This window comes from Camellia sinensis, chromosome 12, assembly GCF_055761805.1.
Source record: "Camellia sinensis isolate YWXY chromosome 12, ASM5576180v1, whole genome shotgun sequence".
Classification (NCBI taxonomy): Eukaryota; Viridiplantae; Streptophyta; class Magnoliopsida; order Ericales; family Theaceae; genus Camellia; species Camellia sinensis.
In genome coordinates, this window is record NC_138972.1 from 136678496 (window position 1) to 136803063 (window position 124568).

Below are 124568 nucleotides of genomic sequence, written 5' to 3' on the forward strand. Positions count from 1 at the left end.
ACAACAAAGCAGCTATATCTATAGCTCATAATCCAGTTCTACATGATCGCACAAAACATATAGAAGTGGATAAACATTTCATCAAGGAGAAAATCAATGCTGGCATAATCTGTATGACCTACCTTCCAACAGGTGAACAATTAGCTGATGTGCTAACGAAGGGACTACACAAGAAGTAATTTGATAAGCTGACTAGCAAGCTGGCTATGGAAGATATCTTCAAACCAGCTTGAGGGAGAGTGCTGGAAATTTGTGTTAATGTATATAATAAGATAGTGGCATGTATATAATATGATAGTGGTGTTAGTGACAGATAGTGGCGTGTATAGAATATGATAGTGGTGTTGGTGGCAGATAGTGGCATGTATATAATATGATAGTGGTAGATAGTGGTAATATATAATATGTAAGTGACATATAATGGGTTATAATGATGTTTGTAATATCTCCTATATAAGGAGTGTCATTTGGTCTTGTAAGATAAGAAGTTTTGAATATAACATCTACTTTCATATAGCAGAAGCAGAGTTCAGAGCTGTGGTATAACATCTACTTTCATGCTCTCTTGATGCTAAAATCATGGTGGTTTTATGGAAGTAGAATAAAAAGGTTGCCAGAAAGGAGCCAACCACAATTTGTTATGATGAGAGCATGTTGGGTTGGTTGAATTTCTTCATTGCGTAAATATTTTAATTAGCTTATCTTCCTATGAATCTCTGTTTGTGTTTTTTTTATTTATATTTTTTTATCTCTTTTAGAAGGATTTGCTAGCATATTCAGGTTCCACTTTTATTGCTCATCAAAATAAATAAATACACAAGGTACCAGTTTTATCAGATTTGGTTGCAATTTCTGGTGATCCTCTCGTTATCTTGTTAGCCGGTTTTTGTTTTTCTTTTTCTTTCCCCTGTAAATGATGAGAGTTTCATTATATGATTTGGTGCACTGAGCGACACTGCTGATGCACATTGTTTCAGTTTTCACCTGCCAGCCTTTTTCCAGCATTTGTTGGCTATCAAATTTACTTTGTTAAATAATGTAAGAAATTCTACAGCCATGGTGCCAGTATGTACGGCCTTCTCTCTCATTAGATAACCCACATGTGGGGGAGCGTTGTGCATATAGAAATTAAGGATGTGGGTGTAGCTTCTCCTTAAATGATTTAAGAAATTTTATATCAACAACTGAATTATACAGGTTTGCAAGGGTGGCTTTAGATCAGCCCACAACCTGCATCTTCCATGTATGTTGGGGCTGTAGTCCAATATTCAATGCTGTTCCTTCATACATCATCCATCTATAATTTTTTGCAGTTCTGTTCTCATTTATCTGTTTGTAATGTCATTGTAATATCCATGCTATTTCCACAGCAGCTTTAATCAATGCTGCACCGACCTGAAAACTTTAATTTCTGAGTTACCCTCAATATCACTACAACATATTTGAGCTTCAATGCGTTTGCCAATTTTTTTAATTTCTTATTATGGTTTAAGTTATTATACAAAGGGCAGTGCCCTAGAGATTGTTGGTATTGCGTTTACTAGTCACAGACGGTATTATACAGGTGTTAGTTACCTCAAATCCATTGGATAAGAGCAATGAGAATTTAGGGGTATTCTAGATTTCAGAATTGGTTTTGATTACAATAATTGTGGTTCATATGTACCTTTAAAATTCAATTACATTGCAATGTCAGTGATCAGGGATAAGGTGTCATAGTTATTTTCCAACTGTGATACCTTTTCCCTTGATAATAAAACAAGATAAGTTAACTTAAGCTGCTTAAAATTGGATTTTATGATATGTATATGAGTTGCTGTTTGAAATTGTCAATGGGCCTAATTTGGTATCTTTCTCCAGGGCACTCTTACTGCAATCAGGGACTGGTTCAGAGACTACAAGATCCCTGATGGAAAACCTGCTAACAAGTTTGGTCTTGGCAACAAAGCAGCAAACAAGGTATTAGTTTCTATACCTCCCTCATTGTAGATTGCTTAGGTGCAATTCTCTGCTTGCATGACATCTTCTTCAATTGCAAAGAAGCTTGACACCTTGAAGGGTTTTTGATTTGTTTTAAAGTGTTGAAGTTAATTGAATTTTCTGTCCACTAAAAGTTAGAAAATGCACCTTTAGTACTGTCAGGTTTTCAATTATTATGACTTCTCCAGAAAGTCTGTATGCCATGCAGCACAAGTCATTAAGACAGAAATTTAGTACATTATGCATTATGCGTACTGGATTTGAAGTACTTGTGGAACACACTAAAAGGAGGGGGGGGGGGGGGGGGGGGGGAACTGAGAAAAAAGTGTTGTATTATGGCATATGTGACATTTCATCCCACATCAGCTTGGTAATAAAAGTACTTGTATATGTGAGTTCACTCACATTCGCATTTCAAAGCCGCGAGGGATTTAGCCCAAAAGCGGTGGGACCTAACTTCAGGTTCAGCTGTATAGGCCATAAGTGCTGGGAACGACTCTATGAGCCACCTCATGAGGACGTGTGGTTCTAAGGAGGGGTGTATGTGATTTCCCGACCGACATCAGCTTGGTAGAAAAAAGTTTGTGGGCTGGCAATTAGGTTAAAAGTCAAAATGTTAGCTTTTTTATTTTTTTTGGGTCACATCACCTCTCTATTTTTTATAGGTTTTTTCAAAAAAAGCTTAAAAAAAGTAAAAAAACTAACTTCTAATCTACTTTCCAAAATAGACCACGGTTTAAAGAAAACAATATCGTTGTGGTTCAGGTGGAGACATTATAGCACACTTCACCGTAGATTCCAGCAAAACATTATATATTTGTTCATATCGTCATTATTTATTTATTTTTTTACCTGTGTTATATTTGGGTGTTGTGTTTTGTTTATTTTTTAAATTTTTAACAAATTTTGGAATAAACAGGATTATGCTCTCAAGGTCATCACAGAAACTAATGAATCTTGGGCTAGGCTTGTCAAGAGATCTATTCCTGCTGGGGAGCTGTCACTTGTGTAAATGTTAGTTGTAGAGTTGAAGAGCTGCAGGTGCTTCTGCTTCTACCTTTATTAAGAAATCATTCATCTTCTCTGTGGCAAAAAAATGGTAATATTATTTGTCACGGTCAAGCTCAATGTGAAATTTTCCATTACGTGGCTAATTTTTTTGGACAATTCTTGTTTTCTCAGCATAACATTAAAAGATTGGTTATGCCTGTATTTAACTGAGATTTTTATCTGGATGAACTCTTTGAAATGTCCTGAATCATTGATCAAGTGGTTGAATCTCAAGTGCAAGACTTTAAAACAGAGAGGAACATAGAATAGCTTGTAGATCAAGTCATATGTGCAATTTCTAGTAATGACGCTTGTGGGGGAGAGCAGCAGAGTCAAACTTTGGAACTAGTGGTTGTGGTCAGTCTCGGCCTAAGATTTTGACCTCATTAAAATTTTGAAAAATTAGAGCCTTCGACTATATATTGCTAGGTTTTTGAGAAATTCGAGCCTTAGACAATAATTTATTTATTTATATATGTATTTTTTAAGTTGTCTTGATCTTTGGCAATAGATTAAATGATTATAGTTTTGATGAATATAGACTAACCAAAAAAGCTTTTTATTTTATCCAATTTCGGTTACTGGAATTGATGGCAACCATACTTCTATACAATTCAAGACTAAAAATATAACTATTTAGTTAAATGATAGTAAGTTCATTATACGAAAAATTTATGTTTTCCGTATATGCATAGCGATTTTCTTTTTCGAAATAATTTTATATATAAATACCTTCCAATGCAAATACAGGAAAAAGTCATCTCATTAAGCATAAACAATGTCTTAATTCATATTCCCTTGTTAGAACAACATAAATATATTTGTGATAAAGAGTTTGTGCCCGTTTCACGTGGTGATTTAACTCCCATCATTAAAACTATTGATGAATTACATTGGATTTATAAAATGAAAAATGATTTTTCCCCCGAATTTCCCCCCCAAATCTCTCGACTGCCCAAAACGATGTCGTTAAACGATGTCGTTTTGGGTAGTTTTCTTTTTCTTTTCTTTTTCTTTTCTTTTTTTTCTTCCCTCCAGTCTGAAAAGCAGAAAGGAATCGCAGAGAGGGAGAGAAAGAGAGAGAGAAAGAGAAGAGAGAGGGGGAGGTTGTCGCCGATCGAGGGTCGAGGCCGTTGCCGATCGCTGCGCCTCCGCCTCTGCCTCTGTCGATCGAGGGTCGATCGCCGCGCCTCCGCCTCCGTCGATCGAGGGTCGAGGCCGTCGCAACCCAGCCCGGTTACTGATGGCCCCTCCAGTTCTTCTTCATCTTCTTCTGCCTTCTCTTCTTCCCGGTTGATGTTGGCCCCTTCAGTTCTTCTTCTTCCTTCTTCTTTTTTGATTTTCTTCTTCTGAAAAAAAAAAAAAAAAAATCAAAACAACGAAACGATGTCGTTTTGCTTTCGGGGGGATTCAGGGAAGGCTCTTTCGAGCAACTAATCACTTATGTTATAAAATTCTAGAAGAAAATTTAGTAAAAATCCATTAAAACTATGGCAACGCAATCTGCGTTATTGTAGGTTAAAATTAAAAGGTCCTAATGTTATCATTAGAGTAAGACCAATGATCTATACTAGATAAGATATAAATGAATTTGATATTCAACTTCAGGAACTTTTAGATAAAAAGTTAATTGAAGAAATTAGAAATCCTCACTCTAGTTCACCTTTTATGGAAAGAAATCTGCGTTATTGTAGTTTAAAATTAAAAGGTCCTAATGTTATCATTAGAGTAAGACCAATTGTCACGACCCAAACCCGGCCCTATGGGTTTAGCACCGTAACCGGCCAGTAATCCGAGATTACCGAAGGCCTGTTTAACAGTAATACAGTAAAACAGAGTACAGGGCCTGGCGGAAGCCAATACAGTAATTAAACAATGTCCAATGAGCTGTGACAGTCTGTATGCCAAAAAGATTTTTCATGCATTCATACATACACAAACAGTACCGTATATACAGAATTTACAGTCACACAGTACAGGGACCTAATCCCTTGATAACAGTACGGTAAACATTCAGTCTATACAGAACAGTTAGACAGTATGAAGACAGGCGGGGGAAAACAAACAAAACACCCCCAAGCCATAGCATGGCAACTCGGAACCTCGCAGTGAGGCACAAAGGCTGGCTTGACAAAACTGGAGTTACCCTGACGCTCCTAGCTCCGATCTGGTGCCTGTACACCTACATATATATATGAGCAGTGAGCTAAAGCCCAGTGAATAACATAAAGCGTAAAGGGGTTTAGAATGAATGTCCTTACAGTAATGAAAACAGTTCAATTCAATAAGTATTTCAGTTGTTCAGTACAGTAAACAGTCATATGTGGTACATCCATTAGCACAACAGTGACAGTAGGTCTTAAAAGACCGAACAGTAATGATGGCCATCAGTCAGTAAACAGTAGTGGCTCCACGAGGGAACCGACAGAGATCTCTGTAACAGTAACAGTAACAGTAAACAGTAGGTACTAAGGATGCCACAGTACAGTTCAGAAATAAAGGACATACATTCATTCAGTAATACCAGTTCAGTAAACAGTTCAGTTCAGTATTCAAAAGATATCAGTTGAACATATCTTTACACAATTGTTACTCACAGAGTTCTGGGCTACAGTATGCTAGAGCGTGTCTCCCCAGTTGCCAACCCTACACAGTTCACAGGTTGAACACACACTAAGCTACACAGTTGGGAAAGATTAACAACTTAATCCCTAATGCCTCGGTGTGTTCTACATCTATATCCTCAACAAGATGTCTTAAACTAGGCCTAAGAATGCCTAGGATGGGATGAGGATGCAAAGATGTCCACTTAAAAGCATTTTCAGAAAAACAGAGTTCCGCTCGAGCGCACGTTTCCCCGCTCGAGTGGTCATGCAACAAAGGTACACGCTCGAGCGTAAACTTCCCCGCTCGAGCGTACTGTAAAAGTACTGGATGGGTGAAATCTCCGCTCGACGCCCGCTCGAGCTTGAGACAAGACTCCGCTCGAGCGCCCAATCCTCCGCTCGAGCGGACTGTAAAACAGTGCAGAGAGATGCTGGATGCTCGGATTCCACGCTCGAGCGGCACTTCCCCCGCTCGAGCGGAAGTGCGAAATCTGGAAAACCCAGATTGCACCTCCAAGCTCCAAAACCAAGTTCAAAAGCATCAAAACTCGACCTCTTGGGCTAAATTTCCAGAAAACACATGTAAACTCATAGTTAAACATGATTTCAAACTCAATTTGAGAAATCAAAGCCCAAGGGTGTTTTATTCAAACCCAATTTCAAACCATTTTCCAAGGACAATCCTCAAACATGACATGCATGATCTTTAAATCATTTTAAAGCTTCAATTTGATGCTCTAGGGAGCCAATTGATCCAAAAACAAGTTGAAAACATGGACCATTACAAAATTATGAACATGCATGTGAGGAATTATGAACTACAACCTCAAAACTCAAATATATGTACATGCATGCAACAATCAAGCTCCAATTCAACAACAATGAACCAAAACAAGACTTAGTTCTACAATGAAGCATGAATCATGCATGAATCAACTTAAACACAAGTCAAAAGGATGAAATTCATACCTAGGTTCCTTGAATGCAAGTCTAGAGGTTCAAATTAACAATCCACACTTCAATCTTCAAGCAATTCTACCAATGAACTCAAGATCCACTCAATTCTCTCTCACTCTCTATCTTGGTCGGTTGAGTCTAAGGAATGAGCTGATGGAATGTGTATGAATGAGTGTAATGAGGCTCAAAGATGATTCAAGTAGTGGGCCACTTAAGTGGCATTAAGGTAATTAAGCCTAACTCTTTAATTAGCTTATTTTAATCTAATCTAATCATACCTAATCAGTTTTCAGGTAAATACACCATAAAATTACATTAATTATGACGCTCATAAAACATCAATCGGTTACTAATTCGGCCGCCGATATGGCCTTCAATTAGCAGTTTAAACATATAAGCATGAACAGATAATCATACAGTCAAACAGATAAAATGCAATTTAACTAACATATACTCAATCAATTCGGTTTCCAATTTCAGTCAGTCAGTTCAGTACTTTAATCAGTTCAATTATCAGTCATAATCAATTCGGTTTAACGGTAATCGATGGTTATCGGTAATCAATCAGTCATAAGTCGGTAAACAGTATGAGGGTTGTTACACCAATGATCTATACTAGATAAGATATAAATGAATTTGATATTCAACTTCAGGAACTTTTAGATAAAAAGTTAATTGAAGAAATTAGAAATCCTCACTCTAGTTTACCTTTTATGGTAAGAAATCATACTGAAATTAATAGAGAAAAAGCTAGAATGGTTGTCAACTATAAACGGCTAAATGAAAATTTAGAATTTGATGGATATTTTATTCCAAGAAAAGATGTTTTGATTAACTTAACCAAAGGATCAAAAATATTTAGCAAATTTAATTGTAAGAGTAGATTTTGGTAAATTCAATTGACTGAAGAGTCAAAAAAATTGACAGCTTTCAGTACACCTAGAGGATATTAGCATTGGAATGTTGTGCATTTTGGGTTAAAATAGAGCACTACAGATATTTTCACGGTGGATGGATACAATTTTTAAAAATTTTAAGGATTGTTGTGTAGTTTATATTGATAATATACTTATCTTCTCTAAAACCAAGCAGGAGCAAAAGAAACATTTAAAATTACTTTGTGAAAAATTTTAAAAACATGGAATTATTTTATCACCAAAAAAGATTGAACTAGAAAAAGAATCAATTGAATTTTTGAGAATAATTTTAGACCAAAAAGATTTAAAATTACAAGAACATATTTTGTCCAAAGTACGAATTTTTCCTAATACTCTTGAAAATATAACACAATTACAGAGTTTATTAAGTATTTTAAATTATAGACGAAAATTTTATCAAAAATCTTTCAAAAATAGAAATTCCTTAGTTAACCAAATTAAGGAAAAATATTATTTTTGAATGGACAACAGAAGATGTTGCTTTAATTAAACAAATTAAAGAAAATATTAAAACTTTTGCAGATGTTTATCTTCTTAAAACAGGTGATAAATTAATTTTAGAAACGGATGCCTCAGAAACATGCTGGGATTTGTTCTTAAAGCAATAACAAGTAATTTATCAGAAAATGGGATTAGACCAAGAAAAAATTCAATACCCATAAAATTACAAAAAGAAGAATTAATTTGTGGATATAATTATGGAACATTTAAACCAAATGAACAGAAATATATTATTTTTGAAAAAAAAAATATTTGCAATGAAATTGGCAATAAAATTTTCATATTTATTTAACCCCAGAAAATTTTATTATACGCTCTGATAATAAGGTAGTAAAAAATTTCTTGATCAATAAAAAACTTATTGAGCAAGGAAGAAGATTAGCTTGGTATAACAAAATTTTTGAATATATTTTTGAGGTAGAACATCTTAAAGGTACTAACAATTTTCTTGCAGATTTTCTTAGTAGAAATTGTTTCAAAAAATTAAATAAAATTAAATTACTAAACAAGTAATTTTAATTTTTGCAGAAGACCTCTAGATCAAGAGGAAACAATGGACAATGATAAACAACCTGCTCAAAGAGATTGGGTGACAATTGCTAAAAAAGCAATCCCTAGACAAGAAAAATGTTTATGTTGTGTTCGTAGGAAAACAACCTGAAATTTATACAAACTAGAACGAATGCAATAAGTAAGTTTGTGGATTTCTACGAGCCAGTCATAAATCATATGATAGTATGACCAAGGCTAAAAAAAACTTTTTACAGTGCACTAGCTATGTCTGTTTATCAAAAGAATTTTTTTCAAATGAGAACTAACCTAGTTCCAGCTAATATTCAGACATCTAAATCAGATGAATCTGAAATAAAAGACTTTTTCAACACTGGTATATATAGAGAAATTTATACAGAACTCAATGGAGTTTGGAAAACTCACATTGTAGATAACAAAATGAAATTTCGAAAACACATGGGAGTTCTGGCCAACAAATTAGCTGAACAAACAGCTAGATTAAAAGATTTGTAAAATCTTTGTTTCAATATTCTTAAACAAATGAATTGGAATGAAGATTTTAATTTTGAAAAAATAAATAATTTTCTTTAGCTATCAGACCTCATATCAGATGAGTTTTCTGATCCAGTTTTTGAAGAAATAAAAAGAATTTGTCTTTTTGAAAAAGTAAGAACTTGAAATAAAAGAACTAACCTAGTTCCAGCTAATATTCAGACATCTAAATCAGATGAATCTGAAATAAAAGACTTTTTCAACACTGGTATATATAGAGAAATTTATACAGAACTCAATGGAGTTTGGAAAACTCACATTGTAGATAACAAAATGAAATTTCGAAAACACATGGGAGTTCTGGTCAACAAATTAGCTGAACAAACAGCTAGATTAAAAGATTTGTAAAATCTTTGTTTCAATATTCTTAAACAAATGAATTGGAATGAAGATTTTAATTTTGAAAAAATAAATAATTTTCTTTAGCTATCAGACCTCATATCAGATGAGTTTTCTGATCCAGTTTTTGAAGAAATAAAAAGAATTTGTCTTTTTGAAAAAGTAAGAACTTTGCTTCGAAAAGAAATTTTTATGTTAATCAAAAATCGAGTTGAGAATGATTATCGTGATAAGATTAGACAAATCTTAGAACGATCTTATGATAAATTAAATTTGAAAGATGGAATTTCCAAAATAACCATCATGGCAAACCATGACATGTGGTTTTTTGAAGACATAGATTGGGGAATAACTAATCAAGTTATTTTCTAAATTTTAGATCCAATCCAATGGATAGAATATCCAATGATCATAAAAGCAATGCTCTCATGGGTAGTAAAAGGCTTCTAATGGAGTAAATACTTTACTTTCTGGATCTTTAGCACTATTGGTTGATGAGAACGAGAATATTTTTTCCAACCATACCAGATTTGGTATCTTAAAGAAACTGAAGATTTTGAATTTAAAAATGATTATTTGGATGAAAATCGCCAGAGAGAGCAATTGGAAAATATTCAAAAACTTTCTTTGACAGAATATTGGATAGACAGTTTAATATTTGTTTCATAGGTAACGTCCAATATCCATGGCTTAGCAAAATTGCCATTCTTGGTCACAAATGGTAGAATACTATTTGTAACCCATTTTCCCATAACATATCAAAGATCTCCTACACAAATTAATGAGACTCTTGACATGTTATTAAATCTCAAAAAGAGAAATAATTTGAATCTTGCATTGGAACTAGCCATAACCGCGGATGATGTAGAACATTTTCAAAATGAGCAATACAGCCAGGATCCTGATTCCTTCCATCAGAGACTGATGAAGAATATCACAATCTCATCAACATGATGGAAGCATAGTGGACCTCACTATCACATGCAACTGTCTCCTGATAGACTCCAACCTTATTTTGGACACGTGGAGCAACTTACATTATTAGGCGGAAAATGGTCAGATAAATCCTTTCAGCCGACGCTACAAGACAAAAAAGATCAACGAAATCTTATTTGTTTCAATCTATCCCTTTGAAAATCGGGGAGGGTAGACAGTGTATATAATTGTAGAAACTGTAGAGATTGTCAGAAGATATGAAATAAAAAGTCATTATAATTATTAGTGTTTAGACTTTTTGTATCCATTGTATTTATTATGTTATGACTTTTTTGATTTCTAACCTTTGGAAAACCAAAAAAGCTTATGGTGAGGCTTGATGACTTTTTTGTTTGTATATACAAAGTTGTAGTCTATAAATTGGCATTGATACCAACATAATAAACAATGTAAATTCTCTATATCCTTTTGTTTCTTACTTTGTCTCTAACTTCTCTTTAATTTCATAACTCCATCATAATTCCATAAAGCTGCCCTCTTTTTACTAAAAGAAGTCAAGAAACTTATTAACCAATAGGGTTGCCTATACGGGTCTTGTGACCTAACCTAACATGAGTTCGGATCCTCGGCCGCCCTCTCCTGCAGCGCCCCAAAACGACGTCGTTTTGGGGCGAATTTTCAATTTAAAAAAAAAAAAAAAAAAAAACCAGAACAACAACAACCCAGAGAAGGAGAAGAAGAAAGAAGGGAGAAGAAGGAAAATTCCACATGTCCAGTTCTTGAAAACACTAAAACAAAAAATCTAACAAAATTAATCCAGGGCACCAACATTAAAAGGACCTTTCTCCCAATTGAACCAATTCTCCGATAAACAATTTCACCAAAACCCAGTTAAGATTAGGAAATGGGAATCAAAACCTACAAAGCAAGAACCAAGAATATCACAAAATCAGTTCTATATACATACATATATATATATATATAGGCATAGAAACAGACATACCAGAGGAGAGAGAACGAAGGGAGAGGTGGGGTGATTGGGAGATGGCGGCGGCTAGGGAATGGAAGCGGCCAAACCCTAGATCTAGATCGAGATGGTGAGAAGAGACTGAGGGTCTGCCGTTGCTTTCCTTATTCTCTCTCACTTTTCTTCCCCCTCTGGTTCGTTCTTCTCCCTCATTTTTTCTTCTCGTCCTTTGGTTTGTTGCCGTTCTGTGCTTTTTTTTTTTTTTAATTGAAAATTCGTCCCAAAACGACGTCGTTTTGGGGCGCCACAGATAGGGCTGCAGGAGAGAGCGGTTGAGGATCCGAACTCACCTAACATGCCATAGCTTTCATTGTACCATGTATAAAAAATGGTTGAGAGCACTAAAAGTGGTGCTCTACAAGCACCACTAATGATCTAGCAGTGGACTATATCTTATTTAGGTCAAGTTTGGGAAGACTAAAAAAGTGCACTTTTTATCTTTTTAGACTAAAAAATTGAGGTTGAAAATATGGATGTTTGGGTTAACTTTTTGACTTTTTATTGAAAAATGTGTAATAAAAAATTATAAAAATTGATTTGTAGGGAAAAATTTGAATTGGGAGTTGTGCAGCCGTAATTGTTGACTTTTGGTGAATAGTGTTAACTTTTTAACTTTTTGAGTAACTTTTTAACTTTTTGACTTTTTTGGAAGTACCCAAACTTAGCCTTATTTTTATTTTTATTTTTTTACATTCCCAATATATTAGCACTATTAATAATCTTTTTTTAATGGTATAAACCATTGTTGACCATGTATATGTCACCCATCCAAGTACACACATTTATGTGGTAAACGAATCAAATTATTTGATTATTTGAGTCTGACTTATGTTCAACCAATTAAAAACTTGTTTGTGATTGAGTCTTAAAACACGCTCTGAAAAAACTTGTTAATTGTTCGAGCTCAATACCTTCTGCTAGAAAAAATCAAACCACTGGAACATGGCTGGATCAAAAAGCTTGAAACATAATTTGAAACTTGTAAAATTTTGAAAGCTTGCTATTTACATATGATTGAAGCTCTACTTTAATCCACACTTTTGTGTTATTTGGGAGTAGGATTCTTGCAGAGCATATATATCATCATTAGAAATTAAATGATAGAGTTGCACAACATTTGTTCATATATATCTATATATATAGATAGATAGATAGTAGTCTCTGTGCCAAACCAATGCCAGCCCCTTTGTCATTTTGTCATCGCTCTCCTCGAGTGACCTCACCAGCAGCTGAATTGGAGGTCCTTTTGAAACCTAATTTCGAGTGCAGAATCAGAGGATGAACAAGAAGGATCATCAACCACCATGGACTTTCTTGCTGCTTCTTCAGGTAAATCAAAACCAGGTCTTCCCTGGGAGTGTGAGATGGGATTATTGTGATGTGAAGAAACCCACCACTTCATTGCTGAGGCCTTCATCTGAAACACTGATGAAGATGGTGGTGATGATGGAGGCTGAGGATGGTGGTGGTGGTGGTGGTGTTGATAACCCAGAATGAGCATTGCTGCTGTCGGTGCCATTATGTTATACCTTTGATTTCAATGTTTCATAAAAAGTGGTAAAAGATGTACATGGCTTTAAAAAGGGCATGGGCCATGGCTTTATATGAGAGAGGGAGAGAGAGGTTTTGGTGAACTGTGGGCGCTGTTTGGTTGGTTTTGGTGGTTAAATTAAACGAGGAACAGATGGGCTGACCTTCATTTGCTTTGCTGGGATTCTATGAATCTGTGGATGGTATTCTAAAAACTATCCTATCTTTAAAATTGAATAAAACGTGAAATAAGTAGGGTTCGCAATTTTCCTCTGCATTCATTCCCTACCCACTGAGGCAGCGTGCGGTAGGTATGGGTTTTACTACCGTCCTGTTTTACGTACTAAATAAATTTTAATCATAAAAAGATTAAAACATTACACTTAACTTTCATTTATTTCACACTTTATTCTTATTATTCATAAATTATTATCGGTAATATATCACATTATTTCTTATTTTTATTCGTATTCTTATTTTTTAAATTGTAAATTAATAATTTACTCCGCCTTGTTCCCTTCACCTCCCTAATTTGTCCCAGGTATTACAAATTTACTCTCATTCCATCTTGTCTTGCCTTGTTTTAGAAATAAGAAATAATTATTTTGGATTCCTAAATAATAGAGAGATAATTTTTTTAAAAAAATAAAATACTAGAACCAGCAATGACAGCGTTGGTGAATTTTTGTTTTCATTTAATTCTCCATATTCAAACTAAAATTGTCGCAAGTTTTTTTTGAATAAATAAAAAATTATGTGACTTGGGATTGTTTCGTCACCTCATCTCGAGCAATGTTAAAAATTTCAAAAAAGTTATTTAATTTTTAATCAAATATTTATATCAGTGTGGTTAGGTCAAAAAACTTGGTAATTTTCTTAGGGTTTAGCATTTTTCACGTCACATTCATTTTTTTTAACAACGAAACAAAAGGCTAAAAAAAATGTGGACCCCGCTCTAATCCTCACCTTAATCCTACTATTAAACATGTTGAAGGTTTGTTTGGACAAATTAAATTAGATGAGTTTAATATTTTTTCTCATGATTATTTTTGAAATTATCAATCCTTTTGAATTATATATCTTATTTTATGTTTGAATTGATCTAAAATTATGAGAATGAACTAATAAAATCTTATTAATTTAGAATTTTAACTTTTAAAGGATTGTTTTGAATGATCTAAATAAGTATATTTTTTAATTTTTTACGAAAAAATGTATAAAAAAAATAAAAGATAATGTGATTTAAATAAATACACTTATTTAGATAGAAAAGAAAACACATGAAGTCTGGGCGATTTGCAGAGCAATCTCCGGCAACTTCTAGGAAGTTCCAGAACCACTCCTCACTCATTTTCATCAGATCGCGTCTCTCTCTGAGGAGGGGGAGTTGCAAAGGTATGATCTATCTATTGGCAGTGCTATGAGCCATATTTGACCTCCTTTTCCGACTTAGAACTAGTCTTCTCCTCCCCTGTTCTCAGTCCAGATTTAGTCCTAGTTTATGCTTTGCTTTTCTTGAAATCTCTGTTAACTTGCAATATTTAGGAAGTTTGTGGGCTGTGATTCTTCTCTGCACTTAGGGTTCTATTTGTTTGGTGTCTTTTAAGTTTTTGTAGTGTAGTTTCTTTACTATTTGAGGTCTCTTTGTCTGGTCAGTTTTTGGGCCTTTCTTGGTGTTCTTGGAAGGTTTGTCACAATGGTGAGAAAAAGATTTTTGCTCAAGTCTATTCTGGTCATTAAGAGGCTATCAAGGACAGAAAAAGGTTAAGGTATTACAATAGAAAGTGACTCAACTCATGACAATTCGCAATATTCGTTGCAAGATGATATGGTTTCATTTTTAGACCCCTTTGAAATTGCTCTTATCAATGATACGTTAGATGATGATTTTCGTTTTGATTGGGAAAAGGCTAAGCGAACTTTTCAGAATAGGGATTTTACAGCTATGGATGAAGATATTGGTATGAATGGCAGTGCTTTTTCTAAATTCCCTCCTAGGTTCCCATTAGATTTTCCAATTAAGTGTGGCATAAGAGTTGATTCTAGTAAGGAGGGTCCATCAAGAAGCACACGTCCATATGAACACTATGGTAGCGGGGTAGGAGAGGGCACAAGTGGAGCCACTCTAAAAAAGCCTCTCAAGCAAAAGAAAAATGTGATCTTAGGCAGAAATGTTCTTTTTATTGATCATAGTTTGTGTCACAACCTTAATGATGGTGGTACATTCGGATTCCTTCATCGCCAGAGCTTGTCGCTTGTCCAAGTGCAAACAAAAGAGTCACCCCTATCAGATGCACCAGTTGACATGGTTGAAAATCCTAATGTTGAAGTGCAACCTAATGAACATCACCCGAGTGTCCTTGAGCCACAATCACAACAGGTTAATGATATTTCTATGTCGGAACAACAAGCCCCTGTCTCAACGGTACATGAAGAACAACTGCTAGATCCGATCTCAAAGCAAGTTGAGATTTTTCGTGTACGAGGCCCTAAAAATATTCGAGCACCAAGACTTCAGTTGCTAGCACTAATTCTTGAGCACATTGGGAATTTCTGTGTAGGAGGCCCAAAGAGAATTTGACCACCAAGACTTTAGCCCTATGATCTTGATCTTGATCTTGATCTTGATCTTGGCAAGCGCAAGAGAGATCCATGCATGCAACCCCAGTCTTTTTCGACCTCCTTGGCATAGAACTATCTAATCTAGTAATTTGTTCTTATACTTATGTGTCTGTTGGATGTGTTTTGATATCTTTGCAGGGATTTGTTGCTGAGGCTTGCGGTGTGAGGTTACTGGTAAAGAATTCTTGATTTTCGTTTAGACGTGCTGATGATGCTGGCTCTTGTATTTTTAGAATTAGTTTTTGATGTTTTTCTATGTTTGTTCAATTCTTTGTACAAGGACTATCTATGTTATTCTATCCTTATATATATGCAGTTTTAATTGTTCTCAAAAAAATTTAGATAAGTGCACTCATTTAATTTATGCCAAATAGTACCTAATTAACCTGAACTTCACTTTAATCCATTTTATATCACACTTTCCTCTTGCAATTTAATAGCCCCATAAGGAATACCATTTTGAGATTTGACTATTAATCCGAACTTTTTATTTTCTCAATTAAAAATCAAATTATGTATTTTGCATTTAAAAGCTCTAAGCAGTAAGCACTTTGCTTTTCAAACTAAAAGTTGATAACAGTAAATAATTTTGTTTTCTTCTTTTAACTCATTTAAGCTATTTATGCTATATAAGCTATAAACATAAGTTGACCTATTTGGCACAGATTTTTAAAAAATAAATAAATAAAGACTTATAAGCAACGTCTGAACCAAAGAGACTAGTGTGTATACAGAAATTATCACCGGAGTCCGATAGCACATGACAGTATACCATCAGTAGTATTTTATGATTTGTCCATCATATTTTTTTTATTTTTCAAAATATATAAGCCTTTAGCCTCCTTTTAGGCAAGCACCCAAGACATTTTCAAAACCCCCCCTCCCCCCAAAAAAAAACAAAATTTCCACACAAGTGATGTTTTCAAAAACCAAGAAAGTGTTTGAAAGCAAAACCACATGGGTATAATAATATTTATTTTCCTCTTAGGCCTCGTGTAATGGTGAAATCACATCCCCAGAAAGCCCTATTCTGGTAAATGAAATGAGAGCTCATTAAACAAGTAATTTGTATCTCCCTAATTTTCCATTTAAAAGTGGTACACAAGTGATGTTTTTAAATAACCATTTACAACAAACTGTTTTAAGAGTTGAGAATGCTTACACATTAACGAAGAGTGAAGATTAAACCTGAAATAAAGTGCCAATGTTCTTCACAATTCCTTGCACCTGTCCACAGGAATGATTTCAAAATCTCACGTCGTGTTTTGAAGCTATGAATAATATGAACACATTTTAATCACAATTGCAGAGGCATTTACAAACAAGAAAAGCATCAAGAGTGAGCATGTACACAAAATATCAGTCTGGGCCAGCCAGACAGCACTGGAACTGCTTATTCTGGCAAGTATTTACAGTTCTGTTCTTTCTGCAATGCTCTCTTCAAGCAAGGGCATTGTGCTTGCTGTGTCGATTATTATCACTGGATGGTCACTATCTTCATTGAATCTGTCCACACTGTGAACAAAAATCCCTGCGGAAATATAAAAAAGATAACGCAGAATTACTGGCAGTTTATATGGAGGTTGAAAGTTTGCAAGGTTGGTGAGACTTCCGGTTATCAGTGATCAACTATTTTCCCTGGAAATGCTGATATCCGAAATGTTTGGATCTTGGATTTGTGGAGGGAAAAGAAAAGAAAAGAATGAGGGGTGGAAAAAAATTAGCTTCTTTCTACTCCGTTTCTCTTTTTCCTTCCCTCCATAAATTCAAAATCCAAACAATGCAAATTCCGCCCCCAATGAGATGGGGAATTTTGAACCCCTTATTTATACTTTTGGGCCTATCATCTTTTCTGAATTGAGGGCTGGCTCAGATCATGCCGTTCCAACAACCAGTGAGGAGCACCTCAATACACAGTACTTGGGAATCCTATTACACCCGAGGCCAACTTCAATTTCATGAAACCATGGTTCATCTCATGCAGTGATTCTGGACGGGTAATTAAAAAAAAGAGGAGGAATGAGAACTAGGTAGAATCCCCAATTGGGAGTAAGCCACATTCTTTTGGGTTCAACATGCAATAATCCCTCCACACAAAGGATAATGCTGTAGTTATAGACAGCTATAACCTCTCTTTTTACTGTCTTTTCTATTTGTTCTGCTACACATTTTCTCAAATTTATTTTTATTTTCGGAAGTCATCCATATGTTACTAGTGCCAACAAATGGTCTATTGTAGGGTCCTTCAGAAACATAATGAGGCATGATTACCAAATTACCCTTTGCAAGATGCTATCCAATGAATTTGGTAATTTTTGATTCAGGGAAGTAGTAATTAACAATAACATTTACCTATAAACCAGATTCCAGCTGCCAGAAACAGAACGGATGTCAGAATCAGAGCAGTTTCCCTCCAGTTGTTAACGTAGTCCTGATGAATGCTCCAAATTAGGCTATCAAACAACAAATATAACAAACTATTTTATGATACGAATATGATTTGATCAGCAAGGCCCTCCTAACAATCGCACATAAGATCCCAATTTTAACAACCATGGCCATTACTAGTAAACCCCACTACTTAAACCAAGTGAGTTATTATGAGCAAAGATTCAACAATATGAAGAATATTAGTTTAGTTATTTGCAAGATGCAAGCTATGAAGGCTTTGGATGCAAACCTGGAGAACCCCAACAAGTGGAGAAGAAGGCACATCGCCAAAGATATGAATTGAGACAGTAGACATAGCCATAGAGAGCGGTCTCATACTTGGTTTAACACAATGGAGAGATACATAATTCACAGGACCCTGCAACAGTGAACATGTAGAATGTTACTTATTGATACTTAATTGAGTCTTCAGAATTCCTGGTTTTTATAGATACTTATTGTCTTGCAAACATTAGCACCACATAAATATCTGGTTAATGGCAAAGCGATAATATATAAATTTATTCAGCTCATACAAATAGATAAACCCCACGTAACTGCAGTATTCTTAAATCATAAAGGTGATTAACGGAACGAAAACCACATGCTGCACAGTGCACAGAAAATTGCATTGTTACAGATCAATTTTATTACGGCAAAGCTTAAAACAAGTTGGGAACACTAGCAAGCTTTTTATGTTTGTAACTGGCCTTTTCAATGAATGTGGAAACAGGGTGCTGAAGCAGTGGCTGAACAAGAAACTTTTTTCTTCAGGAATCAATGAATATAGAGGCGGATCAACCATAAGGCAACTTGGTAGTTTGCCTAAGGCCCACAAAAAAATTCCTTCTTGCTAACGGCCCTCAGGCCTAGGGCATCATTTTGATGTACAGCCTAGGGCTTTAGAAAACCTTGGGCCACTATGAGTACGCATATCCAAATCTCCATTTATGTAGTCACTGAGTCATGAAAACAATTGTGAAACAGAAAATCATATGACTCAAATTTTTTTTTTTTTTTTGTGGGCTCCATATATTAGCCACTGAGTCCTGTCGAACACTGTCAACAAAAAAAATTTATTCTATTTTTATTGACATTTATTTTTTCCTGTTGAAGGCAATCAAAATCTGAACGTGTTTGCAGCTTATGGTCCAACAGGTGTTAACTTGGCTAGAGCTGCTCTTCAAGTGATCCATTAAATTGACTCAATAACAGAACAATAAGCATATAATGGCCAAATTCAATAGTAAATGGACAACACTAACAACATTTGTGCTTCAATAAGAAATTACCTGAGTAGCAAATACAAGTAGCTCACCAATAGCAAAAAGAGCAAGGAAAGCATATAGGTTCTTAAAACAGAACGCAGTAAAGCAAAACCCGGCCCCCAGAAATGTTGCTGCTGAGAGAAGCTGCAAAAGTGCACATGAAACTTGAATGATGCAAACCATAAATATCATCATGTAAGGTAAAACGATAGATTTCAACATAATGATAATAAATAACTGCAGCATGCAATAGAGTGTTTTAAACTATTGAAAACCAAATATTCTCTTCATAACCTGCAATAAACCGCATGGCCCATAGGCAAGAAATTTATGATTAACATAAATCTTGTGGAATCCATCCAGACTTTTCAGTGGTTAACATAATGGAGAAAAAAATAATCAATAATACAAATCTTGTTTCATTTGGGTTATGTAGGGGCATTTGATCATTAGTTCTTCTCAGATGCATTGTAAAGTTGTCTAATTTCAAAAGTTGGGTAGTAGAGATTTCTGCAACTGTCACTTTATAAAATTAGAACACAGATGGGTCAAATATGTATAAAATTCCCTCCGATTTTCTATTAAACCATAGGTATGCTGATGCCATCCGACCATCTCACTTACATGGCCCATGCAATTTTTCATTTTCCTAATAAGAGCATCCCAATATGGCACACTACCTCTCCAATTCGACCCAAAGTCCAAACTCAAGTTAAACTTTCTATTGTGACCACAATGCAGGCAGCATAGCATCCTCAACAATTAAATTATTAATTTGTTACATTATTACGCATTGGTAAAAATTTGATATCCTTCTTTTATTAAATTCCATTTTTTATCAGAAACACTGTTGGAACCAAAACCATTTGGAAATTGGAAATGAAAGGGAAAGAAAGGAAAGGATTCAACGGAAAGTCATGTTTTTGCATTTGCAACTAATTGGAATTTAAAGGAAAGGATTTACCATTCTATTTGGCTTTGATGAAAAATTGGAAAGAAAAAAATTGTAGACCATGATGTCCTTATTGCATTGATGGTAAAAGATGTTAGAGAGTAGGAAGCTTACAAAAAGGGAAGGTAATTTCAGGAAATGTATTAAGTTGAAGTCATTCTAATTCTTTTGAAACCCAATCATTTTTTAAGGGATTTCAAAATAGCCTATTTTTTCTTCCAAATCAAATCCCACTATAAATTCCCTTCATTTCAGACATTGAAAATCCTATTTTGAAATACCAATTTATTAAAATCCATTCATTCCAAACACACTAAATGATTCAATATAACAAGAAGAAAGTTGCTGGTTATTAGATTTAATCACTTGATCTAATCCTTCGTTCAAAGGCTTTAAGAATTCCTACACTCTCCCAGTTTATCAGTTGATAGTAACCAAACCAAACCAAGTCTTAAGTCCCATGAAATAGGGTCGGCTTTATCAGTTGATAGTAACCTTAGAAAATAATCAACTCATGGTTGCATCTTAATGTCTAGTAGTATAGAAAGAATAAATATTAACAGCACTTGAGAAGCGACGTCAACCTCTTAAACTTGACATAAAAGGAAAAATCTAAATGATAATTGACGATTTTCTTGCTAGATTTTCACATGGAGAACAACTGCCAAGTACACAATATCTTCTTCATCAATATGTTCTTCTGAGGAGGCAGATTTGAAATAACATTTTCTTCTCTTTTTTTTTAACCCCTTTTGTTCAGCAATAGCTCCCACCAGGAGCTAAACATAATATGGGAAGGTATTAACCCAAAGTTGTATGGTTGGCTGGAAGCTTCTAAGAAGAAGAAGAAGAAGAAAGAAACTTGCTAGATCAGCCATACAGCAGCCAGAAGGAAGCCTCATCAAGCTACCTTCGGTTTAGCCATAATCACACATCTTTATTGATCCTAAACATCTCACATGATCCTGGATCTGTGCAAGAATGAATTGGTCTCTACTTAATTACCATTGTACTGACAATCAAAAAAAATATGATTATAGAGCTTCTTTTTTCTTTTATTGTATTTTTAAACAAATATAAGTGTGAGAGGAAAAATGAGAATTCTGGTACTTGAGCCAAGTTTTTGAAGACCACGTTGACAACTATGTACTCCAGACCAAGAACAAAAGAATCTTCCTTTGGCTCTGCACAGTCACAGAGGTTGGGGGTTGAAGATTCATATAAAGATACTCATGCATCTACTTTAAAGTTGATAAGAAATTCACTCAAACATTTAGTGTATTATAAGAAGACTTCAAATGCCACGGCAAACAGATTTTACTGAAGTTAAATTTAAAAGGAATATTAAAGGACTAAGTACTAGTTGAATGGTGAACTGACATGGATCACACAGCTAAGCAGAGAATTTCCGAACAGGAAAAATAATTACTCGATATGATAAAGCAAGAATTCAATAAATCAAAATTCAGAAAGGTAATCCTAAAGCCAACCATTGAGAGTGTTTACCTTAAAAGCATTGGGGATTGTGTTAGTCATTTTATCCAGAACAAAACCTCCTGCTACTGTTCCCAATATTCCGGAGACAATTGTGATCCCTCCAAAAACCAAATCAGCGTCGCTCTGCCAAAAGACCCAAGTTAAATGTTTTTAGACCTACTGTTATTTTATCTGAAATTATCTTTTAACATGCAATAAACACAAAAGAAAGATGAACCAGGTGTTCATATAGAGTGATATAAAACTATTCTTACTACAAAAAATAAAATAAAAATCTTTGAAATTTACCATGTGATATATATTATAACCAGCTTTTGGCCCCCAATATGAATATGCACCTATGACAAAGTTGTAAGCTATGTAACCTGCCAGTGAGCATTCACAGTAGAAGAATTAGTATATAGAAACTTAGGACACAAACATAATTACTAAAGTTATTACATTCTACAGAGTGAATGCTTCAACAACTACATAATTGTAGTTACACTTATGAAGGCAACACTGTAAAGCAAATAAATTAGCCATCAAGTCTATGGGTGCATTAAAAATATCAAACAAAAACTCATCTATGATAACCTTTCTACAAATAAGAAAATAGCACGAAAGTTGAAAGTGAAGTGTGATGAACAATTTTCTACAAATAAGAAACTAGCACAAAAGTTGGAAGTGAAGTTTGATGAACAATATACCTAGAACATTTACGACGTAAACCTGCTCAAGCAAAAGCACTTTCATATCTTTCAAAAATCTTGATAACTGATCCAGATTAATAAATCCACATTTTGGCCTGCAATAAAAATAAGATTCAAAAAAATTAATCAATATTCCTGTCTATCCTGAGCTTGTATAGTTGCAAACTTCAAAGGCAGCATAAATTCATGCCCAATCATATGCAATCATAGGCCACAAATCATGAGCTTCAGGAGGAGAGTCCTCACTTGGAAGGTCCTTTTGAGGTTTGACCTACGAATTCTTCCCTCATGGATAGCATGCCACCTTTACCGGTTGAATCATCTGTATTTATAACAAGCATCAATCAAACTACTACAGGTAAAGAAGAAAACTACATTCTAAATACAATTATGAACAAGAAAATCTCAAAGCTACCATGCCAAAATATCATTATCTAACTTTCAATCAAATACTGGATATCACTTGACTGAAAGAAAAGTTGAAGACTAAAGTGAAGTAATTAGGCTTCTCGATGGGGTTATTCCCACTCCAATTCAGTTAGTCAGATTTGTTAAGACGAGTATGAAGCATTGGACTCCATATCGAATTGATTCTTTAACTAAGAGATCAATATCAAAAGAATATAAATTGCATAACATAATAGTTATAAATAGATATACATAATATTCCTTTTTACAAGAAGTGATAGATACATATATAATGGAAATAAATTTGTATAAAATTAATATGGATAAATGATAGTAAGAACCATAATATTATCATGATTCAAGTTTAAAATAATTCTATTGAATTAATTTCTCAAAATATTTTGTTTATTATTTCTCAAAAATTGTCTCTCAAGAGACAAACCAAACAAGGCCATGGTTGTTCAACAAATTTAGATTCAAAATATTGTTGACTGGATGATCCATAAGGTTATCCTAGGTATTTACTTTTACTTAAAACTAATTGCCTCATCCATTTCAAATCCCATAATGGAAAAGCACATCCTTAAAATTTGCATTGGTTATGTGTCACAGTCTAAGTACAATGGCTAGACTCCACTAGGCCCAAGCCAGCCATATGCCCATAACCCTCCAATTCTTCGCCTCACTTTCATCATTTTTCAAGCCTACAAGTTTCCCAGACAAGAATGACTCCCCAAAGGAAGCCATGCATATCCAATGTTACCTGTTGACATGCTTGTCCCAAGTTCATCTTTGCATGGTCAACAGGTTTCTTGTCAGCACCAAGCACCCGTATGAGTAAAGCACTAACCCCACTAAGGGTTTCATCAAGGCTCCCAGCTACACCACCTTGCACATTAGTGCCCACAAAAAATGTTGCCCACAACTAGGACACTCACACGTCATAGCATCCACAACTTTTCACTAGTGCCACAACTCCACAAGCTACCCAACCGTGTGGTAGCATAAGGTCCTAACCTACCTGACAACCTCACACTGCATATTGAATCCTCATAATGCACTTCAAATAGCCAAGGGGCCACTCTTGTCCCATAAAAGCACTGTGGATCACATGTGTGCCCACAACATACTCTATATATATGCACACCAGAGAGCCACCAACCACCATAAGCCATTGCATAGTATTGCACGAACCCAAGTGGAGACACTAAAATACCTTCATGGAGGCTAGAGCTCACCCCCAAGTTGCCTCGTGGTTGCACACTTAATTCCCCGTAGTTGCAGCAGGGGTAGTAGGAAGCACAATATTGCCTCCCCCATATATATAAAGTAACAGGAGGACACATCCCCTATGCTTAAGAAGTCATAATAGCCCTAGACACTTCACTGCATCACCAAAATTAAATTCTAGGTAATTATCCCAAAAAATACTCTTGCCCCTCCAAGGGTAAGATATCAATATTTACAAAAATGTCACTAGTCCACATAAGTGTGCCAAGAAGGCCCATAGCATGCACAATGTCTCTGCCTTTGTGCCAAACTCAACGGTCACGAGCCTGGCACTGTAGCCAACTTGCGACACGTGACACTAACTTTTTGACCATCTGATTATGTACAAGGCACTAATTTTCCAACCCTTAGACAATCATTGATTTCACCATTAGACCAACCCTTTCACCATTGGACCAACCCTTTTAGTACACACAAGAATTGTTTTCCATTATCAAACAGTTTCATAACAGTACAATACAAGGATTTATCAGCATTATTAATTCAAGCTACTATTCAAAAACTTTTTTGAGTCAAATTACATTGCATAGTAAGTAGAGGTCTACCTAGAAAGCAAAATTCTTATCAGCAACCATTTTATCAAGGAGGTTTTAACGGTTAAGGTCTCTTATTGGTTATTATGAATTCAAATGAAATCTCTGAACTCTGAAATTATGCCATTATTGTAAGGGCAATAGATTTTCAAACCTATACAGTGATATGCATTTGATGTATACAGGATTACTCTAGATATTCTCAAATATTAACAGCACCATCCTTTTAAAATTGGTCCATACAGTAGAATGGAGTGTTCATTAAAATAAAAAATATATATATTAAAAATAAGAAACTGCAAATAATATTGAAAGATCTTGTTAGAATTTACCATCACCTACCACCACTACCACCTCACCTACTACACCACTACCACCTCACCTACTCCACTAAACCTAACCCACTACACCACTATCACTATCCACTACACACCATCCACTACACCTACATCTATATAAGGAACCATTTGTAATAGACATTAATTAACAACATATCAATCAATAATATATCAATTTTAACATGGTATCAGAGCAGGTTTAGAACCTAGTATTTTCGCTTCCCCGGCGGGCGGTAACCTCACCTTAGCCGCCCGCCGGACCTCAACCTAATTCGCTAGAATTTTTTTACACATACCTTGAAATTTCTTCGAGTCCACCACCACTGCCCTTCCTCTCACTTGTCCTCCTATACACCACCGTCTCGGTCGTCTTCATCTACCACACACACTGCCGGCTGGAGTCCCTTCACTCTGAACAACGACTAGACACACACACACACTGTCGGCACCATCGCAGATTCTTCGGCATGAGAGGCCGCCTATGGACCCTCTGGATCCTCCAAACACTATGAATCGTACCCAGTGTACCCAGATTTAGTGGCTCTTCCATTCTTCATCCTTTTCTTCTTGTTCACCGGATTTTTTAAGTTCACCAGACTTCTCAAGTTCCACCTCCAGATCCTTTGATGGGTCAAGTTCAGTATCCGTTTGCATTTTGCAGTCGGATCCCTTGAGGTCATTATCCGATGTTTCCATGGTTCTGTTGTGTGCACTACAGCATCATTCTTGTTGCCACAACTTTCTTGATTGCTTGGTGGAGTTCGAGGATGTCTCAGATTTGCATCATACCGCAAAGGTGCTGGAGGTGGTCTATAAGTGTAGGGAATTGAAGTTTCCAGATTTGTGTCGACTAAGAACCCAGTAGAAAGTGCAGAGACTGTGCCATGGTGAGCTGCCAAAGGCTCGTGCTTCTGCTCAACACTCTTGATGACACCAACAGCCACCACCTTTTGCACATACCCATACCCTTTTTTTATTTTTTAAACCAATCTCCACCCAACATCCCACTCAGACTATCATCCTCTTCTCTTATTTTAATATATCTCTATATATATATATATCTATGTTTATTTTATTCTATTGCACACACCATCATCCTCTTCTCTCTCTCTCTCACTTTCACGCCCACGGTTTTGATTATACCCAGCATATAGTTTGCCAGCCACCCATGTGGGCTTGTCCCCTCTTATTATTATTATTATTATTATTATTATTATTATTATTATTCTTAATAATAAAAAAAAAAAAAAAACAAAAAACAAAACAAAACAAAACAAAAAACAAAAACAGGCAGACGACGAACTTGCACACCACACTCCTTTTATTCATGTCGGGGTTCCCCCCGTTCACAATTGTACATCCAAAAAAAAAAAAAAAAAAAAAAAAAAACGCAAACAAAACAACCACATCCGCAGGCGGGATTTTTTTTCTCTACTCTGCCGCCGGTCTCTTCTTCTTGCCTCCGTCCTGAGCGGCCCTTGACGGTGTTGCCTCCGTGCTTCCCAGACCACCAAGCAAGTTGCCTTCTCCCTGCTCCTCCACTACAGCATATGGAGGACCTCCAAATCGGAACATAACGGTGGCCTTCCGCTTTAGCTCCTTATTTTCTGCTTTCAGCATACTTATCTCTGTTCGCGCATCCTTATACATGCGTTGGAGCAGAGCCAGTTGGGCGTTTAAATGTTGCACCTCATTTGTCCTACTCTGCAGCCGGTGCGACAAGTTTGTGACCGCAGTCATGGTTTCTACGCATGACTTCAATGTATACTGATTGGCCTCAATATCAGTTTGCACCGCCATTTTTTGTTCCACAGACCGCATCGGAAAGTTCAACGGAGCAAAACCAGAGGTGTTTGGTTGAGGTTCACTGGCCACCGCACCAGTTATCTATCTTGTTGACTCGTTGAGGTCGGGAAAGAGAGTGAGTAGACCACGGGATGAAGAGGCCATATTCTGGGTAGCTGAACAGGAAGACGAGGCCATGTTTTGGGTTGCTAAGTGTTTCAGACGGATAATGTCCGAAAGGGTTGTTACAGAGTGTTTCAGATGTTACAGATTGTTTCAGGGTTTACAGCTCTTAGAGAACAGCTCTCAGAGAACGAGGAAGTTTCAACTAGTTTGTTCTGCCTCAGCCTCAGCCTCCGCTTCGGTTTATAAAGACCATGATGAAGAGGCAGCCACGCGTATCGCGCGCCACTTGACGCCAGACGACAAACGGGCGCGCCAGCCAAGGCACTCACGTGCCTCGCCATCATGTCCGGCACATCTTTTTATGACTTGGGCTCGCCTTTTGATGGCACGCCTTTTTATGGATTGGGCACGCCTTTTGATGGCACGCCTTTTGATAAATTGGGCACACCTTTTGAGGGTGCAACTTTTTAAAGGTCCGACAAGACTCTGTAAACTGTCCCGACATTGTTTCCGGTTAATTTCTACAAGGGTCCGACAAGACTCCATAAACTGTCCCGACATTGATTCCGGTTAGCTCCTTTATGGGTCCGACAAGACTCTGTAAACTGTCCCGACATTGATTCCGGTTAGTTTCTACAAGGGTCCAGCAAGACTCCGTAAACTGTCACAACAACTGTCACAACATTGTCTGCTACAACGGTCCGACATGACCCCCTAAACTGTCTTCTACAACGGTCCGACATGACCCCATAAACTGTCTTCTACATCGGTCTGACACCACCATACAGTGTCCTCTACAACGTTATGACATCCCCATACAGTGTCCTCTACAACGTTATGACACCACCATACAGTGTCCTCTACAACGTTATGACACCACCATCCAGTGTCTTCACCAATGGTCTGACACGACCATACAGTGTCTCCTATCCTCTTTTATTTTTATGTATTTTCTTGTTTTGTTACTCTCTCCAAACTCAAGTTGGCTAGTTCCTATCCCCCTTGAGTTTGCGGGGGGCTGTTAGAATTTACCATCACCTACCACCACTACCACCTCACCTACTACACCACTACCACCTCACCTACTCCACTAAACCTAACCCACTACACCACTATCACTATCCACTACACCTACATCTATATAAGGAACCATTTGTAATAGACATTAATTAACAACATATCAATCAATAATATATCAATTTTAACAGATCTCATGCAAAGTAATCATAACATGCAGCACCTTTAACTTCTGAGACAGCTGTCAATGCTTTTTTTGATTCAGCAGGAGAAAAACCTGTATCCACAAATTGATGAGAATTGCAAGGAAATGCAAACAAAATACATAAAAACAATACCTAAGATGACATGCACCTTTCAATTGCAAAGGTTTCATAACAAAACCTAAAACAGCAAATGGCAACATCAAAATGGCCTCCCCAAAGAATGCAAAACGCCAATTGCTGTAACCCCCAACCTATGAACCAAATACAAAACAAATTAAAAAACTATGATTAGTATTTAATTCACCTAAATAATATCAATGAATGCAGTTTAAATGAGATTAGGAGATACAAATGAGTGACAGAAACAAACATGATATGGACTGATAAAGTAGCAGTCACAAAGTCACTGTCACACAAACAACTTCCAGAGTTATCATGTCCATAGATTCGTTGACTTGTTAAAAACAAAAAATTCAAGACACAAAAACAATGTTAATTTAATGTAGCAGACAAGTAAATGTGCTTACCAATCCACCATAAACATAGCCAAGCGCAACTCCAGCAGGTATACACATGTAAAATATTCCAAGCCATGCCGTTTTCTGATGCAAGGACAGGGTGTAAATAAAAAAATGCAATAACATTAAAACTAACATACCAGTGAAACACTTCAAGGTATATGGAAATGGAAAATTTTTCACTCAATGATAATAATAATAATAATAATAATAAATGAAAGGGCGAGAAGAAAAATACAACCCAAGAGCAAGGCGATCACTAAGACCACATGTATTTTCATTTTTTTCTTCTTCTATTTTTTAATCAGCAATGAAAGTAAATATATTAATAAGCAAAAATAAAAAGTATTACAAGAAAGTGGGAGACAAGGGGTCTGACTGAATTTTGGCTTAGCAACCATATTCAACTTTTTTTCTTTCTACAAGGAAAAGAGAGAAGGGAGGAGAAAACCAGCCATCAGGTTTCTTTCTTCAATCAACAGTACCCTAAAATGAAAAAAGATTTTGGGTTTTATAGGGGAACTAAAGACCAAACCCAAATTCCCTTGCTTGTGTGTCATCATTCTAAAGAGCCATGTGTCTAGCCACTTAAGTTGTCATGTGATAATTAAATACAAGCAGACAACACCCACATCCTTATAAGACAAAATCATCAAATGTATTACAAACCAAACCAAACCAAACCTTAAATCCCATCAAATGGGGTCGGCTACATGAATCATTCTTCTCTATTCAACTCTATCAAAGGCCATTTGGTTAGTCAAATTAAGAAGATTCATATCTCCATTTACTACACTAGCTCACGTCAATCTAGGTCTGCCCCTTCCCTTAACACTTCCATCTACTGTCATTGTATCATATCTCTTCACTACTGCCTCTATTGGTCTCCGTTGTATATGACCAAACCATCTCAATCTATTCTCTCTCAATTTATCTTCTATCGGTGTCACTCCTTCCCATTCACGAATATACTCATTCATAACTTTGTCTTTTCTACTCTTGCCACACATCTACTTTAGCATTCTCATCTCAGCAACACTCATCTTATAACTGAATAAGGAAAATTAAATCCTAAGCTACATCAAGAGAGTAGCATCACGAGATATTGAATGGGGAAAACAAATAAAAAATAAAAAAGTGGGACACAACCAAGAAACAAGTGATTAAATGATGTAAAGATGTGTATTTTCAATATTAGCATATTGTTCTAACCTCAAGGCAGAATAGAAATATGGGCAAAATCCATTTTACCCCTTGTAATATGGTCCAAAACTACATGGTGGGTAATTGGCTATTTTTAAATGACTAGGTGGTAAAGTGCTCTAGACCCGCATCACAAGGGGGTAAAGTAAATGATGCCCTAGAAACACCCTATGCAACATTAGAGGACAATCTGGTATTCTAAACATTTGTGAGCAGTCCGTCTGGATCATATTCACATAGAGATTCAAATATCAAGCATTGTCCAAATTAGAAAGTATTAAAAGAAAACCTGATCCACTGGAGCATTATCATCAATGAATGGAGCTGCAAGACTTATGAAAGAAGCTTCACCAACACCAACTAGCCTAAAAATCACATAAATGAAAAATAAGAAGTCTTTATGACAGAGGAAGCAAGCCAACAAATTCTTATGTTATGAAACACTATCTGAATATTATCCGAGCAATACACCTACATGCGGCAGATAGTGATGGACCAAAAATCAAATGCAATACCACAACCAGCTGTAGCAAAAGTCCAAACTGATAATCCAACTCCAATAAGCCTGAAAGGATTAACACTGCAAAATTCCACACACAAGGAAAAGTTAAAAAAGTTAAGTAGTTGGAACAACTCAATAATGGTAATTAGTTGGAAGAACTCGGCATTCCATAACGTAAACTACAAAGGCTAGAAAACCGTTAAAATAAAATAAATTATATATATATAAGAAAAAAAGGCATTTCAATTTTGAGTTCTAGCTTGGCAATTGATGATGCTGGATGGCCCAATGTTGAGTATTTTCAGAATTAAATTTCAGTACCATCAAGAAACAAGAGACTTAAGCTCCATTTAGATTAATCCAATGCCAAAGCATACAGTTCAATGAAAACCCAAAAGGAAGCTGGCCATCGAAACACAAGTAGTATTTCACACTCTTGTTTTAAGCCTCCGTACAAACTAAAAATCCTCACGCATGCTTAAGAACTTTTCAAGTAGCATTGTTCTTGGAAATTGTCCAATATTATACAAAGAGTGCTAGACATAATACCATTAACAAGTTGACAACAAATACCAACAATCCAACTACATTATTAAATTCCATATAATATTTCAGTCTGACACTAACCTTAGAAACAGACCTGCATTGGGAAAATGGCCACCCCACAGAATGTACAGGCTTAACAAGAATAATGTTCTCACATCCAAATAGTTGAAATACAATAATAATGCCTAAACCAAGACACCAACCAGTGACACAATTTCAAAAATATAATTTCAAAATATTTTTCTAAAAATTAGTATCATGAGTGCAATTGTATGAATGGTAAATCCTTAAATAAACTTCATCCACACTTTTTCACCATTAATCACATTATCAATATTATGATCCCTACTAAACACTGTCCTATAATTAATCACTTATTGGCTACTTACAATCTCATTTGACATTGTTTTAATCATTCATCATTAACATGAGATCCTTCGTATGTTATGTTCTATAATAATATAATCAATTGTTATATTGGAAAAGATTGAAACTTGAGCTTGAAACCATGCTCCTCATCTTTCAGAATATCAAGGCCATGATACAGTAGCAACCAATGCACCGTACTAAATTTCTTACCTCTTCGCTAAGGATGCAAATATTGGAGATGCCACAAGAAGTCCAACCATGAAGGCAGAAGATAGAACACCATCTTCAAAATTGTTCAAGTTAAAATCACCCCTATATACAAGAAGACACCAAAAGTACATCAAAAAAAAAAAAAAGTATACAACTTGAAAAAACAAAAAACTAACAACGGAAGTACGTGCAATATATACAGAATTGAGGCTTTAAATATAATGAGAGGAAATGAAAACGGCTTCAAGAGAGGGATGCACCACACCCACTACCCAGCACAATAAAATGTTCAAGAATCTAATCTTCACCAAACAGATAGATTCCTCGTTTCTATAATACCAGTAGCAGGAAAATCAAATTTAATTTTTCGGACAAGTTCCATTCTGTTTCCAAGTGATGTTCATATGAATGTGATTGAATCAGCAAAAATGTAACTGGGCATAACATATGAAAGAAACTTGAAAATATAAACAGTATAAAATGGCAAAGAAGTATAAGACTTACTGAATTCCGGTACCAGATGTGCATGTACCACTTTCTGTGCAAGTTCCACGACTACCATTTACACCGTTGCTTGCTATTGCTCCACGATCCACATAATTTAACAAGTTAATCACACAAAATATCCCAAGCAACCTGCAAAGGGAGAATTAAGAAAATCCAATCGACAAAAGATCAATTATTGGTAACCTGCAGACATAGTAATAAGAAACTTATCCCATAGCTAAATGAACAAAAGGAAAATATACATATATATTATCTATGTTAGTACATTTCTCGACTTATTACTTAAATTAGTACTAGAATTCAAAAATAATACATAATAAAGTAAAATCCAAATTCAGCTCTTAACAAGTTAATGTTAGTTAGGATTGAGCTCTATGAACTCCTACAGTGTTAAGTAATGACAAGAACACTTCAGCTCAATTATAACACAGAAAATGTGTTCACTCTATAAAAAGGGTTTCCAAAATTATTCAGACTTAACTTCATTAGTGTAACTCATCACAATGTATAATCGAGCTCCAGACCATTCAATCAAACTTCAACAGCAAACTGACCACTCAATATTGAACAGTCCCTCCCACAAATTAAACTCCAACGGAAGATGCGTGAATTCATATGACCTAATTGAATAGTTTCTAAATTTCAAACTTTTACTCTCCACCTGTAGAATTCTCTCTTCTGGTCACAGACCCATCAATTTCACTGCCCAAAAATTAAACTAAAGCATAAATCAAAACTAAAACACATGACAATCGTTTCCCAATCGCCATCAGATTCAAATTCGAAATAATCACTATTAAATTCACAATGGAGAAACTAAAAATAAAAAAAAGTCAAACAATCTCTATTCAAATTTCAAGAATTGAATATCTAAGAGTTCGAGCTGAAAAAAGTTTCGGTTTTGATTTTCTGACCAACCAAACAGTAATTAATGGCGTACCTTTTAGGGGTGAACCATGAAGGGTTCGGAGGTGATAATGCGTTGGAATTGACATCGGAAAATCTCGACATGTCTGGTAGTCTCCCGCAATAACAGCCCACCTTTAGGGTTTGGAATTAGGATCTTCAAATGGTTTTGAATGTTATTCTCTTCTTCCCATCAATATCAATACACTAATCATATTTGACTAGTTGCTGGAATAGAAACAGAGAGTTGCTTCCTTTGAAGCTAATATACATTCTTTGTTAAATTACACTCAACTCCCAAAAGTTTTAGGATAATTATATAACAGTTTTTTAAAAATAAAAATTTAAAAATCACTAAAAAAATTAAGGGATAATTACTGTGAGAACCCGAATATAAAAATTAAGTAAATAATTAAATAATAATATTACAAATCTCAAATATTTTATTATGAATCTTTAAGTGCAAATTAAATATTATTGGAGGATCTTTTAATTAATTTTAAACCTAAAATAAATTTATAGTGAAAGTCATTGATTAAAAAAAAAAAAAAAGAGAGAGAGAGAGAGAGGAGGGTGTGACTTGAACTCTAGACCATAAGGTTAATATATAAGACTCCTACCATTTGAGTTGCATGTAACTTATATAGATATTTTGTATATTTATCTATCTATTTGACCTAAGTGTGCCCACCACTAGTATAAAATAAAATAAACACAAACCCTACTCTATTATTTGTTCACCACATAGGGCAACAACACAGCAGCCACGGGAGAAGGTTTGAGAGAAGGAAAAAAAGAAGAAGATGTTGCAATCAAAGAACTTTTGGGTGTGTTGTGTTGTGTGTGATCATCAAAGGTTAGCCCTCTTAGGTTTTCTTCTCTTCTTTCTTTGTTCTATCCTTATTCTATAATTATTTTATTCATTCATGGAGAGGTTGTAGGTTTATGTATTGTGTATATAGATATCCTATTAAGAAACTTGAGGAGCTAAATTTATGTGTAAAGATTGGGTGTAATTTTCAGTCCAAAAAATTCTGCACAGAATCGCAAACTTTAAAAATCAAGAAACCATATCAAACAGATGAATTTTAATATGAAATTTTTACAGTAGATCAATTACACATTGAATTGCATATCTGAATTTTTTCATAATTTTTGGGAGTCGAAATCCATATAAATTGAGGTATTCAAATCTGTCCAGGAAACCAGTCCGAAACAGTAAATTCGGGATTGTTGTTCTCTTTGGGTATAAATCCAAAAATTATCAAATTAGTGTCATTAGAACCGGTTACGAGACTAGTTTTGTATGTTTTTGGCCTTGCATTGATTGCTCGTGTATATTAAGAGAACCGTCAATTTCTTTAAAGTGCTGCAGAAAACAACCTGTTTGGATATAATAAATTGTAGAAAATTATTTTGATAAGAAAATCAAGTGAAACCAATTGGGTTTGAAACTTATGATATATTAGATCATATCTGGAGGTTATTGGAATTTTTCGAATAGCGTGGAGTGGGTTTTGTAATTTTCAAAGTTAGCGAATAGATTAGGAAAACTTGTTTAAAACACTGTTTTATCTTAAAGTTATTTTTAGTTAAGTTTCGATCGGAACCTATGTCTTGGGTGATTTTAGACCTTGAAGAACATGAACTTAGGTAATATTTAAGAGTAACGGTGAGTTGGGTTGAGCCGTGTTAGTGCGCTTTAGTTTGGGGTTACTCAGTTCGTATTCTTTAGTATTTTTAAATTAGCAGTGACGTGTAGTTTTCATATTGGTTCAGGGCACTAGTTGGACTTTCATACTCTATTCGAGGATTACATTATTTCGTTCCAGGTGAGTAGTTTCATGCTACGTATTTTTATAAATGTTCCCCTACCCTGAACTGTTGAAAAATTAAATTGTTGTTTCAAGACTAAACTGTTTTGATAAATTATTATATTATCAATTGAATCAAATTATTTCTGAAACATGTGTGAACTTGGCATACTGTAAACTATTTGTTTTGGTCTCATGTTTATAATGATGAACCACCATGTTTTGCGAAAACTGATGTGTATTGATTATTGGGACCATGTGTGTATTTAGTCCAGGGAAATTATTCCACTGTGTGTGGTGACTCTGGCCACTAGGGAACAGATCCGGGTTGGGCCGTGATGACTCTAGTGCTCAACGATTGTAAGGAAAAGACCTTTAAAAACAACTAGGTGACCTTCAATCGGATCGTCTTTGAGAAAAGGCCCAGGTGCCACCCTGAGGATGACTCTTAGTTCGGTATTGGATCCAACGGGGCTTATAGCCTGAGAAATGTGTGGCAGATTATTTGTTTTTATTGGTACCCAGAAAATTATTGGTGTTCATGTTATAATCTGTTTTAAGTGGAAAATGCCGTTTATCATGTTCTTGCGAGACATGAGTATTTTAAGTGTTGATTTGTGGAACCTTCTTTTTGAAACAGATTGTATTTACCAAACTGTATGCCAATCTAGTTTCTGTGATATATATCTTATTTTGGAATTGAACCCTGTTTTCAAAACTGTATTTACTATCCATGTTGCTACTCACTGAGCTATCAGCTGACTTAGTTTTTATCACTTCCAGGTGTTAGAAGGACTTAGACTGGACTCATGGCATAGCGGGGACTCAATTGCATGGACCTCTAGGGCATTCCTTTAGTTTAGAGTGTTATGTCAAGTTTGTGCATATTTATATTTATTCTTATCGAAGTTCATTTAGGATTATTTTTGATATGTGGGTTGTTTATATCCCATAAGTTTGGATGGTTTTTTATTACGGTTGATTTTGCCGTTTATAATTGTGACATGTCTGGATTGAGTTTTGGTTATTTATTATTGGACTATTATTCAGTTGTTCAATGTGATTGGATTCGTGTTTAGGCTTACGTGTGCCTTGGGCTAAGTCCCTGTGGGCCACGGCCGGTCATGCCCGGATTTGGGGTGTGACAATTACCACACAAAAAAAAAAAACTTAGATATAGGTGATAATATGCGAACTTATTATTCAATAGATTTTATGATAATTAATGATATTTTTCGTCAAATACTATTAAAAAATATTATTAATTGTTAATTTTCAATAATAGTTTGAAATTTTGTCACAAAAAAGTCAGTAATTATAAATTTTAGCGACAGTTTAAAAAAATATCACAAAAAAAAGTTATTAATTTTCAACTTTCAACGACAGTTTGAAAATTTTATCACAGAAAAACGTCATTGATTGCAAATTTTAACTACAATTTATAAAAATCGAGATAAAAAAAAGTTACTAATTGTCAATTTTTAGTGACATGTGCAAAAAATCATTACAAAAAATTATTTTTAACGATAATTTTACTATAACCTATTTTCAATAGTATTTGATGGAATTAAATTCAGCTGTTATGACCTATTGGTAGTTTAGCAACAAAAAAAAAAAAAAAAAACAAGATTTTAGCCTTTAATTTTGTCAATTTAAATCCTAATTTTTTAATTTGCTTTCAATCTAAATCATTAGTAAAATCGACAAATATATATATATTTTAGTTATCATATAGGAAAATGAGTAGGAGCACTAACTAGTGCTATCACTAATGATGTAGCAGTAGGCCCTACCATGAATGATTTGATGTTTTAGCCTTGGTGTTATATTTTTTTTTCTTTTTTTATTGAGTGTCATGTCATTAGTGGTCTTTTTAGAGCTCCAAAATTAGTGGTCTCTATCATTGTTGTATTATATATATATATATATATATTGTAATGGGTACATGTTCATTTGACAACAGAAGTTTGTAAAAAAATATTTTAAAAAATTAATTGTTTAATTGCCAATAAAAGGAAAGTTGCGAGAAAAAAATTTCATTTGAATATATATTATTCTAATTTTATATGAATAAATCTTATAAAAAAATATAAATTGTCTCATTCATGTATATGGTCCAATTTTATTTATCAAAAAAAAAAAAGTATATGGTCCAATTTTGATGTATCTTCATTATGGGCCACGTCCACTTAATCATTCATTTATTATTGGTGCATTTACACACAAGTCGTAATTTATGAACTTATACTCTATTAATCCTAACTAAGATTTTTTAGACTTTAAAGTCCCATTAAATTTTTAATAGTCGGAATTGCCCTTCAAACAGTGATTGTTCATCATTTATAATTATTTATAAAAGAACATGATGAGTTGACATTTAAGTTGATTTTTAAAATTTTAAAATATCAACTTTCAAATTGAAAAAATTAGAAAAAAAAATTATGTGTAAAAAAAAATTAATGTGTTTTATTGAAAAAATTGAATTATTTTTTTGTACAAAACTAAAAATTTTGTGTTTATAAAGGAGTATAATGTTGGAACATTAATGTGAAACACCAAAAAAAAAAACACTGGAAAAAAAAATTAAAAATGAAAAAACTGATAACGTTCTCGGTTTTATTGGATAATTAATCAAACCAATAAATAAAAAGGCAAAATTTTTTAATCTTATGCTTTGTTTTTTTTCATCAATTAGTGAAACAATTATATGGAACATTACTATGTAAAATTGATAATGTTCTTAGGTTTAAAAATTAGAAAACAATTGATAATATTATCAGTTTTACTAAATAAGATTTATTGGTTCAAAAACTCTTAAATAAGACCTGAGTTACCATAACATTTATAAATAAAAATTTTAGAAAATTAACCCTTTATTATTATCTGCAGAGGGAGAAATAGACTCTGCTGATTTTTCTTAATTTTAAGCTCTGTAGTAATTAAATAAGTTAAATTACTTGATTGATTGAATCTCTCTTATGCTGCGTTTGGTGTGTGAGGTTTTCTTTATTTAGTAAGAATAAAGTAGATAGAGAGTTCATGGAAAATATTTGATTGCGTTGTATTCTAAGTAGTGTTTGTTGGACCTAAATTTAAATTGAAACTCCTTTCTCGCCAATTTTTTATTTAGATAATGAAGATTAAAGGGAGGAGTTAAACCTCTGTTATTTTTTTTTATTTATAAGTCAATCAAATAAGGTAAAATACAGTATTTCAAAATTTTCTTCAATTCCCTTCTTTCCTATTTTGCCAAACACAACTTCAATGATTGATGAAAAGTCTTTTATAGAGTATGCATTTCAAGAGTTTGTTTGTTTTTTTTGCTACATATTTAACTAAAGGGGAGCTAGGTCCCCACAAGGTCTATTTTTTAATTAAAATTGTCAATATAATTTTGACAGTTATTTTCTCCACCAACCAAAAATCTCATTACAAATTTAGCAACACCATATATATCAAATCCCAAACCATGTTTGCATATTTTTTGATCAAGCATGGTAGTCTTCCCATTTCTTCAGAACCGTAACCGCATATTAAAGACCGATGAAAAAGAAAAATAACACATTTGATTGAATAATTACTGTCATCAAATTCAATTATATACACTTGTGTTTCTTTAAACATAAAATAACAAAACTTGAACCTAGTATGAAAGTAAACCTAATCCTCTGCCATACTGTCTCAGGCTCTCAGCAACAAAACTGACAATGTTCAAAAGACAAGAGGGCTATGGTTCAAACTTAAAAGCACTAGGCTTTAGATCAACACTACCAAAACCTAAGCCTATCAAAATAAATAATAAAAGCATAAATGATCCTATTCAAGGTCCCTCACTGGTTGTTACACAAGGTGTTGATGGATCTACCTTGATTTTCTCTCCCTCCTCTGCGTCTTCACTGCTGATTGAAAAACTGTTCTCCGAATACAATTCACAGTATACAACGCCTTTGCCATCCACATCCTCGGATTGATGGAGCTCACCACCATCCTCTGGTTGATCTACTTTCCCCTGCGTCCTCATGACGTGATTTATCTGTGTCTGGTTCACCCTAAATGATTTGTCTTCAGCTGATTGTGGGGGTATTCTGGTCCCAACCAAGTCTGCAACTCTTACCTTACCCAGCAAAATCACTATTTCATTAAGTAAACGGTTGATTTCTTTAGGTGGCATGTTAAGAAAGCAAAACATGTCACATAAACTACAGCAATACCAAAATTAAATTTCACTGTTACATGTGGGGTACATATGCTTAAATGTCAGATTGGTGAAAAAAAAAATTATGACAAATTCAATATTCCATGTACATTTGGGAATTAATAACAACCTCCACAATACATTGCAGAAATTCATGTATACAATGCAAAAATTTTGGAGACTTTCACAGTATGTATGATATAAAGAACAGGAAACAAGTAAAGAACTTAATATAAATATTCCAAGGGTGCGACCCTTGAAAAATTAGAAGGGACAGCACATGCTTGATGCCATAAAAAAGCCGTACATGATAGGTAACCAAAGAAGCGCAACCACTTCTGTGGAGAAGCGTGTTGTGGAGGACACCCATGTTGGACACCAACACTATGCAAACAGTCCTAAAAGTGTTTCCAACACTTTTCTTAATGTGTCTTAATTAAAATTTTAAATTCATAATATTGGACACTTTGCGGACACTCCGACATCCAAACACCCCACGCGCTAAATCTCTTCACAGTAACAATGTTCTGCATTCTTCAGAAAGCGACTTGTGCACTCTAAATATGTTTTGAAACAATTAAAAGATGAATACATGTATTTCAATGTTCTATAATTATTTTGTGTTCTTTAGAATACACTTGTTGTGTGAATGATATATTGATACTTGAGTTATAGAATATATGGCTTTTTATTTTTAAATAGTGTCATATTATTTTTTCATTACCTTTGAATAAAATATTCATATGTTTGACATGTAAATTTATAAAAATATAATCTTTTAACAAGTCCCCGGCGGATCATGTATTGTAATAAAATCACTATGTCACCATATCTGTGCCAGTGCAACTTAGCTAGTAACTATAAACACACACAAAAGACATGTATATATGCATGCATTTATTAGTACCTGGAATGGATTCATAACTTCAATTTCTTGATCACCAGTTTTGTTGAGTTCTTCTTGAGCTTGTATCTCCATGGAGCCTTGAACAAGCTCACGAAGAAAGGTCACATCATCAGACATGACACCAAACCCTTTTAAAAGCTTAGAGCCAAGCTGTAAACTTGTCTGCAGAAATCAAATGGATACAGTCAGATTGCCGAGGCAACAATAAAGCAAAATTTTCTAATTGTGAGATCTAACAAGGAAATTAATTTATGATACCTCTGCATCTTCAAGAATAGCATCTGTTGCACCTGCTTTCTTCAGATCTAAGAGATGTGAAAGGTCTTGAGCTCTGGCATATATAGGGATCTGCCAAGTACAATTGACTGGGAGATGAATAAATCAAAATTAACTTGACTAACACTTAACAAAAAGACCAAAGGCCTATTACAAAAAGCATCAATGTGTAAATGATAAAACATTAAACAGCCTCCTTGATCCTTAACTAATGATCCGCATCAATGCATTTGACCACATCAGTATGGCCCACAAGTTTTCACCAGTTAAAACAGGTTGGAGGTAGAAAAAGGGATGGTAAATGTTTTCAATTAAAATTATTTGTCACAAATGTTCATTATGTGACCTCAACATCGGGATATGATACTTCCGTCACATTATTTATCATTTATTATTATTCTTTTTTCTTTTCTTTTCTTTTTTTTTTTTTGGGGGGGGGGGGGGGGGTTTAAGGGAAGGATACCGCAGGGAAAGCTAGCCGAAGCCTTTGAACAGCCTCAATTGTCTTCTTCCTCCCTGTGTACATGACCATGACAGCTTTCGGAGAAGAAATACCAGCAGATTGAAGAACTGCAGGCCGTGATGCATCACCATAGAGGACTGGAAACCCAAGTGTCCTAGATGACTGTTACAATTATAGCAAAAAACTTTAATACCATCATGTAGATAATCTTTTTCAGGTATAGAAAACAGAAGGAATTGTGATGCAATTAGAACATTGATTCTACAATGACTGTCCAAAGTAAACAGCCATTCAAAAAAGAAGAAGAAGAAGAAGTTCGTAATAACTGTCCTTTCTAATCATGCTGAGCAGCTACAAAACTACGACAGGAAGATAAAGTGACCAAAAAGAACATTAGAAAAAAAAAACATTGGGAGTTTTACACTTATTTTTGGTCACTGATTCCTATTTCCCACCATAAAGTAACACTTCACACAAAGAACATTTCATGGTCCATGCAAACGGTTATTTAACCTCGCTTTGACCACGCGTTATTCTTGGTGGTTGATAAATACTGTGGCAATCAAAATGCAACTCCATAAGCATTTATTATCAAACATTAGTACAAGTCTGCTACATATAATAGAGAAAACTGTGTTACGTGGACTTGGGTACAGGTGTTGGATGTCGATATATGTCTAAGTGGATTTATTCTCATGCTCATTGACACTAGGACAAGGCTCGATATCATATTCTTTCAATACTTCTATCATTTATTTATGGTAAAATAACTTAACAAACTAACTTAGAGCTATTTAAGCCTAGAATAGGTATCTTATGCATAGTTTCATAGTAAAGTCTGTAGGGTGCATGCCCAACCAGACATGACTGACTGATATTCCATACCCTGACCAAGTGTCCAACACCGATACTTCACAATTTCTAAATGAGTCCATGTAACCAGGGCCGGCCCTGGGCATAGGCCCACCAGGCCATGGCTTAGGGCCCCTCAAAATAGACCCAAAAAAGGGGCCCCCTCCTATTATAGTTTAGTGTAATATATTAGGTATGTTTTAAATCCAAAAAAAATTAAAGAAGGCCCAAACTAACTTAAAATAAATTGACCCATTAAAAAATTAAAAGGGCCCATTCAAAATTAAAATGGCCCATTCTCTCTCCCTATCTAATTCCTAACTTTAACTCTAAATTCAATTTTCCCAAAAATTTGAGAGAAGCAGCACAACAGAGTACTAACGAATTTCTCAAGAATTCAGAGAAGCAACACAGCACAGGTAGGTCCTATTCAATTAATTAAATATTTGTCTTGTCTTTTGCTCAATTGCTATTATAATATTGGTATTTATACAAATCTGCATCATCAAGAAGAATTAATCTTTTGCTACATGTGCTATTATAACATTAGAAGTTTAATAGTTTACATCACATAATTTAAAAGTTTTGTATTTTGTTAAGTGGTGGTGGTGCTCTTGTATTTGTTTTAATCTAAAAAAGTATTTCGATCTCAGCCTATGAAGCACGGACACGCGACACGACACGACACAGACATGCAAATACGTAAATTTTCAAAAAATTGGGGACACGACACGCTGAGGACACGTTTAATATATATAATTAATTTTATTTATTATATATCATAAAATTATTAAAAAAAATTATATTTTTTATTTAATGTTATTTTAATAAAAAATAATTAATTTTATTTATTAGATGTCATAATTAATTTTATTTATTTTATTATATGTTCAATACATATTATTCAAATGAACAAAACTAATCAATTTTTTTTTTTAATATAAAATGGAATTAGAAAAAAGAAAAAAAGAAGAGAGATGTTACACTGACCATTTATAAAAGAATATAAAAGAAAAAAATACAAGAAAAGATAAAATGTGACACCCGAATGTTTTAAATTTAACATTACGATAAAATAAATAAATAATAAATAATAATAATGATAATAATAATAATAATAATAATAATAATAATAATAATAATAATAATAATTAAATGCATAATTTAGGAAATTGGGAATTTTATGGTTAAAGAAATACGTCGTGAAACACTACACATTAAATATTTTAGTAAGTGGTAAGTGGTGATTTATAGTTGAGTAGTGAGGTTTTAGACGTGAACCTAACTTATAGTCATATATAATTTTAGGAGTCATCTTGAATTACCAAAGAAAGTAATAACTTTTAAATTAAAAATAAATGGTCAAAACATGTCTAAGTTCCAAGAAGCTGGATTAGTCAATGGTCATAGAATTCAAACAAGTTAATAAATAAAATGGATAACGGTGGACTCAGTTTTACACGCGTCAAATTTTGGAAATTTTTGAGACTTACTACCCACGTTTCACCTTCCTATAAAAAGGAAAGAGTGGCGAGTTAAGGTGTAGAAATTTAATATATAAAGAGAAATAGAGAGAATTAATTATGTATAGAGAAATAGAGAGAATTGTATTATTGATTGATATATATTGATATCAATTACAATGATTCATGATTCCTATATATAGAAGAGGGTGAGTGTGTAGTAGGTAAGGAGTAGGTGAAGTGGAGGTGGTAGTGGTGTAGTGGGTTAGGTTTAGTGGAGTAGGTGAGGTGGTAGTGGTGTAGTGGGTTAGGTTTAGTGGAGTAGGTTTAAGTGGGTGAAGTAGGTGGAGAGTAGGTGGATTTTAACAGCCCCCCGCAAACTCAAGGGGGATAGGAACTAACCAACTTGAGTTTGGAGAGAGTAACAAAACAAGAAAATACATAAAAAATAAAAGAGGATAAGAGACACTGTATGGTCGTGTCAGACCATTGGTGAAGACACTGGATGGTGGTGTGAGACCGATGTAGAAGACAGTTTATGGGGTCATGTCGGACCGTTGTAGCAGACACTGTGTGGTCGTGTCAGACTGATGTAGAAGACAGTTTATGGGGTCATGTCGGACCGATGTAGAAGACAGTTTACGGGGTCATGTCGGACCGTTGTAACAGACACTGTTGTGACAGTTGTTGTGACAGTTTACGGAGTCTTGCTGGACCCTTGTAGAAACTAACCGGAATCAATGTCGGGACAGTTTACAGAGTCTTGTCGGACCCTTTGAAGGAGCGAACCGGAATCAATGTCGGGACAGTTTACTGAGTCTTGTCGGACCCTTGAAGGAGCTAACCGGAATCAATGTCGGGACAGTTTACAGAGTCTTGTCGGACCCCTAAAAAGTCGCACCCTCAAAAGGTGTGCCCAATCTTTCAAAAGGCGTGCCATCAAAAGGCGTGCCCAATCCATAAAAAGACGTGCCATCAAAAGGCGTGCCAAGTTGTCGGCGAGCGCCGAGCGGCTCATGATGCGCGTGTCTACCTCTTCGTCAAGGTCTTTATAAATCGAAGCGGAGGCTGAGGCTGAGGCAGAAAACCCGCTAAAAAACTCTGAAAAAAACTCTTCGTGTTGCTGAGAGAGATAGTTCCTTTTGCTGAGAGAGTGTCTCTAAGAGCTGCAAATCTTGAAACACTCTGTAATACTCGGTTGCCCAGAAAATGGCCTCTTCGTCCCGTAGTCTGCTCACTCTCTTTCCAGACCTCAATGAGTCAACAAGAGAGAGAACTGGTGCGGTGGCCAGTGAAACTCAACCAAACACCTCTGTGTTTGCTCCGTTGAACTTTCCGATGCGGTCGGTGGAGCAAAAAATGGCGGTGCAAACTGATATTGAGGCCAATCAGTATACTCTGAAGTCATGTGTGGAAACCATGACTGCGGTCACAAACTTGTCGCACCAGCTGCAGAGCAGGACAAATGAGGTGCAACAGTTAAACTCCCAGCTGGCTCTGCTCCAACGCATGTATAAGGATGCGCGAGCAGAGATAAGTGTGCTAAAGACAGAAAACAAAGAGCTGAAGCGGAAGGCCACCGTGATGTTCCGATTTGGAGGGCCGCCATATGCTGCAGTGGAGGAGCAGGGAGTAGTGATCATGCCCAGTGGAGTGGGAAACACGGAGGCAACACCGGCAAGGGCCGCCCAGGATGGAGGCAAAAAGAAGAGACCGGCGGCAGAGTAGTGGAAGTGAGGTCGGTGGGTGGCCATCTGCAGAAAAGAAAACAAAACTGTTGTGGTTGTGGGGTTGGATTTGCGGTTTTTTTGTTTTTTTGTTTTATGTTTTTTTTTTTTTTTTTGTTCTTGTTCTTGTTTTTGTTTGTTTTTTTTTTTTGTTTTGTGTGGAGAACTGTGATCAGGGTGGATCCTTAATATAAATAAAACAAAGTTGTTGTGCAAATCTGTATTTTTTTTTTTTTTTTTTTTTTGTGTGTGTGTGTTTGGAAAATAATAATAATAAAAATAAAGAAAATGAAGTGTGGGAAGCCAGTGGAAGGAATAAAACGAGTTGGTGTGTTTTGTTTGTGTTTTTTTTTTTTTTTTTTTTTTTTGGTGCAAAGAATAATAAGAAGAATAAAAATAAGAATAATAAAAAAAATGTATGAATGGGGGAATAAAGTAAGGCAAATGAGGGAGATGATTAAAGTGGTTCTGGGGGAGAGAAAAAGGAACCAGAGAGAGAGGGAGTGGGGTGAGTAAAAAAATTTTGCATCAGAAAGTGCATGTGTGTCTGTAAATGGCGTGGGTGTGTGGCAGTCTTCGTCTTTTTTTTTTTTTTGTACTCCAACAGTAAACACTCAATCTGGTCGAAGAACCCACTTTGCAAATTCCATCAGCAATGAGGCAGCAACATCTTGCATCATTGTGTGCAAGTGAAAGTCCTGGGGTTGCCGATCAGCAGGAGGAAACAGAACGAAAGTACCCCCTTGTCTGCTAGGATCCTCTAGCGGAGAATCACCGGGACAGAAAACGAAACAGCGCTGGACGAGCGAAGAAGAGTAGCTCTGACACGCATTAGAGAACTGTTCGATGACAGATGCGAGATCGGGAGATGAAGGACAAAGACAAATACCGAGAACAGCGAAGAGCTTCCGATGGGACTGGAAGTCCTTCCAGGGACTCGCCGCCGATCCACCGACCATGAACAGGAACCGAAAGCTCAAGGAGAGAAGACGTGGTCGGTCTGACCGTAGCGGAGAACAGTGAGGTCGCCGCCGGGATGGCGCATGTTAGCAGCCACAGCAAGACGAATCTCCAAAATGATGAGAGTGAGAGACCATGCCTGAGGGAGGGGCTAGGACAGTGACTGAGATAAAGGAAGCTAGGGTATGTGTAGAGGACCGGCGGGCGGCCAAGGCGAGGCTGCAACCCGCCGGTGAAGCAGAATGACCAGGTTTTTAACCTTGCTCTGATACCATGTAGAAATTTAATGTATAAAGAGAAATAGAGAGAATTAATTATGTATAGAGAAATAGAGAGAATTGTATTATTGATTGATATATATTGATATCAATTACAATGATTCATGATTCCTATATATAGAAGAGGATGAGTGTGTAGTAGGTAAGGAGTAGGTGAAGTGGAGGTGGTAGTGGTGTAGTGGGTTAGGTTTAGTGGAGTAGGTGAGGTGGTAGTGGTGTAGTGGGTTAGGTTTAGTGGAGTAGGTTTAAGTGGGTGAAGTAGGTGGAGAGTAGGTGGATTTTAACATAAGGCATCGGAAAGAAAAAGGTATAAGAGAGGACGCACGGGTGAGCATCTTGAGTGTTGGTGGAAAGAAAGGATAAAGGAATTAATTTAAGGTGAGTTATATTATATCTTGAGTTACCAAAAAGTATTTTACTTTTGTTTTGACTTACCAAAATCTGTTTCAGATAATTTATGTTTTATTAATATATTAATAAAAGTTATGTTTTATAAAAGTTTCAGCTACGTGGTTTTATTTCTAACCCTATTTACTTAAAAGTGAAACTCATGGATATATTTGTTTTACTTTTAAAGAATATTTGGCTATGACCTTATATGAAAATATGTTTTGTGAGTACCACCACGGGAGTCCCATGCCTTGGGGGACTTGAATAACCATTGGCTAGTGTTTGACCACTTTGTGGTCCAGTGTTTGTCATGGATCCATTGACCAGTGTAGTGATTGTCACTTAGTGATGTACCGTGGTTATAGTGATTATTTCAGTTTCTGGCACTTAATTAATTTGTGTATTCAACTCAACTCAATTTATAATGTTTTAGCTTAAATAATATCCATGGCCATTTTGTGCCCCTCATAGTATAATATTTCTTCACTCTGCTATGTGCTTATAGCTGTTATCGCTTTCAGGTGACGAGATTTAGCGGGATCAAGATGAAAAATGAATCGCTATGTTATTTTGTTTTCTATCTTCTATTATTAGACTTTTGTAATATAATGAAGTTCAAGTAAACTATGTTTTATTTCTTTTAAATAAACAGTTGGTACTCAGTTATTTATTTTAATTTATCTAATTTATCCGCTTGCACTGTGACCACAGAATTATCCGAATTGTTTTATTTTTTTTACCTTGTTACGACGCGGAGCCTTTGGGTACCAGGTTTGGGTCGTGACATAAAATAAAATAAAATCAGAGTATAAAAGAAAAAAGAAAAGAAAAGAAAAAATAAAATCAGAGTATAAAAGAAAAAAGAAAAGAAAAAATAAAATAAAATCAAAACATAAAAGAAAAGAAAAAATAAATAAAATCAAACAGAGGCTGAGAGAGAGAGAGAGAGAGACAGCGACTGTGGGAAAGAGATTAGATCAAACAGAGAGGCTAAGAGAGAGAGAGAGAGCGACTTGAGGGAAAGAAGAAGAAGAATGAAGATCGAAGAAGAAGAAGAAGAAGAAGAGCAGCGATGACTGACGAGACACGAGTGACGACCGACGAGTAGCAACAACTGACGAGGAGCGACGACCGATAACGACGAACGACTAACGACGAACGAAACAAATCGACCAGGTCCCCTCTTTCTCACCCTTTCTCTTCTGTTTCTGTTCTAATCGAATTAGAATAGGGCAGATGTTGATCTGTTTTTACTTATTTACAAATCGACCCCAAAAAAATTATGTAAATTATGAAATTACCCCGAACGTGTCCCGAAAGTGTCTATAACGTGTCTGGAACGTGTCCGGATGTAAAAAAATTAAAAAAAAAAGGGGACACTCTCTGCTGCGTGTCGAACACGTGTCAACCGCGTGTCCGACACGTGTCCGTGTCCGACACTGGTACGGAGCCTTCGGAGAGGTGTCCGTGCTTCATAGATCTCAGCTCATCAGGACTCTTAAAAGAAACTATCCGTCTGGATTTGCAAAAAAGAAAAACAAGCAAATGGTCGAAAAATTAGTCGAGTGTCAAAGATGAGCTATTGATAAGTTCTTGTGATTTGGACACAAATTTTTTGTCCTTTACCTTCAAAAAAAAAAAAATCGTTCAATGAAAAAAATATATATGTGAAGGGCCCCAAATGATCTAGTGATATTTATTAGTTGATTATCAGCTTTGGGCCCCAAAAATCTCAGGGCCGGGCCTGCATGTAACATACATAATGAACAAAAATAATGTAGCACATAAAATTGGCAATACATAAATATTCACTTGCATATGCAAATATCAAATTAATTTCATCTCTGAAAAATATTTCCACAAGGGCACTTCGCAGTGTAAAAGATATCATGCACTCATGCACGGTCATAATCAGAAAGGGACAAATCTCCTACAGAATAAAATTGTGGTTCCACAATAACCATAATTGCAATGTCCCATATGCAAAATTTTGAGTGCATGCATATGATGAACCCAAATCGTAACATGAAAAGAACATTTCCACAATTCATCTAACCCCTCCTAAAAATAGACGCCATTATAATGTAGTCCATTCCCAATTCATACTCCTGATCTTTCTTATTTTCAAAAACCAAAAATGAAATTTCCAGATGTGTGCATCCTACATCAAGAATTCTTAGGAGAGCAAGATGAATGAAAATCAACTGACCTTCACCACAGAAGGATCGATGTCAAAAGCCACGTACGGCCATCCCACAGCATCACCATCCATTCCAGAAGCCAGTGGTGCTGACAGGAAATTGGCAAGGACCTGTATGACAGACAAACACACTGATAGGAAACTTCATATGCAGGAAATTGGCAGTTCTTTATATAAGAATTGCTCTACCTGACCCATTTGCCCAAATCCAAGGATAACTACTGGTTCGCTAGCATCAAAGTTCACTGTGTCAGCAATTTTCTGTGACAATATCAATTTCCAATTTAAGCAAACTTAAAGCAGTTAAAGAGTCAAGCTTAATAGATATCTATTCAAAATATATGCAGTTTAACTGAAGCATGCTCAACTAACTCGTCAGTTTCTGATTTAATAATCTTACTCATCTTTTTGGTCAACTATCTATTTCCACACATTCCATGTGTTGCTTTACTAAAAGTCAACATAAAAGTGCAGCCTTTTTTTAATAATTAATTTAATGAAGTTCCTGGCATTCCTGGGATTTGAATCTTCCACTATTAACTTAATTCAACCACTAACTCATGTCGAGAAGCCTTGGATGTTAAAAACTTGATGAAATTTATCCAAACACATTAGTGGGTGACCATGGTTATCCATTTCTCTCATTTGCTTATTAAGAATTGAGACTGACAATCTGTTAAAACCTATCACCTACTTCATCCACTAAACCTAACCCACTACACCACTACCACCTCACCTATCACCTACTTCATCCACTAAACCTAACCCACTACACCACTACCACCTCACCTACTCCACTAAACCTAACCCACTACACCACTACCACCTCCACTTCACCTACTCCTTACCTACTACATACTCACCCTCTTCTATATATAGGAATCATGAATCATTGTAATATATATTAATAAATCAATCAATAATACATCAATATATACATAATTGATTCTCTCTCTCTTTCTCTATACATTGATCTCTACATGGTATCAGAACAGGTTTAGAACCTAATATTTTCGCTTCACCGGCGGGCGGCAACCTCACCTTAGCCGCCCGCCGGACCTCATCCCATTCCGCTGTCCTCTCTATCAATACATATAGCTTCCAGTTCGCCGCCACCAGAGGCGACTTCTCTACATACAAAGATCAATCACTCTCGTGGGGTAACAAAGATATACATACATGGGTCTTTCTCTCTCTCTCCAAGATGGGAAGTAGAGGGCAGTTCATGGAAGTTTGGAGACCAAAACTAAAGCAGGCATCACTACTCTGGCTCCATGGTTTCACAGAAGCTCTCTCTCTCCACATCCATTGTACATATTCAGCTTTATTATAAGCAGCATGTAGTACAATGACATTGCTAAGTATGGTTTTCTTGCGAATGCAAAATCTGGAAATACTGTTACTGAGCTATCGAGCTCGCCGAAAGCAACTCAGACGGATAAACCTACTGACCTTGGGGGAGTCATGATTGGAATAGCTGAACAGGTCTATTCAGTCCTCCTCTTGAATGTATTCTTCCTAGAGTTTTTTGTTACAGGATACATACCTTATATTGGGAAGATGCTGAATTTCTTACTTCTTTCCTGGATGTATGCTTACTACTGCTTTGAGTACAAATGGAACTTCTCTGGACTGAGTTTGGACAAAAGACTTGATTTCTTTGAATCCAACTGGGCATTCTTTGCTGGTTTTGGAAATCCATGTATTCTGGCTATTTTCTTTTTCTCTCCTCTTGTGAGCTATGGGGTCATGGCTATACTCCATATGCAGCAACAAGATGCCCACGTCGCCGTCTCCTTCGAGATCCCCGATTACACCGCCGACGTCGTCGCCACCGGCGCCCTCCGCCTCCTCGAAGCCGTTCGCTCCCACATCTCCGCCACCGGCCGATCCCACATCAAATCCTATCAAGCCGGATCCTCCGAAATGTTCGGATCTACTCTTCCTCCATCGAAAGGAGTTGTTCCTCTTCACGATCTCCCATATCAGAGGCCCTGGAACAGTCGCCATTTCCACACCTCCAAACACAAGGAGCAACTTGGCTTTCAATGGCTTCTTCTGGGAGAGGCCCTGGAACAGTCGCCATTTCAATGGCTTCAACCTCGATTAAAAATGCTCATCAACACCCGCGTGGAATTTGTGAAACAAAGACAACAGGGGAACCTTTGATCTGAGCAAACCAGACACACAGAGACATCTCTCTCTCTCTCGTTTTTTTTCAAACCCCTTTTACTTTCCTTCTTTTATTTCTTTATTTTTTCTTTTCATCCATTTTACACCACCACACACTACCAGCGCACATGTTTTCCATTACTATATTATTATTATTATTATTATTAAAAAAAAAAAAAAAAAAAAAAAAACAAACAAACAAACAAACCCATTGCAGGTTTTTTCAAAACCGTGGGCCACGAAACCTTTTTTCATTATTATTTCTTTGCAAAAACAAAACAAAAAAAAAAAAAAACAAAAACAAAACAACAAAAAAAAAAGGAAGAAGACGGACTGCACACCAAACACCTTTTATTCATGTCGGGGCTCACCCCGATCACCATTTTACACAAAAAAAAAAAACAAAACAAAAAAAAACAAAAAAAAAAAAAAACAAAACAACACAAAACAACTACACCCACAGTGGGATTTTTTCTTCTCTACTCTGCAGCTGGTCTCTTCTTTTTGCCTCCGTCCTGGGCGGCCCTTGACGGTGCTGCCTCTGTGCTTCCCACGCCGCCGAGCACGTTCACTCCCCCATACTCCTCCACTGCAGCATATGGCGGCCCTCCAAATCGGAACATAACGGTGGCCTTCCGCTTCAGCTCCTTATTTTCCGTCTTTAGCACACTTATCTCTGCTCGCGCATCCTTATACATGCGTTGGAGTAGAGCCAGCTGGGAGTTTAACTGTTGCACCTCATTTGTTCTGCTCTGCAACCGGTGCGACAAGTTTGTGACCGCCGTCATGGACTCCACACATGCCTTCAAAGTATACTGATTCGCCTCCACATCCGTTTGCATTGCCATTCTTTGCTCCACAGACCGCATAGGAAAGTTCAACGGAGCAAACTCCGGGGCGCTTGGTTGAGGTTCCAGTGCCACCGCACCAGTTATCTCTCTTGTTGACTCGTTAAGGTCGGGAAAGAGAGTGAGCAGACCACGGGACGAAGAGGCCATATTCTGGGTAGCTGAACGGGAAGACGAGGCCATTTTCTGGGCAACAGAGTATTACAGACTATCTCTCGCAACAGAGTGTTACAGACTCTCTCTCTCAGCACAACGAAGAGTTTTTCAGAGAAATTCGCAGGTTTTTTGTTTCTGCCTCAGCCTCAGCCTCCGTCTTGGTTAAATAGCCGAGGCAGCCACGCGTATCGCGCGCCACTTGACGCCAGACGACAAACGGGCGCGCCAGCCAAGGCACTCACGTGCCTCGCCATCATATCTGGCACGCCTTTTTATGGATTGGGCACGCCTTTTGATGGCACGCCTTTTGATCGATTGGGCACACCTTTTGAGGGTGCGACTTTTTATGGGTCCGACAAGACTCTGTAAACTGTCCCGACATTGATTCCGGTTAGCTCCTTTATGGGTCCGACAAGACTCTGTAAACTGTCCCGACATTGATTCCGGTTAGCTCCTTCATGGGTCCGACAAGACTCTGTAAACTGTCCCGACATTGATTCCGGTTAGCTCCTTTATGGGTCCGACAAGACTCTGTAAACTGTCCCGACATTGATTCTGGTTAGCTACTTCATGGGTCCAGCAAGACTCTGTAAACTGTCACAACAACTGTCACAACATTGTCTGCTACAACGGTCCGACATGACCCCATAAACTGTCTTCTACATCGGTTTGACACCGCCATCCAGTGTCCTCTACACCGTTATGACACCACCATACAGTGTCCTCTACAACGTTATGACACCACCATACAGTGTCTTCACCATCGGTCTGACACGACCATACAGTGTCTCCTATCCTCTTTTCTTTTATGTATTCGTCTATTTTCTTGTTTTGTTACTCTCTCCAAACTCAAGTTGGCTAGTTCCTATCCCCCTTGAGTTTGCGGGGGGCTGTTAAAACCTATCACCTACTTCATCCACTAAACCTAACCCACTACACCACTACCACCTCACCTATCACCTACTTCATCCACTAAACCTAACCCACTACACCACTACCACCTCACCTACTCCACTAAACCTAACCCACTACACCACTACCACCTCCACTTCACCTACTCCTTACCTACTACATACTCACCCTCTTCTATATATAGGAATCATGAATCATTGTAATATATATTAATAAATCAATCAATAATACATCAATATATACATAATTGATTCTCTCTCTCTTTCTCTATACATTGATCTCTACACAATCAATAGTACAAAGTTAGCAACTTACATCCCCTTCAAAATTTTCACCAATAAAATCAGAAGCCTTTCTCCCAACTTCATTAAGTAGGGGTGTCAGTGCCATCGACAGCACAACAACAATTATGAGCAGTTTGTTCAACTCAAGTGGTAGCACTCCAAGCCTACAAGGCATAAAATTCTATAAGAAAAAATAAAACTAGAATCATTAGGTAGAAACTGCAGTAATTTAAAATCGAACTTACCCATTTGCTAGAGAAAAAACTACAAATCCAAACTCCCCCCCTTGGGACAGAAGCAATCCTATTCTTACACTCTCTTGTATAGTTAGTCCAACTCGGGGACCAATTGCTGTTATAATTAATGTCTTGATAACGATTAAACCGCCCAAGAGTGAAAGCACATTTGGCCATTCTCGGAAAAGAAGCTGCAAAGGGGGCAGAAAAAGTACGAATGTCTCATAAAAGTTTCTCTACATCATAAATGCCTTATTTTCACAAATACAAGTTAATTGAAGAAAAAAAAAATTTGTATTTTTTATGATTCAAAGCATGTAAAGGACTGCTACATTTCATTGGTGATTGCCAACACCCTCCAAACACTTGCTTTTTCATCTCCGAAACCCCAAGCCTTCTTCCTAACTTTTGTCCTTTAATTGAAACCTAAACTGCCAAGTACTTACTGTCTAGATATCAAGCACATCTTTTTCTGCAAAGTCAGCAATCACTCAGTTCGAAAAGCAGGTCAATTCCAACATTTTCAATTCCTGAAACCTATATAACCTTCTTTTTTTTGTTTTCTGTTTTATAGATTATTAACCCTAAACCTGTAAGCTTTCCATAACCAAAACCCATTGCAAACTGAATAGCAGGGACCATTATTTTGTGAATCCTATTGCTGTCCTTTATACACCATACAAAATTAAATATGTTCTTCCAAGCAATTTTACTTGTCTTTCAGCTAAAATTTATATCAAGCGTCAAAAACCCTATGCAACTGCATTGTACCAATCTGCTTGCCTTACATGTAACCAAGGGATAAATATGAACAGTACACCATAATTGAAGGGCAAAGTACGAGATTAAGGAATGGAACTACCTGCGTGTCAATAGAAGTACCAGTAGTAACAAAAAATAACCCAAGAAACAAGCCTCTAAATGGCCTTATATCGGCTTCAATCTGTGTTCGGAAATTTGTTTCTGCTAGTAATGCCCCAGCCAAAAATGCTCCAAGCTGAACAGTGAACCCAAAATTCAATAATTACATAAACTGAACTGATAAACTTGAACATCATCAATATTAACCATACTCCATTTGAGAAAGATTTATCAAACCGTGTCACTGAAACCCAACTTCTGGGTTAGAAGTGAAGTCCCAGCAACTGTCAGTAGGCATAAAGCAACAAAAGCTTCTGAGCTCCTTGCTTCTGCAACAACCTGGGATTCCATATATTTGATTTAGGGTTGGTTTGGCATAAACTAAATAATACAAAAAGTCAAAAGTCATTATCCTATTTAAGTCACATCATCTTATTTAAATCACATCACCTCTCTAACACATCACATCAAACCCAACCCAAACCCAACCCATATAAGCTAATAAGTCAAAAAGTGCACTTTTTTAGAACATCCCAAACCTATGCACCTCACTTAATAACACGAGTTTGGTGATTTTCTCATTTATATAACTTGATGCACACCTCAAAGATTCGCCTAAGAAGGTATTTTCCTCCGAGAGAAAGCAGGCCTAGTCCACCTAAAGCCTTCAAACTTTCTTGAGCAAGCATCGGCCAAATACTCTCCTCCCCCAAATTCTGCTGAGAATGACAAGCCAAAAAGAAAACAAAGAAAGGAACAATAAGAAAAACTTGATCTGTAAGACAAGAAGCACCGAGAAACTAAATTATTGTCACATTGATTTCAAAGTAGAGTTCAACTGACTTCATGACAGAAATCTAAACTTCGAATTTTTTGGTGATATAACCTCTCAGGTAATTAGAACTTTGAAGGAAAAGATTTGCGGTGAAACCAGTGGACCTGTATGGAAGAGAATCTATTTGAATTTAAGATTATTACATGATTGCAGAGTAACTGATTTAGTTGAATAAATTTGCACTTTCCTCACTACTAGGAAACCCGTTGCTTCTTGAACCTGACTGTCATAATTGAAATATCTTAAATCTCCAATGCTACTTATAAAAAATAAATAAATCAATTGTCAAATCTTTCTTAAGATTCTGATTCCAAAATAGTCTCTCTAGAACCACCATGCCTAGCCATTTTAAGGCCATCAAGAAACACCCAATAATTTAGTCAGAAGTTTAGTTCCCATACGCACATTACTTCAATGTCCTGAAAATCAACCAACTACACCATCATATTAATCCTTAATTAGCATATTAGTTCCTATAACCAGGTTACCGTAGACCATGAAAAACTGCCTAAAATGTAGCCTCCATATAGGTTTGCTGATCTTCCATATTTCTTATTAAACTTGACCTTAATCAAATGTAAAACATATGACTTTCCATCATGCATTAGAAAGTTTTCTTATAGATATTTTATAAAAGGGCTAAAGCATACTAAAAATGGAAAATTCTTCTGCTTTATGCAATATATCGCATACTTCCTTCTTTTCTTGTTTTAACAAAAAGCCATAATATTAATAAGAAAAAAGCAAAGAAGTACAAGAAGAGGACAAGGAATCCGCCCAAAAAGAAAAAAGAATATACAAGACTTCCTTGTCAACAAAAAAAAAAAGAAAGGATACTTTAGGAAGTTCTTTTGTCAATAGGAGTTCAGGGAAAATTTATTATCTTGTAATACTATCAGTAACATGAAAAAACAAAGAATAATCTGCCACTAACCACAGAAAGCAAAGCTCTAGCATCCCTAAATATAATCATGTGAGGAAAAATAAAATTTGACTCGTCTCTCCTAAAACAAACTAACTTTAGTTTGTCAAATATACTGAAACAAATCCCATTTTGACATACCTGGCTCTCCAGCACTGGAAGTATGACTAAGAGAGGAACAACCGCTATGTCCTGCAAATATCAAGCAGCAGGGATCCAAATTGGTTATTGACCTGATAATTTTGATGCACTTTGCATGACCCGCTCTAACCAATTCAGAGAGAAAAATGAAAAGGAAAAATAACAGCATCACCAATGACATTGAAAAGATTAAGACGATATTTTAAAGTAAACAAAACCAAATAGAACCTGTAGTAGAAGTATCCCCAATGTTGCTGAGCCAAATCTAGTTGGAAGCTCACCCTTTTCTGCAAGAAGCTACATGGAACACGAGGTAAGTATAAAATGGTTATATACAATATTTATAGCAATAAATTAGTTTACCACTTTTACATGAATGAAAAACAGGTAGCACTAAATTAGTTTACCACTTTTACATGAATGAAAAACAGACGCTACACGTAAATTTAAACACTGAAAGCAGAATTTATCTTTCCTTTCCACTTTAATTGGTAATAGGAAATCCCACTACACAAGTATCTAGTTACTGCTTGCCAATCAGCCAGATAGTCCTTGTCACTGCTCTGTCAGTCAATTCTGCAAACCCATGAGAACAGGAACATAGAGGGGACGCTTTACGTGGGTCTCGGGATTCACACGGATACCCGATTATCAAAAACTCAATATGTCCAGCTTAGGTCACGGTAATTAATGTCTTCCCTGGAAACTACAATGTGTTGTCACCGCTCCATTGGTCAATTCTGTGAACCCATGAAAATGGCAACTGCCTCAAGGGTACAACAGCATTATGGCAACATGAGCTAGCTAGTTATATTCTTTTGATCTGTTATCCCACCTTGACTATTAAGTGTAAGCTACGAATTATGCATTGACATTAGGATAAATTAGAAGTTTAATGATTGCAGATGCCATACTGAAAATTCACAAGGCCAATGCTGGCATACTGTAATGTAACAAACTAAAGTAATCTAAAAGGTCACCTTCAGATATCTAGTACAAAAAAAAAATTACCTGCAGAACAAAAGCTGACGAAGACAATGAGAGAGCAGCACCGATCACTATTGCCTCATCAACACTTCTGATGTTCACCTACAGTCCTTCCAAACCAGTAACTAGTGAAAGAGAATAATAAAACGGTGTTACAAAAAACACGAGCAAGATGGTGTTCATAGGGGTAACAGCAGGGTCAGAAACACCCACTAGCCATGTCATGGCTTCAGATATTCTCTCAGCAAACTTTGTTAATTCATGAAAGTTCACAAGACATACGGAGTTTTACAGATAAAAACATCAAATATGTTCATGAAATATCACAGCTCAAGCATGGGTCACAGCATGGTAAATACAATTTCTAACAGTTTGAGTCTCAACAAAAAAGTTTGAGGACAATTTGAAATGTAGATGAATATAAGGAAAAAACGATCCAGCACCATGTAACTCGCATACTAATGCTCAAACTATCAAAATTTAAAACATGAAACCGTTATTCAGTGAACAGGTCAATCATGCAAATTATATATTTCTTTTCACTTGTGGTTCTACATTTAAGATTTCACTTATTCCAGTGAGCATCAATTCTCCCAAAATCCAAACACAAGATAATTCTCTCTGTAATCCCAAACCTATTCCACGTTTGAACATTTAAAGATAGTATTTCGCAGTACATAATTTGAAAGGTAAAGAGAAGATCACTTCAATTGCTTCTGGGATTAGAAAAAATCAGGTGTGATTTTCTGTGCCCAATAGTGCAGTCATCTTCTTCAAGCAAAAGAAAACATGAATCCAAGTGTGATACTTGAGGTGGTACTGCTACCTCAAATGTAATCAATCTGAAACTTTTGGATATTATGAAACAAGGACACCAGCGAAGGGAGTTGTCTCATATAGACACAACATATTGGGTACTCTGACCTCCATAAAAATAAAATCCTAAGGAAACACATGGGTTCAAGTCCAAGTTCCAGAAAATGCAAGGCATTTACTACAAGGACAAAAAATAATAATAATAATAAAGGGGAAGGCAAAAAGGATGACTATCACCCAATAGGAATTCATCAAGGGACCTATGTTCTTTTTTACCTCCTGAAAAGGGACCTCATGGAGGAATACAAAAGAATTATAGGTTGGGTTACTGGAAAGGGGTCTTGTGATGGTTTTCGAATTTCAATCTATAAAATCAATGGAGTGCTTCTTCCCTGAGGTACCCCTAATCTCTTTTTCTTCTCAGGTTGCTGCTTTCTTCTCTGTTTCTCTTCTCAGTTTTTTCTTTCTTCTCTATTCTACATTAGCATCCTACTTGATCTCTTTCTATTACAGAGCATATAAACATGAAAAATTGAATCAATATTAACTTGTGGCATAAACTAGAAGGAATACCTATACTTATGGACAATGAACAAACAACATATGCTCCTTTGCAGCCTGTTGCTTCAGAAGCAAAACTAATCAAAATCTAAATTACCCACAACACACCATTCCCATCGAGAGAAGGCGCCAAATATGAGATAGCAGATTGTCAAAGCAATATCCAAATCAGAACTATGCTTCCAACTAAAAATATAATACTAGAGTTTCAACTAGTTGGCAAAGCCACAGCATGAGAACTGCCCAGCAATTGTTCCATTTCAATTGGGATTCAAAATTTCTAACCAAAACCATGGCATGACACAACAATGGTAGTGCACTTCAGGATTAGAATTACTGACATAAAGAAAAAATATTTCTCACCAAATCAGGCCTCGAGTTAAAAAGGAACTGCAATATTTTTGTTCCAATAGCTCCATTAGGGGGAAGCTCGAATGCTGTGAAAGCAAGAGTGGACAATACAACCTGCAACAAGACAGAAGGCAGAAAAGTTAACACAATAAATATAAAGACAGGCCTAGAATTAATATGGTCATAATTATTTATAATTATATATTGCAGAAGATCAACTAGAATAGTAATTGCTTTCTGGCAGAAGACCTAAATTTGCACCATTCTCGTATCTGATATCTCAAACATATTACACAATTTACAACGGTCAAATCTGGTGCATCACTAAGATTTATTGGTTTGTTCCATAGCCCAAGCCTTCCTACACTTAATCTATCATGCATATCTCAACAACTTAATAAAGCCTTATCCCAACTACTTGAGATTGACTGTCAATAATCATGCTTAAAACAAGGCACGTTTGGGACTTGGTTGATGAAAGATTCCGACGGCGGTTGGCAGGGTGAAAGTGGCAACATTTGTCAAAAGGCGGTATAGTCACGTTGATCAAAACCTATTTCATGTCCTTATTCACCACTCCTTTGGTTGCTAAGAGGCTGTAAATAATGCAAAGAGACTTTCTATGGGGTTGGATAGGAAAGGAGTTCAAACAACATTTGGCGGATGGCAAAAATATGCACAGCTCTTAGAGAAGGGAAATGGGGTTTTGAAGGATAGGGTTTTAAATCAAACCCTTCTAGGAAAATGGCTTTGGAGATATTCTCGCAAGTGAGATAGAGGTTGATAGGTCTTTGGAAGTGTGTTCAACTAGGTTGGAATGTTAAGATCACCAATTGTCCCAACAGTGTATATCAAAGTCTCCGACGTGGAATACCATTGGGGTCACACTAGGTTTGTTGTCAGTGAGAGGGTACATTTTTAGAGTCATCTTTGGTGTGGGGAAGAGAGGCTTGAAGAGACATCTCCACTTCTTTCTCATATTGTGGTTGATAAAGAGGCCTCTATGGGTGATATCAGAAAAAAGAAGGGTCTCAAGTTTGTTGGGATAATTACCATTTGTAGAGAGTTGAACAATTGGTAGGTGGGGGAGGTGGGGAGTTGGCAGATCTTCTTGGGTTTCTTTAAGCTATTCCTTACATAGGTGAGGGTGAGAATGCCTAGAGTTTTGGGATCTTTGAGGTGAAATCTTCTTATGAAGTATCGACATGACATAGAGATTCTTCATTTTTCTTGGAAAGGGATTTAGGTAAGGCACTGCCCAAGGTTTCCTTTTCTGTGTGGATGGCAGGTACATGATAAAAATCCTTACCACTGAATTTAATTAGGCGAAGGCAAATGATGTAAATTGGCATTGAATGTGTAAGAAAAATGGAGAATCAGTAAATGACTGACTCATTCATTGTTGGTAAGAGGCGTTTGGATTATTCTAGCCATGTTTGGACTATTGTGGGTGTTTCCCAGGAGCATATTGGACCTTATCCATTCTTAAAGGAAGGCTAGAATGGGGAGAGATGGAAAAGGGCTTGATCTTTGCCTTGGTTCCTGTGTTTGGAATGCATTATTTTGGGGGAGAAAAGAAGGACTTTTGATGGGAAGGAGAACCACCTTTTAAAATGAAAACTAAAATTTTGTCCTTTTAGTATAAGTGGGTCATATAGGTGGTTCTCAGGGGTTATTGTTTCATCCTTGGGGACCGATTTCCTGACTTTGTAGAGACTTTTGATTCAAGCGTTTATATACAAGAGTTGGGTGTTTTGTTTTGCTTTTATTATGGTCTACATAGGTGGCACCCCCTTCATGCATTATCTTTTATAAAATGTTACTTATCAAAAAATAAAATAGTCATGTGTGGGATAGCTTATATGTGATTTGCATGCCTACTCAACACCAATCAAGAATAAGAACTTATCACGTTAAATATTTACCTGAGTCAATCCCATGCCAAAGGCAAATTTAGCAAGAGCTTTCAAGCGTGCAAGTGAAAGCTCCAAACCCATCTCAAACAGCTGCAAAGGAATGTTAAATGAGTCAAAAAATAAGTATGATCCAGTTATTACCAACCAGACGGCACAGCAACTATCTAATTATAATTGCAAATAAGAAATAGCAACATAAAAAACTCTGTTTTTACAGAGAATCAGCCATCTAAACTTCTTGATGCTTTAACTTTTACCGGGATGGATGCTTAGATGCAAGGAAAGCACAACTATTGCACAGCCAATTACAAAATTGAGGAATTCTATGATTTTCCAGAACTCAAGATCGTAAAAGACTCGCATATAAGAATTATCACTCGGCATGCAATCACTAGTCCTCCAAAAGGATATCAATTATGCAATATATGGTGTATTTAGGATTAAGACTTGTAAATTCCAGTAGTACCTAGTCTGAGATGTTATGAAATTGCTATATGATGCTTATGAATGTAAGAAAGTGTTATAATGTGTATCTAGATTCAATGGATGATGCATACGTCTCAAAAGCAACCTTATACAAACCTAAAAATTAATTACAAAAAGGTTCAAAGTTACTCTTTCTAGAACTACAATAAGGAAACAAATAATAATGATGACAAACATATCTAGCAACACAACAACAAAAAAAATGGAATTTGCCAGCTATTTTGTGTTGGATTTTGGCACGGAGAGAGAGAGAGAGAGAGAGAGAGAGTTACCAAGAAAAGGATCCCCCATTCAGATAGAATTTTAACATCTGTAAGATTCCTGATCAGACCAAATTGATTGAGCACAACTCCCGCAAAGAAGAAACCAAGTATCTGAAAACATTAACCAAATCCTCATTTTTAGTTATCATTTGAAAGTAAGAACATATAGTTTAAAAAATAAATAAAACACACCAAGCAATCCTTTTTCTGCCATGCTGTATAAAAAGTTGAAGATTAATTGAGTATATAGGCAGAGATTAAATCAATCCAAATCCCAAACGTACTAAATACTAAATATATAGACATATTCTGTTTCAGTCATCAGTAAACTGTTTCTCTCTATAAAGAAGATGTTAGTAATCATAATTACAAAGTAAGCATTACTTATCAAAAAGAACAAAATCTCTCTCTCCTTGTGTGTGCATATTCTATCCTTTTCATGTCCTTGTGTGTCCTTGTGTGTGCACATTCTGTCCTTTTTATAAAATTATGCACCAAGTGCAACTCAGGCATACCAAAACAAGAGTCAAAAAATTCCAAGTACTAAAGTACACTTACAGGGCTAGTCTTGATGATCTTGAAGGCTGGAACAACCATAACAGTCACGGCTAATAATGTCAAAATATCCAATCCCAAATCATTGATGACATCAACAGCACCAGAAACATCAAGTGCTGTATATATCCGGAATCTTTCCCTCTGAGCCAGTCTATGATTGAAGAAGCAGAATCCTCTTTCACTAAAAATTGAGGGAGATAACAAAGGCCTGCCCTTGGATACATTTGCAGTAAAAGAAATGCAGTGACTTATTCTGTGATATATGGAGGACGATGGCACACGCATTTGTCGGTTATATGGCACAGAGAAAAAATGTCGAGACATATGTGAAAATGCATGAGAATTGGCCCTAATAGTAGTGCTTGTCTGATTGACAAAGTCATATCCCTGAAAGTAAACAATCATACAAGATAGGTTAACATCCTGACCATGATTTACCTCCAAGAATTGCACTTTCAATCAATGTTGAAACATTTATTATACTTTGAATCAATGTTTTCATATAACATGATCGTCGGCATAGTGAATCACAACATAATAGCAAAAAAAATATGTGACTGCTTCGTCGACTAACCTACAGACCTGACATCTCCAACGTTGAAACGTTTATTATACAGCAAGCATCTCCAACGTTTATTACACACAAGACATGTCACCCATGAACATGAAATGAGCAAAGAAAAAATTCAAAGCTTTGATCTGCATTCTGGAGGAACCACTTTGCTTTTTGAGAAAAAATATGATAAAACTTTTGCACACAAAAGCAAGACAATCACTTTAAAATGCTAACCACAGATTGCCTTCGTGAAGAGTTTTACTTTTATCTCAAAACCTATTTGAGATTATATGGGATTTGGTGCTGATGCTTCAAATACATTAAATACAAATACGGGTGGAACAACAAGGGTAGTCTTTTCCCAAACATAGGAAAAACAAATATCAATATCAGCCACCTCTGAACTTTGATTTCTGTTTGTGAACAAAATCTAAACACAATTTTTGGGGAAAGTCATGAAGATTTAAACTATGCAAAGTTATGCGAAAGCATGATGTAGTGAAGATCAACATAATCTTGGAAATCAAGCTAGTTCTTGTTTGACACCAAGAGAAAATTTCCACAAAACAAAAAAAAAACCACCCATCACTGAGTACACATTTATGAAATATAATTCTATGTATTACATTTTCATATAATGGTCCATCAAATAGTATTGAAGATTAAACACTGCAACATACTTTCAACAAGTTAATTAAAAATAAAATGAAAAATAAAAAGCCCAAATTAATCTAGTATGACTTTTGCAAACCAGCCAAATGAATGATATAATTAATGCCCCTCTTGAATCAAATTTCTGAATCATGGGTTATTTACTATAGACCCCAAAATATCACGGCCATACTTAAACTAACCCTAATTAGACTTCCCTTTTTTTTTTTTCTCTTTGGTTTTCTCATGAACCAAACAGAGGATAAGTTGTTCAAATATAAGCCTCCAAGAAATTGGGTAAAGAGAAGAGATTACCTTGGCACAGTGGCAACAAGAAACAGAGTCCCACATAGTGATGGTGGTGCTCATGAAGCAAGAAAGAATGGGTTGGGGAAGGAACTAGGCATTTGTATTGGTTGAAGTAAAGAATGTTGTTGGAGAGAATGAGATGTGTAGATGTAGATTCGGTTTTGGAATTTTGTATATATTTGAGTGTGTGTATGTGAAGGTGAGAGGAGAGGAGAGGAGGAGGAGTGGCCACACGTTAAGAGAGAGAATCTAGAGAGAGAGAAGGATAGGAATTTGCAGCCATGACCTTTGTCCGTACGGAAAAAACCGGCACTCTTCAGAGTTCAGGCGCGAGTGTAACGTCCAATTCACATATGTTCTTACTCTATTAATTCAGTATGGTTTTTTTTTTTTTTTTTTCTTTTAATCTGAATTAATTATCCAAACACAATTTATTTTTGAACTATTATTCATATTTAGGGTTAGTTTGGCATGTACTAAATAAGTTAAAAAGTCAAAAAGTCACTATCTTATTTAAGTCACATCATCTTATTTAAATCACATCACCTCTCTAACACATCACATCAAACCCAACCCAAACCCAACCCAACCCAAACCCACCAATAAATCAAAAAGTACATTTTTTTAGGACATCTCAAACCAACCCTTAAATTTATTATATAAATTGAGGACCCAAACACAGTTAAATTTTTATATAAATTATTATTCAAATACAATATAATGACACTTTTCTAAATAGTTGGGTACTTTAAAAGCATTTTAACCTTAAATTATAATTTTATATTTTTTTATTATTGAATATTTCATTTTTAATTTCAAATTTTGCGTATTTTGGAAAGATGTTTAAAAATTGACTTTTGACTTTTAATCAAATTTTTTAATTTTTTTAGAAAGTCATTTGAGAAGTTGATAAAAAATTATTTTTTATTTTTTTTCTCTTAATATTTATTTATACTGTCACGTCATAATCAAATGATCAAAATATCTCCATCCATTTTAAAAAATAACTATTTTTACCCATGTGGCACATTTAAACAACATTGAGGGTATAATTGTAATTTTACATTGTCGAATTCTAACCACTATTTTCGTTCGGTGGTTCGAAATCGAACAAAATAAAATAGTCCGGTATCACATTGTCGAACAAAAAATATAAGTCTGGTAACCAATTACTGAATAAAAGAAACATTTTCGATAACCCTAAACCAAATTTTTTAAATTTTTTCGACTTCTCATTACCTTGTATTTTCAGTTTCATTTTTTTATATTTTTATATTTTTTTGCCTGGAATGATTATACTTATACTTATTGAGTACTGCAATATTAGTGGACTCTAGTCATGAATTAATTACAGACAAAGTTTGTTAAGTTTTTTTATGAATACGATTTTTTCTTATTTTTAATTTGTATTGAATTTTATTAATAATTTGATGTATAAATGTATTTATTATATTTAGTTTTTTAGTAGTTGTGAAACATTAATTAAATGGACTTCTAACGTTGGAAAAAAAAAATAGATTTGTCATATTTATAAAGACATCAGATGCGGGAGATAATGGCAGAAAATCAAGATTTACACTTGCTTGTAAAAGAAGTGGTTACTATAGAGACAATAGAAAAATCAAGGGGGAACGATTGAGGTTTACAGGTTCTAAAAAGTGTGGATGTCTTTTTCTATTAAAGAGAAAAAAATTACCTACAAATTACCGAGACAAATTGTGATAATATGTTTAATTGATAGATACAAACAATGACAGATTTTATAGATACTTTATGGATATTCGTGCACTTGATATTTTATGAATAATTTTATGGATACTTTTTATGTATAATTTTATAGATGCGTGTTTGATTTATAAATTTTTTTATAGATGCTTCAAGGAAAAAGTAAGGTTGCGTTTGGTAGATTTTTGTAAATATAATTTAAGAATATGAGTTGTATTTTAAGTTTGTGAGTTTTGAAATTATAATTTGTGTGTAGAAAATTTGTTTGGTTATGAGTTTTGAAAAGAATTTTAAATTGAGTGAGAAATTTTTGATGTGACATATGATATTTGATACAAAAATTAACAACTCATATCCAAACACACAACTCAAAATTCTATACAAAACTCATAAAAAAAATTAAAAATTCGGAAAATATTTTTTATTTAATATATAAAACATAACATGTGTCAATTCCAACCCAAAAAAAATTTCATTGGCGGGGACGTCCCGTGGGACATCTGGGGGTCAACCGAGGGGACATTCGGGTGACAAAGTTTTCAAAGCAAAGCGTGGAATTGATTTTTAAAAACCGTGAACAAACACACAACTCAACAACACACCTGAAATCACATTTCCAGAACACAACCAAACAGAGCCTAAATCTTTCAATGTACAACAACGGGACCTAGACAACTCTATTATAGTTTAGCAACATGACATTAGAGTTATTCCATTTATATAACAATGTATCATTGAATATGCACTTCACAAGTAGTCCGAATTAATTTCTTATTATATAATCAAATTGGATGGCAACATAATGCTAGGAAAAAAAATATTGTCCGGTAATTAATTAGTATTGTATTACCGAACAGACCCATCACAAATTAAAAAATCATTGTTTGAAAGAAAGTGTCTTTGTAAACATATAGCAACAAAATGCTGGAAAGATCTATTTTTTCCGGCATCATAACATCACAATAATATAAATTATTTAGTACCGTGTTATCAAAATTAGTGGTGTAAAGAGATAAAATAATTAACTTAGGATTAACTTTCATAATATATTGAGAGTGTAATGGAAATTACATTTGTTTTTAGAATAATGCTTGGGACCCCCTTTTGGGGTCACCCCCTCACCCCCCCCTTTGCCACGTGGCGGGTGGTGATTGGAGGAGCAGGAAAAAAAAGAAAAAGAAAAAGAAAATGTAACCAATGAGAGAGAGAGGGGGTCAAAGGGGGTGGGGGGAAAAGGGGAGATGAATCATTGTTGTTGTTTTTAATAGAGTAATGAGATAAAGGATGTAAAAAGAAATAATGCTGTAAGTAGAATCACCTAATAATTTGATGGCAAAAAAATCATTTTAACTTTTCGACCCAAACAGCAAAACGTTATTTTTTTTTTCATTTTTATCGGACCTATTTGGTCGCACGAGCAACTTTTGCTATTTGTCCAACCATCCACATCTCTCTCTCTCTCTCTCTCTCTCTCACAGACCATAACCCTAGCGCATCCACTTTGGTGTTCTTGAAAACCTGACTTTAAAAAAAAAAAAAAAAAAAAAAATTAAGATAAAATTTGATACTACCTTTTTAATTGCTTTTTACTTCCTACTTCTATAGAATTTAAAAAAATTGATGCATTTAATAACTATTATTATTTTTTTATAACTTCTAAATTATTATTTTCAATTCAAGACAATTATGCTTTTACTTATTTTGTCAAAAAATAATAAATAATTTTTTAACATATGTCAATCAAAAGATAAATCAAACTAGTAATCTCATCCTAAATATTAATAAAATTTTAATATCTGAAATGATAATATAACATAGACCACTCACACAAATGAAGCCAACAAAATGTTGGCGTGACATTTATATGTGAACTAGCGACAAATTTATTTTTATATATTTTTTTAGTATAATTTATGATTTCCAAGTATAAAAACTACCATATGAAAGAACTAAAGTTAAGGAAAATAAATAAAAATAAAATAAAAAGTAATTTTACTTTTCACATTTTATATTCCTCTACATAATTTGAATATAACTCCTTCTCAGGTAATCTTTTTCCTCTTTCTCTTCCACATATTTTTATATATTTTTTTAGTACTCATTCAAGTGATCAATAGATTCTCTTTTTTCATTGCATTCCATATATTTTTGCAAGTACTTATTGAATAACTGCTATTATCCAAAGCAATTGGAGCCTCTGCCAAAAGAATGTTAAAATGCATAATTGTCCAAAAGTATAATCACACCAAAGACTTCGCTCACAGAGCGAAGAAGATCAGTATTTATTGGCACAAAACAACATAATTACAAAGTTTGAGATACAGACCATATAATCTTGAACAAAGACACTTTATTAGAAGCCTTTTCAAATAGAAGAATAAGAATTTGCAGGAATGAACTTGAGTGAAATACTATTGACACAGTGGCGTTCATCTGTTGGTGTTCGGAAGCCTTCGCCTTTAAATACATGGCCGAGATGTCCACCGCAAGCTGCACATGTAATCTCAGTTCTCATTCCATCTGGGTCCGGCTGAGGAAACATGACAATATTGTTTATTATAAGAATAAAATCAATGGAGACGAGAAATTGTAAGATGAACAGGCGCAATATAAAGTTCCATTTATTTTAGTAGAAAATATATTTGAAAGGGAAAATATTTTCTGTAGAAAATGTTTTTCTATGTTTAGTTGCAATCTTGATACTAATTGTATTAGTGGTGGTGATGGTGGGGTGGCAGAGGCAGGTGGGGGGTGGAGATGGTAGTGGTAGCAGGGTGGTGGTGCTAGGATGGTAAAGGTGGTGGTGGTGGTGGGGTGGTGGTGGTATGGCAGTGCAGTTGTGGAGGTAGTGGTGATGCCGGCAGAGGTGGGGTAGTGAGATGGTAGCTGTGGTGGTGCTTGTAGGGTGGTGATGGAAGTGGGGTGGTGAGATGGTAGAGGTGGTGGAGGGATGGTGGCAGTGGCAAAGGTGGTGGTGGGGGTGGGGTGGCATTGGTTAGAGTTTAGTTTGGATAACATTTTTCACCTTTGAAAAGTGGAAAAAAATCTCCTTCCAAATGAACCTGTTTTCTGTTAATCATGAAAATCGTTTTCCATTAGACCTTTGTTTTCCATCATACTAAACGCCAGAAAATGCAAAAAAAAAAATTCACCCAAACAAACATAAGAGGAACACGAGCTGACATTGCAATTTATGGCTCCAGGGAGACCCTCATAGAAAGCCGGCCAACCACAACCCGAGTTAAATTTAGTTGTGGACCTGTAGAGAGGAGTTCCACATCCAGCGCAGGTATACACTCCCTCGCCAAAGAACTTGTCATATACCCCAGTACCTGGATACCTGCACAGAGGGCAATTATGTCAAGACCTGTACACAAATGTATAACAGAAAATAATTCAGTTCTTTCAGAAATATTCACCGCAAAGTCAGCCACATGTTGCATCCATATAGCTGTTGGAAAAAACTTGTTGAGAGTTGACACATGAAACTTGTATAACTTATTCATTCATTCAACCTGTATAAATCCAAAACAAGCTCAAAACGAAGCACATTTGGTCTTTTCTTGTTTTCTGTATAACTTATTCTTTTCCTCAAATTTTCAAAAAAATAAAAAATAAAAAATTCATAAGATTATTATTTTGGAGTAGAACTTCCTTTTTAAAGAGGAAAATTTATGTTCAAATACTCAAAAAATCCAGCAGGTGCATTGGATTTCACATACATTTTCCACTCATTTCTCACCTATCTCAGGCTTCAACTTCAGTTCTGCACGATTTTGTATCTCTCTTACTGCATTCAACTTGATTTTACCTTCTTTCCCTCTTCTTCTCTTAACAAAGACGTTGGCTTTCAAGTCTAGAAATTTTGTAAAAATAAGACATGTTTGGACATGAGGAAGTGTCCAACGAGTGTCGTGTCTGTGAGCATGCTCTCCTAAAACCTCCTCTGCCTGCCACACGATGAGCCTCAGCGTCATTTTTTTTTAAAAACGACGCAAAGAAAACACACTTCCCCATTGAATTTGTATGGTGCAGCTTAAACATTCAAACAATGCATCTCTGTCACAAGGATTTGGTCACACATCCAGTTCAACACTGCCTTGTGATGCAAGTGCCATCAAAATCTAGAAAGTGTCATGGATGAAATATCAAAACCCTAATCTGCCCAAGTGTGGCATAGCATGTCTGGTAGGGGTGTTCAAAAAACAGATTGGCCCGATCAACTTGACCGAACCGAGCCTAACCGACGTGTCACGGTCGGCTTCATCAGCATATGCGGTCGGCAACGGTTGCAAGTAATTTAAAATCGCCATGTTACAGTTGGTGAACGGATGCAAGGAATAAGCAACCACCTAAACTGATCCAACCGAGCTTTATGTAGTACATACGTGGCTTCATTCTATTCATATTCCATATTACAACCTTATCACTGAACATAGCTGGCAGCTTTTTATTAGTTCTTGACTTTTTATATTTATCACCTTATTGTTTTATCACTAAAAGTTGAAAACAATCCATGTGAATCATCAAATCTATCAAATCATGTTGGGGTTTTTTCTTTCTTCACAAACATATTTTCTTTTTCCAATTCCAAGATCAAACAAGAAGCTTTTGTTCTCTCTCTTCACAAACCTTCTCTTTATTCACAGATAGGCAACCAAATGGTGAAGCAATAATTTGAAGCTGTGATAGAGAGTTTCGAAGAGAAAATCTACAGCAACATGGGCCGCGATCAGCAGTGATTAGCTGGGACAAATGGTGATCATGCTTGATAAAATGAAGATTGAAGAGCTCAAAATGAGCAGTGACATCTAACCTCCCTCTCTCTCTCACTCTCTCTCTCACACCAACCTCATCTCTATCCCACTTCCACCCCTTTCTCCTTTATTCCCTTTCCGATCTCCCTTCACTTTCCAAGGCCGCTCTTCTCAATCCTCAACCTCCTTTGCCCATCTCCCTTCTCAACCTCCCTCCCTCACTCTCTGGAACTTTGTTCCTTAATCTGTCTTCCTTATGCTTTAGGTTGTGTTTGGTAAAGGACGAAGACTCTGGAAACTGGGGTCGGATATTTGTTGCCCGAACAGAATACCGACCGTTAAAGAGACACCCGATTCTTGTCGGCTTCAACAAGTTCACGGTTGAATTCGAGTCCCAATTTCTGAAACCCAAACTGGTCGAGTCGGGTGGCGGTTTAGCACTAAAACCGAGCTGACTCGACCCGTGAACACCCCTAATGTCTGGCATAAGAAGTTTCAGGCTTTCAGCTATGTATCCAATGAACAGTCTATAAAAAAGCTTCACCAAGAACTAGAAGGTTATGCATGTAATTTTCATTTCTAAATGACAAGCTTGGGCAGTACTTGTGCAGCTGTAGGAGAATCTAGTGCGTATTCTAATACTCATACCCATGTCATCTCTTTAACACACCTAACTACCTCACCAATTTTGAAGTGTACACATCTACCTGATAACCATGTCATCTCTTTAGCATGAGGCACACAACACAATGCTATGTAATGAGCCTTGAGGTTTGCCTTGTGCTTAAAGATGCAGGACATAAATTAACCAAAAAGGTCAACTGGATTGACTATTACATATGGGATTCGACTAATATGGCAATATCTCAAGCCTAGCAAGTATATTCTGAACTCACTATTTGAAGTGATCTTTTGTTTTCTTTTTTCTTTTTTTCATGGCCAATTTTTTTAAAAGATCTATATTCTAGTGTAGAGAGAATAAATAATGCAAACAGGAACCAAATGCAAACAGAGGGACTTGAACCAAGACCTCCCCCAACTTGAGCTTTGATACCATGTTAAGTCACCAATTATCCCAAAAGTTTATGAAATTGGCCCAACAAAGTATATCAAACTATCCAATAATTACAACGTGAGCTAGATTTACAATTGACAACACGCATGAAAGCAACTATAGGTGAGAAGCCAGAAGTAACACCAACTGCAAGCAAGATAAGGAAAATCATCTATTGTGAAAAGTTGCTGGTATTGAAAATGTAATCATCTAGTTGACATACTCTCAACAAACTGAACCGGCACAAACTTGTTCAAAAAGACTATAGCAAGTTTCAGCTACCTGACAGCCAAATGCGTCAACATGTATTTGGTTCAGACATTGAAACTTCAAGTTAACAACCATGGACATGAAATTTAGCACAACTCATAAGATGGGCATATCCCACCAAAAAATAAAATAAAAATTATCAAAACATAAATAAATAAATAAATAAAAAGCGGAAAAACAGTTACATGGTGCGTATGTCCCAACTGAAAGAGACATAGAGAGATGAAAAAATAGGGTTTAGTTAGACAATGGTATGAAATTAAACTAAAAAGAATAGACAAAATCGAAAGAGCAAAAGGAACATCATAAAAAATATAAAAATAAAGGAGGAAGAAGAAAGGTAGACCGAGAAGAAAAAATTAGTCAAGATGTAATCTCAGAAGAATGTGATAAATGAAACATTAAAATGAAAGAAGGTCAACATCCCGAATAAACCGGCTTGTTAATGTATTAGTTAAGCGCACGTTAAGTGTTGGTACATTTTGTAAAAACCAGTAATGCAGTCCGAAAGTAACTACGTACATTTGGGATATCATACCAACCAATATCCACTTTATGCAAAGCCAGTCATTTACTTCATCCAGGGGTGCAACTTGGGCGGGCTCAACCCGAGCCCAGCCCGAATTTTTATAGGGCTTGGACAATATATTTTTAAATTCAGTATGAGCTTAGGCAAAAATTTAAAAACCCAAATTAAATTTGGGCAGGCTTGGACAAAGACGTCAAACAATCCGAACAATCCGAAACTCAAATTATACATATATAGAAATATAAAAAGATTAAATATACATATAAATTATTAGTCATTACATGACATAAAAGTAATTTAGATTATTAAATCTTATTGAATATATATTATATATACAAATAACATAAAATCTTACTTTTTTTTATTTTCACTCATAACTTGTAAGGACTACTATAGCGGTATCTCTCTTACATTATATAAATTATTTATTTTGATGGTATTAATGATTTTCTATATAAAAAAAAAAATGTAAATAGAGTCAATTTTTAATAATTTAATAGTGTAGCTGCAAAAAAAACAAAAAAAAACAACAACAACAACAACATTGAAATTCATTTACAATTCGGGTTTAACTCGGGTCGTTCTTGGGCATGCAACCTCGGGTTATAATTTGAGTCTGGACTGGTATCAGCACAACTTGGACAACCTCCCAACTTGACCAAACCCACCCGAGTTGCACCCCTAACTTCATCTAAGCATACCTTTTCCCTAATTTTTCCTTCGCACACCAAGCAATAATCACACACACACGCGCGCACACACACATATATCAAACAAAATTCTAAATGAGTAAGCCAAGAATTGGCAAATGGATCTTCAGAACAATCATAACACCAAAATACAAGTAAATGTAATAGTACTAGTAAGAAGAACCACTAACCCAATAAATAACTAAATTGTATTTACCAAATGGTTTGACAAAATCAAACAAACACAAATAAAATAAATCCACCACAAGACCCAATTCAAGACATAACAAACAAAAAAAATCTACAGCAATTCAATCAAAACATCATGCCAAAACATAAAGCAGAGAATTTTGTAGTATCATACTCTGTTCCTTTCTGCCTCAGAATCCGAAATTGCTCAGGTGAAAGAATTGCCTGCCACTCTTCCTCTGATTTCCGAGCCGAACCAGGTGTTGCCATGGCTACGACGCTACTGCCTCTGAAGCTTCTCTTGCTCCGATGAACTACCGCACTACTAACCCTAGATGGAGAAACCATGGGGTTGATTGTGGGTTTTGAAGAACAACGTGTGAGTTGGGTGTTGTGGATTTTACCGGCTAGTAGTGATCGAGGGAGAGGGTTGTGATTGAAAATTAGGGTTGTAAAATATGAACCGGGAGAGATTTGGAGGATCTGAGAGCCCATCTGAGACAATTGGAATTGTTAAATTTGCGTATAGACCGATTCTAGGGGATAATGTTCACTGTTTCAAGCTTCACCAAGTCAGCCTTTTCACAATTGTGCACTTTATTTATTTATTTATTTATTTTATTTAAGTTACAAATAGGCTGACTATATTCGTTTAAAATACAAATTATTCCTCTAAATATAAAAAATTATAAATATTTTTTTTATCATAATTTTTTATTTAATAAAATTAATTAAAAAATAAAATTTTTAACTACTCTCTCATATAATAATAAAATTATCTAAATTATTAATTGAAATAAATTTCTAACATAATTAAAAATTATTAATTAACTTGATGATTTATTAACAAAATAAACTATTTGTTATGAAATTGAAAATTTCAAGAAATGGAATGTCATTTCTAAAATCATATAAAATAATTTATATTTTAAATAAATCTCAATAAGTGTATTTCTAATTTACTCTTTTTTTTTATCGGAGAATTTTCATGTACAGTTTGTGATTACCTAGTTCATGGATAAATTATAAATAATAAATTACACTAACATCCTTTAAATTAATAAAATATAATGTCAGTTTTATACATAATTACGTTTATATATTTTTTAAATAAGGTTAAATTGAATGAAATTAATATTGATTGTGCAGAAATATAAAAATAAACACTATAAGGTATGTATTTTTGTGTAAAATATATGATAGTATAATTTTTTTATAGAGAAATTTATTCGAAAATCCTTTTTCAAGTTTTGTATCCCAATTAGTCTATAAGATATTCTTATATTTTAATAAGTCCTATTATTTGGACATTTGATCTACCAAATCGTAATTCTCATGTTTAAGGTATTTTATGAACATTTATACCCTTACATATATTTTTTTAACGGTTTGAAATTTGATAATGTGAATATTTATATTTTACAATGTGAATATTCACATTGACGTGTGAATGTTCACATTGACATATTAACATTTATATTGATGGTGTAAACATTCACACTGTAAATATGAATATTATTAGGAATATTTTGGTAACTATGTCACTCATAAGATTTATTGAAATATAAGAAAATAAAATGGACTAAATAGAATATAAATAGGTAAAAAGGAATTTATGAAAAAGTACTTTTTTTATTAATATAGCTGATAAATTATTGACGAAAAATAGGATAAATGGTATATGAATTAAAATTTCAAGCAAGCTCAATATAATTAAGAGAGAAATAAAAGAAAATAATTTTTTTCCCTTTTATTTTGTTATGTTGGAAAGAAAATGTAGTAATTTCTCCCCAATCTTATTTGGATAAATTACATAAAAGGAAAAAAAAAAAAAACTTTTACAAGTTATTTTACCAAATTACCAAAATGACCTTGTACAATATTTTTTTTTATTTCTTTTATAGGTGGATCATGGGCAATTTTAATAATATACAAAATTAATAATCTTTCCATTTTTTTTTTCTACCTCAAAAAGTGAGTTATGAGAGAAGTATCCATTTCTCCACATTGCTTTCCTCTTTAATAATTCAAACAAGTGATTAAGAATATGAAATATATATATTTTTATTTTCTCTCTAAATCACTTAATCTAAATAAATGTTATTAATATATTTTTTTATAAATAACAAGAAAAGTTAGTATAATTTACTCAGATGTTTTGTAACCTCAGATGTTTTGTAATCTTTGTAAAAATGTTTTTTTTTTATTAACTATTATGACAATTGGAAAAAAATTTAATTTACTGACTTATTGACTTATGTGAGTCACATTATATTTTTATTTTTTTACACCTTTTTTTCAACAAAAAAAAAACCCTTAAAAAAATGATTTTTTTCATACTTTCCAAAATAAGCCTAAAACTATCTATGTAATTATCACTATATGTGTGGGTGAAAATCTGACCACACTGCCCGTTTAGTGATCAACTGGAGAGCACAGGCAGAATAGATGGCTTTAGCAACCTGTAACAGAAAGAAAAAGCTCCGGCGGTGGTTCTTCCACCCGGGGCACTCCGACGATCAAGTCAGTATATCTCTCAAAGATAAATCAAGTGCTAAATTGAATACTCAAAACATAAATTGCATACCTTAGACCCACGGGGTGCCTCTCTTTTATAATATACTCAATCCAAATCCCACTGGAAGTATGACTTCTATGAACTCCAATTTACTGCTTACTCTGGACTCTTTAAGGGATAAAGATAAACTCCCTAAGAGTTTTATCCTTATCCAAGGTCAAGTCCCCTCTGGACTCTTTAAGGGATAAAGATAAACTCCCTAAGAGTTTTATCCTTATCCAAGGTCAAGTCCCCTCTCTGTCTTAGGACTCTTGTCCCTTATCTCGGATTCCGATATTTTCGGAGATGACCTCGGCTTCTCCGAGATTACCTCGGCTTAACTACCAGGGCACGTGGCACCTCAGCTGACACGTCGGCGTCACCATGCCACGTGTTGGTATCCAGAAAATACATCCCCACACTATATTGTAAATTTTACTTAGGGATTATTTGGCAGGTGCTATTTTAACATATCTGCTTATCTTATTTAAGTTATATTATTTTTTATTTAAATTATATTACTTCTCTATTAAATTATATATTTTTTCATAAAAAATAAAAATCTATTTATTTAAACCATTCAAAACAATTCTTTTATTTTTAATTGCGTTTCACGTTTTTCCATTTCCTACCAATCGAGGAAAGTCAGTGAGTGGCGTGTGGTCACGAAACGCGTCTACAGTTGCACTTTTCGATTCCACTACACATTTTTTTTTTGTTTTTGTTTTTTTGCTTCGGTCAAATATTTCGCACCAAACCAAACCCGACCCTCCCCACTTTGAAAAATTCGTTGAAACTTCTGAAACTAATCCCCGTCTCTCTAAACCTCTCCCTCTTCACCAACTCTTCCCCAATTCATCTTCTCCACCTCCTCTGATACATACACATATATATAGCCCTAGGGTTTCGAAGCTCGCTCTCTGCTGCTATTCTTGCAAATTCATCGCTTGAATGGCGTCTTCGAGTGGCTTCGCTACCTCTATTGCTCTTCCCAAGACAACCACAACCATGGAGTCTTCGTCCAGCCTCTTCCATCTCCACAATTTCTCCTCTTCCGTGCCTTTTTCGTCTTCTCGCTTCCATAAACCGTCGAAGGCCATAACAATGGCGTCTCAGAGAGCGTTCGTGTTCATCCCTAAATGCGATGTTGCTCCTTCGGGCGCTTTGATTCGCGATGATAAGATCGAATCGAAGGCTGCGAGTATTTCTGCTCTCGAGATGCTCAAGACGTCTGCGGCCGACAGTGAGTCCATTCTTCTACATTCTTTGAATTTCCTGATTTTGGCTTCAGTTTGCTAATTTTGTTAGGAATTTTTAGCTTGCATGGTGTATAAATGTTTTACTTTCTTCAATGTTGTTTATTCTGTGTTCATAGACCTACTGTGTCCCTGTATCAATTTTGTGCTAGAAAGAAAACTAATCCTTAATGCTTTTTCCCACATTGGTTTGGGGTTTGCTTATTTTTTTTGGCTTATTAGCTTTTTACGAAATGAGAAGTTATGTGACAACTTGTAACAAATATAGAGAGAAGTGATGTGACAACTTATAACAAATAAGCTTCCCTTATCCAGGGAAGCATGTTTTGATCACCATAGTTGTTAGTTTTCATAGACAAAATTGTAGATAATTGATATCAATCTTTCATAACAATGAAGTCAAATAACATGGGGTTGCTTTCCTTTGTCAACTCCTTGCTTGTGTCATTGACCAAGTCAACCGAACCTAACGAAAGTGTCACAACAACATCCAAAGATTGTCTTTGTCCATGTTACTAAGTACCGGGGCAAGCATAATTTAGTAGAGGATTGAAGAGGGGCTTACTAAGTGAAGGACCGAAGGTACCTTGGGTTTGAGAAATAATATTTAAAGGGCAACAATACCTTACTCTTCTTGGGTGTAGTGTAGGGCAGTTGTTTATCGAATAAAGATATATATTACTATGAAAACATTCAATAATACATTTATAAGATTGCATGGGTTATGTCATTTAACAAGTATACTTCTCATAGAAGTTAAAATGGAAACATGATATTTAGGCTTGCTTAAAACTTACAGATTTGCAAAACAAATGACTTAACAAATGCCCCCTAATGCAACTTTCTCTTGAACAAGATGGTAATTAATTCAATATACTTTGTCCTTGCATGAAACAGGGGATTAATTGTGAGATGAGGAGTTGATAGAATTACATGAATTCATGTTTTGTAAGAGAAACATATCACATGCAATATTTGTTTGACTTTTATGGGATATTTTTCCGTACTTGTCAAACGACATTTACCCTGCAATCTCTCTCTCTCTCTCTCTCAAGTAACATTCTCATGCATTCGTTACATTTATTTTTGTTATACTTTCATACTTGTATATATTCTCATTCAATATATAACTATCCATCAAGAAGAGTAGGAGATTGTTTCCCTCTAAACATAGTTCTCAAACCCTTTAATGGATCATAGCCTCAACCGACTCAGAAAATATCTTTATCTGGTTAACACAAGTGACAGCGTCCTCTTTTTCATCTGCTTTCAAGTATTCTTATTTGTCGCCCATTAACGTTGGGAACTTTATTTCCCTAAAGCTAATCCAAACAAATGGCAGCGTCATCTTTAACCTCTTCATGACCCTCAATTTTATCTGACAATAGTTTGTGGTTTGCAATACAATATTTGACCTCAATATTTCATATATATTTTTTAGCATGCATTATGTTTGTCGTTATATGCATTATCCTTCCAATCATCATTTTTAACTTGTCATGAGGAATATTAATTAAAGGCACAATTGTTCAAATATGTATACTCTGTTTTTCTCTCAGGATATACAAAGGATAGAAGCAGTGTCGTGGCCATAGGACTCAATGTTCACACAGCACCAGTTGAGATACGTGAAAAGCTTTCCATTCCCGAAGCACAATGGCCTCAAGCGATTAGTGAGCTTTGCGCTCTTAATCATATAGAGGAAGCTGCTGTTCTTAGCACTTGTAACAGAATGGAGATATATGTCGTGGCCCTTTCTCAGAATCGCGGGGTTAAAGAAGTAACTGAATGGATGTCAAAGGTACACTCATCCACTCTCTGATTTCCCTTCGTAATAACATTGGGGTAATAAAGAGCTTGTGATTTATTCAAGTCTTTGAGCCTTCACAAATGGTCTTTTTGAGTTTCTTGCTTTGCAAAATGGGTGAAAGGACACGTATAGAGAAGTTGGCACCAAGCTAAGGCTCCTGTAAATAGAAATATTAAAACTTACAAAATAAAACATATAGATAAAAATGTTGAACTGACCATAATTTTGTTTTTATTGGCAGATAAGTGGAGTTCCTGTTTCAGAGCTTAGTCAGCACCGTTTTCTGCTGTATAACAAAGATGCAGCGAACCACCTTTTTGAAGTATCTGCTGGGCTAGATTCTGTTGTTCTAGGAGAAGGTCAAATTCTTGCTCAGGTCAAACAAGTTGTAAAAACTGGACAGGGAGTCCCTGGTTTTGGCAGGAAAATTAGTGGGCTGTTCAAGACCGCAATCACCGTTGGAAAGCGGGTTAGAACCGAGACTAATATATCAACAGGGTCAGTTTCAGTTAGTTCAGCTGCTGTAGATCTTGCCCTGATGAAGCTTCCGGAACCATCTTTTGCCAATCCTAGAGTTTTGGTTGTTGGAGCAGGCAAGATGGGGAAACTCGTAATCAAACACTTAGTCGCGAAGGGTTGCAAAAAAATGGTGGTTGTCAACAGATCTGAGGACACAGTTACTGCTATTCGCAATGATATTAAGGAAGTTGAGATTATTTATAAGCCCCTCTCTGAAATGCTGGCATGTGCTGCTGAAGCTGATGTTATTTTCACCTGTACTGCCTCAAAAACACCATTGTTCTTGAAAGAGCATGTTCAGACATTCCCTCCAGTGAACCATCAAATCGGAGGGCAGAGGCTTTTCATTGACATAGCTGTTCCTAGAAATGTGGAATCGTGTGTCTCGGATCTTGAAACTTCATGTATTTACAATGTGGATGATCTCAAGGAAGTCGTGGCGGCTAACAAGGCGGACCGGATCCGAAAAGCAATAGAAGCTGAGGCGATTATTATGGAGGAAGTGAAACAATTTGAAGCATGGAAGGATTCGCTTGAGACTGTTCCGACAATCAAGAAGCTTAGGGCATATGCTGAAAGAATTAGGGCTTCCGAGGTGGACAAGTGTTTGTCAAAGATGGGAGATGATATCACGAAGAAGAAAAAGGGGGCGGTTTACGATCTTAGTGTGGGTATAGTGAACAAACTACTTCATGGTCCGATGCAGCACCTGAGATGTGATGGAAGTGACTCTCAGACTCTGAGTGAGATACTCGAGAATATGCAGGCTCTTAACAGAATATTTGGGCTCGATACAGATATATCTGTGTTGGAACAGAAGATTCGAGCCAAGATCGAACAGACACAAAAGTAAGCCTTCTTCTATACACCTGTCTCAAATTTCCAGAAGACTGACTCAGGGCGATTATAATTATACGGTGGTACTGGATATTAATTGGTACCTGGCACGGTAGAACTTGTAGTGAATTTCTTGAGATGAAATTTCACATGGAAAGAGGATTTTTTGACATGAGTTCATGGTAGGGAAGAAGGTAAAAGATTTTTGTAGGTGTGGTTGGTCTGTAATTGGAGCAATTTGTTCTTGTAGATGATGAGTGAGACCCACACCAGAACTGAATTATTATTACTTGTAATTAACCATTTTTAATTCATACAAGATTTGTGATGTTAGATTCAGACATCTGCAAAGTTATTATCTGTTGTGATATCTCTCTCTCCAACGTTTTTCCTTTTTGTCAGGTATTATATCCATTGAAAAATGTAGAGATGATGCTTTTGTTTTGTTTCATAAAATGGATATACACATTAGTTTTTTTTTTGTTAATGTACACTAAACCTAACCCACTAACCTAACCCACTACATCCACTCCACTAAACCTAACACACTTACCATCTCCACTACCACCCACCACCTCCACTACCATCCACTACCACCACTCATCTACCTCACACCTCTCCTATATAATAGCTTGTAATATACAAAATCTATATACAACAATCTTGTAATATACAAAATCAATCAATTAATAATACATCTATTTCTTACATGGTATCAGAGCAAGGTTGAGAATCTGGTATTTTCGCTTCACCGGCGGGCGGCAGCCTCACCTTGGCCGCCCGCCGGACCTCTCATCCCTTCTCTCTCTCTTTCTATCACATGGAGGACGAACAGATTACCTCTCCTTCCTTGAAAAAAAAAAAAAAAAAAAAAAAAAAAAGCTCAGGCACACCCTATGCCTCTCCTGCTGCTTCCGCGCCCACGGCTCTCCTCCAAAACCAGATTTCCTTGATTGTCCGGAGTGAGAAGTGGCAGATTGCGTCTGTGGAAAGTGGCAGATTTGTAGGGCTACATTGGCAGCCTTGTTGATCCAGATTAATGGCTCTAAAACCAAATCCATGTCTCCAAAACCAGTTCACTCAGGTCGAGCTTCAAAGCTTGCAATCTTATCGTAGTTCATGATGATGAGGACAAAGAATGATCTTCAACACACCACCTGCTACTGTTACTCTTTCACAGCCAACTAGCCCGAACCAAATCATCGGCTCCGGACGCCAAAGTCCCGTTCCCGCTCGAGCACGCCTTTGGGGACTCCGACTTCTCCGCCGCCGGCATCTTCGCCGCCCCCACCGTCACCTCCACTCCCCCCGTCGTCCGCAAATGGCTCCTAACCACTCTCTGCCATCGCCGCCGCATCCTCCACCATCTCGTCGTTGGCCTCGGCGTTCACTGGCTCCCAGGCTACCGAACCAGTCCCGCAGCCCCTCTCCAACTCTGCGTCGGACGCCGTTGCCTCCTCTTCCAGCTACTTCACTCCCAGACTCCACCCACCTTCGCCGAGATTTGTAGAGGAGGCCACACCCTTCGCTTCACAATCCTCGGCTTCCACCGCACTCCCACAGAGCCCTATATGTGATTCATACACACACCTATTTTAATAAAAAAAAAAAAAAAAAAAAAGAGGCCATCTATCCACACCACATCCCGGCCTCATTATTAAGCACCCCACTTCACCTTTATTTCTTTTATTTTAAAACAAACAAACAACAAAAAAGGGGCTCTTTATCTCTCCCACTCGGCAGACCTGCACATGGGCACACACTCCACTCTCCCACCACCTCCAATTCCACTCAACTTTCTTTATTTTTTTTTATTTTTTTTTATTTATTTTCTTTAAAAACACAAAAAAAAAAAAGAAAAAAAAAAAACCAAAACAAAACAAAAAAAAATACTCATATATATATATATATATATTCTGATTACTTTTCACACATCTTTCTTTCTCTTTCTTTCTTTTTTATTTCTCTTTCATTTTATTTTTCATCTTTTTTTTTTCATTATTATTTCTTTGCACGAACAAAAAAAAAAAAAAAAAAAAAAACAAACAAACAAACAAACAAACAAACAAAAACAGCGAGGAAGAAGACGAACTGCACACCATCTTATTTTATTCATATCGAGGAAGATTACTTTTCACACATCATTTTACACCACCACAAAAAAAAAAAAAACAAGAAAACAGGCAGAAGACGAACTGCATTCATACCCACTACACTCTTTTATTCACGTGGGGGTTCACCCCGATCCACATTTTACAAAAAAAAAAACAAAAACAAAAAAAAAAAACAAAAACAAAAACAAAAAAACAAAAACAAAAACAAAAACAAAAACACCCACAGTGGAATTTTTCTTCTCTACTCTGCTGCGGGTCGCTTCTTCTTGCCTCCATCCTGGGCGGCCCTTGCCGGTGTTGCCTCCGTGTTTCCCACTCCACTGGGCACGATCACTACTCCCTGCTCCTCCACTGCAGCATATGGCGGCCCTCCAAATCGGAACATCACGGTGGCCTTCCGCTTCAGCTCCTTGTTTTCTGCCCTTAGCACGCTTATCTCTGCTCGCGCATCCTTATACATGCGTTGGAGCAGAGCCAACTGGGAGTTTAATTGCTGCACCTCATTTGTCCTACTCTGCAGCCGGTGCGACAAGTTTGTGACCGCCGTCATGGACTCCACACATGCCTTCAAAGTATACTGATTCGCCTCCACATCCGTTTGCACTGCCATTTTTTGCTCCACCGACTGCATCGGAAAGTTCAGCGGAGCAAACCCAGCGGTGTTTGGTTGAGGTTCACTGGCCACCGCACCAGTTCTCTCTCCTGTGGACTCGTTGAGGTCGGGAAAGAGGGTGAGCAGCCCGCGGGACGACGAAGCCATTTTCTGGGCAACAGCAACAGAGTGTTACAGACTATCTCTCTCAGCAAAACGACCTCTCTTTCTCAGCAAAATGAAGAATTTTTCAGAGGTTTCTCTCAGTTTTTCTGTCTCAGTTTCTGCCTCCTCCGCTTCGGTTTATAACGACCATGACACAGAGACAGTCACGCGCATCGCGCGCCTTTTGACACCGACAACCTGGCACGCCTTTTCATGACTCGGGCACGTCTTTTGATGACACGCCTTTTGATGACACACCTTTTGAGGGCACGACTTTTGAGGGCTCGATATCTACATCCATGTATATCTTTTGGGCAGCCTATATACACACTCATACAGTGTCTTCTACACCAGCCAGCTTTATCAATCCTTTTGTTTCAACCTCAAATAGGTTTCTATCTTCACACCTATTTGAGTTTGAGGGGGGGTTATACACAGTATCATGTATAAGTCATTCATGGCGCACTCCCTAAGTCGCCCCCTTGGTACACTACCACAACATTCTACAACGGTCTGACATGACCCCATAAACTGTCCCGACATTGATTCCGGTCAGCTTCTACAATGGTCCAACATGACCCCATAAACTGTCTTCTACAACGGTCCGACACGACCCCATAAACTGTCTTCTACATCAGTCTGACACGACCACACAGTGTCCTGCTACAACGGTCCGACATGACCCCGTAAACTGTCCTGCTACATCGGTCCGACATGACCCCATAAACTGTCTTCTACAACGGTCTGACACGACCACACAGTGTCTGCTACAACGGTCCGACATGACCCTGTAAACTGTCTGCTACAACGGTCCGACATGACCCCGTAAACTGTCCTGCTACATCGGTCCGACATGACCCCGTAAACTGTCTTCTACAACGGTCCAACATGACCCCGTAAACTGTCCTGTTACAACGGTCCGACATGACCCCGTAAACTGTCTTCTACATCTGACACGACCACACAGTGTCTGCTTCAACGGTCCGACATGACCCCGTAAACTGTCTGCTACAACGGTCTGACACGACCATACCGTGTCTCCTATCCTGTTTTATTTTATTTATCAGTTTATTTTTCTGTTTTGTAACTCTCTCCAAACTCAAGTTGGTTTGTGTCTAACCTCCTTGAGTTTGAGGGGGGCTGTTAATGTACACTAAACCTAACCCACTAACCTAACCCACTACATCCACTCCACTAAACCTAACACACTTACCATCTCCACTACCACCCACCACCTCCACTACCATCCACTACCACCACTCACCTACCTCACACCTCTCATATATAATAGCTTGTAATATACAAAATCTATATACAACAATCTTGTAATATACAAAATCAATCAATTAATAATACATCTATTTCTTACATAACGTATCTGTTAGGGAGTGTCGCCTTTTAGCACCTATAATATATTTATAGGGAATTTTACCGCACTTATGTTAGGGTTGAAGTTTAGGCCTCTCGTGTGTTCTAGGTGTTAAAAAGTAAGTTTAACCCAATAAGGGGTTATGGAGACTCGAATCTAGAATTCCACCGAACCTATTCCAGGGCCAAAGTTTAGGTTCTCACGTACTTCAGATGCTAAAGAGTATATTTAGGCCTTGTTTGGCAAGTGGTAATTTTAGTCAAAAAGTCACTAAAAAAATCAAAAAGTCAACTTATACAAAAAAAGTAAAAAAAAAAAATCTTTCTACTTTTTGCACATCTTTTCGTAAAAAATTAAAAAGTTATCTCAAACAAATTGGCCTTGTTTGGTTTGTTTTTGACAAATAAATTTAGGACAAAAAATTTCTAAAATTTTGTTTGGTTTTGATTTTGGAAAAAAAATTCCAAAATTGCATTCTATCTCCTACACATTAATCAATTACTTTTTCTCTTTCCTCTCTCCTTCTCAACCATTTTTTCTCTCACACACATCTACCCAATTATAACAAAATATCAAATCATCTCATACTCCCACACTTCAAAACTATTTTCAAAATATACAACCAAACAAATCAAAAAAAATTCTAAACTCTTTCCTTAAAATTTTTTTTACATCATATTTCAACTAAAAAATTAAAAAATTATTAAAAAAACATGTTTCCAAACGAGGCCCAAGAGACTATAGAAACTCAAATCCAAATTTTGAACAAAAATTTCGAAAGCCTCACTACTAAACCGAGGCTTTGAGAGATGATGCTGCTAAAACTTTGTGACAGCTTAGGTGTGGTATGCACACCAATTTGAAACATCCTTAGCCTCCGTTTGGGAAGTGGGTTGGTTTTTTGGCTTTTTGGCTTTTTTGGCTATTTTAACCTGGGCTTAAAAGTTTGGTTTGGGAAGGGCTTTTTGGCTTTTTGGCTTTTTTGAGTTTTTTTGTGAGAGAAGAATGTAATGATTATGGGTTGGATGTGATGTTTTGTTTGTTATGACTAAAATAGCCTATTTTGTTTTTTGTGGCTAAAATAGCCAAAAAAGCCTACAAACCCACTTGCCAAACACAGGTCAGAGTCCTGAAACTTAATGGTCTAATAATTATTTGTAATAAATAAATAAATTTAAACTATTACTAACATTTGCAAAACAATTGAGGAAATTTAAATCACAATTGTACTGGAGCACACGAGCAGTTTAGTTACAATCTAAAATTTTAAATTTTCTTGCACAATAGAAGAGTGTTGTTTGATTTATTTTTATTTTTATTTTTAAGGAAAAGGGTGATTTTGTGCAAGAACTCAGTTTCTGCTTATAGCATAAATAAGTTTAAAAAAAAACTAAAATTAAAAAAAGAAAAGAAAGTACTTTTAAATTATCAATTTTTAACTTTTAAAAAAAATAAGTAGGGTTGTCACAATTTTTATTTTATATGGGTAAATTACACTGACACCCCTTACGCTGTGTTTGGTTGAGGGATTTGGAGAGGGATTTGGAAAGGGAAAGGGAAAAGGTGTGTTGAGAGATTTGGGGAGGGATTTGGAAAGGGAAAGGGAAAAGGTGTGTGAAACTATGTAAAATGTAGGCATATTTTTTTCACATTTCACCTACCTTTTCCATTTCTCTTTCCAAATCCCTCCTCAAATCCCTCAACCAAACACAACATTAAAGTTTCTGTTTAATATAAATTCTCCTCTCATGTTTGAAAAATTATATTATCATTTTTGAGATTTGTAATATCATTGCAAATTGCCTCATGAATAGCTAATATCATGTTCTAAAATTTTATAAATGAGCATTTTGCCTTTTTTTGCTACAATTTCTTCTTCGTACCATCATGATTATATTCTATAACTTTTTATCATTAAATTTTATCTAAACATATTCTTATTGAGTGATGATATACAAACATAAATTTTATATAAAATTTTCAAACATAATGATATAATTTAATGATGACATTTTACTTTAAAACAAAACACCCATAAACATGATTTATATTTTCTATAATATTACTATCACAATGTTTTTATAATTTTTTTTGTATAATTTTTAATATATGAATAGAATTTTTCATTTTTATTTCCACTATCATTTTTTTTCCCCCCTCTATTCACCCAAATTTATTATAGTATCATCAAATACCGTTGAGAGGGTGATTTATGCTCCGGTGTTGGGCCGAGGTATAGACCGAACAAGTTGAGGGCCCAGCAGAGCATTGGGCCGAGATGATCGACTGTGCACTCGGAAATGGGCTACCAGAAGTTGGGCCGGGCAGAGTTTGGTCTGTGTGCTGCCCCGGACCGTGCAGAAGCAGCTCGACCAGGAAGTGACCGGTCAGGCTAGGATGCTCGGTCCGAGGATTGTCGAGACCAGACAGACCGAGAGGCCGGCGCTCGGAAAGGCGCGGTCAGCCGAGGTAGTTGATTGCCCGGCAAGAAGGCCGACCAAAGGAGGAGCCCGGGCTAAGCTCTGCCGAGATGCCGCCTAGCCCGGTCCTTCATTCGGTTATCCGGTTAGGCGCTTAAGGTATGAAGCATGGTATGACCGAGGTAGGGCAGCTCGGCTGCCGAGCTCCAGCTATGCTGACAGGCAGTTGAGAGCAGGTGATGAACGGCATGGTTTATGCTGACAGATGGGATAGCAGAACCACGTGTCAGGAGATGACAGGGAGTGGATATGGGGCTCAGAAGGTATATAAGCATGTCTGCGCCCCCCATACAAAACACACGAACACATCTGTAAGGATTTCTTACACTCAAACACTCTCTCCCCTCTCTCTATTCCCTCTAAGGTGTGTGCTAATTTGACCGTCGGAGGGTGTTTCCGGCCACACACCGCCGGGTAGCTCACCGTTATTTGCTCGCAGGTGATCGGACATCGACGGAGCTCGGAAGAAAGGAATACGGGCACGCCGGAATATTTGCTCCCCGTACAATTGGCGCCGTCTGTGGGAAGCTAGACAGACAAAACCTTGTCTTCCAGGTTCATCTGATCGCCTTCCATGGCGAACAACGACGAGTTCCCGTTGTCCGCCATCGATGGAGCCACCCCGGAGTATACCCGAAGGAGAGAGGGACCACCTGCCGTCCATCCAATGGCTGACTTGGGGACGCCCACTGGAGGACAGTCAGGTGACGCGCGGGATAAGCGCGGAAGGAGTCATGGGCATTCACGGAGTCCAGACGGTCACCGGCGGAGAGATTCACACGCCAGGCGATTGGAAAGCAAGTTAAGGGACCAAGACGCTGTCATCAGGCGGATGGCGGCGGAGATGGAGGATCTTAAACGGCATGTCAAAGGGAAAGGTGTAGCTGGAGTGGGTGACCACAGTGAGCGCACCCTATCCCGCCGTTCAGGCGGACAGAGCCAACGACATACTCAGTCCATATCTATCACCAGAAGTTACCAGGTTGGTGATTCCGACGTGCGTGCAGAAAAGTCCAGCGCGCAAGACAGCACCTACAAACCCTCACGTCCGGCGACGACGTCGAGGTATTCTTATTCAGCTCAGTCAGAGGACTTACGGGCAGTATTAAGGGAGCGGGCTCACCGGCGCGAAGCTCAGAGAATACCAGCTTTCCAGCGGCTTTCCTATGGGGTTAATGCCAGCGAGGAGGTCGGAATGCCTCCACCCCGCCAAACAGTGACAGCATTTGAAGATACAGACCTGGCCAGGCTGAGTGCCACCCCTTTTTCCCTGGAAATAGAAACAACGCCGCTTCCGGCAGGCTTCCACCAGCCTAAATTCACGCTCTACGACGGCAAAACCGATCCTTACATGCATGTGAGCCACTTCCGCCAGGTCATGGCCGGACATAGGCGGAATGACGGACTTATGTGCCTAATCTTCCCGTCCAGTTTAGGTGAGCTGGGCTTAAAGTGGTTTGAGAGGTTGCCGGAAGGGAGCATACAACGGTGGCATCAGTTGGCCGAAGCGTTTGTTACGCGCTTCAAAACCAACACAAAAACACCAAAGGAAGTCGATCACTTGTTAAGTGTCAAGATGGAACCGTGCGACACACTGAAGGCGTACAATTCAAGGTACTGGGAAACCTTCAACGAGATCTTAGACTGCCCGGTCAACCTTGCTATCACGCAATATAAGCGCGGTCTCCCGGTCGGACATAGACTGCGGGACTCGCTTACCATGCACCAACCGACCTCCATGGGCCAGCTCATGCAGCGCATCAATGAGCACATCCGAGTAGAGGATGATGCGTCGGCTTCCACCGTAAAGGCCACTCCGGTCGGAACAGACAAGAAGACAGCAGGCAAAGTGCACGCAGTTGGGCAAGAGTCCGGCCGCTCAAATGACCGAGCAGAGGTGTCACGACCCAAACCCGGCCCTATGGGTTTAGCACCGTAACCGGCCAGTAATCCGAGATTACCGAAGGCCTGCTGAACAGTAATACAGTGAAACAGAGTACAGGGCCTGGCGGAAGCCAATACAGTAAATAAATAGTGTCCATTGAGCTGTGACAGTCTGTATGCAAAAAGGCTTTTCATACATTATACAAAAACAGTACAGAACAGTATACACAATATTCACATCCACTTAACTAGGGACTCAACCCCACATAACAGTACAGAAAACATTCCGTCTGTACAACACAGTATACAAAATTAACAGTCACACAGTACAGGGACCTAATCCCTGTATAACAGTACAGTAAACAGTCAGTCTATACAAAACAGTGAAACAGTACAAAAAGGGGGAAATTCTAAAACACCCCTAAGCCTTAACAGTAGGCTCGGAACCTCGCAGTGAGGCACAAAGGCTGGCTTGACAAAACTGGAGTAACCCTGACGCCTCTAGCTGCGGTCTGGTGCCTGTACACCTACATATATATATGAGCAGTGAGCTAAAGCCCAGTGAATAACATAAAGCGTAAAGGGGTTTAGAATGAATGTCCTTACAGTATGAAAACAGTTCATTTCAATCAGTCATTCAGTTGTTCAGTACAGTAAACAGTCATATGTGGTACATCCATTAGCATAACAGTAACAGTAGGTCTTAAAAGACCGAACAGTAATGATGGCCATCAGTCAGTAAACAGTAGTGGTTCCACAAGGAAACCGACAGAGATCTCTGTGACAGTAACAGTAACAGTAAACCGTAGATACTAAGGATGCCACAGTACAGTTCAGAAATAAAGGACATACATTCATTCAGTAAATAATACCAGTTCAGTAAACAGTTCAGTTCAGTATTCAGAAGATAATCAGTTGAACATATCTTTACAAAATTGTTACTCACAGAGTTCGGGCTACAGTATGCTAGAGCGTGTCTCCCCAGTCGCCAACCCTACACAGTTCACAGGTTGAACACACTAAGCTACACAGTTGGGAAATATAATAACTTAATCCCTAATGCCTCGGTGTGTTCTACGTCTATATCCTCAACAAGATGTCTTAAACTAGGCCTAAGAATGCCTAGAATGGGATGAGGATGCAAAGATGTACATTTAAGAGCATTTTCAGAAAAACAGAGTCCCGCTCGAGCTCAGGTTTACCCGCTCGAGCGGACATGCAACAAAGGTACACGCTCGAGCGTAAACTTTCCCGCTCGAGCGTACTGTGAAAGTACTGGACGGGTGAAATCTCCGCTCGACGCCCGCTCGAGCTTGAGACATGACTTCGCTCGAGCGCCCAATCCTCCGCTCGAGCGGACTGTAAAACAGTGCAAGATGCTGGAAGCTCGATTTTCCCGCTCGAGCGGCACTTCCCCCGCTCGAGCGGACAACTGAAATCTGGAAATCCCAGATTCGATCTCCAGGTCTAAAACCAAGCTCAAAAGCATCAAAACCAATCCTCTTGGGCCCATTTTCTGGAAAACACTTAAAAACACATAGGATATCATGTTTCAAAGCTCAATTTTTAAGAAATCAAAGCCCAAGGGTGTTTAATTCAAACCCAATTTCAAATCATTTTCAAGAACAATCTTCAAACAGGACATGCATGATCTTAAATCGTTTTCAAAGCTTTAATGCTGTTTCAAAAGAGCTCAAACCTTCAAAGATAAGATGAACTCATGGAGTATGACCAAAAGATGGACATGCATGTGAGGTATGGTGAACTACCACCTCAAAACTTCAATATATGTGCATGCATGCAACACTTAAGCTTCAATTGATGCTCTCAGGAGCCAATTCTTTTTTCAAAACATGGTGAAATCATGGACTTAAACATGATTATGAACATGCATGTAACATTTTGCCATGAAAACAACTCAAACATCTACAATACAAACATGCATGCAAAGATTGAGCTTCAATTCACCATTAATGGACCAATTCATGACTTAGCTCTACAACTAGACATGAACCATACAAGAACCAGTTCAAACACAAGAATGAGAAGATAAAATCCTTACCTAGAGCTTGTATTCAAAGTTTAGGAGTCCAATTAGGCAAATCTCCTATGATCTCTTCAAGCCTTTCAAGCCAATTCTCTAGAACAATTCTCTCTCTCTCTCTCTAACTCTCCTCTTGGGTCGGTTGAGTGCAAGAATGGGAGAAGAAAAGTTTGTTTTGATCAAGCACGTGGAGTGTAATAAGGCTCAAGAGGTGTGAAGTGGTGGCCACTAAGTGGCGAAACGGTAAATAAGTCAACTCTGCAATTAACTCATTATTTAATCTAATTTAATCATACCTAGTCAAATTTCAGATAATTATACCATAAAATTACATTAATTATGTGGATCATAAAACATCAATCAATTTCTAATTCGGCCGCCGATATGGCCTTCAATTAGCAGTTTAAACACATAAGCATGAACAGATAATCATACGGTCAAACAGATAAAATGCAATTTAACTAACATATACTCAATCAATTCGGTTTCCAATTTCAATCAGTCAGTTCAGTACTTTAATCAGTCCAATTATCAGTCATAATCAATTCAGTTTAACGGTAATCGGTAATCAATCAGTCAGTAATCGGTAAACAGTATGAGGGTTGTTACAAGAGGAATCAGACCGAGGTTTAAATCGTAAAAACCGGGGTAGAGGACGTCGGAATGACCGGGATGACTACCCCCGTGATGACGTTGAGGACGCAAACAGGAGAATGAAGGCAAGGACTGGCATAACCACGGTTTTCAAGATTCCAATCTATCGCATACTTAGCGAAATCCGAGACGAGCAGTATGTCCGGTTTCCTGCTAAGTTGGGCGATGGACAAAAGGGGTACAATCCGCGGTATCGTTGTACGTTTCACCGTGAGAGGGGCCACCGGACTGAGGATTGTTTGCCTTTGCGACAACATTTGGAGGAATTGGTCGCGGCCGGGCATCTGGACCTTTACATTGATGGCGGCGTGAAACCAAATCAGGCTCCAGCCGATCCCAGGGGACAGGATGACCGAGATGCGCCACCACAAGGAGTTATTAATGTCATCCACGGTATCGTTGAACCGGAGCGCGTTTGTGAACTCCGGGGCATGATCAAGAAGGCAGAGCATATGAGGGAAGTTTTGTCAGTGCAACCTGCCATCAAGAGGGGGAAGACAGAGGAGAAAGACGTGATCAGTTTCACCTCAAGGGATTTAGAGCGTATTCAGACGCCGCACAACGATGCTCTTGTAGTAACACTACGCGTCAAAGAATTTGATGTTAGACGGATCTTGATCGACCAGGGAAGCTCGGTCGAGATCATGTATTATGATGCGTTCAAACAGCTCAAACTCCGTGAGACAGACTTGGCTCCGGCCACTTCGCCACTGGTTGGGTTTAACTCGCAGCCGGAGTGGCCATTGGGAAAGATCATCTTGCCGGTCAAAGCAGGATCCGTGGTCAAGCAGGTGGAGTTTTGGGTGCTACAAGTGCCTTCAACGTACAACCTTATCCTAGGAAGAGGATGGCTTCACGCCATGCAAGCCGTAGCATCGACTTACCACCAGGTGATGAGATTCCCCTCGGCTATGGGGGCAATCGAGGAGATTTGGGGTGATCAGGTCATGTCCAAGCAGTGCTTCGTGGCGGTCAACGGGAGCCGGGCTGCCAAAGGATTCGTTCAAATGATCGAGGGACCGGAGGACCAGAGTGTCTTGGATGATGTTGGCACCAAAGCAGAAGACAAGGCAGTTGAAAAATTGGTTGAGGTGCGGATTGACGCCGAACAGCCGGACAGATTCTTCTTGCTCGGTTCAAGTCTCTCGGCCATGGAGAGAACCGAGATGATTGAGTTTTTGATGGCAAATATCGAAGTCTTTGCATGGTCGCCCTACGACATGCCCGGCCTTGACCCAAGTTTTATCTGCCATCACCTCAATGTCTTCCCTGGCGCAAAGCCAGTCATCCAGCGAGCAAGGAGGTCGGCGCTGCATCACGCCGAGGTAGTAGCAGAGGAGGTAAAAAACTTGCTTGAAGCACGAGCAATACAGGAAGTGCACTACCCTCGGTGGATTTCCAACACGGTAGTGGTGCCTAAGAAGAATGGAAAGTGGCGAGTTTGTGTTGACTACAAGACAGTCAACCGAGCTTGTCCAAAAGACAGCTTCCCTTTGCCGCGCATTGACCAGCTAGTGGATTTGACGGCTGGACACAATCAGCTCAGTTTCTTGGATGCGTACCGCGGCTATCACCAGATTGCCATGCATGGGCCTGACCAAGAGATCACCTCTTTCACGACTCCAAGGGGACTCTTCTGCTATCGAGTTATGCCCTTTGGTTTGAAAAACGCCGGGGCAACCTTTCAGAGGATGGTGACCAAAATGTTCGCTCCTTTGCTCGGACGGATAATGGAGGCTTACATCGATGATATGGTGGTAAAGAGCCGACATGAGGCACACCATTTGTCCGACTTAGCCGAGATGTTCGCCATTCTGAAGAAGCACAAGCTGCGCTTGAACGCCTCGAAGTGTGCCTTTGGCGTGGGATCCGGGAAATTTTTGGGATTCTTAGTCACGAACCGAGGCATCGAAGCAGACCCTACTCAGATCAGAGCCGTGCAAGAATTGAAACAACCCAGATCAGCTAAGGACGTGCAGCATCTGGCCGGGATGGCCGCCGCGCTTAATCGATTTATAAGCCGGTCATCAGATCGCTGCCGCCCTTTCTTTCAAGCATTGAAGTCAAAGTTCTCATGGGATGACGAGTGTGACCGAGCTTTGGCCGAGCTCAAAGATTATTTGTCTTCTCCTCCGCTGTTGGTTACACCAGAGCCCGGTGAGGAACTCTACCTTTACCTTGCCGTCTCCCAGCACGCAATAAGTGCGGTGTTAGTCCGGGCTGAAGGAATCAAGCACCTCCCAATTTTTTACGTAAGTAAGACATTGCTGCCGGCTGAGACGAGGTACTTGCCGCTGGAAAAGCTTGCGTTGGCACTGATGATGGCTTCGAGGAAATTGGCACATTATTTTCACGCCCATACCATCGTCGTACTGACCGAGTTCCCCCTCAAGGCCTTGTTTGAGCGCGCAGACTTTTCAGGCCGAATTTTAAAATGGGCGATCGAGTTGGGACAGTTCGATGTGAAGTTCCAGCCGCGCACCGCAATCAAAGCCCAAACCTTGGCCGATTTTGTTGCCGAGTTCTCACCTGGCACTCATCCGGTATGCCCGGTCGACATTGCCGAGGCAGATGATGAGACGCAGACAATGCCAACCGAGGCACAACCAGCTGCCGAAGGTCGCACCGCAGAGTTAGCGCGCGCCATCGAAGTTCCCTCAGTTTGCACGGTAATACCTCCCGGTGCTGCGATGACAGAGTTGTGTATCACCAACCCATCCACTATGTCCGGTACCACATCATCAAGGGGGGAAGGAATGGTTCCTCACCGTTTAGAACTTGGTGATTCGCCTACGGACTTGGGCATTCTGAACCAACTTGCTGAGTCCGGTGCCGAATCCTCAAGGGGGGAAGGAATGGTTCCACACAGCTCAGAACTTGACGATTCGCCTACGGACTTGGGCATTCTGAACCAACTTGCTGAGTCCGGTGCCGAATCCTCAAGGGGGGAAGGAATGGTTCCAGGCAGCTCAGAACCTGCGGCCGGCTTCACACCGCAACCTGGTGTTTCGCCTACGAACTTGGGCATTACGGACCAACTTGCTGAGTCCGGTGTCAAATCACCAAGGGGCACTGACTTTGAACCGGTCAACACCAAACTTGACACCGTACAGCCGAGCAGTTGTGATCCCATTGCCCTTCGCAACTCTCAGGACCCATCTGACTGCTGGAAGCTTTTCGTGGGGGACATGTGGAAGCTTTTTGTTGATGGAGCGTCCAACCGTCATGGTGCCGTCCTTGGTATCGTTCTTATATCCCCGGACGGCCTAACCATTGAGCATTCTATCACACTTGGCTTCCCGGCGTCTAACAACGAGGCTGAATACGAGGCGCTTCTTGCCGGGCTCAAGAGCGCAATTCAAATGAAGGCTGCCGAGCTTCTGGTATATAGTGATTCCCAGCTTGTGGTTAACCAAGTTTCAGGGATTTATGAAGCGAAGGACGACAGGATGGCGAAGTACCAAGCTCTGGTCAGGGACCATATCAAGCAGTTTGAGGCAATCAGAGTCCAGCGGATTGGCCGGGAAGAAAACAGCCGAGCTGATGAACTCGCCGGCCTCGCTTCCATGGTAGATAGCACGTCTCCAAACCCCCTGTTGATTGACTTTCTTCCGCGGCCAAGCATTGAAAACGCCGGGCAGACGGATGTACTCTGCGCCGAGCTAGGTCCTTCATGGATGGACCCCTTGATCTTGTTCCTCAGAGACCGGACTCTTCCAGCGGATAAGAAAGAAGCACACAAAATCCGGGTGAAGTCAGAGCGGTTTTGGCTCTCTCCATCAGGCGCGTTGTATAAAAAGTCCTTCACCGGTCCGTATCTCAAGTGCGTGCACCCGAACAGTGTGGAGGCCTTCTTGTTTGAAGTTCACGAAGGCATTTGTGGCAGCCACATCGGGGGCAGGTCCTTGGCCTACCGAGCTATTTCGCAGGGGTACTGGTGGCCGTGCATGCAGGCCGACGCGCAAAAATATGTCCGCAGGTGCGAGAAATGCCAGAAATTCGCCCATCAGATCCACCAACCTGCCAGGGAACTTCTTCCCCTCACCAGTCCTTGGCCTTTCGCCATGTGGGGGCTAGATATAGTGGGACCATTGCCAACAGCACCGGGCAACCGGAAATTCTTCATCACGGCCACAGATTACTTCACAAAGTGGGTTGAAGCTGAGCCCTTGGCAACCATCAAAGAGAAAGACGTGAAGCGATTTGTCTGGCAGAACGTTGTCACACGGTTTGGTATCCCCAAGATTTTGATCTCTGACAACGGCACCCAGTTTGACGGTCGCCTATTCAGAGGATTTTGTGAAGATCTGAAGATAGAATTCTACAACTCCACCCCGGCCTACCCGCAGTCCAATGGTCAAGCCGAAGCATCAAACAAGACTATACTGGATGGGTTGAAGAAACGGTTGGAAAAGGCTAAGGGCAAGTGGGCTAAAGAATTACCGAGCGTCCTTTGGGCATACCGAACAACCCCGCGACGTTCGACCGGGGAAACTCCATTTGCTTTGGCTTATGGCATGGAGGCGGTCATACCCTTGGAAGTTGAAATGCCCACCCTCAGAACTGAACGTTTTGAGCCCGAACTAAATGCCGAGGCTATTGCCTTGGCGTTGGACCTAGCGGAAGAGCGCCGGGAGAAAGCCCTCATCCATGTGGCCGCCTACCAACAAGAGCTCTCCAAGAAGTATAACAAGACAGTGCACCCCAGACCGTTCAAAGTTGGGGATTGGGTTTTGAGGAAGATTATGGGCAACACCCTGGTGCCTGGAGAAGGCAAACTAGGGGCAAATTGGGAAGGACCCTACAAGATCACTGGTCTGGCTGGCAAGGGGGCTTACCACTTGGAGGACCTGGAGGGAAGAGCCATACCCCGGCCATGGAATGCGGCCAACTTGAAATTGTATTATTTTTAAGCTTTTTACTTTCCTCTTTTTGTAAAGCAATTTTTTGGCTTGCAAAGCAGAATGTAATTCTTTTTGTCAAAATTATAGAATTCATTTTGCATTAGCACTTGGATTATTGTTTTAATGTTACGAACCGAGATGATGTACTCCGGTTGGAAGAGTTGGTGTTTTGTCCAACTTAGGATCACCAACCGAGATGATGTACTCCGGTTGGAAGAGTTGGTGTTTTGTCCAACTTAGGATCACCAACCGAGATGATGTACTCCGGTTGGAAGAGTTGGTGTTTTGTCCAACTTAGGATCCCCAACCGAGATGATGTACTCCGGTTGGAAGAGTTGGTGTTTTGTCCAACTTAGGATCACCAACCGAGATGATGTACTCCGGTTGGAAGAGTTGGTGTTTTGTCCAACTTAGGATTCCCAACCGAGATGGTGTACTCCGGTTGGAAGAGTTGGTGTCTTGTCCAACTTTGGCTTCCCAACCGAGATGGTGTACTCCGGTTGGAAGAGTTGGTGTCTTGTCCAACTTTGGCTTCCCAACCGAGATGATGTACTCCGGTTGGAAGTGTTGGTTTGTTCAACTTAGTTGCAGCCGAAGTGGCTATTTCGGTTCATGAATTTGTCTCGTTCTGCTAAAGTACTTAGACCGTGTCATGTATTCCGGTTCGATGAGTTATACCGAGATAGTTTGCTGAAGATGGAATTAATTACTACCAGGCAAACACTTGGCGAAAATTCAAAATTTTTCATTGATAAAGAAATTCATTACAAGAGGTGGGGACAGAGCCCGGTTACATCTAAAGTATTGAAAGCAAAAGTGCAAAGAAAAGAAAACTAAATCAGGGGGGATAGATTGGTGAATTCATCCTCGGCAGTCTCAAGGTTGGTGGTTGGGCTCGCTTCTTGGGCACCGGGCTCAACTTGACCGGGCTGCACTTCCACTACGGCGTCTTCAGCCTCCGAATCTGTCTCGTCACTCCCTTCTTCAAGCCCCTCCTCGGCCTCCGCTTGAAGCGCACTGAATACATCATTTGCATATGGCACGAGGTAGACCGGTAGTGAAGCTTTGGGAGGATTGGAAAAAACGTCGGTGTCAGAGCCCTGGCCGAGCTGTTCGCAAGCGGATTTCCAGCCAGCCTTGAAGTATATGTCTTGTGTTGCAAAGACTTGCTTCTTGTAATTCATCTCGGCCTCGTTGAAACCCGCATTGTTGGCAGCCCGGCAAGCCTTCTTCTTCGCCTTCTTCAAAGTGTCAACCTCGGCCTGGAGCTCGGTTTGTTTTTTCTCGGCTGCATTCAGTTGACCGAGCAGCCTATTATTGTCATGGTTGGCCATCTCGAGAGAAGCTTTAGCCCGGCCGAGCTCGGCTTGAAGGCTTTCAACATGGCTGGCAGTGTCGTTGGCTTTCTGCCTAAGCCGGTGGATGCGCTCCAAGACCAAATGTTGTTTTTGAATGGCCTGCACAAAGAAGCAAAGTACATCAGAAAGGGGACCGAGCAAGAAGGACCGAGCAAACACTTGTTAAATGTTAAAAAGAACGCCGACTTACCCTGGCCATCGACTTCACGGAAGATTTTACCAGCCGGGTGTCAGGGACGTGGTCACTGCCAACCACGTCGCCCGGTAGGAGAAACGCTTTGGAGAGATCGAAGGCAAGCAAATGTTCTTTGTCTGCCTTGATCGATGCAGTCGCCGGGATGTCCTGCCCCCGGTGCTTCAGCTAAGGACGCCAAGCGGGCACGGGAGCCGGAGTTTCAGCAGGATGTTCGGTTGTCAGCTCGGTGACAAGCTCGGCGGAGGGATCTGCCCTTGGTCTTTTTCCAGCCCGGCGCGCCTCTCTGGCGGATTGCACGGCAGCTGGAGCTGGAGAAGCAAGGGCTACGACGGCTGCACTCGATTGACCGGCAGCCGGGGAACGGGTGGTGACGCTCGGTATCTCGGCTGAGGTCGCGGTTAGAAGGTTTTTGATCCGAGATCTTTTGGCCATTTCTTGCTCGTCGGTTAACCGGATTAATGGGACGTCTGGTAGGGTTGGATCTGGAGGTGGCGAAGGAGCTCTGAGGAAGTCAGTTACTCTACTCCCGCGCGGAGCAGAATATCTGTAAGTCGGTGTGTAGCCGAGCAAGTCGTTGCAGTCTCGGTGACGGTACCTAAGCACGGCCCGAATTGCCTCGACGTTGGGGAATTGGTAGTTGGCTTGCAAGGCTTGGATAGCTGCAAAAGAAACAGGGAAACCGATTAGTAAAACTAAAGAATAAAGTTAACCGAGCAAGTTCGAGTGGCTTACATGAAGAACCGAAGTCCTTGCTTATGAACCAGCCCGGCACCTCGGCTGTTTCGTAGTTGCCGGACACCCAGAAGAAATCATCATCGTGCATATCTTTGTCCGGGGTGCCGGTTACGATTTTTTCCTTGCCCGGTCTTATTTTCAAGTAGTAAGCCAGGCCGTCACCGGTGTGACCCATTGTGTACTGCCTTAATATCTCGGCTAGGCCTAAGTTGGTGCCTAGCCGTTGGTTCAATTCGTGTACGCCGTTGATTATTCTATATGTGTTGGTGGACACCTGTGTGGGTGCCAGCCCGGTTCGGCGGAGGAACTCGGTTATGAGAGGGTTGAGTGGGAAACGAAGACCCCCTTCAACGATGGATAGCACGGTGAAGGGGCATTCCTCCCTACCCCAAGGCGTGGTCTCTTCTTCGGCCAGCTCGAGATGGACGTCGGCCGGGACGCCGTAGTCCTCTCTGAAAGCGGCTAGCGCGGCCGGAGTATCCACAAGGAAGCGGAACTTCCCCATTTGTGGCCGACTTACTATAGCCCGGTTGATGGGTTGGGCACGGTGATAAATTGTTGCAGCTCGGTCCTGAGAGGTTCAGGAATGACAGGGGTCCCCTTGGACTCTGCAGGAAAAGGATGGTAAGTGTAAGTGTGGGGTTTCGCTAAGGGAGCTAGACTTCAGCTCGGTCGGTAAGGGGGCCAAACGACCTCGGTTGTCTGATTAAGGAGCTCGGTCGCCCAAGCAGACCTAATGTTAGCCCGGTTAAGCGACCAAGTCCTTTGGTTATCTCGGTTTTTGCCATGATTGGAACAAACACGTTGTTTGCCCGGTTTGGCTAACTTTTCGGATCAAAAGAAGGCCCAGAGCCCGGTTCACCCCAGTTCTTCGATGTTCTTCAGGAAGACGAAGAACACCAAGAACAGTGGGAGGTTTAGGACGTTTTCTATGGTCTAAGCTCTAAAAGCTACGTTTTTGGGTCCTAATGTGTGCAAAATAAGAGCAAATAGCAACATAGGAGAGATTAGGTATCTTACCTGTGAAGGGCTGAAGGTGTTCTTCCCAAACACGAAAAATGGGAGGATGGCAGTCGAGCTTGGGCTTGAGAGTCGACAGAGATGGAGGCAGCAGTAGGGAAAAAATGGAACGATGGAGGTTGTATTTGTAAGGATGAAAGGCCGCCCAAATTCAAATTCTGGCAAAAACGGCGGGTTGGCTGCCCGATGACCAATGGCAGACCGCCACGTGTCCCCATTTATGGCTTTGGCAGGACTGAAGCGACGGGTTGAAAAGACGAAGAGCCAACCGAGCTACTTTCAACGGGAATAGGTCAGCCGAGGAATATAACCGGTCAAATCTGCGGACAATTACGTCAACTAGCTCGGTCGAGGCTTGGCGTCTTGACGACCGGAGAAACGTTATCTCGGACGAGGTGAATAATCCCAGTCACGCTTCCGCGGACGGAATTAAGGGGCAATTGAGAGGGTGATTTATGCTCCGGTGTTGGGCCGAGGTATAGACCGAACAAGTTGAGGGCCCAGCAGAGCATTGGGCCGAGATGATCGACTGTGCACTCGGAAATGGGCTACCAGAAGTTGGGCCGGGCAGAGTTTGGTCTGTGTGCTGCCCCGGACCGTGCAGAAGCAGCTCGACCAGGAAGTGACCGGTCAGGCTAGGATGCTCGGTCCGAGGATTGTCGAGACCAGACAGACCGAGAGGCCGGCGCTCGGAAAGGCGCGGTCAGCCGAGGTAGTTGATTGCCCGGCAAGAAGGCCGACCAAAGGAGGAGCCCGGGCTAAGCTCTGCCGAGATGCCGCCTAGCCCGGTCCTTCATTCGGTTATCCGGTTAGGCGCTTAAGGTATGAAGCATGGTATGACCGAGGTAGGGCAGCTCGGCTGCCGAGCTCCAGCTATGCTGACAGGCAGTTGAGAGCAGGTGATGAACGGCATGGTTTATGCTGACAGATGGGATAGCAGAACCACGTGTCAGGAGATGACAGGGAGTGGATATGGGGCTCAGAAGGTATATAAGCATGTCTGCGCCCCCCATACAAAACACACGAACACATCTGTAAGGATTTCTTACACTCAAACACTCTCTCCCCTCTCTCTATTCCCTCTAAGGTGTGTGCTAATTTGACCGTCGGAGGGTGTTTCCGGCCACACACCGCCGGGTAGCTCACCGTTATTTGCTCGCAGGTGATCGGACATCGACGGAGCTCGGAAGAAAGGAATACGGGCACGCCGGAATATTTGCTCCCCGTACAACCGTCATTCACATTTACTGAATTTTTGTAGTTATATATATATATATATATATATATATATTTGTATTTGGTAAATTTAAAAAAAAATCATAAAATATTATACTTCTTAAGTATATCTAAATTATGTGTATCTAAAAAATAAAAAAAAATTATTAAAAAAATTAAGAAAAATTCAGCAAAAAAAAAATGAAAAATAACGAAATTTAATTTTTTGTGAGAATTAAACCAAATAAGATGATTTTTATTTCTCTTAAAATGATATGAACAAAATATCAGTATTATTTTATATATATAAAGGCTAAAGAACAAATATGTCATTTTAATTTGACATGGAGTAAGTATAATTTTTTAAATATAAAAAAATTTATATTAAATAGAAACCTTAGGAAGCATCATTATAATTTACCCATTTTATATTTTTCTTTCTTTCAATTATTATTGAACCATATAGGTAGAAGGCATAAAATGGGCAAATGAATGAATGAGAAGTGAAAAATTGTCATTGTCTCACTGATTCAATTTCTTAACATTTTTGGTTGCTTGAATCTCATCAATAAATTCATGACCAGCCTCAATTGTAGGACCTTATACAACCTAACTCATAATACCTTCCCTCCCCCAATAAAACAACTATGATGATAATATTCTTATGACAAAAATTATAAATCACGCCAACTACCAAAAATGGTATAATTCTTTGATATATTCTCCTAAATTAATAAAATGTTAAGCAACATAAATGGTAATTAAAAAAAGGATAGTTTAAGGGTACTTACCTAAAAAAATAGGTCATTTTAATTAACAAAATTAGCAAAATGAGTCTCCGTTTGCGAAGTGGGTTGACTTTTTAGTTTTTTAATTTTTTTAACTATTTTAGTTTGGACTAAAAATTTTAATTTGAGAATGATATTTTGACTTTTTAATTTTTTTTAATTTCTTTTATAAAAAATAAATATTATAATTATAAATTAAATATGACAATTTGTTTGTTACGATTAAAATTACTTAGAAATGGGTTGACTTTTTGGCTTTTTGGCTTTTTTGGCTATTTTAGCCTGGAAAAATGTTTGGGGGCCCTAATTCTGTGGCTCAAATGTGGCTCAAATGGCCAAAACGACGTCGTTTTGGCCATTTTGATGTTGTTTTGTACTCAAAACGACGTCGTTTTGGCCATTTGAGCCACATTTGAGCCACAGAATTTGGGCCCTCTACCATTGCTCTTTAGCCTGGGCTTAAAAGCTTGGTTTGGGAAGGGCTTTTTGGCTTTTTGGCTTTTTTGAGTTTTTTTGTGAGAGAAGAATGTAATGATTATGGGTTGGATGTGATGTTTTGTTTGTTATGGCTAAAATAGCCTATTTTGTTTTTTGTGGCTAAAATAGCCAAAAAAGCCTCCAACCTCCCTTGCCAAACAGAGGCTTATTTTATACTTTTAGGCCCAAAACTACTTGTCACACCTCTGCCTACACGCTTCTTCCTCTCTCTCTCTCTCTCTCTCTCGTCAGTCGCACTGATGCTCAGTTCCCCTTCTCTCTCAGATCTCTCTCTCTCTCTCTCAGGCTAAATTTTTTTATCGAATTTCGACCTGATTTAGGTATTTCTTTAATTCTCATTTCGTAATTCTGTCCTTCAAAATTTAATTTTTTCATTATTTTCTTTGATTTTGTTTTGTTTGTAAGATGTTGATGACTGGGATTGAATACTAAATAATTGGTTTTGTAATTTGGAGACTGGGAATTTGGTGTTCAATCCTTCATAATTCCTTCTCGTTTTCACATCACTGTTTGGCTGCTGAGAAAACTGTGCAATCAGAAAGGAAAACAAAACCTCCATTGGTCTGTTTCCTTTTGTTTGATTTCTGATAATTTTAGATTCAGTTAATCCTTGAGAAGAAGTTTCAGTTCCTGATGATGGAACTGTACATTTCAAAACTTCAAAATCTTCTCCTTCTTTTATTTTAAATTTTAAAAAAAAATGTCCCAAAACTTAATTGAACATGGTGGTGACCTTTATGTTTTTTTATTTTTTATTTATTTATTTTATTTATTTATTTTATTTATTTATGTTTGTTTTTTGAATTGTGATTGAACTTGATTGACTGTTATTTGTTAGAAGAAGCATGTTCATGTATTGAGTTTTGATGTTATATTATGTCTCTCTGTGTATGTATTAAAAAAGATTAATTTGGGTAATTGTTATTGTGGGAGGAACTGTTTGTGAAGCTTGTTTGAGCACAAATTTACTTTGTCATAGTTTAGTGGTTTTACATTTTTGACGCGTAATGAATTTTGTTAGCTGCAGGCAACACCCAACTGTGTACACGGTTAAGAAAGGTATTGTTCTTTTTCTTGGAACTTCAATGTCCCCAACCCAACTGTTTCCATGTTGATGTTGAGAAATTTATAAGCAAAGAATCAATTAAACCAAAATTTTCATTTAAGGCTATAGCTTTTTGCTTCTTCCAACTAGTCCTCATCTTCATCAAGTTTTTCTTTCTGTTATTATGTTTTTGTTTGTTTGTGGCAGAGTTGTGCACATCCTAGATTTGATGCATCAACAACCCCTTGATGATGTTTGCCGAATTTAAACTTCAAATGATAATGTGTCAGTTTTTTTTTTCTTTTTCATTGATTAATTTTTGTGCCAAAATTTATTTTTACGAGACGTTGTAACTGATATTTAAAAATATCTGGATTCTATGGAAGTTATTTTGAATTATTTTCTCCAATTTGCAAAGTTGTTGGATAATCGACCATATTGGTTGAATAGAAATGTCTTGAGAATAAAAACCAAAGTAACTGATTGGTTAAACAACATTTGACACTAAAGTACGAAACAATTATCCGAGTGGAAGGCTGACTTCTTTCTGCCACTGGAGATTTAAGATGGCAGAATCTTTTTAGTAGACCATTTACAGAATACAATCTGTAGGTACTGTAAGCAGTAAGTTATCATACATGAGTACAAGTCTTTGGTTTGTCACTTCTGAAGGTGGTGATCCAGCAACCAAAGTTTACAAGTTATGAATGAATTAGGGCCACATTTGTTGCCAAAAGTATCTTTAGTTACCTTTAGTTGCCTAAAACATCTGGCATCAACTGCTCAAATGATCCAGAAATTTAGAGATTTTATTTGGTCAGGGAGAGTCAAGAATGTACCCTATATAGGTCAATTGGATATTTGGATGTCTGTGAGCTGAGAAAATATGGGGAGTCTAGTGACTTTATGTTTTTGTTACACTTGAACTTCTTTACAGAGGATAAGACTTGAAAGACGGAATATATAGTTAATGCTTGTGTTACAGTTTTAACTCTTTTATGCTGGACAAGGATTCAAGATAAAAATGCATAGTTAATACATGGATTCACCATTCAACATGGATGAAACACCACAATGTTCAACATAACTATTTGCCATTTGGCCATTGCTATGTTAACAATTAACTTGTATAGTTTATAAGCCAACTAAAGGCCCTTAATTTGAATATTTAAGCTTAGGACGAGATCAAACAGTATTGCAGACCCTAAACTGACAGTGGTGCTCTGAGGTTGATTATTTGGATTCAGATTTTGATTTGTTGTCAAATCTATGGTTTTGCGGATTTTATTTTTTTTAGAAATTGATTTTTTATTTATTTATTTTTGTAAATTGTCTAGAATGAAGGCTAGAATAGATTTTGTATGCAATTCTAATAGAAGCAGCATCAGGATGCTGGAGTGCAGTTGCAAGAAACTGGGTTTATACATATAATCTTTTGAATAAAATCTTGTTTGTTGGATGCTTTTGTGTCTCCTAATATGTTAGATTTATGAAACTAATTAACCTAAGCGTGAAACTAGGGCCTCCCCTAACAATTCCTTGATCCCATCCTCTCAAGATAATAATTACTTAGAGCCTTTATTTTCCTTTTTCTTTTCTTTTGTTTTTTTCAGATAATGTTAACTTTTGCCAACCATTTGTCTTACAGGATCTTGTCAATTCTACTAGTAAATGGATCTGAGTACCATCAGAGATGCATTTGATCGAGTTGCCAAGAAGCAAAAGTTGTCTACTTCTAAATCCCAGGAAGTCATAGACCAAGTTGGCCGTGAAATTGAACAGGCGTTGGCAAATATCCAGTCCATTCAGGACCTCACCTCTCCTGCACCCATCCTTGTAGAACTTAAAACTAAGCTGAATGCGATTGGCCCACACAACCAGCTTGAGGGATCACAAAAGGAGCTAAACATAAACCTAAATAAGTACCCAAAGACCCTAGAAAGATTTTTCAATCCTGACATATCTAAAGCATACAGAAATGTTGATTTTGACTCCCACATCGTGAATCATATCATTGCAAGCCATTTTTACCGTGTAGGTCTGTTTGACATTGCAGACTGCTTAATAAACGAAGCCGGGGAGCCAGAGGCCATTTTCCTCAAATCTCGTTTTCTAGAGTTGCATCAAATACTGGATGCTATGAGGGCTAGAAACCTCAAACCTGCTCTGTATTGGGTCTCTACCAACCGTGAAAACCTCGTGCAGAACGGTTCAAATCTTGAGTTGAAACTTCACCGCCTACAATTTGTGGAGATTCTCCGGAACAAAAGCCAAGCCGATGCGCTGAATTATGCTAGGACTTTTCTTGCTCCTTTCGCTACCCTTCACATGGACGAGATCCAGAAGCTCATGGGTTGCCTCTTGTGGGTAGGAAAACTCGACAGATGTCCATATTCTGAGTTTCTGTCTCCTACCCATTGGGAGAAATTGGCCGAGGAGTTGATGTGGCAGTTCTGCAGTTTCTTGGGGCAGTCATCGGAGAGCGCATTAAGCGTGGCAGTGGCTGCTGGGGTTGAAGGATTGCCTACTTTGTTGAAGCTGGTCAATGTGATGGCAGCAAAGAAGCAGGAGTGGCAGGCGATTAAACAGTTGCCGGTGCCGGTGGATTTGAGGAAGGAGTTTCAGTTCCATTCGATATTTGTGTGTCCGGTGAGTAGGGAACAAGGCAGTGAAGAGAATCCGCCAATGCTGTTGCCGTGTGGGCATGTCCTTTGCAAGCAATCTATCATGAAACTTTCCAGAAGCAGCACTCGAACATTTAAGTGTCCTTATTGTCCTCTTGAGGCTTCTGTTGCACAATGCAGGCAGCTGTGCTTCTAATAGGCATCTGTGAAGGTGTCTCTCTCTCTCTCTCTCTCATAGACTGAATTTGTGGTATTGATGTGCAGGTATTGTGGGTTATGTAAATAGATATTCTTTCTGAATTCATGTGTTACTTATTCACGTGTCCTACCAGTAATCAACTTATATTGCTTAGCATAAGGAAAATGATCCACAAAAAAGGCATGTGATTTTCTATCTCCAAATCGCTATCTCAATGTACTTCTAGTCGTAAGACCATGTCTTAAGATTCTTGTGTGTTGAGATTCTCACACAATTTTATGATTGACAATTTATTGGGATAGAGAAATATAACTATATCTCAAGATTCTTATATAATGTTGTGATTGACAATGTATTTGAGTTGGCTTGTGGCCCAGCTTGCCAGCCTGTTTGAGCCAAGCCATTGGGTATGGCTTGAGCCTAATGTTTTTTCACCCTGGTCCATTGGCCCTGCCCAAAAAGCCTGCCAAGAGCCTCGACCCAGTCTACGTTGATCCGTAGTGGGAAATGGGAATCGCAACTTCGGTATAGAGGACCAGACCAGCAATGAGGGAGGAAAGAGAGAACCTCTACCACACCACCAGTCATGTCTACGGCTGTTTTTTTTTTTTTTTGGTTGCAAATGGGGCCGAAGCCGAAAGACCCCGGAGTATCTTCCTCTATCAATCTAGCCAAATCCTCAGGAGGGAGAACAAGAAAATCATGTTGGATCATTCGATGAATAGCTTTCTTGACAAGGAAATTCGCGCATTTGTTTGCCCCACGTTAGATAGGTTAGATATCACACTCCCAATTACACGCTAGATAGGTTAGATATCACACTCCCAATTACGGGCCAGTACCTCCCTAATTTCTTGAGAGCATCTCCAATGCACTAGGCATATAATACTTGTTAGTTAAAATGCCTAGTGTGATTCACTTTTTTCAATTCCAATGCACTAGGCATATGATTAGGCATTTTGCCTCAACTCATATTCACTAGCTACATGTAGCTAGCCTTCAATGCTAGGCAAAATGTATTCAATCATTAGGATCATTTCCCTCCATCTTTGTTGTTGACGTGACATTCTATAAAATTAATAGTATTTAGATAAATAGCTAAAATAAAGAGCATGGTTGGAGTAAAAACATAAAACAGTCGATAGGCAAAATAAAATATATACTTTATAGTAATATTTAGATAGGTAAAATGCCTACTACCATTGGAGATGCTCTGACAAACATTGAAGGGGGGATGAACCTTGGCAGACTTTAATACAGATAGGATGTATTTGATTGGTCAGATGGGATAAGGGGATTAGAATTCATTGGACTTAAATTTTGGAACTGTGAATCTCCCAGTCTATTTGGTTAGATTGGATGTGTATCTTGTGTTTGTTTTCTCATGGAATTAGATGTTTGGAAATGATTATTTTTTTAGTGAATTCAATGTTTGGTTAAACGGACTGGATAAGATAAATGAGTAAAAAATTATTTCACTTTTTCAATTGTTTACCAAGTAGTAGTAATATTAAACATATATTTAATATTTTAATTATCTTTAGTTAGATTAAATAAAATAAATTTATTTTAAAAAAATTAAATAAATAAATATCAATAAAAATATATGTTATTTTTTAATTAAAATTTTAAATAAATTTATTTTTAAAAATAATAATAATTAAATATTGAAATTAAATAAAACATCTATTAAAATTTAAATAATGAAATTAAATAAAATATAAACAAAATTTTAAAATAAAACATCAATAAAATATCAATAAAAAATTATTTTAAAAATTAAATAAATAAAACATCAATAAAAAGTTAAATAAAATTATTTTATTTTTAAATTAAGACATTTAAATTTTATTGAATTTTACTAAATATAATACATAATTAAATAATAGATGGTCAAAATGATCATTTCACCACCTAATCCCCGATGAAAATTGTCTCACAATCCCCAGATAATATAAATCCACATATGGGGGTTAAGAAATCCGGCTGGACTCTATGTCCGACGGATTAAAAAAAAAACAAATGCTGAATAAAAAACTTTTTCTAAATTACAATCCTAACAGTAAACAGTCCTCCCTTAATTCGGCGAATCAAGCGCACCCATAGAGTTTCAACGTAGTCAGATTCAACAATCACCTTGCCATCAGCCAAACCAATTGCAATCCAAGCCAAACAGATAGCCCATAACTCCGCTGCAATAACAAGGACTGATCCGATGTGATGCCAAAAACCATCAATCCAGTTTCCTGGATTTGACCGAATGATCTCATCTGCACCTGCTGAGCCTTGCGCTTCCAAAATAGAGCCATCAACATTGACGTTAATCCAGTGAGGAGGGAGAGAGACCAAGGAATATGCATTACGTCACGGCCACCCTTGAAGGTGTGGTTCAAACTTTTTCAACTCAATGACCTGCCCCTTGATGATATCAACAGGATGAGGAGGCATACAGAAACTTGGAACATATAACCGTTTGTTATGCTAAAACCAAAGTGATGAAAGGGAAGCCAAAAAAATCAAAGGCGAGTTATATTATAGGATGTAGACCAAGGTAGAAAGGCGATATTAAAATCAACTCACTTAAGCAAAGGAAGTGTCAGGAATTGGAGCCAGCAAGAGGGAGGAATAAGCTCTTCCCACACTTTTCTTGACATTTTACAATCCCGCAAGGCATGGAGTAGAGTCTCACTACAATTCAATACTCACAAAAAAAAAACAGGTTGAATCAGAACTCAAACATCTGTGTAATCAAAAGGCATTGGTGAAAATATGACTCTTTCGGACCAGCAAAGCAAAGTGTTTCCATCGTCCGATCATATCTACTTCACTCGATTATATTTATTCCAACTCGATCACCCACGTGGGGTTATGGACAGTCTCTCTCATTTTCTTTTCTTTTCTTTTCTTTTTTTCCTTTGGTGATGCCTCTCTTCTCTTCTCAAGCTAGAGAAGAGGCTTTCCTAGAAGAAGCAAATTTTCAGGTATATTTCTTGGGAGCTGTGCTCCTACAATGAAATGTTAATTTCAAGATCCCTACCCATAACCCATTAAAAGCCAAGATTTGTTCATAATAATAATTTTAAATATACATCATAAATTTAAACTGTTTAGATCATTTTTTAGTTTAAAATCTGAGTTATTCATTCACATATTTGATTATGAGAAAAAAAATATATTATGATTTTTTTTTTTCATTTTCATAAAAAGATTAAAAAATAATTATTTCATTATTTTATTTTATTTTATTTCATTGAGTCTTACGCTACATTTGGAATGAACAAGTTTGGTAATTAATTAAATACTTAAAAAAGAATAATTTATTCTCAACAGTTTTTTAACGTATTTTTGTAAAAAATTTAAAAATTAATTCCCAAACAAACATCATAATTCAAGAAATCCAAATATGAAGAAAAATGATGATATATCCAAGGAAAATTGAGAGTTATAAACCACCACAAGGAATCTCTAATATCACAACAAGCAAAATCAATAATAATTGATTCTCTATTTGTTAGAAGAAGAAGAAGAAGAAGAATGTGGAGTTGGGTTGTGATGCTTATCCTCAGCTATATGTTCTTCAACCATTTCTTTAACAGACCTAGCTGACAATGGATGAAAATTCACACCCCACTCTGAAACAAACCCTTTAACCAAAACCCACTTGTCCTCTTCACCACCACCACCATCTTCTTCATCATCATCCATTTTCTTCCATTTCTTCTTCAGTTCCTCTGGTTTCAACCCCAAGTACTCACAGAGCTCTGTGAACAACAGTTGTCTGCTCTTCTTCATCGCCTCTTCTCTCTGCAACTGATGGCTATCCATCTTCTCTACCTCGGCGGCTAAATCTGATACGAGCTCTGAATCGTTGACGCTTTTGGTGCAGGAGATTTGGGGTTTGTTGGATGTGTTGATGGTGAGATGGGTTATGGAGGGGAAGGGGGACTGGGTGTGGAATTTTGTTAGGTGTGAGAAGATTTTGGGATGGAGGAGGTGAAACCCTAGAGCCATTTTGAGGGTTTGGTTGTGGGTTTTGGGGAAATTGAGGTTTTGATGTGGTTGGAATGTTTAGATTGAGAGCGAACATGAAGTGATGAAACAGTAGGAGTCATCTAGGGCTTCATGGTTGTTCTCTTTTTTGCCCATAACCAACTTATGTGGGGAATAAAAGAACAAAGAAAAAAGAATAAAATTTACATTGATGAAAAAGCTTATGAAGTTTTCCTTTATCATAATATGAACTAAAGTAATATTTTGAAGAAAAAAATAATATAAGAAAAAAATATTGAGCATAACGATGAGGTACACTGATCAATAAATAATTACAAATGAAATCAGATAAATAATTTGTCTCTTATCATCACACGTTCGTGTAATTTTTATTAAATTGTTAAATAACAAGACATAACTCACCTAGCGAATTTTAAAATTTAAAACATACATAAACAATGATCAACGGTGGAGGTATCATTGTCAACCTAAGTTTATTTTGGTTTTTAATTTTATAAGGTTTGTAAAATAAATTATTTACACTCCTATAAAAAAAATTAAATTATACAATCACTAATCATATCTGATCGAACTATCTCTCCAATTAATTACCAACGAGGTTTAGTTATATCCAATCAAACTATCTCTCCAATTAATTGCCAACGACGTAGAAGAGGTGGCTAGAATATTACGAAACAGGCTCAAAATCATTATAACTGAGAGGGTAATTTGTAAACAAATTGGGCCGAGCTAGGAAAAGTCTTCTTTGAAAATTAGGCCGCGCAATAAGCCGAGATAAGGGCTGGTGTAGCTCGGTCTTAAGCCAAGAAGACATCTCATATTTCGAATTTGAGCTGAACTATGGGCTTCAAGTAGCTCGGTCCCATGTTGAATGAACTCCAAGCTGGGCAGAGATACTTTGGACCGAGCTACCTAAACAAGTGGGCCTAGTGGTTAGCCGAGGTGTTGGTAAGAAAGGAGGCTAGGCTTGGTATAGTTCGGCCGAATGCCAGCTACTTCATTACTTAATTGAGTATATGACCGAGGTAATCTAGCTCGGTTAGGTTGCATCAGCTTAAATAAAGGAGGTAACCATCTTACTTGATTGGTGGAAAGCAGAGTGTTATTATGATAGACATTCTTCATTGAGCTTGAGACTCGTAGGAGGACTCTGTTAAGGAGAGTAGAGACCTATTAGGATTGTGTAAACCATCTCACTTGGTTAGTAGTGAATAGGGTGTGTGATTCCTAGAAGGATTCTTATAAGGAGAGTTGGAATCCTACTAGGATTGTGCCAGGCAGAATCTATAAAAACTCATGACAGCACCTATAGACAGGTATCACAATTTTGACTCTCAAATATACAGACCTTATTGTCTATTGTCTAGTTGCTGACTTAGGCATCGGAGGGGTTTCCGGCACACACCCGCTCACGTTTGTGTTTTCAGAGAGTAAAGCGACGACGTTTGGAGGAACTCAATCTTGGTCAACATGATTATACGAGAAGATTATTTTGTACTCATACAATAACTAATTAGACATGGCGTAGGGGCATTTGCAATCCAATCTTTCCCACCAGAAGTGATCAATGAAAATTGTAGCTAGAATGTTATGAAACCCAAAAGGAAAAAGATGCAACAATTTCTTTAAAAAAATAATAATAACAATTTAATGATTGTTTTCCACAGTTCAACCCTCCATGTCATTTCTGTATCAACTAACCTGCCAGCCACCCAACTTTTTATACATCCTTAGAGAGAGAGAGAGAGAGAGAGAGAGAGAGGGGGGGGGGGGGGGTTGGGCATGAAAGAACAAAGATAATTACTACGGTGATCACCAAATTTTCACTAAATCAAACTCCCAACGCAACCAAAAGAAAGTGGTATTCAAATCTTTAGACAAACTTGACTGTGCTCATACAGCGCACGAACCAAGTCCTCACTTCTTGCTCTACTATGTCCATCGGCAAAATCTGCTCAAGCTTTTCCATTTCCATTTCCAGTTCTGCACGAATTCATGAAAGGGTATTCTCAAATCAAATTTTGTTTTTGAAGTCATTACCCTGTTTACATGCTACGATGAATCAGTTGTGACAGGATATCAACCCACGTGTCTGGAACACCGGGTAGGCACCAGTGCATGCAGTCCTGACCCCAGATTGCCACTGCATCCTGCTTTCCCAACCAAATGGCTGGATGGGCATCAGCTCTGAACTCACTCAAACGAGTCAGATCAAGTAACTGAATATCAGTGGCCCGTAAAGCATCTTCAATTAGACGGTTCAGTTGTCTTGCTTCTTTGTTCACTCCATTGTTGCTCGGATCAAACCACAAGTCAAGCTGTCCAGTTATCAAAGTTAAATTCCTTTTTTTTTTTTAAAAAAGAAAACAAAGACAAGGACCTGTAATTTATTGACAAAGAAATTGGCGAGGCACAGAGAAGCAATTATCAGTTCATACCTGTAGTTTCTCAAAGGGCTCATTGAACAAGCAACTACCATTTTGATTCCAGTTGCCACCATAAAAATGTCTTGGTGATTGCAATCGCCAGAACTTGAGCGTCTTTCTTGGGAATTCTTTTTGTATGTGAGAAACCATACTCTCAAGGACAACTCTAAGTCCATCCAGCATCTGCAGGGGCGGAACTATTGGTTGCCCAGCCTTATAGAAAACAAGAGGTGTCTCTTTTGGGAACTTATCATAGCCCCACCTAGGAAAAAAAAAAAAAGCAAGTAAATTGTTAATTCATAATATGTGAAACTATTATTATTATTAGGGTTAAATACAATGCCGGTCCCCAAACTATGTGCTCTGTTACATTTTGGTCCCCAATATTTCAATTGTGTTATCCAATTATATGATCCCCAGTGACATTTCCGTCCAAATCCAAGACATAGTGCACAAAGAGATTGAGGACTGGGTATTTTTGTCCAAATTTGGATGGAAATTTTTCCATCCTACCCATTTTTCTCCTCTCACTACCACACCTATGCGTGTGTGCGCGCACGCGCGCATGCACCAAGGAAAAAGGACAGAAGGGGTTGAACTAGGAAAAGAGATTCCTTTGTGCTTCCTGTCAAGTCTAGTATTCATGCCCAAACAGGTACAAGACATCTAATCCAAATAGACAAGCCCATAGTTTCCAACAATGAAATATAAGTCAACTTCTAGTCCCAATCCCACAGCACCATATGCAGTCCAGAAATGAGCCCCTTTTTATGTCATTGAGATAATGGCCTTGTTTGGCAAAGGCTATTTTTTCTTTTTTGGACAAAAATTCACAAAAAGACAAAATAGGCTAAAATAATCAATAAAACAAAATGTCCCATCAAACCCATAATCATTTCACTTTTTCTCTCACAAACATAACATCCAACTACAAAAAAATCCAGCCATCTTCTCAAACACAAATATTTTAACCCACTAAAATAGCCAACTTTCCAGACGAGATGAATGATAGATTTCAAATTTTATATATTTCGTCTTTGGCAACATTAGTTCTACTTTTTGTTAATTAGTAAAAAGAGAACACAGAATTACCAATGGCCAGTATTAAAAATAAGGGCATCGTAGAAGTTGGTGATGTCAGCCCAGGCATCTGCCGGAATATCAACATCTACTCGATATATTCCCTTCAAACCATCATCATTAGAGACTGCCGACCGTTTTGGTTGCCACCTTATTAGATCAGTCATGAGCATGTGAGGCTGCTACTTTGAAAATGAGATGAATATATCAAATGATATTTTGAAGCATAGGTTATTAAACACTCAATTAACAAGGAAAAGCGTACTTAAAAGCAAAACAAGTATTCCAACTTATTTTTTATATCTGATCCAAATCATCTAGGTAAACACATGTATTGATTTGTTGGATTAGTTTCATGCATTGAAACAATATGAACAACACAAACCAAACCAAACTAAACCAAGTCAAATAAAACCAAGCTCCTTTTTAACTTTTTCTCAAAACAAACAGAACTTATTACTAGCTGAAGTATACTACTCACAAAATCACCATAAAACAAAGATGACTAAGAATGGGAAAAAAGTTGCATCAACACTGTCAAGTTTTATAGATAAATTAGTGCATATAACTCAAAACCAGTTAGTCAAGTTTGCCCCAACATTCACCCAATTCTGTAATATGAAATGAAGTAGCAATGCACTTGCTATTTCAACAATTGTGAAACCCCACTTAAAGCACAAAAACATTCAAGGCCTTTTGATAAGGTGAGAAATGTGCGAGAAAGTATTAGCGGTAAGAAAGTGATGCAAACGAGTGAAAAGTGTAAAGGAATTTATTTTTTTTTATTTTTTTGGGTAAGCATTTGGTTAAAATGAATTTTTGTGAAAATGTTGTAACTTGTAAGTAATTCAGAAGTTAAATATCAACTTACTACTAAAAAAAACACTTGTGACAGAAATGTAACCTTCTTGCACTTTCCAGCATTCTCATTCTAAGCAATTGCACAAAAGGTTCCATTTTATTCTCTATCCTGCACTTTTCACCACTCTCATGCAAAACAATTGCACAAAAAATTCCATTTTTTTTTCCTCTTTCCCGCACTATCTATTTTTTTCATGCTAACCAAACTCACCCTTACACAAATTTCATCATAGCACATCAGATAAAGAAACACTGCATCAAGCATACACCATAAATCAAGCTAAGGCATACACGCACATATAGTATCAAACAACATTCAAAGATAAAAATCCCAACATTCTTACTCATGTTTGGCAAGCAACACAGCTCGATGATAAGCCACAGTAACATTGAATTGGGGAAAGTAAGCACCCCTCCAAGCCCCTTTTCTCTTCCACTTCTTCGCACCCAAATCAGCAACCCTAAGAACACAAAGGAAAGAAACCAAGAAATTCTCATTCAACGAATCCCCAACAAACCCAATTCTCTTATTCCTCATCAAACCCAGAAACCTTAATGGATCGATCCGTGGCAATTCGCACTGTTCAGGGACCCATTTCCACGAATTGATCCGACCCATGTTCTCTCTCTTGTTCCTCAAGCAGTTCCAAGCGTTTCTGTGGAATGGGCAGGTGTCATCGTAAATGGGTTTTCGATTGGGGTCTATTACCCAATTGCCATTGAAGAGATCGCATGTGGGTGGTGAAGATTGGGGTTTGGTTGAAGAAAGTGGGTAGAGAGGGAGGAGGGTAGAGTAGAGGAAGATGAGAAGGAATGTTGGGAAGATGAGCCATGTGAAGAGTGTTTGGGATAGTTTAGAAGCCATTGTTAATCATTGCTTGTCATGAGGAAGATACACATATACAAGTGTATGAGAGAGAGTATACCAGTGAGAGAGAGAGAGAGAGATCTGCAACGGTGAAACTGCATAGACATCTGGTTTGCCTGAGCCGAGGGATCCGGATCGAGGTCTATTTCGGGCTGTTAAAAAAAACAAAAAAAATGAATTTTTACTTTAAAAATAAAAAAAATAAAATAAAAAAATGAACGTGGTTTAATCTGTTTGGTAACGTTTACGTTTTTAATTTATATTTATAAAAATTTTATAAACTAGTTTTTGTTTATTTTTTGTTTATTTTTAGAAAAACATAAACTACAAACGCGTTTGGTTTAGACAAAATGTTTAAAAAAACTTAAAAATATAAAAAAGAGTGAGAAATGACAAGTGGTGACGAGTGGTGGCGGCAGAAGACGGTAGTGGAAAATGATGATGGGTGGTAGTGGCGGAAGACGGTGGTGGAAAATGGTGGCAGGTGATGGGTGATGGTGGCAGAAGACGGTGGCAGAAGACGGTGGTAGAAAGTGGTGGCAAGTGGCAAGTAGGTGGGTGAGTGGTGGTGGCGGAAGCCGGTGGTGGAAAGTGGTGGCAAGTGGCGGGTAGTGGCGGCGGAAGATGGTGGTGGAAAGCAATGACAGGTGGGTGGATGGTGGGTGGTGGATGGCGGGTGTTGGTGGGTAGTAGCGGATGAGTGGTAATGGTAGTGGGTGGGTGACGTAGCGGGTAGTGGGTGGTGGTGGCGGGTGGGTGGTGGATGGTGGTGGCGGTTGGGTGGGTGACAGGTAGCTGGTGGGTGGTGGTGGATGGTGGTGGCAGGTGGGTGGTGGCGAGCGAATGGATGGCAGTGACAGGTCGTGGGAGGTGGCGGGTGGGTGGTGGTGGCAGGTGGGTGGTGAGTGGTGGTGGCGGATGGATGGATGGATGGCAGTGGCGGGTGGTGGGTGACAGGTGGGTGGTGATGGTGGTGGTGGCGGGGGGTGGATGGTGGTGGCAAGTGGGTGGTGGGTAGTAGTGGCAGGTGGTAGTGGCAGGTGGTGGTAGGGGATGGGTGGTGGTGGCGGAAGACGGTGGTGGAAAATGGTGGCGGGTGGTGGCTAATGTTGGGTGGTAAAAAAAAAAACTCAAAACTTAAAAAGGAAACACATTTTTTGGCCAAATTTATAAACTGAGACCACTGATTTATAAATAAAAAATTTACCAAACAAATTTTTATTTGAATTTTTAAAATTTTTGTAAATATAAACTGAAAATTGAAAATGTGGTGCCGTTTGGTAACACTTACGTTTTCAATTTTCTGTTTATATTTACAAAAATTTTAAAAACTCATATAAAAACTTGTTTGGTAAAATTTTTGATTTATAAATCAGTGGTGTCAGTTTATAAATTTGGCCAAAAAATGAAAACACAAAAAATGTGTTTCCATTTTGAGTTTTTAGTTTTTTTTTTTTTTTACCACCCAACGCTAGTCACCATCTGCCACCATTTTCCACCACCGTCTTCCGTCACCACCACCCACCCCCCAACCACCACCACCACCTGCCACCACCACTCACCACCCACCTGCCACCACCACCACCACCTGCCACCACCACTCACCACCCACCTGCCACCACCACCCATCCCTCGCCACCCATCTGCCATCCACCCAACACCACCCACCACCTGCCACTACCATCCACCGCCCGCCACCACCACCCGCCACCTACTTGCCACCACCACTCACCACCCACCTGCCACCACCATTCATCACTTGCCACCACTAGCCACCCACCACTCACCACCCACCTGCCACCACTAGCCACCCACCACCACCAGTCACCTGCCACCTACCCGCCACCACTACCCACCACCCACCACCCACCACCACCACCCACTCGCTACCACTTACCACCCGTCATCGTTACCCACCCACCCATCCACCCACCACCACCACCACCACTACCACCTACCCGCCATCCGCCACCCACCTACCACCACCACTCGCTACCAGCCACCACCAGCCACTCGCTACCACCCACCACCAGCCACCGTCACCCACCCACCCATCGTCACCACCCACCACCACCTGCCATCCGCCACCCACCTGCCACCACCACCTACTACCCGCCGCCGCCCCCGCCGCCACCGCCGCCACCACCACCACCACCCACTCACTACCACCCGCCACCCTCACCCACCTACTCACCAACCACCACCACCCTCTACCTACCCGCCACCACCCACTACCACCCGCCATCCGCCATCCGCCACCCACCTGCCACCACAACCACCACCACCACCACCACCCACTCGCTACCACCCACCCACCCACCCACCCACCACCACCCAACACCACCAGTTACCCACCACCCACCGTCACCACTTTCCACCACCGTCTTCCACCGTCACTTGCCATTTCTCACGCTTTTTTATATTTAAATTTTTTTTTAAACATTTTGTCAATTACCAAACGCGTTTGTAGTTTATGTTTTTCTAAAAATAAACAAAAAATAAACAAAAACCAATTTATAAAATTTTTGTAAATATAAACTGAAAACGTAAACGTTACCAAACGGCACGGCACCTAAGTATTTGGTGCCTCTATTTACGCATCACATTTAGGTTTCGTTTGGGAAGTGGATTGACTTTTTAACTTTTTGATTTTTTTGACTATTTTAACCTAGGGCTAAAAAGCCTGGTTTGGAAAGAGTTTTTGACTTTTTTTATTTTTTTGTGAGAAAAAAAAATATAATGATTATGAGTTGGATGTGATATTTTGTCTTATTGGGCTAAAAAGCCTATTTTGTTTTTTGTGACTATTTTAGCCAAAAAAACTATGAAACCTTCTTCCCAAAAATAGGCTTAGTCTCAAGACATACTATTAATTGGTTATTTTTTATTACAATAATAACTTTACATAAAATGACCAAAATGACCATAAAAGAATGTCAATACACCCCCCCCACACACCACCACTCTTCACTCCCTGATTTTACCTCCGGCTACCGTCACCAAAACCCGGCCACCATCGCAACCCCCACAACCTCCCTACCTCGTTGACGACCTATTTCCCCTATGCAAACCCTTCTCCCTGTTGATTGAAATTCGACTTTCCAAATTCAAGATCAACTCTCCTTGACCCTATGTGTTGTCAAGAACAAAGTCTTTGATCTCGCGACTTGATTTTCTTACTTCGCGACTTGATGCCTTTAGATTTTGGGACTTGATTTCTCCACTATTTTGAAGTTTCCAGTTCGTATACTCTCAAGAACCCTAGTCAGCAGTTCGTGATTTGGTCCACTGTGGTGCTGCATCTTTAGGAAACTGGTGTTCGAGTTTGGCATTACATAGACAATTTCGCAACTTGATTATGAACCGTTTTCGCGATTGGCTTCAAATTTTCTCTGCTTCTTTTTGGGTTCGCAGTTACTGGGTTTTGTATCGAAACCCTAGATCGAACACATCGTGAACTAAAGAAGTATCACAAGTCACAATTTCAGAATTATTATTACATCGCAACTTGTGAATCAAAGAGCCACCTGGAATTAGAGTTTGGAGTTATTGGTCACGGTGCGATTGCCGAAACTTATTTGGATTCGTTGTGGGCTTGAGTTTGGCTTTCGACTTGTTCTTGTATTCTGGGTTGACCGAGGCAATATTTGGGGATGGAAAAGGATTTTAGAGTGTGGTTGGAAGTGGTAAGGCAAGGAGAGTGATGGATGGAGGAGTGAGGAAAATATTCGTCGGAGAATAAGGAGGGAGAGGCGACAGCCTGCGGCGAGTGGCGGTGGCTAAGGTTAGGGTTAGTGTTGGTGGGGTGGTTAAAAAAGATGAGGATATTTTAGGTATATTTGAAAATGGATGGTGTGCATTGAGTAAAAATAATAAAGTTAAAATTGTGTTTGGTGTGCATTAAGTAAGTGACGTGCCTTGAGACCAAATGTAGTGTGTAAATAAAGGTACCCCTCGTTTCCAGATATGGTTTTCAGCGTGGTGAGCTGAGTTAAATTTGGTGATTCTAATTTTTTTTTTAATAATAAATAGTTGAGTAAAATATTGGAGATTTTTTTTTAGGGTCCTGGTATTAAGATTTTACAACATAAAGAATATTCAATATTTTCATAATGTCTAAGGTCCATTAACATCGATCCAGAGAAATTTCAATCCCAGAGAAATTCTTTCTGGACTTTCCAAAGAATTTCTCTGGGTTCAGACTAGAGAAAATTGTGTAGAAAAAATTTGTATGGCTTTGTGTGGCTCTATCCAGAGAAAATTGTATAGAGAAAATTTGTGTAGAATGTGGCTCTATCCAGAGAAAATTGTGTTAAAGAAAATTTGCATAGCTTTGCGTGGCTCTATCTAGAGAAAATTGTGTAGAGAAAATTTGTGTGGCTTTGTGTGACTCTATCCAGAGAAAATTGAACATCATTTTTATTCTGATCAATTTTTTCTGGATTGTAAGACATTTAGACAACAACAAACCAGAGAAAATTGAACAACTATCATTTTCATTTTGACCAATTTTCTCTGGACTGTACGATAACAACAAAGTAGAGAAAATTGATAAAATTTTGAGAGCTCTACAATTTTTGGTCTTAAAAATGGTGAAATAGCGGATAAATAGCATTTGATTCCCTTTAAACGCAGTCTTATTGTTGTATAAAAATCCATTACCAAACCAAACTCACTCTTGACAATCCCTCATTTATCTATTCAGATCCTCTTCTATATCTTATACACACAAACACACACACACACACACACACACACACACACACACACATACCTACATATAGGCAAAGACTCGAATGCAGATAAGAAGAAGCGCCTTGTTGGTTTTGTCATTGTTGCTCTTAATCTGGTCTTGTTCTTTGATCACAGCAACTATAGCGAACACTTCTAATCCGCAACCACAACCATCATTAGAGACTTCTGTTTACATTGTCTACACTGAGAAGCCCCTCCATGATCATGATCAAGACCTCGAACCCTCTCCACTGTCCTTGGCAGGTTGCGTTCTCTGTGTGTGTGTGTGTATGTGTGTCAATTAGTACTATTACGGTTCTCTTTCTCGCACGTCTTCTCTCTCTTTGTTAAAGATTGAGTGTCATGGTTAGGAGAGTCAAATTTCTCCGTGACATATGAGTGTGGGGTTGATGGATCTTAGACATCGTAAAATAATATTGTGAATCTCTTACATTATTAAAAATGGGAGATGTATCTTATATTAATTTTCCCTAAAATATTTATATAAAATTTTATGATGATTGAATATCAATAGCAATGACTTTATTCAAATATATAACTATCATATTTTATTATTTTATTTTATTTTATTAATTTTACTTAATAAAAATAGATAAATAAATTATATTAAAAATAAATTGAAAAATTAGATTTGAAATTGATAAAATTAAAATTTTATTTTGTTATAGGCACATATTTTTTTTTAACAATTTTTTTTTTACTTTTTCATAAAAAGTATTTTTTTAATAACTTATAAAATATATTTAGAGTTTGTTTTTTGTTTAATTTTATTTTATTTTATTTTTAAGTTTTAAATTTCTAAATTTTACCCAACAAAACAAGTTGGAAAATTAAAAAAAAAATTAAATAATTCAAAAAAAATAATAATAATAGTGAACTTTTTTTTTGGGTTTATTTTGATTATTTTAAAAAAAATTAAAAATTTTATTTTCAAAATTCTACACAAGACTGATAAAAGTACAAAAATATCAATTAAACAAAATTATTGAAGACAATAAAATAAAAAGAAGAAGAAGAAGAAGAAGAAGAAGAAGAAGAAGAAGAGGAGGGAACTAATTCTGAGATCCCAAACAGCATTAAAAGATCAAAAAATTCATAAAGAAAAAATATAGGGGAAATTAGTAAAGAAAAATGTTAGAGATTTTAAAAAATTTACTAAATTTTTATCAAATATTTTATATGAGTATGAGACCTATATCGAGTCTTACACTCATGTGAGACATTTAGTAAAAATTTTGATATAATTTTTAAAATTTTTAACATTACTCATTACTCAACAATAGAATAATAAAAAAAAATAATCTAACATTCCTCTTCAATTTTTAGTAACGGGAGAAGTCGACAATACATATTTTTTAATCTAAAATCCTTCATCCACACCCATATATTACACTCCTCTATCATTCCCTCTTCTCTCTCCTCTCTCCTCAAACTCCATAGCAATGGAGCTTCGCTCTATACAATCAGCCAACATCCTTATTATAGCATAAAGACTAACCTTTGCCATAATTTTTGCAAAGGGTCTACCTCAAGCATAGTAGGCCCAGTTTTAACTAAATTAGTGATATTTTTTATTTTTTGTATATCGGAAAGGGAAAAAAGGAACAATAGAGCAAGGGAAACAAAAACAAATAACAACAACAAACAAACAGAAAAGAAGCCAGGGATGTGAACACAGGCTTAGAGCCTTCTGTATGCCACTCCCATCATATCAGCAAGGATTTGGCTTCGCACTTCAACAGGTGGTTCCTCCACAACCACCAGCAACTTTGATTGATCAGCGCCCAGTTTTGCAAGCTTGTCTGCACATTGATTGGCTTCCCGCATGATGTGTTGAATGGTGCAGCTGTAGCACTAGATCAAGTGATGCGAGTCCTCGACAATGCTTCGGTACGGGTAGTTGGGAGAAGGGCCTTTGGTAAGCAACTTCTCAGTCATAGTGGAATCAGTTTCAATGATAACTTCTCGAAGGCCTTTCTCCAAAACAATTTTAAGACCACGGTAAATGCCCCAGATTTCAGCTTCGAGGCTAAAACAGTTCTGAAGCTTCCTAAAGAAACCATACAGCCAAGTTCCCACTTCATCGCAGAAGGCTCCACTGAAACCTCCTTCTGCTGGATCTCCACATGCACACCCATCGGTATTGCGTTTAATTTTACTTGAGGAAGGAGGACACCAATGGATAATAAAAGGTGGATGTGTATGTGAAGTAAAATTCATAAGAAAAGCTTGATGGATCTCGTTAGCATAGATATGTATACGGTGTTAAGTGCTGTGCAAAATGGGATCCAAATTTTCAAAAACTTTTTTATTCCTATCCTTCCAAATTTGCCAAAGAGAGGCAGCAAACACACAGTTCCAATAAGGGTCAGTGCATTGCTGGGCTTTCAAATTCTTTTTAAGCCAAGAGGTAAGACTCAACTTACTATCTAAAGATAACCGATGAGTTCAAGCCACACTGCTCCAAATAGCTTTGGATACCAAACAGCTGCGAAAAAGATGACTAATGTCTTCAGTGTGGAACCCACACCTAGGACACTTAGCAATATTAGTCAATTCTTTTTTCAGTCTCATATCATTGGTGAGAAGCCTCCCAATAAAAATCAGCCACAAAAAACTTTTGTTTGTGTGGAATTTTTAACTTCCACACCCACTCAAGATCCATGCTTCCATTCACCTGATTAGAAGCAATATTATAAGCAGTAACAGTAGAGAAACCTCCTCAAATGGACCCCCCTCCAATGAGGAGTATTAAGGAAGGTGACAACGGAACATATTAACTTTAAGCACACAGTCAAGGGCCTCATTGGGAATTTTTGAGATTAAGACATTCATATCCCAATTACCCTCTTCATCCAGCAGAGTATCCACAGTTTCAGAGTTCATTAAAGGATGATTGGGGTATGTTGAAGCCAAAGCCTCTTCACCACACCACAATCATGCCAAATGGAGATAGATAAGCCATCACCCACACACCATTTAATCCATTTATTCAAAATATCTCTAGTCTTAAGAATACCTCTCCAAATGTGAGAGACCTTTTTATGGAAGAAGAATTGTGTAACGTAAGCTTAGAAAGACATTTCGCCGTGAGGACTTTAACCCAAAGGCAATCCTCTTTGATCAAAATTTTCCAACCCACCTTAGCCAGAAGGGCCAAATTGTGAGTCTTAGACTGCCTCAGGCCAAGCCCACCCCTCTTTTTGCTTTTACACTCATTTTCCCATTTCACAAGATGGATTTCTTTGCTCGTATTAGTATCTCCTCAAAGGAAATTACAGTTTAATCTACCAGTATCAGTGATTTAGTATTATAGATAGATACATATATACATATCATATATGTCATAAAACGTCAGTGATAATAATAATATCATCATCAAACAAAGCCCGTATGTTTGGATTGAGTGATTTGACCAGAAAAGAAAAGAAATAAAGAGATATATTTTTTTTACTTGTTTGGATAACTTAAGTGGAGAGAAATAGAGAGAAACGAAGAGAAACTCTTATCTCTTATAACCCTCATTTTTAATTTTCCCAAAAGTTGAGAGATTGAGAGAGAAAAGAAACTAACAAATTCTTATATTTTCATGATACCAATTTTGTCCCTGTAAAAATAAAAGAAATAAAAAAATTGACAAAATATAAAAATGTTATTTTGGTAATATAACATAAAACAGTTTATTTTCTTTTCTCTTATAAAATCTAACCAAACAAGAAGGAGAGAAATCACAATCATTTCTTTTTCTTTTCTCTTATAACTTAAGTAATTATTTATTTTCTTTTTTCTCATAGATTCCCAAACATAGTGAGTGAAACCCATAAATATATATATATATATTGTACGGGGAGGAAATAATTCTCCTCGTATAATCCTGTTGACCAAGTCCACGCTCCTCCGTACGACGTCGCTTTGTCACCTGAAAACACAAACGTGAGCTAGCCGGCGGGTGTGTGCCGGAAACCTCTCCGATGCCTAAGTCAGAAAACTTGACAAATAGACAAAGCTCTAAGTTCTCAGAAAGATTGTGTTCAATTACCTCCTCCAAGGTGATGCTTGTGAGCTTTTATAAGTTTCATATGGCACAATCCTAGTAGGACTTGTATTTCTCCATGCAGAGTCCTCCTAGGATTCATACTCTTAAGGATAATGCTTATCCTTTCACACCCTCCCCCACTGCTTAAACCAAGTGGGATGGTTCTCTTTATGGCCGAACTTCTATTTGACCGAAGTAAAATTGGCTATACCGAGCCACAGAGGGCCGAACTATCCTTAGCTCGGTCTTCTCCTCTAACTCCTTACTTCGGCTGTTCTGTTCAACCTTGACGTACTTAGATCAAACTTCCAAGTAACAAGTTCTGACCGACCTAACCATTGTAAGTCACGACCGGACTAATTCCAACACCGGCCTTCCCAGAACATACTGCGACCGGACTAACTGAGACCGGCCCAACTGTGAGTTGCCTCCAGACCGGAGTAGTTTTACTCTTCCTTGGACCGAAGTAACTATCTCTTCTTGAGCCGGAGTAATCTCACCTCCTTGGGCCGGAGTGAGTCAACATCTCCTCAGAACCGGAGTAAATCTATCGTTCTTGACCGGAGTAACTCTAACAGCTTGGGCCGGAGTGCCTTTAATCTCTCCTGGGCCGGAATACCCTTTACGGCCTTTTTTACTCAGTCCTTCGCGTTTTGGGCCTCAAAGCCCAACTCGCAGCTCGGCCCAATTTTTCTCAAAAAAATACCCTCTCAATTGCCCCTTAATTCCATCTGCGCAGCATGATTGGGATTATCAGTCTACTGGCCGAGCTAGAGTTTAAGCCTTTCCAGCCGAGCTAAAAACCCTTTAGCCTCTCCAGCCGAGCGAATTACCCTCAGGCTCTCCAACCGAGCTAATTTTACCTCGGGTATTACTATGTCCGGTCAAAACGTCCCTTCAATCACAGCGACTGTAACGCTTCCCATTCCAGTGACACGTGGCAAGCTCTGATAAGCTGAGGCCAACTGTCATGCCGCCCTTCAGAAATTTTGTACTGTTCCCGCCTCTTTTTGCCGCCTTTTTCTCTCCCTTCTTTCACAAAACATCCTTTCCACTTCTGAATCATTCACCTGCATCTACCTTCTCTCTCAGTCTTCATCTTCTTTCTGTGCCTCTACTTCCATACTCAAGCTGGTGTTCTTGCTGCCACTGTTTCCGACTCCAGTCTTCTGCTTCATCTTTTCTTGGTAAGCAATCCTTTTTCCTTTCCTTTGTTTTGCTTTCATATTCTGTTTTCCATGCTCTGCTTGCTTTT

At 37.8% G+C, this 124568-nt stretch overlaps 9 protein-coding genes and 2 long non-coding RNA genes across 22 annotated transcripts in view; 4 read left to right on the forward strand and 7 right to left on the reverse strand.

Moving 5' to 3' along the window:
* The window catches only part of LOC114323325 (soluble inorganic pyrophosphatase 6, chloroplastic), a 12027-nt gene extending 8798 nt beyond the window's left edge, over positions 1 to 3229 (forward strand). Inside the window, exons 5-7 of one of the 2 annotated variants that reach the window (XM_082899981.1) lie at positions 610 to 658; positions 1861 to 1959; positions 2900 to 3229. In XM_082899981.1, coding sequence (XP_082756107.1) covers positions 610 to 658; positions 1861 to 1910 — 99 coding nt within the window. In that variant the 3' untranslated portion in view covers positions 1911 to 1959; positions 2900 to 3229. The remainder of the gene's footprint in view (positions 1 to 609; positions 659 to 1860; positions 1960 to 2899) is intronic. The other variant, XM_082899980.1, reaches the window with a different exon arrangement.
* Positions 3230 to 16604: 13375 nt separating this feature from the next.
* LOC114323327 (Major facilitator superfamily protein) lies at positions 16605 to 33146 on the reverse strand. 2 transcript variants are annotated; one of them, XR_014347273.1, is made up of 17 exons: positions 32889 to 33146; positions 31946 to 32077; positions 31442 to 31543; positions 30290 to 30394; positions 30104 to 30179; positions 28621 to 28695; positions 28242 to 28344; positions 28111 to 28164; positions 22637 to 22712; positions 22388 to 22485; positions 21987 to 22063; positions 21708 to 21821; positions 19274 to 19393; positions 18232 to 18360; positions 17904 to 17982; positions 16903 to 17082; positions 16605 to 16778 (listed from the first exon to the last, which is right to left on the reverse strand). XR_014347273.1 is itself a non-coding variant. In XM_082899982.1 (16 exons), the coding sequence occupies exons 1-16, from the start codon at positions 32957 to 32959 to the stop codon at positions 16961 to 16963; spliced, it is 1533 nt and encodes a 510-aa protein (XP_082756108.1). In that variant the 5' UTR covers positions 32960 to 33146; the 3' UTR covers positions 16605 to 16960. The 2 variants fall into 2 exon arrangements, 1 of the variants encoding a protein (XP_082756108.1); XM_082899982.1 differs by having other exon boundaries at positions 16605 to 17082.
* A 436-nt stretch (positions 33147 to 33582) lies between these two features.
* Positions 33583 to 35729, forward strand: LOC145804807 (uncharacterized). The gene is made up of 3 exons (XR_014347274.1): positions 33583 to 33710; positions 34634 to 34686; positions 35452 to 35729. It is a non-coding gene; the product is annotated as an uncharacterized LOC145804807 (long non-coding RNA).
* A 2485-nt stretch (positions 35730 to 38214) lies between these two features.
* On the reverse strand, positions 38215 to 63555 carry LOC114323328 (K(+) efflux antiporter 3, chloroplastic). Of its 4 annotated transcripts, none has more exons than XR_014347276.1 (19): positions 63207 to 63555; positions 61685 to 62071; positions 61136 to 61237; positions 60387 to 60467; positions 58474 to 58575; positions 56758 to 56835; positions 55975 to 56043; positions 55747 to 55797; positions 54451 to 54567; positions 54086 to 54187; positions 53850 to 53984; positions 52997 to 53178; positions 52783 to 52915; positions 48569 to 48640; positions 48389 to 48490; positions 40510 to 40671; positions 40029 to 40135; positions 39771 to 39932; positions 38215 to 38782 (listed from the first exon to the last, which is right to left on the reverse strand). XR_014347276.1 is itself a non-coding variant. In XM_082899984.1 (19 exons), the coding sequence occupies exons 1-19, from the start codon at positions 63258 to 63260 to the stop codon at positions 38489 to 38491; spliced, it is 2472 nt and encodes an 823-aa protein (XP_082756110.1). In that variant the 5' UTR covers positions 63261 to 63555; the 3' UTR covers positions 38215 to 38488. The 4 variants fall into 4 exon arrangements, 3 of the variants coding, with proteins under 3 accessions (XP_082756110.1, XP_082756109.1, XP_082756111.1); XM_082899984.1 differs by having other exon boundaries at positions 40029 to 40118; positions 54451 to 54564; XM_082899983.1 differs by having other exon boundaries at positions 40029 to 40118.
* On the reverse strand, positions 49761 to 52751 carry LOC145804808 (uncharacterized). Its single transcript, XR_014347277.1, has 2 exons — positions 52509 to 52751; positions 49761 to 52455 (listed from the first exon to the last, which is right to left on the reverse strand). It is a non-coding gene; the product is annotated as an uncharacterized LOC145804808 (long non-coding RNA).
* A 3607-nt stretch (positions 63556 to 67162) lies between the features above and the next one.
* On the reverse strand, positions 67163 to 73007 carry LOC114323329 (peptide methionine sulfoxide reductase B5). Of its 2 annotated transcripts, XM_082899975.1 has the most exons (4): positions 72589 to 73007; positions 68109 to 68265; positions 67951 to 67994; positions 67163 to 67455 (listed from the first exon to the last, which is right to left on the reverse strand). In XM_082899975.1, exons 1-4 carry the CDS (start codon positions 72906 to 72908, stop codon positions 67437 to 67439), a joined length of 540 nt encoding a protein of 179 aa, XP_082756101.1. In that variant the 5' UTR covers positions 72909 to 73007; the 3' UTR covers positions 67163 to 67436. The 2 variants fall into 2 exon arrangements, with proteins under 2 accessions (XP_082756101.1, XP_028126701.2); XM_028270900.2 differs by lacking the exon at positions 67951 to 67994.
* Positions 73008 to 75687: 2680 nt separating this feature from the next.
* On the forward strand, positions 75688 to 79743 carry LOC114323330 (glutamyl-tRNA reductase 1, chloroplastic). Its single transcript, XM_028270901.2, has 3 exons — positions 75688 to 76213; positions 77786 to 78027; positions 78278 to 79743. Exons 1-3 carry the CDS (start codon positions 75922 to 75924, stop codon positions 79406 to 79408), a joined length of 1665 nt encoding a protein of 554 aa, XP_028126702.2. The 5' UTR covers positions 75688 to 75921; the 3' UTR covers positions 79409 to 79743.
* Positions 79744 to 96431: 16688 nt separating this feature from the next.
* On the reverse strand, positions 96432 to 97301 carry LOC145803899 (uncharacterized). The gene is made up of 2 exons (XM_082897288.1): positions 97147 to 97301; positions 96432 to 97055 (listed from the first exon to the last, which is right to left on the reverse strand). Exons 1-2 carry the CDS (start codon positions 97153 to 97155, stop codon positions 96432 to 96434), a joined length of 633 nt encoding a protein of 210 aa, XP_082753414.1. The 5' UTR covers positions 97156 to 97301.
* Positions 97302 to 101568: 4267 nt separating this feature from the next.
* Positions 101569 to 105609, forward strand: LOC114323331 (protein RMD5 homolog). Of its 5 annotated transcripts, none has more exons than XM_028270902.2 (3): positions 101569 to 101728; positions 102430 to 102467; positions 104102 to 105609. In XM_028270902.2, the coding sequence occupies exon 3, from the start codon at positions 104125 to 104127 to the stop codon at positions 105271 to 105273; it is 1149 nt and encodes a 382-aa protein (XP_028126703.2). In that variant the 5' UTR covers positions 101569 to 101728; positions 102430 to 102467; positions 104102 to 104124; the 3' UTR covers positions 105274 to 105609. The 5 variants fall into 5 exon arrangements, with proteins under 5 accessions (XP_028126703.2, XP_028126704.2, XP_028126705.2 ...); XM_028270904.2 differs by having other exon boundaries at positions 101581 to 101728; positions 102436 to 102467; XM_028270903.2 differs by lacking the exon at positions 102430 to 102467.
* Positions 105610 to 108680: 3071 nt separating this feature from the next.
* LOC114323333 (uncharacterized) lies at positions 108681 to 109518 on the reverse strand. Its single transcript, XM_028270906.2, has one exon. It carries the CDS (start codon positions 109285 to 109287, stop codon positions 108781 to 108783), a length of 507 nt encoding a protein of 168 aa, XP_028126707.2. The 5' UTR covers positions 109288 to 109518; the 3' UTR covers positions 108681 to 108780.
* A 1389-nt stretch (positions 109519 to 110907) lies between these two features.
* Positions 110908 to 114667, reverse strand: LOC114323334 (protein trichome birefringence-like 12). Of its 2 annotated transcripts, XM_028270907.2 has the most exons (4): positions 113999 to 114667; positions 112806 to 112943; positions 111726 to 111975; positions 110908 to 111605 (listed from the first exon to the last, which is right to left on the reverse strand). In XM_028270907.2, exons 1-4 carry the CDS (start codon positions 114517 to 114519, stop codon positions 111333 to 111335), a joined length of 1182 nt encoding a protein of 393 aa, XP_028126708.2. In that variant the 5' UTR covers positions 114520 to 114667; the 3' UTR covers positions 110908 to 111332. The 2 variants fall into 2 exon arrangements, with proteins under 2 accessions (XP_028126708.2, XP_028126709.2); XM_028270908.2 differs by lacking the exon at positions 112806 to 112943 and having other exon boundaries at positions 113999 to 114657.
* Positions 114668 to 124568: the final 9901 nt, after the last annotated feature.

Bases quoted from the DNA above. Each gene is read 5' to 3' on its own strand.
- LOC114323327 (XM_082899982.1), bottom strand. From the start codon at position 32,959: ATGTCGAGATTTTCCGATGTCAATTCCAACGCATTATCACCTCCGAAC. The intron at 28,696-30,103 runs GTTTTCTTTTAA...TCCTTGCATCAG, and splicing joins ATAATGCTCCAGTGGATCAG to AAAACGGCATGGCTTGGAAT. The intron at 21,822-21,986 runs GTAAATTTCAAA...GTCTTTTGGCAG, and splicing joins GTTATAATATATATCACATG to AGCGACGCTGATTTGGTTTT.
- LOC114323328 (XM_082899983.1), bottom strand. From the start codon at position 63,260: ATGAGCACCACCATCACTATGTGGGACTCTGTTTCTTGTTGCCACTGT. The intron at 56,044-56,757 runs GTAATTTTTTTT...TGTTCCATGTAG, and splicing joins CGTCAGCTTTTGTTCTGCAG to CTTCTTGCAGAAAAGGGTGA. The intron at 48,641-52,782 runs GTAAGTTGCTAA...ATATTGTCACAG, and splicing joins GTGAAAATTTTGAAGGGGAT to AAAATTGCTGACACAGTGAA.
- LOC114323329 (XM_028270900.2), bottom strand. From the start codon at position 72,908: ATGGGCTCTCAGATCCTCCAAATCTCTCCCGGTTCATATTTTACAACC. The intron at 68,266-72,588 runs GTATGATACTAC...CCCTCTGTGCAG, and splicing joins CTGAGGCAGAAAGGAACAGA to GTATCCAGGTACTGGGGTAT. The intron at 67,456-68,108 runs GTCAGCTCGTGT...ATGTTTCCTCAG, and splicing joins CTGGAGCCATAAATTGCAAT to CCGGACCCAGATGGAATGAG.
- LOC114323330 (XM_028270901.2), top strand. From the start codon at position 75,922: ATGGCGTCTTCGAGTGGCTTCGCTACCTCTATTGCTCTTCCCAAGACA. The intron at 76,214-77,785 runs GTGAGTCCATTC...TTTTTCTCTCAG, and splicing joins CAAGACGTCTGCGGCCGACA to GATATACAAAGGATAGAAGC. The intron at 78,028-78,277 runs GTACACTCATCC...TTTTATTGGCAG, and splicing joins TAACTGAATGGATGTCAAAG to ATAAGTGGAGTTCCTGTTTC.
- LOC114323331 (XM_028270902.2), top strand. From the start codon at position 104,125: ATGGATCTGAGTACCATCAGAGATGCATTTGATCGAGTTGCCAAGAAG.
- LOC114323333 (XM_028270906.2), bottom strand. From the start codon at position 109,287: ATGGCTCTAGGGTTTCACCTCCTCCATCCCAAAATCTTCTCACACCTA.
- LOC114323334 (XM_028270907.2), bottom strand. From the start codon at position 114,519: ATGGCTTCTAAACTATCCCAAACACTCTTCACATGGCTCATCTTCCCA. The intron at 112,944-113,998 runs GTAAGAATGTTG...TGATCTAATAAG, and splicing joins GTGTTGCTTGCCAAACATGA to GTGGCAACCAAAACGGTCGG. The intron at 111,606-111,725 runs GTATGAACTGAT...ATAACTGGACAG, and splicing joins AGCCCTTTGAGAAACTACAG to CTTGACTTGTGGTTTGATCC.